This window comes from Lissotriton vulgaris, chromosome 1_2 (genome assembly GCF_964263255.1).
Source record: "Lissotriton vulgaris chromosome 1_2, aLisVul1.2, whole genome shotgun sequence".
Taxonomy (NCBI): domain Eukaryota; kingdom Metazoa; phylum Chordata; class Amphibia; order Caudata; family Salamandridae; genus Lissotriton; species Lissotriton vulgaris.
In genome coordinates, this window is record NC_141686.1 from 223,444,851 (window position 1) to 223,589,029 (window position 144,179).

General features: G+C 42.6%; 2 protein-coding genes across 2 annotated transcripts; both read left to right on the top strand.

Moving 5' to 3' along the window:
- The first annotated feature begins 2,615 nt into the window (after window positions 1–2,615).
- LOC147735080 (uncharacterized) lies at window positions 2,616–115,238 on the top strand. The gene is made up of 3 exons (XM_086952605.1): window positions 2,616–2,720; window positions 7,407–12,177; window positions 115,111–115,238. Exons 2-3 carry the CDS (start codon window positions 7,446–7,448, stop codon window positions 115,236–115,238), a joined length of 4,860 nt encoding a protein of 1,619 aa, XP_086808731.1. The 5' UTR covers window positions 2,616–2,720; window positions 7,407–7,445.
- Window positions 115,239–119,613: 4,375 nt separating this feature from the next.
- On the top strand, window positions 119,614–120,537 carry LOC147735081 (olfactory receptor 5AP2-like). Its single transcript, XM_086952606.1, has one exon. The coding sequence runs from the start codon at window positions 119,614–119,616 to the stop codon at window positions 120,535–120,537; it is 924 nt and encodes a 307-aa protein (XP_086808732.1).
- The last annotated feature ends 23,642 nt before the right edge of the window (window positions 120,538–144,179 follow it).

Consider the following 144,179-nt stretch of genomic DNA (forward strand, 5'->3'; position numbering starts at 1 on the left):
GTTTATGAATTGTTTTTTTTTTTATTTGTTTATTTTATGTAAGTACCTACATGTAGGTACTAATGAAGAGACTTAAATTTAATGTTCACCATCTTCTTTGTAGACATCTTGCATGTTGTTATTGTATTTTTTGTGGTATAAGGAATTCATAATATAGTCTGTCTGGAAAGGAGAAACAGATCTTTTAAGCACTCCCTGAGAATTTCTAGGGGATCATGAGTAGTCTGTCCTGTTCACTTATGAAAATGAGGTGTAAAATATTCATATGAGATAATATAGTGGGAGAAAGGTAGTAACTATGAGTAAACTTACTATGTAACAGAAAAATAGTTGAACAGTATACTATAAGTCTCACTTTATATTTTGAACATTTTTGGTAATACTTCATGAATTACATATAAAAAAGAATATTGTCTGATACAATTGATATTATTAAAGATAAATTTATTCCTCTGATTCTTTTTCATAATTTAATAAAATTTCTAACATAATATTGTCCGGAATTTCCTCATAATTATATGTACATGAATCAATTTCTTCCAAACATTCTATAAACTGTTCATCCAAAGAGTCATCCATGAAATCAACTTCTTTTTTTTCATCTTCTGGTTTTTCCACCTTTACTTTGATAGAAGTATCATTTGCCTTATTTTCTCCTTCCATTTTCTTTCTGAAAATTGCATATAAATTAACTATATTAGTAGAGTTAGGGTACTGTATACCAGAGAAGCCTAACTCAATCCATAACTATTACAGAGAAGTCTATGTCTATCTCTAACTATTAAAGAGGGATAGCATATCACTAACAGAATATTTTTTAAGAAATAAACTTAACGTGTACAATATACTTCCATAATTAGAAGTTACCTTAGAGAAATTAGTTGAAGTTGACAGTGAAATTTGTTTTCAAGTGTACTTCAGGAAGCAGTAGTCAAAATGGCTGTGTTTCCCTCTCTTCTTTTATATATATTGTTGTACTTAACCAATCAAACGACAGGAAAAAATCGTAGAAAATGAGAGATACTTTTTAATTGGTTGTAAATTCTAACATTACAAGTGTGTTTTTGTCATGTAATTTACCTCAGGATATTTAGAGAGGCCTGTAGCCTAAATGTCTCAATGGAATTTCACCAAATTTGGGCAAATGGTAGGGACTGCTATGTAGTAGGGCGTATTCTATATTTGATGAAAGTGTCTCCATTGGGTTTTCCGTAAATTACTTTCCCACCTTTTTTTATTTTGCGCTTACTAGTGCGCGCTCCAGTACGCGCACGGGCAGCGTAACGGGAGTCATCCATTTTGTGTTTCGGAACAATCGAGACACAAGATGGAGGGTAAACAATGTTCGGAATGGATAGAAGGGGGAACTGTAGAGACTTCTTGACCCTCTAGGTTTTCTGAGGGGGGCTTAGGAGGCTCATAAACGTAAAAAAAAAAAAAAAAATTCTTAAATTTTTCGCGGGGGAAGCGCCTGGTGCGCGCACCTTTAAGCGTACTCGTACGCGTACTTTGGTGAAAAATAGTGAAAAAAGTTAGAAAAAAATAAACGCTTTGAATGATCAGAGTTAGGGTAGCTCTGAAAAGAGCTTTTGGGTTCTGTGGTTGATTTAGGTACCTACAAGTAGGTTCCAATACACATTCTTAAATTCAGAAGGAATATTCTATTCCCCTCATCTGAGAAGTGCACTCCATCTCCTCTGTAGATGTCTTGCATGTTGTAACGCAAGTTATTATTGTATAATGAACCCATTCCATAGTCTCTCATGTAAGCAGAAACAGATTTATTTACATGTTTCCGTGCTTTCTCAAATTGTGGACAAAATTGGTTGGACCAGTTCCATTTCTGTCTTTGGCATATATTGGAATATACCAAGGCAGTGTGGGGAAAAAGTATCATCAATTGATGAAAGGTGTCCTTTAATAGCATTTCCAGACCTACTCCAGTTAATGTGCCTAGATCGTTTCCACCACAGTGCACAATTATAAGGTCAGGTTCTGGCAGATGCAAAAAGGTTTTCACCAATGGTATCAATTGGTGACATTTTAATCCTCTGTGGCCAATCCACTTGATTTCCACATTTGATAAATCAAGGTTATGAAAATTTCTGCTAGCTGCATACCTTTGAGCCCAGTGGATGTAGCTATGTCCAATAACCCAAACAGAGTACATGATGTGAGAAGGTTCTGGTCCAGTCAGATGAAGTGTGGGAATGAAATGGCAGTTGGAACAGTAGGAGTTCACAAAAAAATAATTGTGGAGTTTCTGTGCTCTTGAATCACTAGCAATGATTGGTGGATTCAGATAGTTGAAAACTGAAAGTTAGGGTGTATGGTTATGTTGTGTGAAAGAAGCAATTTGAATGGTTTAAAAAAAGTCACCAAAAGCAAAAATACCCTGTATAGGCTGCTGTATTGACAGGTCAAACATCCTTGCTGAGTTAATTTGCAACATTGTAAGATAAACTTTTGAACCTTAGAGTTCAGTTAGGAGGGAGTTGCTATGGTAACAGATAGAAAGGTTTGAGAGGGGGATGGGTGTTGGTTTGAAAATAGTGAGGGAAGAGTTTTCATTGGTTGAATTAAGGCATATGTGTACAAAGATAGAGATTTTCTATGCCAGTCTTGGTTTCAGTGTATTGAGAGCACACCTTTTCCTCTGCTAAAGAAAAATTGGTGTGTGTGTCTGACACTGTTTTCAATCTCCAAAAGCATTTCTAAAGGTAAGTAATGATTCATTTAATTTAGATAGAGATTTATTTTCTCTATGGAGAATATTTGGAAGCAGATAGTTATGTTTTAGAAGTGAAATTGTATGTTAGTATATAAGTCCTGCGCAGTGTTTTTTACATGTTATTTAAAAATCGATTTTGGGTGCAAATGAATGGTATTTTTATTTGGCTTTTTTTATGATTGCCATGTGCAGTTGATGCATGACTTTAAACATGGGTAATAAGTGATGCACTGGTGGCGCCAGGCTTTTATAAATGAGGCTCTGATTTTGTTTGATGATATTGAGTGGTTTTAGTTAGGTTCTGTGCAGTGTTCCTTACATGTTATTGAAAAATCGATTTTTGGGTACAATTGATTGGTATATGTATTTGGCCCTTATTTATGAATGCCATGTGCAGCTGATGCATGACTTTAAACATGGGTAATAAGTGACGCACTGGTGGCGCAAGGCTTTCATAAATAAGGCCCTGACTTTGTTTGATGATATTGAGTGGTTGTACTTAGGTTCTGTGCAGTGTTCCTTACATGTTATTCAAAAATCGATTTTTGGGTGCAATTGATTGGTATATGTATTTGGCCCTTATTTATGAATGCCATGTGCAGCTGATGCATGACTTTAAACATGGGTAATAAGTGACGCACTGGTGGCGCAAGGCTTTCATAAATAAGGCCCTGACTTTGTTTGATGATTTTGATTGGTTGTACATAGGTTCTGCGCTGTGTTGCTTACATGTTATTGAAAAATCGATTTTTGGGTGCAATTGATTAGTATATGTATTTTGCCCTAATTTATGATTGCCATGTGCAACTGATGCATGACTTTAAACATGGGTAATAAGTGACGCACTGGTGGCGCAAGGCTTTCATAAATAAGGCCTGACTTTGTTTGATGATATTGAGTGGTTGTACTTAGGTTCTGTGCAGTGTTCCTTACATGTTATTCAAAAATCGATTTTTGGGTGCAATTGATTGGTATATGTATTTGGCCCTTATTTATGATTGCCATGTGCAGCTGATGCATGACTTTAAACATGGGTAATAAGTGACGCACTGGTGGCGCAAGGCTTTCATAAATAAGGCCCTGACTTTGTTTGATGATATTGATTGGTTGTACTTAGGTTCTGCGCCGTGTTCCTTACATGTTATTGAAAAATCGATTTTTGGGTGCAATTGATTAGTATATGTATTTTGCCCTAATTTATGATTGCCATGTGCAACTGATGCATGACTTTAAACATGGGTAATAAGTGACGCACTGGTGGCGCAAGGCTTTCATAAATAAGGCCTGACTTTGTTTGATGATATTGAGTGGTTGTACTTAGGTTCTGTGCAGTGTTCCTTACATGTTATTCAAAAATCGATTTTTGGGTGCAATTGATTGGTATATGTATTTGGCCCTTATTTATGATTGCCATGTGCAGCTGATGCATGACTTTAAACATGGGTAATAAGTGATGCACTGGTGGTGCAAGGCTTTCATAAATAAGGCTCTGACTTTGTTTGATGATATTGATTGGTTGTACATAGGTTCTACACAGTGCTTCTTACATGTTAAACAAAAATCGATTTTTGGGTGCAATTGATTGGTATATGTATTTGGCCCTTATTTATGAATGCCATGTGCAGCTGATGCATGACTTTAAACATGGGTAATAAGTGACGCACTGGTGGCGCAAGGCTTTCATAAATAAGGCCCTGACTTTGTTTGATGATATTGATTGGTTGTACTTAGGTTCTGCGCCGTGTTTCTTACATGTTATTGAAAAATCGATTTTTGGGTGCAATTGATTAGTATATGTATTTTGCCCTAATTTATGATTGCCATGTGCAACTGATGCATGACTTTAAACATGGGTAATAAGTGACGCACTGGTGGCGCAAGGCTTTCATAAATAAGGCCTGACTTTGTTTGATGATATTGAGTGGTTGTACTTAGGTTCTGTGCAGTGTTCCTTACATGTTATTCAAAAATCGATTTTTGGGTGCAATTGATTGGTATATGTATTTGGCCCTTATTTATGAATGCCATGTGCAGCTGATGCATGACTTTAAACATGGGTAATAAGTGACGCACTGGTGGCGCAAGGCTTTCATAAATAAGGCCCTGACTTTGTTTGATGATATTGAGTGGTTGTACTTAGGTTCTGTGCCGTGTTCCTTACATGTTATTCAAAAATCGATTTTTGGGTGCAATTGATTGGTATATGTATTTGGCCCTTATTTATGAATGCCATGTGCAGCTGATGCATGACTTTAAACATGGGTAATAAGTGACGCACTGGTGGCGCAAGGCTTTCATAAATAAGGCCCTGACTTTGTTTGATGATATTGATTGGTTGTACATAGGTTCTGCGCCGTGTTCCTTACATGTTATTGAAAAATCGATTTTTGGGTGCAATTGATTAGTATATGTATTTTGCCCTAATTTATGATTGCCATGTGCAACTGATGCATGACTTTAAACATGGGTAATAAGTGACGCACTGGTGGCGCAAGGCTTTCATAAATAAGGCCTGACTTTGTTTGATGATATTGAGTGGTTGTACTTAGGTTCTGTGCAGTGTTCCTTACATGTTATTCAAAAATCGATTTTTGGGTGCAATTGATTGGTATATGTATTTGGCCCTTATTTATGATTGCCATGTGCAGCTGATGCATGACTTTAAACATGGGTAATAAGTGACGCACTGGTGGTGCAAGGCTTTCATAAATAAGGCTCTGACTTTGTTTGATGATATTGATTGGTTGTATATAGGTTCTGCACAGTGCTTCTTACATGTTAAACAAAAATCGATTTTTGGGTGCAATTGATTGGTATATGTATTTGGCCCTTATTTATGAATGCCATGTGCAGCTGATGCATGACTTTAAACATGGGTAATAAGTGACGCACTGGTGGCGCAAGGCTTTCATAAATAAGGCCTGACTTTGTTTGATGATATTGAGTGGTTGTACTTAGGTTCTGCACAGTGCTTCTTACATGTTAAACAAAAATCGATTTTTGGGTGCAATTGATTGGTATATGTATGTGGCCCTTATTTATGATTGCCATGTGCAGCTGATGCATGACTTTAAACATGGGTAATAAGTGACGCACTGGTGGTGCAAGGCTTTCATAAATAAGGCTCTGACTTTGTTTGATGATATTGATTGGTTGTATATAGGTTCTGCACAGTGCTTCTTACATGTTAAACAAAAATCGATTTTTGGGTGCAATTGATTGGTATATGTATTTGGCTCTTATTTATGAATGCCATGTGCAGCTGATGCATGACTTTAAACATGGGTAATAAGTGACGCACTGGTGGCGCAAGGCTTTCATAAATAAGGCCCTGACTTTGTTTGATGATATTGATTGGTTGTACTTAGGTTCTGCACAGTGCTTCTTACATGTTATTGAAAAATCGATTTTTGGGTGCAATTGATTGGTATATGTATTTGGTCCTTATTTATGATTGCCATGTGCAGCTGATGCATGACTTTCAACATGGGTAATACGTGACGCACTGGTGGCGCAAGGCTTTCATAAATAAGGCCCTGACTTTGTTTGATGATATTGAGTGGTTGTACTTAGGTTTTGCGCAGTGTTTCTTACATGTTATTGAAAAATCGATTTTGGGGTGCAATTGATTGGTATATGTATTTGGCCCTTATTTATGATTGCCATGTGCAACTGATGCATGACTTTAAACATGGGTAATAAGTGACGCACTGGTGGTGCAAGGCTTTCATAAATAAGGCTCTGACTTTGTTTGATGATATTGATTGGTTGTACATAGGTTCTGCACAGTGCTTCTTACATGTTAAACAAAAATCGATTTTTGGGTGCAATTGATTGGTATATGTATTTGGCCCTTATTTATGAATGCCATGTGCAGCTGATGCATGACTTTAAACATGGGTAATAAGTGACGCACTGGTGGCGCAAGGCTTTCATAAATAAGGCCCTGACTTTGTTTGATGATATTGATTGGTTGTACTTAGGTTCTGCGCCGTGTTTCTTACATGTTATTGAAAAATCGATTTTTGGGTGCAATTGATTAGTATATGTATTTTGCCCTAATTTATGATTGCCATGTGCAACTGATGCATGACTTTAAACATGGGTAATAAGTGACGCACTGGTGGCGCAAGGCTTTCATAAATAAGGCCCTGACTTTGTTTGATGATATTGATTGGTTGTACTTAGGTTCTGCGCCGTGTTCCTTACATGTTATTGAAAAATCGATTTTTGGGTGCAATTGATTGGTATATGTATTTGGTCCTTATTTATGATTGCCATGTGCAGCCGATGCATGACTTTCAACATGGGTAATACGTGACGCACTGGTGGCGCAAGGCTTTCATAAATAAGGCCCTGACTTTGTTTGATGATATTGAGTGGTTGTACTTAGGTTTTGCGCAGTGTTTCTTACATGTTATTGAAAAATCGATTTTTGGGTGCAATTGATTGGTATTTGCATTTGGCCCTTATTTATGAATGCCATGTGCAGCTGATGCTTGACTTTAAACATGGGTAATAAGTGACGCACTGGTGGCGCAAGGCCTTTAAAAATAAAGCCATGAGTTGCTATTGTATAAACTTAAATATGTTGCAATTTATTGTTTATATTGTTTGCTTTTTAACATTACTTTGTTGTTTGCTAATAGTGGTCTTTCATGTGTTTTTTTAACAGAACAACAGATTCAAATCAACTTCTGAAAAGCAAGCAAAAATGCCTTCAAGGCAAAGAAATATCAAAAATACCATACGGAAAAGGAGAACATCAACAACAGAGTTTATGGAATCCTCTTCAACAACTACTTCAAAAAACACCAGAAAAGCTTCTGGTAAGCCAATTAAGTCTTTTCTTCGTAACATATGTCGTAGGAAAAAAAATGAAATTGCTAATGTGAATATACAGAAAAAGTCAACAAATCTAAAAAGGAAAGAGAAGCCCACAAAAAATGTTTCCATTGGACCAGGAGAGAAGAGAATGGTTAGCAATAGAAGAGTAAATGTTTTTAGGGACATTCGTAGGCGAATGTTTCGCAATAGGGTAGTTTTAAATTTGCTAAAAAATGAAAAGAAAAGTAAACTAAAAGCTGCTTTTTACAAGAAAAAGAAAAGTGTAGAAAAGATTGTTGATCAGGCTTTTGAAGTTAAGAAAAAATTATTTATTTTAATAATCAATAGAATTAGGATACTTAATAAGGCAATGGATGTTTTCAAATCGAACAGTAGATGGAAAAGAATTATTAATCGGAGTAATTTTTGTGAAGTATTTTCTGGTGAATGGATGCATAGTTCAAGTTCTGAGCCTTTTTTTAATGAGGAGAGTTACTTTCAGGAAAATGATTTGGTGCATGCGGTTGACACCAGTGGTCGTGCCTATGAGGTGAAAGATAGTTGTGTGATGGAAAAAGAGAAACTTGTACCTAGAGATGCAGAAGAGGTGTTAGCTGATGAAGTTTTAGGGAGACGTACTAAGGGTCCAGTGTACACATGGAAATGCAGTAGTATTTGTAGTGTGCGACAGGAATCAATTGATTTGCTTCGAAATTTCTTACGTACATATAGTAAAAAAAGTCTCAAACAAAAAATGAAGATCCTGCAAGAGTTAGATCCTTGCAGAGTGAGAGAAAGCACAGGTTTGCAAGGGCATTCACTAGCATGTCTTTCTAGAAAAGTTTGTCGGAGTGTTTTTCATCATTTTAGGATGTTAGCAGTGCATCATAATAACGTAAGGAAATTAGTGAGGAAGTTGTATTATGCAAAAAGTCCTGCACTTAAGCTTAAACAGTTAAATAGTGCTCTTTTGCATGGATCTGAAGTGGATGTGAAGACTATTTGTGAAGAAATTGAGTTTTGTTATTTTGGGAACAAAGAGGACAGTGTAGAAATAGATATAGTAATGGATGGTAATGTAGAAGATAATGGACAAATTTCAAGTATTGAAAAGTTTGATGAGGAAATTATCAAGTTTAAGGTGAAATCAAGTGAGAGGCCTAATGTAACTTGTGTGTGTTGTCGACGGACTCATTATAAAATTCAGACTAGGTTAGTTGATTTATATGCAAAAAGTGAATTGGAAAATAATAGTGAATGGGAGGATTTTGTAAGTTATTTGTTGGTGGAGAATTCTTTTGATTTGAGTTTGGATCAGCGTATTTGCACTTATTGTTTGAAAAAATTAAATGAAAATAGAATGCCTGCAAGAGCAGTTTATAATAATCTTCAGTTGATAGATATTCCTTCTGAATTGATGGATCTAAATACTTATGAATCTATTTTGATTCAATGTGTCCATCCTTTTCAGGCTATTGTACGCATGGAGCCTAAGACAGGGAAATTGCCTCCATCAGATTTACTGAGAGGATTAAAGGGAAGAGTTGTTTATTTGCCTCTAGATGTAAAGAAAAATATTAATACAATTGGTGTAGAAAGAGTAGAAGAAGATCCTTTAGTTATTCTAGTTAATGGGGTTCCAACAAAGAGTAAGAAAATTTGGCAAGATTTAGTGGATGTTAAAAAAGTCAAGAAGGCAACGTTGTATTTAGTTAAAAACAATGAGTACTACAAACATGTAAGTGTTGGAGTTGAGGAAACAGCTACAGAAGAAGATAGTGATTCTTCAGTTGGTCAAATTGAAAAAGTTGATGTGTCTAGAACTGAAGAAATATATGAACATTATACTGTTCATCCTTTACATTCCAAAGAAGTAATGGGAAATGCAATTGACTTGTTTCAAATGAAGGCAGCAAAAGGAAGTCCCATTAGTGTATGGGAAGAAAGTTTGGAAGCTCGTTGTTTTCCACAATTATTTCCAACAGGTTGTGGTGGACGATATGATGATCGACCAGTTCAAATTCCTGCAGCTGAATACCGGACTCTAAGATTATATGCAGAAGATCCAAGGTTTCGTCAATGCATTCCATATTTATTTCATCTACTGTTTGAAAGTGATTTGTCTGGGCTTTCTTATGCAGTTAATCATATATTAAAAAGTGGACCTCATTTGCAAAATGTATGTGCAAGGGACTTTATGGAGAAAGTTAATCTGCAAGACAGTATTTTGGAATCTCAGCTAATCAATCTCATGGCATGTCAACGTGGAACCAATGAGTATTGGTTTCGTCGTCATGGAGAATTGAAATGTATGCTAAGAAACTTAGGAACTCCTACATGGTTCCTCACTCTTAGCTGTGCTGAGTATGCATGGGACGATTTACTTCAATTTCTACGAGAGGCAAATGAAAACATACCAAATATAGAATTGAAAACACCAGGAGAACTGTGTTCTTTAGATCCAGTGAATGTTTGCAGATATTTTAATCATAGATTTGAAGCTATGATGTCTTTTATTACCAACAAAAAAAATCCTCCCCTTGGAGAGGTTTTGGATTTCTTTTGGAGGAAGGAATATCAAGCGAGAGGTGCTCCTCATATACATATGTTGTTGTGGATTAAAGATGCACCCAAATTTGGATCAGATTCAGATGAAACAGTGATGAGTTTCATTGAAGAGTATTCAACATGTGCTGTTCCAAAATCTACTGAAGAAAACAATTTAAGGCAACAAGTTTTACGTTTTCAATCTCATCGTTGTGGAAAGTACTGTCGTCGAAAATTTAAAAACAAGGAAAAGTACTACACGAAATGTCGTTTTGCATTTCCTCGACCAGTGATTTCTAAGGGAAGAGTAAATAATTTGATGTCATCTCTACGACATACTGTGACGAGAAAATCTCCCAAAAACACATATAATTTGAAAAGAAATGAAGAATCTAAGTACATCAACGATTACAACCCAGTGATTTTATCCATGTGGAATGCTAACATGGATATTCAGTTCGTTGCTGACAACTCTATTGCTGTGGCTCGATATGTGACATCTTACATCACCAAAAAAGAAAAGACAGAACTGAAGGAAATGTGGGAGGACATTTCACATGAAAAGAGTCTAAGCAAGAAATTATACAGTTTCAGTCTGAAGATGTTGTCACATCGAGAAATTGGAGCATATGAATGTTCTGATCGGTTATCATCAGCAAGTCTCTATGCCAAATCAAGAACAATCATTTGGGTGAGTCTTGGTCTTGCTGCCACACGAAACCGAGTTTTGAAATCTGTACAAGAAATTGAATATTTGGCGGAAAAAGAACCAAACAGTACAGATATTTTGAAGACAAATATGTTGGATACATACTATCCAAATAGAAGTACTCACCTTGAGAACATATGTTTGTATGAAGTTCTTCAAAACTACAGTTATAAGAGGAACATCACAGAAGATATCAATAATGGAAAATATGCACTCATTGGCTATGAAGGATGTCTAGTGAAGCAGAAAAAAGGCCATTTGATTAATCATCGAAAATTGAGTTGTGAAGTTCCAGACAAAAGAGAATTTTACTACTTAGCTCTTTTGCAACTCTTTAAGCCATGGCGTACAGAAGAGGAACTACTTGGAGATTTTCTCTGTTATGAAGACTCTTTTAATGCAACTAAGGATACCATAGAATGTCCTATTTTTCTAAATTATCTGCAAATGTTGAATGAAGAAATGGAGCAAGAAACCACAATTGCTGAAGAGATAGCTAGAAACAGTTCTCAAGATAGTCAGAGTTCTACTTCATTGAGCCAGGATCCACTAGGAGGACCAATTATCCAAAATGAAGCTGCCACTGCCATGGATGAGGTGGAAAGAGCTATGGAACAAGCTCAAGAGGATGGAGTTAACTTAGAAGATTTGGTAACGCAACTAAACATTGAGCAGAAAAAGATATATGATGAAGTCACAGAGCAGATTGAACATGGATTCAGACATGAGAAAAAAGAGTGCTCATGTATATTATTTGACCCTGTCCGACTGTATGTAAGTGGAGAAGCGGGGACAGGAAAAAGTTTTCTAATTAAAGCCGTTGCAAGTTATCTGCAGAAAAGGACTGATTCACCACTGTCTTGTGTTGTAACTGCTCCAACTGGTCTGGCAGCACATAACATTAAAGGGATTACTCTACATCGTTTATTGATGCTGCCAGTTGAACATGATAATAAATTGCATTACAACAAGCTATCTGGAGATGCGTGTTCTGAAGTTTCAAGAGTCTTGAAGAAAATGAAACTTCTTATCATAGATGAAGTAAGCATGGTCTCAAATCTAATGCTTGCTTTTGTGCATTTGAGAATGCAAGAAATTCTTAAAACAGACTATGATGTGTTATTTGGAGGAAAACACATTATTGTTTTTGGAGATCTATTGCAGTTGACTCCAGTAAAAGGACAACCAGTGTTTAAAATGCTCACGCATGAAGATACCAGGAAGTCCCTTGGAAGCATTGGAAATGTTAATATATGGCTAAATTTTAAATATGCTGAACTGCTTCAAAATATGCGACAGGCCAAGGATGAAGATTATAAAAATATTCTACAAGATGTAAGAATTGGAAAAATGACTGAGAAAGGTAAAAAAGCTTTGCATAGTCGATTAATTTCAAATTTGTATCCAAATGACAACATTCTTCCAGAGAATATTTTTAAAAAAATGACTGAGAAGAAATCTGGGATATGTTTGATGCCAACTCTGCAAGAATGTTCCATCTTCAACCAAAAAATGTTAGACTTAGAAAATGAAGAGATTGTGAAATTAGAAGCAATAGATAAAATAGAGCATATGGGTGCAACAATTGTTTTGTCAGAAAATTTGAAAATTAAATTGCATTCATTGGAGAAAAGTATTTCAAAAACAGCTGGTTTTGAAAAGACTCTGAATGTGTGTTTAAATTGTCGTATCATTTTGAGAAGGAATTTAAATGTTGAAAGCGGTCTGGTAAATGGAGCAATGGGTTATGTTGTTGATTTTGTGAATTACAGAAATAGAGATGGAATTGAATTTTTAAAAATAAAATTTGATGGCATTGAACAAGTACAACAAATAAGTCGTTGTTCTGCTAGATTTTTACTTGTAAAAGACTTATATGTTCGCCGAAAACAGTTTCCTGTTTGTTTGGCGTATGCAGTGACAATTCATAAATCTCAAGGTTTAAGTGTAGATAGTGCATTGGTGAACATTGGAAGATCTGTGTTTAAAGAGGGTATGGCATATGTGGCATTATCTCGAGTCAGAACTTTATCAGGATTGTATTTGATTGCGTGTGATGAGACAAAAATTTGTGCAGATCTAGATTGTGTTAAAGAATACAATAGGTTAAGAAGAGAGTATGCTCCACATTTGCCTCAATATCCTCTGTTTGAAAAACGTGTGGTAGGCCGAAAAAGAAGAAATGAGGATAATTGTAGTGAGGTAGTTGCAAAAAGACAAAAAGTAGAGAAAACTGTAATTGAAAACAGGAAGAAAAAGAATTGTGGAGAAAATGTTGTTGGATTTCAGTTTGAAAACAGTTCTGGTGTCAACTGCTATGCTAATGTAGTGGTTAATGTTGTTTTTTTTCTTAAAAGTTTACAAGAACAGATTGTTGAAAATCGGGATCAAAGATTGTGTGGTTTATTGAATTCTGTGTTTCAGAAATGTAGCAGTGTTACAGCACAAATAGAAAGTGTAACAGAAATTCGAAATATTTTAGATTTGTGTTCTGGTCAAGATAAATTTTCACAGAACATTCAGCAGGATTGTCAGGAATTTTTAATGTATATGTTTGGTGTTTTGGAAGATGAAGGTGTAGATGTAGATAATCTTTTCAGTCTTTCTTATCAATGGCAGCATGACTGCCACAATTGTAGTTTATCAAGTACTACTACAATAGACACTGAAAGATTTATATATTTGACTTTACCAGACTGTAAATCAGTGTCTTTTAAAAATCTAGTTAAAGCAGCAGATCATAATATGGTGTGTACCCAATGTAACTGTACAATGCTGTCCACATTATTTATACAAAGGTATGGGCAGTATATCATTTTAGTTTTCCAACGATGTAGACCTGATGGAACTAAATTGACAACTTCTATCAAAAATTTTGTGGCTTCTCAGTTATCAATTTCTGGAAGGACCTTTACAACTGAAGCTATTATTTATCATGATGGACCTTCGACCACCTCAGGACATTATACATGCTACTTAAAATCTGAAAATGGATGGAGTTACTGCAATGATTGTCATTTAACTTATAAACAACGTTTGCCTTATGACTCTACAAATTCTTATCTAGTGTTTTTAAAACCAAAGTTTTAGTAAAGGGAATTGGCCTTTGAAGACGGGAATAGTTAATAAAAGTTAGTTAGTTAGTTAGTTAATCTAATATTTGAAATTATTTATCTCATGTAGATACTTTAAGTGGATCTCAAAGTAAAAAATACTGATATATCTGACACAAATTGGCCGTGAGGAAAATGTAAGATATGATGTTGTTAGATCTTTTTTCATAGGAAGTTGATGAAATCGAAGTTATAGAGCACAGGAGACTTTTTTCACCAAAAGGACCTTCACTATCTGCAATCTTATGTAGATACTTTAAGTGGATCTGAAAGTAAAAAATACCGATATATCTGACACAAATTGGCCGTGAGGATTGTGTATGGTATGATGTTTTTAGATCTTTTTTCATAGGAAGTCGATGAAATGGAACTTATAAGGAACAGCAGACTTTTTTTCTACCAAAAGGACCTTCACTATCTTCTACTTGGCCTCATGGAAAAGTAAGTGAATCAAAGATTAGTGTACATATATGAGATGTATGTTTGAATGGGTTTTTTTAAACACAATCTTTTAGATTGTGTTTTTTTTTTCCCGCTGTTATATGATGAAGACTTTGAACTCACTAATTTAAGTGGAATTCAATATATTCTGAGAACAGCAAAAATAAATAATGTAACATATTGTAGAAGTTATTGTGTTGTTTGCTTTATGTAATTTATATTGTGTTCACATTATTATGCACTCATTTTCTTCTTCACCCTTATTTACCTCTCTTTACTAATTTACACTCTTTTTTCATTGCTGTTTCTTTACTGTACTTCATTCACAACTTCTTAATGTAATAAGAACTATCTGCATTTCCTCAGTTCCTTCCACCACTTTTTATCTTTTTTATATTCACTTAGTACCACTGCTTTAGTTTCCTAACCCTCTTTCTCTTTCTCCATTTTTTTTTCTTTCACACTCATTGTACTGTAGTTCAGTTAGTTCTTCCTTTTGTCTTTCTTTTACTCTCTCTCTTCTTTCTCTCTATTACTCCCCATGTGTTGCCCTTATTCACTTATATGTACCCTGTTTCACCCCTCTTTACTTATATTCACTGATATTTACTTTCCCTCAATCACTGCTATTCTTTTCCTCTGATTCCGTCACTACCTGTCATTCTCATACTTATCTGTCCTTCTTTTTACTTTCAATATCCATTTATATTCTCCCTTAACCTCTACTTTAGTGTTCTTCCTATTTCTTCTTTCTTTTGCTCCCTTATTCATTTTTCTTTTCTCAGTTACTTCCTTTTAAACTTTTTATCTGTCTTACTATCTATTACACAGTCACTCCTTCATTTTTTTTTTCTTTTTTTTTTGTTAGTGCGCTGACGGTACGCGCACGGGTGCGCGCACCGGAAGCGCACCAAAGTGAAATATAAAAAAAAAATATTTTAAATTAAAAATATTATCTCAATATACATTATAGTGTTCATTTTTACAAAAACATACTTTAGCAATTCACTAAAAAACACATAGGTATGAGTCTGTATAGAAAGTTAGGAATTAGCATTAAAAAAACCTATGAAATTCACTGAAAAAACCATAGGTTTCACACCAGTTATAGTTAGGAATTAGCATTTAAAAAACCTATGAAATTCACTGAAAAAACCATAGGTTTCACACCAGTTATAGTTAGGAATTAGCATTTAAAAAACCTATTAAATTCACTGAAAAAACCATAGGTTTCACACCAGTTATAGTTAGCTGGAAATTTTACTGATATAAAACCATTGAAATTCCCACGTTATAGTTAGTCGGACTCACTATAACTTGCGCGTACAATGCACTGCTGATGACATCACTCATGACATCACTGATGAGATCATCCTTGTGACAGAGTGACAGACCTAATTTCAGTGTAATGTAACGCTTGAAACACATATTCAAAAATAGAAACAAACATTTTCAAAAAAATGGAGATACCCAAACCAGTAACAACAACCAATTCAGTAATTCCACCATCTATATACACATCCACTCATTCACCAACAGTTCTATATAGTCACTCATATATACTCACTCATCATATGTAGTGATACACCTACACATCCTGTTACACATCAGCAATCATCCAAAAGTTACTCACACACATACTCACACATGCAAATAAACTATTGAACATCCATTTATTTGCATATACATTTATACACACACTGCCACCTTACTTCTAAGGAAACTTACCCATACTTACTCTCTTAAACAATCACTTATAGAAACACATACTTATTTACACAGGAACTCCTACAATCTCTCACTATATATACTATACTCACTTATATACATCAATACTCACATATACTAGATTAAAACATATGTCGTTACTAATGAAGACACTAGTGAGACAGTCATTCACTCACTAACACACACATATATACACTCATCCACCCATACAGTCCTGCACATATGCTGTCTTCAAAACACATACAAACAGTGAGTCAGTCACCAACCCCATGCAGCCACTTATACACAAAGAGAAACACTGATACAAACATTTAAATATTTAAACAATACTCGCTAATATATGTATTCACTAAGATACACTTAATAAGCCAGTTACCCAACCAATTTTTTTTAAAAAAACATCCATTTACACACTTATTTAAACATTTATTCTTCCATCGACCTTTACAAATACATATATAAAACAAATTTATTTTTCAGAAAGACACACATTCACTGGATGGTCTCATCAGTGATGTCATGAGTGATGTCATCAGCAGTGCATTGTACGCGCAAGTTATAGTGAGTCCGACTAACTATAACGTGGGAATTTCAATGGTTTTATATCAGTAAAATTTCCAGCTAACTATAACTGGTGTGAAACCTATGGTTTTTTCAGTGAATTTAATAGGTTTTTTAAATGCTAATTCCTAACTATAACTGGTGTGAAACCTATGGTTTTTTCAGTGAATATATATATATATATATATTCCATATATAGTTATAAGCGCTAACTATATATCGCGCACCCGCAATCCACTGCTGATGATGTCACATATTACATCATTCATGACATGGTTAGTGACATCACTGATGACATCACTGATGACATCTCAAATGACATCACTGATGACATCACTGATTACAACATCCAGTGACTGTATGTTTCTGTAAAGTTAAAACATGTTTTACATATTGAAGAATGAGTGCATGTATAAGTGTCTGGATGAAGGATTTACTAGGTGCATGACTGACTGATTGAGTGAGTGATTAAATGTGTCTCACTGAGTGCATGGGTTAGTGACTAAACTGTTTTAATTTGTGCATCATTATATCTGTTGTTCTACAAACTGCTGCATATGTTGATCAGTAGCTATATGAGTAACTGTATGGGTTATTGATTGGTTGTCCAAGTATTTGTATGGGAAACTGAGTGTGTGTGTATGGGTGGCTGGGAGGTGTGTGACTCTGTACATAGATGTGTGAGTAGTTGATTCACTATATGTATAGATTCAAAACTGCATGTGGAAACAGCTGTATGGGCGGTTGACTGTGCATGAGTGTATTAGTGAGTGAATGGATATCTCAGTGCTACATGTCAAATTAAGTACATATGTAAAACACAGTACATGTGAGAGTTGACATCTATAAATAACTGTGCATAAGAGCTAGTGAATGTGTGAGTGGCTGTATGGATCATTGTGAACATGTATCAGAGATTGTATAAGAGAGTAAAGTAAATATGTGTTAGTATATGTTTGAATAAGTAAGGTGTGTATAACTGTATAGTTGAGAAAATGGAGGTGTGATTAATTTTTGGCATAACTGACTAGGTGTGTGAGTAACTCCATGGATGAGTGACTGTCTGTTTACACTGATTGTATCTAAGGTTATATTAGAGTCTGAAGAGGTTCATGGTATTATCACATGAATGATATCATCAGTGATGTGATCAGTCATGTCAAATGAGATGTTATCAGTGATGTCATCAGTGATGTCATTTGAGATGTCATCAGTGATGTCATCAGTGATGTCACTAACCATGTCATGAATGATGTAATATGTGACATCATCAGCAGTGGATTGCGGGTGCGCGATATATAGTTAGCGCTTATAACTATATATGGAATTTCAATGGTTTTATGCGAGTAAAATAAGGTTTTCTAAATGCAAATCCCTAACTATATATGGCCTACAACCAATGGTTTTTTCATTGAATTTTCAAGGTTTTGTAAATGCAAATTCCTAACTATATATGGAGTATAACCTATGGTTTTTTCTGTGAATTTCAATGTTTTTTTAATAGCAAATATCAAAAGCTGTCAAATGTCAAGTACGTGATAGGTAAAAACGTTTTCGTGTTTATGCACGCTGATGTGCTTTGAACGCTGCCCCCCCCCACTCCCCTCTTTTCTCTTAGTAGTACTCTCTCTTTGCAGATAGTGAACGGTAGTTAACTCAGACCTTTACCCCTGTTGTAATCCGTCGTACCTGCTTGTCTCTCCATTTGATTGATTATTATCCAAGCATTTACTGTTTTACAATTGGTTCTCTTTGGATCATTCTCTATTTACAAACAAGCACAAAGTCGCAATACTCTGTTTAGTCTTTGCAGATAGTGAAAAATCGTGTAAAAAAATAAAAGTAATCGAGCAAAATCAGTAGACCACTAATTCGATCTCTTTTTGACCTCGGTAAAATACAAACATTAGGAATAACCCTTCATGAGAAATACGAAAATAGTGAAATGAACTGAGCTCCACACCATGAGGGCTGCAAAACAGCTCGACTCCGCCACCCACACCGCCCAAAATAACGGCAAACCCTATGCAAATATTATAAATATACACAACACACCAGCAAAGAAACAGAGTAAAACATTTTATTAAATAACTATTTACATAACTATTTTATACTTTTTATTGCCCGATCCGGCTAGCTCAATCGATCGAGCATGAAACTCATGTAGAATGATGGCTTCAGATTTTCCACATACGGTGTAGTGGCGCGAACTGGCAGGGGGCGTTTGGATTCTACCCCTTCTCCAAATAAGATTTTCATACGTGAATGTTCGTTCATGCTTTTTGTCCCTGACTTGCTTCCATGTCACTGCCTTACATAAATGGCATAAGTCCTGGTTGTAGAGTGCCATACTTCAGAGTTCTAAGCAGCTCTTGTAACACTGTTTAAACCTTATTTGCACCTGCTGCAGCTTCACTATTCAAAGTAAGTGGGGTCCATTTGTGGACCTGACTGCATTGGAAAACAATGTGATACGGTGCCTCCCTAAACCGCTTGACGGAGGCCCCCGAGGGGCGGTGAGATGGCGCGGACTGAGAGGGGGCGCTTGGCTCCTGCCCCCTCCCCAAGTCGTGTTGCCCTGGTGAGGCCTGAGATCGCCCCCGGCATAGGCGGCCGGCTCCCGGGGTCCGGCGGAATTTTTTCCCTTTTGAAGAATCTTTCATTCTGGACCTTTTCCCACAATCCGTTTCACCTGAAGACACGCTGTCGTAGGGCGCCCCTTTACCGTTTTAGTTGCCATTCCGCCCGCTTTTGGTACTCTGTGCCTCTTCCGCCATTCAGCTGTTTACCGCTCGCTCTTGCGACTACAACGTCTCGCTCACCATGTAGTTGAGTTGCTCCCGCTCTTAAGATTTGACCGAACTTTTTGGACTGCTGAAAGCGGTTGTATTCCGACCGCTGGTTGGTGGAGACATTTTGACTATATTCTGCAACTGCATTGTCGCGTAATGCGTCATATGACGCGACGCGTTAGCGCACCCGGAAGTGCTCCGGTGCGCAAGGCGCAGCTTCCCGGAAACGATCCAGAGCGCGCCGCGCAGCGCGTAACGTAAGCATAACAGGTCATGTGACTTGTTAATAAAACTTTTCATTGGTTCATTTTACTTTTCTTTTCCTAATTATGTAAGACTAGGTCATGTGACCTAAAAATAACACTTTTCATTGGATTAAAACATTTTTTTTCCCCAAACGATGAAAGCCCCACCTTGTTTCTGGATGTTTCAGACTGAAGCTGGCGTCACCATGAGAGCACCACCATCTCGTAGCTCCGTCGTGGCCATTCCGCAAGCAATCATGGCAGCCGCTCCCCACCGGAAGCCTGCGGGAGTCGAGGGCCCCCAAGACTTTTGTACAATCTTCAAGGCTGAGGGGACGCTTTCGAGAATGGAACCCAAGCCCTGGCAGACAAGCGTCCGAGTTCCAAGGTGTCCCAGGGCCATTTTGCTGGACCAGGCCCAAATCCGAAGAGCCGGCCTCCATTTTAAGAGTCCTGTGGCAGCCGCCTATCGCTGCACCGCAAGAGTGGGAGCAACTCAACTACATGGTGAGCGAGACGCTGTAGCCGTAAGAGCGGGCGCTAAACAGCTGAACGGCGGAAAAAGCACAGTGTAGCAAAAGCGGGCGGAATGGCGACTGAAACGATAAAGGGGCGCCCCACTACAGCAGACAAGCCTCCGCCATGTGCTTCAAAACTGCATATGTATCTCGTGATATCAAGGTTGGGCAACCAGTACAGAACAAGCAGTTACGAGTCCCATTTACACCGGCGCCATTTTGGGCGCGGCCGGGCAGGTCCAGGATCTACTGAAACATGAAAAAATGAGGCTGACGTCTCTGAAGCAGTTGACGAACAGCAGGACATAGCAAATAAACATGAACTCTCTAAAGCTGTTAACTCACTGCAGGACAAAACAAGTGAACCTGAAACCTCTGGAATAATTGTCGCTCAAAAGAACAACACACAAAACTCTGTAGAGCCTGAAGAAAAAAAAACAGAAGGGCACTGTAGTTTCAGACACACTTAACACTAATGACTAAACAAAGATATCGTCTGTTTATAAAGCAGTTATCATCTTGACAGAATTGACAAAGAAGTGTACAGACACCAATGCATCAGCATTCTCGGAGATAACATCTTAAGAAACAAAGAAAGACCTGTTCACTCTTGACACCCCAGGTGCTGTGTATATTGCACTATAGTGCTGCATCGAGAAAACGGACAACCCTATTGATGTGGATTTTTCATTATTGATTATTGTAAAGAAATTGCGACTCCCCCCTTTAGCAGATTAGCTAAATGTTTGCGTAATTTAGGCATAAAAGTTATATTATTGTTGATGTTGTTGTTATCGTTATAGTTCTGGTTAATTTCAAAAAATGGTTAAATATATTTACAGTTTTTGTTGCGTTCGTTATATTTAAATGTTAATAAAGTTTTAAAATGTAACTGTCTTGGAGTACTATATTTTTTTTAAAAATCGGGTGAATGGGGCCTTGAATCGGGTTATTGTCATGTGTGGGCTTTGCAAGTGTACTGCTACAAGATCGGACATTTCAAACTCAAATGCACGTTCTTTTTCTTACCTTTCCGAAGCATGGAGCGCAATAGCAGGCAGAGAAAGGGTGATGCACGTGTTGAACACTGCCTGGCCTGCAAATTGCTGGCAGTGCCCCCCCGCCCGCTCCTGAAAGAGGGCACACACACACCGCCGCCCCGAGTACTTCACAAATCTTTAAAAGACCATGCGCTTGTTCAATGGGAAGTGGATAACATGGCTAAGAGCATTTGCTGGATAATGCATGAATATCGCTGACTTTTCAACGATATTCATGCATTGCGGCCGTTTTTTATCGCATTTGCGATAAACCTTGCTAATAGCAAGGTTTATGTGCGATAAAATTCGCCGATGTGCGGCGATAATTTTTGTCTCTAAACTAGTTAGAGACAAAAATTACCGCTAGTTGTTGGTAATATGCCCCCGGGTTTTTCCTTGCAGGAATCGGGAAGCGAAAGACTAGCACTGAAATCAGTAGTCTCACGCCTGAATCGGGAGGGTTGGCATGTCTGGATACTCTACAGCTGGGGCCATAAACTACATCCGCAGGGCTAGGTGATAGCCTAGGTCCGGCCTGGACAATCGGACACAGAGGAAGAGGAGTGTCAGAGGATGCGGTAGTGAATAGGGTGAAAGGGAGGTGTCGAGCGGGCACAGGGTGTGATTCTCAGAGAAGAGCAGCGCAGATGGGGGAAGTATATGGCCCATGCATGAGAGAGAGAGCGGGGGTGACCATTGCGTGGGGGAGATGCGTGCGAGGGTGGGGAGCCATGCTGAGAATCGGCGGCGTGCAGAGAGTGGCCCTGGTCAAGGCATCTAAAATGGCTGCCGTGCACGACAAAATTGTGGCATTGGACAAAACGCAAGATGGCGCAGACAATGTTTATCAATAAGGATTCATTTATAACAAAATATTTACTCGCAGTGACAAAATGGTGGTCAACACTTCCTGATTTCCATCGAATCGAACGTTAACAAACGTCACGCAGCAAAAAAAAAAAAAAAAAAAAAAAAAAGCTCACGCACAGAGCAGTTTTTAACCATATTATCCAATGGAAGGTGGATAACACGGCTAAGAGCATTTGCTGGATAATGCATGAATATCGCTGACTTTTCAACGATATTCATGCATTGTGGCCGATGTGCGGCGATAATTTTTGTCTCTAAACAATTAAAACGAAGCACAAAATGGCGAATTCCCGTTTCGCTACCAGTTTGCGGCCCAGTTCGCGGCCCGTGAAGCGCTTCTACCGTGAAAAATCATTTTTTTTTTCTTTTCCCCACGGGACCCTTTAATAACCCCAACAACATTCCTAGTGGGGTCAAGAGGGGGATACCTTGCCCCCTTTCATTAAATTCCCCTTTCGTTTTTCACCTCTTCTTCTCTCTCGATCCTAACGAGAGACAAGATGGCGGCCGCTCCGGACTGTCACGCAGCAAAAAAAAAAAAAGCTCACGCACAGCCGCTGGAAGAGATGTATCAACATATATCAGCCTCCTCAGCCACCCTCAGGAAACATAGGGGATTAGGATACGTCTCCCGCACCCCCTTATACCTAGTAATTTAATTAACGAAGCACAAAATGGCGAATTCCCGTTTTGCTACCAGTTTGCGGCCCAGTTCGCGGCCCGTGAAGCGCTTCTACCGTGAAAAATCATTTTTTTTTTCTTTTCCCCACGGGACCCTTTAATAACCCCAACAACATTCCTAGGGGGTCAAGAGGGGGATACCTTGCCCCCTTTCATTAAATTCCCCTTTCGTTTTTCACCTCTTCTTCTCTCTCGATCCTACCGAGAGACAAGATGGCGGCCGCTCCGGACTGTTTAGAATGTTGACAGACACCGGAGAGCCAATCAGCTTTCTGCGCGCAAAGTTCCGAAACGCGAAAAGTAAGCGGACCGGATCGCTGCCCGGAGCGCTGTTACAGATATATATCTTGATTTAAATGGTAATTTCTCAAAATCCACTGAAGCACATATATTGAGACCTAGCAAAGGCACATCGGGCTAACAGTCCCTACAATTTTGCCAAGTTTCGTGAAAATCCATTCAGCCGTTCGGCCTAAAAGTGAGTCCAACCGCCCTATGGAAATTAACATGGGAAAAACGTGTTTTGGGACCCCCCTTTTTTCTCGGCCCCCCCTTGACGACCCCCCCCCAAATTTTCAGGGGCTGCTCAGAAACAGAATGTGCCATTTTCCTGAAAATTTCAGCCGATTCCGTCCACAAACGCTAAAGTTATTAGACATAGAATTTTCAGAAATGCCATAGGGAAAAAATCCTAACTATATATCCCAAAACGCCTTTTTCCCATGTTAATTTCCATAGGGCGGTTGGACTCACTTTTAGCCCGAATGGCTGAATGGATTTTCACGAAACTTGGCAAAATTGTAGGGACTGTTAGCCTGATGTGCCTTTGCTAGGTCTCAATATATGTGCTTCAGTGGATTTTGAGAAATTAACGTTTAAATCAAGATATATATCTGTAACAGCGCTCCGGGCAGCGATCCGGTTAGCGAACCTTTCGCGTATCGGAACTTTGCGATGCGAAGCTGATTGGCCCTCCGGTGTCTGTCAACATTCTAAACAGTCCGGAGCGGCCGCCATCTTGTCTCTCGGTAGGATCGAGAGACAAGAGGAGGCCAAAACAAAGGGGGAAATTACCATAAGGGGGCATAGTAGATCCTCGTTGACCCCCTAGGTTTTATGTGGAGGTTTTAAAAGGGCCTAGGAGGGTCCAAAAAAAAAAAAAAAAATTTTTTTTTGCGTGGTAAGCGCCAAGTTCGCGAACCGGAAAGCGTTCTGGGCAGCGAACTTTATGGATAAAAGAATGAAAGACTTTTCTAATACTGTATGTTAATTATTTGTTGGTTTTGTTGATTATTTTTTAATTTTTTTATTTTTTAAGCAATTATTTATTATTGTGATTGTGTTTCAAAATTTATTAACATTTCTAACATTTAACTAGTTTATGAATTACATATAAAAATGATTAAAGACTCAAACAATTTTTTAATATTACATACAATTTTATTTTTCGGATTGTTTTTCAAAATTTAATACAACGTCTAGCATTTCACTGTCTGATATGTGTTCTTGTTCAGTGAACATAAGTTCCAACATTTGACCGTCATCATAATGAAGTAAATGATCCACAGATTCTACACATTGAACTAATTCATGGTCCCGTGATTCATCCATGAAATCTGAGTCATCATTGTCCTCAATAACTTTTTCTGTGTTGTTCTCCAGAACAATTTCGAAGGAAACATTTTGCTCACCTTCCATTTTATTGCTGTAATTTGCATAAAAAATAAATATATCAGTAGAGATAGGGCACTGTTGGGTTTAAGTTCAGACAGGCACTTGTGAGTTTATAACAGAGAAGTAATCTATGGGCACTGTATGGTTTCAGGCGTGAAGTAGTACTATTAAAAAGTGCCTGTGAAGAAGCCTAAGTAAATTCATAATTATACCACAGAAACCTAAATCAGTCCATAATTATAATAAAGAAGCCTTTCTCAATGTCTAACTCTTACAGAGGGATAGTATATAACTATCTGAAAAAGTTTACCATATTTACTTATAGTGCACAATATACTTCAGTTTTAAAAATAACAACTTACCTTTAGAAACAAGTTGATGTTATTAGTGATATTCTAAATGATATATACAACAACAAGTAGTAGTCAAAATGGCTGTGTTTCCTTCTCTTCCTTTAAATATATTCAGGTATATAACCAATCAAATGTCAGGTAATAAAAGTAGAAAATGAAAGTAACATTTTCATTGGTTGTCAATTCCAACACTTCAGATGTGTTTTGTGAAGTAATTTACCTCACGGTACTTAGAGAGGTCTACAGGCTTCATGGCTAAATGGAATTTCAATCAAATTTGTGAAAATGAAAGGGATTGTTATGTAGTATGAGCTAATCTATATTTGGTGAGAGTGACTCTAGTCGTTTTTCTGTAAATTACTTTCCCACCTTTTTTTTGGACCGCTTTCCGGGAAGCGGCCCGGTTCGCGAACCTTAAGCGTCACGGGAGTCCACCATTTTGTGTTTCGGTCGCATTAAGATACAAGATGGAGGGCAAATAATGTTTAGAATGGGTAGAAGGGGTCATGGTAGACTTACCTTGACCCTCTAGGTTTTCTGAGGGTGGCTGAGGAGGTTTATATGTGCGGAAAAAAACATTTTTTTTAAAAATTCCGCGAGGTTAGCTTTCGGTTCGCGAACCGGGTAGCGCCCCGGGGAGCGAATTTTGTGGGAAATTAATGAAAAAAGTTAGAAAAAAATAATAATTGTGAGTGATCAGATGAAGGGTAGCTCTGAGAAGAGCTTTTGGGTTTATGGTACATTTAGGTACTTATAAGTAGGTACCAATGCACAGTCTTAAATTCAGAATGAAAATTCTGTTGCCCTCATCTGAGAAGTGAACTCCATCTCCTCTGTAGATATCTTGCATGTAGTAACGCAAGTTATTGTTGTACAGAGAGCCCATTCCATGGTCTCTCATGAAAGCTGAAACAGATTTGTTTACATGCTTCCTCGCTTTCTCAATTTGTGGACAAAATTGGTTGGACCACCTCCATTTCTGTCTTTGGCATATATTGGAATATACCAAGGCAGTTTGAGGAAAAAGTGCCATTAATTGCTCAAAGGTGTCCTTTAAAAGCATTTCCAGACCTACCCCTGTCAAAGTGCCCAAATCATTACCTCCACAGTGCACAATTAACAGGTCAGGTTTTGGCAAATGCATAAAGGTTTTCACCAATGGTATCAATTGGTGACATTTTAATCCTCTTTGGCCCAACCACTTAATTTCCACATCTTGTAAATTGAGGTTAGGTAAATTTCTGTTTTCAGCATACCTTTGAGCCCAGTGGATGTAACTATGTCCAACAATCCAGACCTTAAACATGGTGGCAGAAGGTTGTTCTGCAGTCAGATGAAGTGTGGTAATGAAAGGGCAGTTGAAACAGTAGGAGTTTGTAAAGAAAAAAAACTGTGGTTTTCAATGCTAATGAATCATTAGCAGTGATTGGTGCATTTCCATTTCTGAAAACAGAAAGTTAGGGTGCATGGATGTGTTCTTTGAAAGATGTAATTTGAATGGTCAAGGAAGAAACATTTAATGAAATATTGCACTGGATACGCAGGTGCACTGAGAGTTCAGAGTTCAATTGAAACATTGTTGTGTGAATTTGCAAACATGAGAGGTCTTCCAGGAGGTGGTTGCTATGGAAACAAGGCAGACAGGGCAGAGGGGGGAAGGGTTTTGATTTGAAAAAAGTGAGGGAAGAGGTATGATTGGCTAATATGAGAGATATGTGAAATGAATATCTGTATTTCTGTGCTTTCAATAGCTGCAGCCTTTGGAGTGCATCCTTTTTCTTCTGCTGAAGACAATTTGGTGTATTTCTTAGACTGTTTTGAAAACTCAAAAAATATTTGCTAAGGTGAGAAAAAATTTATTTAATTTAGATAGAGAATAGTATGATTTAAGGAGAAAATGATGAAGAAAGCTGTGTTTTTAAAATGTGGTTTTGTCTCTAGTGATATAGTAATAGAATTAGTTTCATAGAGAAATTGTAACTGCATATTTGGTGTAACATTCTGGCATGCAGTAACACAAGTTATTGTGGTACATGGAGCCCATTCCATGGTCTGTTATGTAAGCTGAAACAGATATGTTGCTTTTAAAAACGATTTAAGAAATCAATTACATTTCTGGATATGTACTGCTAGAGCTTCATAGGTTGTTTTGAGCCATATTTATAAGGTATTTGAGTGTCTAAGATGTTATGTTTTCCTTTTAAAATGTAAAGTGTTCCTCATGGGGCAAGTGTCTTGTAAATACGCTCCCACTTGTGCTTGGCAAATTTAGATTTTGATTATGGGAGTTACCTAGCCATGTTAATAGTGTCCCAAAAATGGTGCTAGGGAATTGCAGAAAACACTTTCATGTGTCTCAAGGACATTTTTAGTCATTTCTTCATGAATGCAGGTATACAATTGATTTATATGCTGTGTTTAAAAACGAATTTTGAAATCAATTAAATTTCAGGATATGTACTGTTAGAGCTTCATAGGTTGTTTGGGGTCATATTTAGAAGGCATTTTAGTGTCTTTGATGTTATTTTTCCCTTTTTAAATGGAAAGCGTTCCTCATGGGGCCCTGAGCAGTTCTTAGCCATGTTATTTAATAGGAAGTGGATAACATGGCTAAGAGCATTTGCTGGAAAATGCATGAATATCGCGGACTTTTCTGCGATGTTATGTTTACCTTTTTAAATGGAAAGCGTTCCTCTTGGGGCAAGTGTCTTGTAAATACGCTCCCACTTGCGCTTGGCAAATTTAGATTTTGATTATGGGAGTTACCTAGCCATGTTAATAGTGTCTCAAAAATGGTGCTAGGGCATTCCAGAAAACACTTTCATGTGTCTCAAGGACATTTTTAGTCATTTCTTCATGAATGCAGGTATACAATTGATTTATATGCTGTGTTTAAAAATGAATTTTGAAATCAATTAAATTTCAGGATATGTACTGTTAGAGCTTCATAGGTTGTTTGGGGTCATATTTAGAAGGCATTTTAGTGTCTTTGATGTTATTTTTCCCTTTTTAAATGGAAAGCGTTCCTCATGGGGCCCTGAGCAGTTCTTAGCCATGTTATTTAATAGGAAGTGGATAACATGGCTAAGAGCATTTGCTGGAAAATGCATGAATATCGCTGACTTTTCTGCGATATTCATGTATTGCGGCCGTTTTTTTTCGCATTTGCGAGCAGTTCTTAGCCATGTTATCCAATGGGAGGTGGATAACATGGCTAAGAGCATTTGCTTCAAAGGTTGTTTGGGGTTATACACCATTTTTGGGAAATTATTAACATGCCTGTCTAACTCCCATAATCAAAATCTAAATTTGCCAACCGCAGGTGGGAGCGTATTTACAATAAATTTGCACCATGAAGAACGTAAAATAGCATACTAGACACTCAAATGCCTTATAAATATGACCCAAAACATCTTATGAAGCACTAGTAGTGCATATTTCCAGAAATGTATTGGTTTTCATTTAATGATTTACTTCATTGGTAGGCCTTCACATGTTTTTTTACCTTGGTTTTTTTCAGTGATAATCTTATCTGCAACCATGTGTTGGCCTCACCTCAAATAAACAAAACAGGTGATGGACTGAATGTGGATCAATGACACACATTCACCCCAGTCTAAAGATCTGGGCCTAAACAAATCTTTAGATAGGCTACATCTTATCGTCATCCTGAATTAATGATTTAAAATATTAGGGAGTGATTTATGAGTGTTGTATGCCTGTTTTGTACCATTGAGTGTCATTTTTGTGATGCAGTGCTGGTGGAAAATATTTGCTATGTTAAATAATTAGTACGGCATTAAGTTTTAGATGACTGTTATTTATTTACTGTTTGGTAATAGTGGTTAATAACATTTTATATTATATTTTTCCACAGATTCAACTGCAGATTCTTTCATAGTTTGTAAAATGGCTTCCAAAAGTAGAAAAAGAAAGGCTAGAAAACGTCAAAGACAGCAGGATGATGTTTTATTGCAGCAGTCCTCTTCCCCAAATACTTGTCAAAACACCAAGAAAGGTCCGGGTAAGAGCACGAAATCATTCTTAAGAAATATTTGTAGTAAAAAAAGTTTTGCTCAAAAAAATGTTTCAGTTCACAAAAAGAAAAGTAATTTAAATGGAAAGGAGAGACCCATCACAAATGTTACTGGTAGAGGAAGAGATAACTCTGTGCATGATAGTAGAAGGAAACAACAGTTTAGGGACATTCGAAATCGAATGTTCCGTAATAGGATATTAGTTAATTTATTGAAAAATATTAAAAAGAAAGGCCAACAGAAAGTGGCATTTTATAAGAAGAAGAAAAATGTAGAGAAAATTATTGATCATGCTTTTGAAATTAAGCGAAAGTTGTTTATTTTGGTAATCAATAGAATTAGGAAACTAAGCAAGGTAATTTCTGATTTCAAAACAAAAAGTAGATGGAAGAGAGTAGTAAATCGTACTAACTTTTGTGAAGTTTTTTCCAGAGAATGGATGCATAGTTCAAGTTCTGAGGCATTTTTTAATGAGGAGACTTATTTTCAGGATAATGATTTGGTGCATGCAGTTGACATCAGTGGTCGAGCTTATGAAGTGAAGGATGGTTGTCCAGTTGAAAAAGAACAACTTGTGACAACAGAGACAGAAGAGGCGCTAAGTGATGAGGTTTTAGGAAGACGTCCTAAGGGTCCTGTGTACATTTGGAAGTGTAGTTCTATTTGCAGTGTGCAACAGGTTTCCATCAATTTGCTTTCTGATTTTATACGGACATTTAATAAGAAAAGTTTGAAGCAGAAAATGAAGTTGTTGCAAGATTTAGATCCTTGCAGAGTGAGACAAATGACAGGTTTGCGTGGTCATTCACTGGCTTGTCTTTCCAGGAGAGTATGCCAGAGTGTTTTTCATCATTTCAGGATGCTAGCAGTGCATCATAATAAAGTGAGAAAATTAGTGAGAATGTTGTATTATGCTAAGAGTCCAGCAATTATGCTTAAACAATTATGTGCTGCTCTTTTGCATGGTTCTGAAATAGATGTGAAGAATATTTGTGAAGAAATTGAGTTTTGTTACTTTGGTAGTAAAGATGAGAATGTTCAAATTGACCCTGAAGTAGAGGGTAATGTGGAAGATAATGTACAGGTTTCCAGAACAGATAATTTTCAGAAGGAAATTGCCACGTTTCAGATGAAATCAAGTGAGAGGCCTAATTTCACTTGTGTATGTTGTCGACGCACTTATTATAAGAATCAGACTAAGGTAGTGGATTTATATGCAAAAAGTGAAAGGGAAAATAATAGTGAATGGAAGGATTTTGCCACATACTTGATGGTAGAGAATTATTTTGATTTGGGATCGGATCAACGTGTGTGTACTTATTGTTGTAATAAATTAAACCAAAACCAGATGCCTGCTAGGGCAGTTCATAATAATCTGGAATTGGTTGAGATTCCTTCTGAATTGAAGGATTTAAATACTTATGAATCTATTTTGATTCAAAGTATCCATCCCTTTCAGGCTATTGTAAGAATGGAGCCAAAGACAGGGAAGTTGCCTCCAGCAGATTTACAGAGAGGATTAAAGGGAAGAGTTGTTTATTTGCCTCTAGATTTGAACAAAAACATTAACACAATTGGAATAGAAAAAGTGGAAGAGGAACCTCTGGTTATCTTGGTTAATGGGGTTCCGACAAAGAATAAGAAAATATGGCAAGATTTAGTGGATGTTAGGAAAGTCAAAAAGGCAACAGTGTATTTGAAGAAAAATAATAAGTACTATAAGAATGTATATGTTGCAGAAGAGGAAGTAAGTGATGAAGAGGATAGCGATTTGTGTGCTGGCCAAATTGAGAAAGTAGAGACCTCTAAAAGTGAAGAAATATATGAACATTATAGTGTTCATCCTTTGCATTCCAAGGAAGTCATGGGGAATGCTATTGAGTTGTTTCAAATGAAACAAGCCAAAGGGAGTCCCATTAGTGTTTGGGAGGAAAGTTTGGAAGCTCGGTGTTTCCCACAGCTATTTCCCACAGGTCAAGGAGGAAGATATGATGAGCGACCTCATCAAATTCCTGCGTCTGAATACCGGACTTTACGATTGTATGCAGAAGATCCTAGGTTTCGGCAATGCATTCCCTATTTGTTTCATCTCCTGTTTGAAAGCGATCTGTCTGGACTGTCATATGCAGTGAACCACATCTTAAAAAGTGGTATACAGATGCGAAACATCTCGGCAAGTGACTTTATGCATAAAGTCAATGTCCAAGACAGTATTTTGGATTCTCACTTAATTAATCTCATGGCGTGTCAGCGTGGTACTAATGAGTACTGGTACCGTCGTCATGGTGATTTAAAATGTATGCTGAGGAACTTAGGAACTCCAACATGGTTCCTCACTCTGAGCTGTGCCGAGTATGGCTGGGAAGACTTACTTGAATTTCTACGAGAGGCAAATGGAAATATTGAAAACATTGAATTCAAGACACCTGGAGAACTGTGTTCTTTGGATCCAGTGAATGTATGCAGGTACTTCAATCATAGATTTGAAGCTATGATGTCTTTCATCACAAATAAAAATAATCCACCTCTTGGAGAGGTGTTGGATTTCTTCTGGAGAAAGGAGTACCAAGCAAGAGGTGCCCCTCATATACATATGTTGTTGTGGATCAAGGATGCACCTAAATTTGGAACAGATCCGGATGACTTAGTGATGAATTTCATCGAACAGTATTCTACGTGTGCTGTTCCAAACGCAACGGAGAAGAAAAGTCTAAGAGAACAAGTTCTACGTTTCCAAAGCCATCGTTGTGGAAAGTACTGTCGTCGTAAATTCAGAAACAAGGACAAGTTCTACACCAAATGTCGTTTCAACTTTCCACGACCGGTGATTTCTAAAGGAAGAGTGAACAGTTTGATGTCTTCGCTGCGACATAATGTGACGAGAAAATCACCCAAGAATACATACAATTTGAAAAGGAACGAAGAGTCCAAGTACATCAATGACTACAACCCAGTGATTTTGTCCATGTGGAATGCTAACATGGATATACAGTTTGTGGCTGACAACTGTATGGCTGTGGCTCGGTATGTGACATCTTACATCACCAAAAAAGAAAAGACCGAACTGAAGGATATGTGGGAGGACATTTCCCATGAAAAGAGCCTCAGCAAGAAGTTGTACAGTTTCAGTCTGAAGATGTTGTCGCATCGAGAAATCGGAGCTTACGAATGTTCTGACCGATTGTCTTCAGCAAGTCTCTATGCCAAATCCAGGAGTCTCGTTTGGGCGAGTCTTGGTCTTGCTGCAACGCGAAATCGAGTTCTAAAACCTGTCCGGGAAATTGAGTATTTGGCAGAAAAGGAACCAAACAGTACCGACATTTTGAAGACCAACATGTTGGATACATATTATCCAAATCGAAGCAGTCACCTTGAGAATGTTTGTCTATATGAGGTTCTCCAAAATTATATATTCAAGAGGAACATCAAAGAAGATATTGAGAAAGGAGTGTATGCTGTAATTGGAAGTGAGGGATGCCTGGTCAAGCAAAGAAAATGCCAATTAATAAACCATCGAAAATTGAGTGGTGAATCTCCAGAAAAAAAGGAGTTTTTTTATTTAGCACTTTTGCAACTTTTCAAGCCTTGGCGTGCAGAAGAGGAACTGCTTGGAGATTTCCTCTGTTACGAAGACTCTTTCAATGCAGCCAAGGAGTCCATAGAATGTCCTGCTTTTTCTAAATATCAAGAAATGCTAACTTTGGAAATTGAGCAGGAAGCAACGATTGCAGCCGAGATTGCCAGAGACAGTTCTCAGGACAGTCAGAGTTCTGTTTCATTGAGTCAAGATCCACTTGGAGGACCTATTATCGAAAATGAAGCTGCCACTGCTATGAATGAAGTAGAAAGAGCCATGGCACCTGCTCAGGAGGATTCAGTTAACTTAGAAGACTTGGAAAAACAACTCAACGTTGAGCAGAGGAAAATATATGATGAAGTTACCAAGGAAATTGAGCACGGATTAAGTCATGAGAAGAACAAGTGCTCATGTACATCGTTGAAGCCTGTCCGACTGTACGTGAGTGGAGAAGCGGGAACTGGAAAAAGTTTCCTCATTAAAGCAATCTCTTGTTATTTGCAGGAAAGGACTGAGTCATCGCTGTCTTGTGTTGTCACCGCTCCTACTGGACTGGCGGCACATAACATTAAAGGTATTACTTTGCATCGTCTACTGATGCTGCCGGTGGAGCATGACAACAAATTACAATACAACAAGTTATCTGGAGATGCTTGCTGTGAAGTTTCAAGAGTCTTGAGGAAAATGAAACTACTTATCATTGACGAAGTAAGCATGGTTTCCAATGTCATGCTTGCCTTTGTGCATTTGAGAATGCAAGAAGTACTTAAAACTGAATATGATGTGTTATTTGGTGGGAAACACATCATTGTTTTCGGAGATCTTCTGCAGCTGACACCAGTAAAAGGTCAACCTGTGTTCAAAATACTCACGCATGAAGATACCAGGAAGTGCCTAGGGAGCATTGGCAACGTCAATATATGGTTAAACTTCAATTATGCAGAACTGCATCAAAATATGCGTCAGGCAAAGGATGAAGATTACAAGAATATTCTACAAGATATTAGAATTGGAAAAGTGACTGAGCATGGGAAAGAAGCTTTAAATGCACGATTACTGTCAAATTTATATCCCAAACAAGAGATTGTGCCTGAGAATATTTTTCAGAAAATTACTGAGAAGAAATCCGGGATATGTCTCATGCCAACTCTTGCAGAATGTGCCATCTTCAACAACAAAATGTTGAATTTAGAAAAGCAAGAGATTGTGAAACTTGAAGCTATCGACAAATTAGAGCATATGGGATCAACAATTATTTTGTCAGACAATTTGAAATCAAAATTGGATTCATTAGAGAAGACTATATCTAAAACAGCGGGTTTTGAAAAGACTTTGAATGTGTGTTTAAATTGCCGAATCATTTTGAGAAGGAATTTACATGTAGAAAGAGGTCTGGTAAATGGATCAATGGGTAATGTTGTTGATTTTGAGAAATACAGAAATAGAGATGGAATAGAATTTTTAAGAATTAAATTTGATGGCATTGAGGAAGTACAGCAAATTGGTCGTTGTTCTGCTAGGTTTTTGCTTGTTAAAGACTTATATGTTCGCCGTAAACAGTTTCCTGTTTGCTTGGCATATGCGGTGACAATCCATAAATCGCAAGGTTTAAGTGTAGACTGTGCATTGGTGAATATTGGCAGTTCTGTGTTCAAGGAGGGTATGGCATATGTGGCATTGTCACGAGTTAGAACTTTATCGGGATTGTACTTAATTGACTGTGATGTCAGAAACATTTGTGCGGATCTAGATTGTGTTAAGGAATACAATAGGTTAAAAAGAGAGTATGCGCCACATTTGCCTCAATATCCTTTGTTTGAGAAACGTGTGGTAGGCCAGAAACGTAGAAATAGCAGTAATAGTAGGGAGGTTGTTGCAAAAAGACTAAAAGTCAATGAACCGAAAATTGTTAGCAGAAAGAAAGTGGATTCTGTTGAAGATGTTGTTGGTTTTCAATTTGAAAACAGTTCTGGTGTCAACTGCTATGCAAATGTAGTGGTTAATGTTCTCTTTTCACTAGAGAGTTTAAAAGAACAGATTCTGTTGAATTCAGAACAAATTTTATGCAGTTTGTTGAATTCTGTTTTCGAGAAATGTAGCACTGATCGAACAAAAGTAGAAAGTGTGTCTGAAGTTCGTTATCTGTTAGATGAATGTTCAGGTCAAACAGACTTCTCTGAAAATAGTCAGCAAGATTGTCAGGAGTTTTTAATGTATATGCTTGATATATTGCAAGATGAGGGTGTAGATGTAGATCAACTGTTTGGGCTTTCTTATCAATGGCAGCATGACTGCGAGAATTGTAGGGTATCAAGTACTACTAGTGTAGACTCAGAAAGATTTATATATTTAACTTTGCCAGACAGTAAATCAGTCTCCTTTAATAAGCTAGTAAATGCAGCTGATCACAACATGGAGTGTAGCCAATGTAAATCTGAAATGATGTCAACATTACTTATACGTAGATATGGCCAGTATGTCATTTTAATGATGCAACGATGTAGGCCTGATGGATCAAAATTGTCAACTTTAATAAAAAATGTTGTGGCTTCTCAGCTTTCAATATCAGGAAGGACTTTTGTAACTGTAGCAATTATCTATCACGATGGTCCTTCAACTACTTCAGGACATTATACAGCTTATTTAAAGTCTCGAAACGGCTGGTCATTCTGCAATGATTCCGTTGTAAGTTTCAAAAAAAAATTGCCGTTTGACCTTAAAAATTCTTACCTGGTGTTTTTAAAACCAAAATTTTAAAGAAAGAATCTGGAGATTTCCTATGAAGAATTGGAAAAGGTTCATCAAGTTGAGGGAATGTAAGTCTGCAATGCTGTCTAGATTATTGGTCCAAAACTTTTAATTGTAATGTTATTTTGTAAAATCCGACTATATAAACCTGATGCAAGTAAGTCTGCTTCATAGTAAGCAGTATCAGTGTCATAGGAAAAAGAGAACATGAGTGACAAAGAAGGGTAAGATATTAGTAGTCCAGGATTGTGAAAATTATCTTAAATGTTTTCTTTTTGAAAGTTGCGAATATAGAAAATGACGGGATTTGATTGGAAGAATTACAAGACTTGTGAATAGCTGCAACATGATTTGGCCAAGTGGAAACATGTGGTAGAATGTGAGAAGTCTTTTCTTGTATGTAGCATATTTTTCGAATCGTTGGAGGTTTTCTTTCAGAAAGTGGCGGGCTGACAATATTTATAGCACAACACAGTGGACGGTGTTCATAGGACATCCTTCGACGTCATTGAAAGTAAGTTAATTTTTAGGAGTTTTGAATTCAGATTTCTTATGTTGAATGGGTTTTTTAAACACAATCATTTTGATTGTGTTTTTTTTTCCCCGCTGTTACATGATGAATACCTTCAAGTCACTGATTTAAGTGAAATTTTATACATTCTGAGAACAGCAAAAATAAACCATTTAACATGTATAATTAATGTTTTGCTTTTTGTACTTATGATATACATTTAGAAATGTGAAGTAGATATGGAGAAACTGAGTCTTCTGTAAGTGTCAATTTTAATCCTTACAGTGCTGTACTTCTGGGTACTGTTTTTTAAAAAAAAAAAATGAATAGGCCTCACCTCAAAGAAAGCTGTTGAAAGCACACATCTTATTTGCATCCTGAAACAATCATTTAAAATGTTAGACACAATTTTATGATGGCTTTACATCTTTTTTGCGCTGCAATTGCATCACTATTGTGAGACATTAGCAGTGCAAAAAAAGCACCATGTTCCAAAATAGGCCTCAGTTCATCAACATCAAGATACAGTTTTTTTAAAATATATATATTTAGGATTGTGTAGGGGACGTAGAGAAGCAGAGACTTCTGTAAATGTCAAAGTTGTTGAAAAACTGTTTGTTCTTGAACCTTTTCCCTTGTCTTTTCTAATTTTTAAATACATGTTTTAATATTTTTGGAAATGTTTGTTCTCTGTTTTACAGATTGAAAGTATGAAAAAATATTTTAAAAAGGTAACAAGAATTATAAGGTAAATGTTTTCTACTCTTTTTACCCGCAATGCACTGCTGATGATGTCACTGACACTATCTCTCATTTACTCTCTATAGCTGTCTTTCTTTTTACATTATTCTCTGTTTACTTCCCTTATACTAACTCTTCTTTTTTTAAAAAAAATATTTTTTTTGGTTCGCTTCCAGTTCGCGAACCGGTCAGCGAACTTGAAGCGAACCGAAAGAAATAGAGCTTGCCAGAGTGATAAACATTCTAGCAATTTTATTTGAAAGGGGAGGTAGTTCTGAAAAGAACTTTTTTTTTTGTTTTTGTTGTTTTATATATATATTTTTTTTTTTCTGAACATTTTTTGATTTTTTTGTATTTTTAGAACAGTTTTATGTTTTTTTTGTGTTTTTTATGGAGGGGAAACAACAAAAAAACAGGTATTGAAAACGGCTCAACAGGAGCAAAAAAAAAATTACTTCTTGGGTGCATTAGGGCACTTATGGTTTTCGAACACCATATTAATCAAGTTGATGCTCATGTTCCCATACGACAGCATTGCACCACAATATATACAAGTTAACCTCATATGTTTGAAATTGGGCTGAATATTTGGCACAGTTTCTTGTGCCTCTCTTCCTGTCAAAGACATTGTTGTGTTAGATCTGGCCACAGGAGTTGTCGGGGGATTGTCTTGTAGGTCCCTTAACTCAGCCCGGCTGTAGTTTAAGGGATGCCACCTGGTCATATGTCGATGCATAGTATAGTTGCCCATACTATATTTCTTCTCTGTGCCTCTAGACAATCTGTAATCACAGATGAGGCAGGTGGCATATTTCGCATTCACCTTCTTCTCTCCTGGAGGGATGGAAAAAAACTGCCAGATGAAACTTGTTTTTCTCTTAGAAACACGGGGCAACTCCGGGATAAATTGTGGTTGATCTGTATCCTCTTCTTCTTCTTCCTCCTCTTCCTCCTCTTCCTCCTCTCTGTTAGAGATAAATTGACTTGGTGGTCCTCTCTTCTTATGAGGAGGTTGAGGTGGTGGTGGGGGTCCACCAGCTGCAGCAAGTACAGAAGCCATTGCTCAATTATAGGTAAATGGTCTTTCTCTCACCAAGATGAAAGTCAGAGTGAGGAAAGAAGGAGGGGTTTACATGATTTGGGAAAAGCAAAAGTTCTAAACCAATGAAAAGTGTTATTTTTAGGTCACATGACCTAGTCATACATCATTTGGAAACCAAAAGTGAAATGAACCAATGAAAAGTTTGATAAACAAGTCACATGACCTGTTCCGCTTACGTTACGCGGTGCGCGCCGCGTCCCAGATCGCTTCCGGTTCGCGGTCCGGAGCACTTCCGGGAGCGCTAACGCAGCGCGACAACGTGATACGTCGCGCTTCCGCGACGCGTCACAGTTCCGCTAACGTAACGTTGACCGGTTCGCGGACTAGATCGCGGCATCAAGATGAGCTAACGGAAAGCTTCCCGGTTCGCGAACTAGAAGCGAAAAAAAAATATTTTAAAAAAAATTATTAATAAACATCTAAAATATATTTTAAGATTTAAAGAAGAATACATTTTACAGCTACAGATGTTAGCTTTTTAAAAAACCAATGAAATTCACAGAAAAAACCATAGGTTATAGACCATATATAGTTAGGAATTTGCATTTACAAAACCTTGAAAATTCACTGAAAAAACCATAGGTTATAGACCATATATAGTTAGGGATTTGCATTTACAAAACCTTATTTTACTCGCATAAAACCATTGAAATTCCATATATAGTTAGTTGCGCTAACTATATATCGCGCACCCGCAATCCACTGCTGATGATGTCACATATTACATCATTCATGACATGGTCAGTGACATCACTGATGACATCACTGATGACAACTCAAATGACATCACTGATGACATCACTGATGACATCTCAAATGACATCACTGATGACATCTCATTTGACATTACTCATCACATCACTGATGATATCATTCATGTGATAATACGATGAACCTCTTCAGATTCTAATATAACCTTAGATACAATCAGTGTAAACAGACACTCACAGACTGTCACTCATCCATGGAGTTGCTCACACACCTAGTCAGTCATGCAAAAAATCAATCACACCTCCATTTCCTCAACTATACAGTTATACAAACTTTACTTATTCAAACATATACTAACACATATTTACTCTCTTATACAATCCCTGATACAAGTTTACAATGATCCATACAGCCACTCACACATTCACTGGCTCTTATGCACAGTTATTTATATATGTCAACTCTCACATGTATTGTGTTTTACATATGTTCTTACTTTGACATGTAGCACTGAGATATCCATTCACTCACCAATACACTCATGCACACAGTCAACCGCCCATACAGCTGATTCCACATGCACTTTTGAACCCATACATCTAGTGAATCAACTGTTCACACATCTATGCACAGAGTCACACACCTCCCAGCCACCCATACACACACACTCAGTCTACCATACAAATACTTGGGCAACCAATCAATAACCCATATAGTTACTCATATAGGTACTGATCAACACATGCAGCAGTTTACAGAACAACAGACATAATGATGCACAAATTAAGACAGTTTAGTCACTAACCCATGCACTCAGTGAGACACATTTAATCACTCACTCATACAGTCAGTCATGCACCTACTAAATCCTTCATCCAGACACTTATACATCCACTCATTCTTCAATATGTAAGACATATTTACACTTTACAGAAACATACAGTCACTGGATGTTGTCATCAGTGATGTCATCAGTGATGTCACTGACCATGTCATGAATGATGTAATATGTGACATCATCAGCAGTGGATTGCGGGTGCGCGATATATAGTTAGCGCAACTAACTATATATGGAATTTCAATGGTTTTATGCGAGTAAAATAAGGCTTTGTAAATGCAAATCCCTAACTATATATGGTCTATAACCTATGGTTTTTTCAGTGAATATATATATATATATATATATATATATATATTACCTACTGGCGGTCGCCAGTAGGTATATATAGTTAGGATGTTTTCTCTATGGAACTTTTGAAAATTCTATGTCTAATAACTTTGGCGTTTGTGGACGGAAATTTTCAGGAAAATGGCACATTTTGTTTCTGAGCAGCCCCTGAAAATTTGGGGGGGTTTCGTCAAGGGGGGGGCCGAGAAAAAAGGGGGGTCCCAAAACGCGTTTTTAACATTGAGTTTTCCATAGGGCGTTTGGCCTCACTTTTAGCTCGAAGGGCTGAATGGATTTGCACGAAACTTGGCACAATTGTAGGGACTGTTAGCCCGATGTGCCTTTGCTGGGTCTCAATATATGTGTTCCAGTGGATTTTGAGAAAATAACGTTTTAAAAAACAGATATATCTGTGACAGCGTCCCGGATAGCGCACCGGTTCGCGTACTTTCCACGTAACGGAGCTTTGCGAAGCGAAGCTGATTGGCTCTCCGGTGTCTGTCAACATTCTAAACAGTCCGGAGCGGCCACCATCTTGTCTCTTGGTAGGATCGAGAGACAAGAGGAGGAGAAAAACGAAGGGGGAATTTAATGAAAGGGGGCAAGGTAGACCCTTCTTGACCCCCTAGGAATGATGTTGGTTATTAAAGGGTCCCGTGGGGCAAATAAAAAAATATTGATTTTTTGCGGTAGAAGCGCTTTCGGGTTCGCGAACCGGGTAGTGAACCGGGGCGCGAAACGGGAATTCGCCATTTTGTTTTTCGATTTAATTAAATTACAAGATGGAGGAAAAACAATGTGAGAAATGGGTATAAGGGGGTACGGGAGACGTATCCTGACCCCCTATGTTTTCTGAGGGTGGCTGAGGAGGCTCATATATGTTGATACTTGTCTTCCAGCGGCTGCACGTGAGCGTTTTTTTTTTTTTTTTTGCTGAGTGACATCTGTTAACGTTCGATTCGAAGGAAATCAGGATGTGTTGACTGCCATTTTGACACTGCGAGAAAATATATTGTTAAAAATAATTGTTAAAAATTAATCCGTATTGATAAACATTGTCTGCGCCATCTTGCTTTTTTTCCAATGCCACACTTTGTCATGCACGGCAGCCATTTTAGATGCCTTGACCAGACCCACTCTCTGCACGCTGCCGATCCTCAGCATGGCTCCCCACCCTCGCAAGCATCTCCCCCACGCACTGGTCATCCCCGCTCTCTGTCTTATGCATGGGCTATAAACCTCCCCCCATCTGCGCTGCTCTTCCCTGAGAATCACACCCTGTGCCCGCCCGACACCACCCTTTCACCCTATTCACTACCGCACCCTCTGACATTCCTCTTCCTTTGTGTCTGATTGTCCTGGCCGGTCCCAGGCTATCACGTAGCCCTGCGGATGTAGTTCATGGCCTCAACTGTAAAGAATCACCCCTCTTCAAAGGAGTTACAGTAGATCAAGGCCCCCACCCGATGAGATCCGTCACACCACACGCGTTCCTACTATCTGATAACCATCCTGTATTGTGATCGGGGAGGGGATTCTCACTGTGAGGGTGTGTGGGACCGAGCCTGATGCGGAAGATTCCAGGGATGCCTCTTTGTACATCAAAGTTTTTACAATTATGTGTCTCATTAAAAATATATAGCACTCCAACAAAGTAGTAGGATTATAAAACTTTAATAACTTATAAATATATACAACGCAACAAAAACAGTAAACACGTTTAAAAAATTTTTTTTAAAACAGAAGCAACAATGGTCAGTAGCTGTCTTTTGTGCGAATAGTCCCAAGGCAGCACAATGTGCTGAGTTCTGGATGGCACCCAGGTGATGTCACCTGGGTGCCGCACAGGTTTTGGTATCCTAAAATACTCCTCCGAAAAACGGCGTGGGGCGCCCCGGGGGGGGGGGGCGGCGTGAACAGGCCTCCCCAGGTGGAGGCTCGTCTGCTGTAGTGGGGTGCCCCTTTACCGTTTCAGTTGCCATTCCGCCCGCTTTTGCTACACTGTGCCTCATCCGCCATTCATCTGTTTATCGCCCGCTCTTGCGGCTACAGCGTCTCGCTCACCATGTAGTTGAGTTGCGCCCACTCTTGCGGTGCAGCGATAGGCGGCTGCCACAGGACTCTTAAAATGGTGGCCGGCTCTTCGGATTTGGGCCTGGTCCACTAAAATGGCCCTGGGACACCTTGGAACTCGGACGCTTGTCTGCTAGGGCTTGGCCTCCATTCTCGAAAGCGTCCCCTCAGCCTTGAAGATTCTACAAAAGTCTTGGGGGCCCCCGACTCCCGCAGGCTTCCGGTGGGGAGCGGCTGCCATGATTGCTTGCGGAATGGCCACGACGGAGCTACGAGATGGTGGTGCTCTCATGCTGACGCCAGCATCAGTCTGAAACATCCAGAAACACTGTAGACTATCAATTCGATGAGTTCCGGTGGAGCCCCAACGTGACCCGGTAGGGAAGAACTTGCCCTCCCCTTTTTTGAGTGATAGTTCTTGTTGCCTGTCCCCTCTGTTGTCATCTAACGGAACCTTTTTTGATTGCCGAGTGAGAAAAAAAAAGGTGGGTCTTTCATCGTTTGGGAAAAAAAAATGTTTTAATCCAATGATAAGTGTTATTTTTAGGTCATATGATCAAGCCTTCCATCATTAGGAAACCAAAAGTAAAATGAACCAATGAAAAGTTTTATAAACAAGTCACATGACCTGTTATGCGGCTTTGGGCTATAAAAAGCGTACAAAATCCGTTGGCCCATGAGGCGGAGTCAGTAGTGGACCGATGTGCGAATAGGCCGAAGGCAGCACAACGCGCCGAGATCCGGATGGCACCGAGTTGGTGTCCAGCAAGTTGCACTGGTGTGGCCATCCTACAATGCTGCGCCGAAAGACGGCGTGGGGTGCCCGGGGGAAGGCGGCGCGAACGGCCCTCTTCCGCCTCCCCAGGTGGAGACACCTCATCTGCAGTGCGGCGCCCCTTAGCGTTTCACACGCCGTCCAGCCGAGTTGCGCCCGCACTTGCTGCTACAGTATGCCGAAGGCAGCACAACGCGCCGAGATCCGGATGGCACCGAGGTGGTGACCAGCAAGTTGCCGCACTGGTGTGGCCATCCTACAATGCTGCACCGAAAGACGGCGTGTCCAGCTGAGTTTCTCCCACTCTTGCGGTACAGTGACTCGAACGCGCCGAGATCCGGATGGCACCGAGGTGGTGTCCAGCAAGTTGCCGCACTGGTGTGGCCATCCTACAATGCTGCGCCGAAAGACGGCGTGGGGTGCCCGGGGGGGGGGGAGAGGCGGCGTAAACGGACCTCTTCCGCCTCCCCAGGTGAAGGCATCTCATCTGCAGTTTGATTTGGTGGATAATCCCCGACCTGCCAGTACATCCACCAATGAAGTGGCAGTGACAGAATCAGAGGCAAGGGAAACGGTTCTAAATCTTCAGAAGAACTTTGGACAAATGAAAATGACATGTTTAACTTGCAGCAAATTAATTTCATGTGGAGAGAGGAGTGTTATTCTAATCAATAGAGCTTATGAACATCATCATAGTCGCTGGTTGGTGGAGACATTTTGACTATATCCTGGACCTGTCCGGCCACGCCCAAAATGGCGCCGGTATAAATGGGACTCGTAACTCCTTGTTGTGTACTGGTTGCCCAACCTTGATATCACAAGATACGTATGCAGTTTTGAAGCACATAGCGGGCGGGGACGAGTACTGATTGAACATTCGGACATCCCTATTGATATTAAGTTCTGATGTGTTATTGATTACTGTACTATTGAAAGTTCGATTTAACGTCACCCATGGTACTTGCCCGCAAATGTATATCTAGATAATTTTATTGTAACTGGCCCTGTCGTACTTTAATTATAAAATGTACGTCCACCGATTCCGCAAATGTTAGACACCTTAGTTCTTGCAACCTCATGGGTCGCCCGTTACGTTGTTCTACAGTGTAAATGTCCCCTCATCATATACGATTCCAGTGTGCTCCGTGGCCGGCCCACGTGGTTATAGGCCCGTATTTGTATAATGACATTTTCACAATAAAGGTTTTTAAAACAAAACATGGTAGTAGTACTTACATTGGAAAAGTTTTGAATAATAGCCACTGTTTTCGAATCAGTAAAAGGCAAGTGAAATAAAGCAGTCCAATTACATGACGGTTAAAAGGTATAATACGCAGGAACGCAGTAAAGATAAATGGTCAAGGGCTGTTGTGTTTTCTACTCCTGCAACATAAAGTGATCGATAAGAATCTTATATTCAGGCCTATCAGCGAATAAGACAGCAGGCCGAGCCTCTTTTGCTCAACGGCTCCCTCATGGGACGAAGAAACGTCCTTTTTCTCGAAATAGGAATATTTTACTTGCAGGACAGTTGTAAAGTTCCCGGGAAAATACATTAGCCTGGAACATTATAACATATATGTTTAAGAAATTATTTTTTTCGAAAGCAATGAAAAGCGTTATTATGACCAAGCCTTTCATCATTAGAATAACAAAAGTAAAATGAACCAATGAAAAGTTTTATTAACAAGTCACATTGCCTGTTATGCTTATGTTACGCGCTGCGCGCCGCGCTCTGGATCGCTTACGGGAAGCTGCGCCTTGTGCACCGGAGTACTTCCGGGTGCGCTAACGCGGCGCGTCATATGACGCATTACGCAACAACGCAGGTCCAGAATATAGTCAAAATGTCTCCACCAACCAGCGGTCGGAACACAACCCCTTTCAGTAGTCCAAAAAGTTCTGTTAAATGACAACAGAAGGGACAGGCTACAAGAACCTTCAGTCAAAGAGGGGAGGGCAAGTTCTTCTCTACCTGTTCACGTTGGGGCTCCACCGGAACTTATAGAATTTGGGCGGGGTGGGTGGCGGAGCCGAGCTGTCTTGCAGCCATCATGGCGTCGAGCTCCGTTCATCTCACTAGTTTCGTATTTCTCATGAGGGGTTGTTCCTAATGTTTCTATTTTAGCGAGGTCAAAAAGAGATACCATTAGTGGCCTACTGATTTTGATTTTTCACTATCTGCAAAGACTAAACAGAGTATTGCGACTCTGTGCTTGTTTGTTATTAGAGAATGAAGCAAAGAGATCCAATTCTAAAACAGTAAATGCTTGGATAACAATCAATCAAATGGAGAGAGAAGCAGGCACGACGATTACAATGGGGGCAAAGGCCTGCTTTACCTACCCTTCACTATCTGCAAAGAGAGAATACTCCTAAAAGAAAAAAAGGTGGGGGCAGCGTTCAAAGCACATCAGCGTGCATGGACACGAAAATGTTTTTACCTACCACGTACTTGACATTTTAAAGCTTTTCATATTTGCTATTAAAAAACCATTGAAATTCACTGAAAAAACCATAGGTTATAGACCATATATAGTTAGGAATCAGCATTTACAAAACCTTAATTTACTCGCACAAAACCATATAAATTTGCATATATAGTTAGTTGCAATAACTATATATCGCGCACCCGCAATCCACTGCTGATGATGTCACATATTACATCATTCATGACATGGTCAGTGACATCACTGATGACATCACTGATGACATCTCAAATGACATCACTGATGACATCTCAAATGACATCACTGATGACATCTCAAATGACATCACTGATGACATCACTGATGACATCTCATTTGACATTACTGATCACATCACTGATAATATCATTCATGTGATAATACGATGAACCTCTTCAGACTCTAATATAACCTTAGATACAATCAGTGTAAACAGACACTCACAGATTGTCACTCATCCATGGAGTTACTCATACATCTAGTCAGTCATGCAAAGAATCAATCACTCCTCCATTTCCTCAACTATACAGTTATACACACCTTACTTATTCAAACATATACTAACACATATTTACTCTCTTATACAATCCCTGATACAAGTTCACAATGATCCATACAGCCACTCACACATTCACTGGCTCTTATGCACAGTTATTTATATATTTCAACTCTCACATGTACTGTGTTTTACATATGTACTTACTTTGACATGTAGCACTGAGAAATCCATTCAATCACCAATACACTCATGCAGACAGTCAACCGCCCATACAGCTGTTTCCACATGCACTTTTGAACCCATACATATAGTGAATCAACTACTCACACATCAATGCACAGAGTCACACACCTCCCAGCCACCCACACACACACTCAGTCTCCCATACAAATACTTGGGCAACCAATCAATAACCCATATAGTTACTCATATAGCTACTGATCAACACATGCAGCATCTTACACAACAACAGACATACTGATGCACACATTCAGACAATTTATTCACTAACCCATGCACTCAGTGAGACACATTTAATCATTTACTCATACAGTCAGTCATGCACCTACTAAATCCTTCATCCAGACACTTATACATCCACTCATTCTTCAATATGTAAGACATATTTTAACTTTACAGAAACTTACAGTCACTGGATGATGTCATCAGTGATGTCACTGACCATGTCATGAATGATGTAATATGTGACATCCTCAGCAGTGGATTGCGGGTGCGCGATATATAGTTATTGCAACTAACTATATATGCGAATTTCTATGGTTTTGTGCGAGTAAATTAAGGTTTTGTAAATGCTAATTCCTAACTATATATGGTCTATAACCTATGGTTTTTTCAGTGAGTATATATATATATATATATATATATATATATATATATATATATATATATATATATATATATATAGTATTCACTAAAAAAAACATAGGTTTGACACCAGTTATAGTTAGCCTTAAAGTTTACTGACATAAAACCATTGAAATTCCCACATTATAGTTAGTTGGACTCACTATAACTTGCGCGCCTCCAATGCACTGCTGATGACGTCACATATTACATCACTCATGACATGGTCAGTGACATCACTCATGACATCACTGATGACACCATCCAGTGAATGTGTATCTTTCTGAAAAATAAATATGTTTTCTATATGTATATGAAAAAGGTCGATCGAAGAATAAATGTTTAAGTAAGTGTCTAAATGGATGTTTTAAAAAAAATGATTGGTTAACTGGCTTATTAAGTGTATCTTAGTGAATACATATATTAGCGAGTAATGTTTAAACATTTAAATATATGTATCAGTGTTTCGCTTTGTGTATAAGTGGCTGCATAGGTTGGTGAGTAGCTACATGTGTGTGTATATGAGATATTAGATGTTTTTTTAGTATCAGTATGAGCGTCTGTATGGTTTGGTGGGGGTATTACTTAGCACATAGATGCATCAATGACTGACTCACTGTATGTGTTTTGAAGACAGCATATGTGCAGGACTGTATTGGTGGATGAGTGTGTATATGTGTGTGTTAGTGAGTAAATGACTGTCTCACTAGTGTCTTTATCAGTAACTACATTTGTTTTAATCTAGTATATGTGAGTATTGATGTATATAAGTGAGTATATGTGAGAGATTGTAAGAGTTCCTGTTTAAATAAGTATGTCTTTCTATAAGTGATTGTTTTAGAGAGTAAGTATGTGTAAGTTTCCTTAGAAGTAAGGTGGTAGTGGGTGTATAGCTGTATATGCAAATAAATGGATGTTCAATAGTTTTTTTTGCATGTGTGAGTATGTGTGTGAGTAACTTTTGGTTGACTGTCGGTGTGTAACAGGATGTATAGGTGTATCACTACATCTGATGAGTGAGTATATGTATGAGTGACTATATAGAACTGTTGGTGAATGAGTGGATGTGTATATAGTTGGTTGAATTACTGAATTGGTTGTTGTAACTGGTATGGGTATCTCCATTTTTTTGAAAATTTTAGTTTCTATTTTTGAATATGTGTTTCAAGGATGGTGTCATCAGTGATGTCATGAGTGATGTCACTGACCATGTCATGAGTGATGTAATATGTGACGTCATCAGCAGTGCATTGCAGGCGCGCAAGTTATAGTGAGTCCAACTAACTATAACGTGGGAATTTCAATGGTTTTATGTCAGTAAAATTTCCAGCTAACTATAACTGGTGTCAAACCTATGGTTTTTTCAGTAAATTTAATAGGTTTTTTAAATGCTAATTCCTAACTATAACTGGTGTGAAACCTATGTTTTTTTCAGTGAATTTCAAAGGTTTTTTAAATGGTAATTCCTAACTATAAAGATTGTGAAACCTCTGTTTTTTTCACTAAATTTCAAAGGTTTTTTAAAAGCTAATTCCTTTCTATATCGAGTTTGTAACCTACGATTTTTTTTATTTGCTGTTTTGTGTAAGTATTAATGTTTTTTTTTATAATAATGTTTTTTAAATGTTTTTTTTTTATCATTTTTTTCCTGGGGCGCTCACGGTGTGGGCCCCGGTAAGCTCTCCGGAAAGCACACCCGGAGCGCTACTTGCGTTTGTGTACAAAAATATGAATGAAAAGTAAATAATAACGCAAGACATTTAGTACCATACCTATAAAAGCAGTATTTTTGAATAAGGAAATGAAAATGATTTTGCATTTCCATGAAACTATCAAAACATCACTTAGGCGCGCCGCATAAGCGCCCCCGTAAGCGTCTTCGTTCGCGCCGCGTATGCGCCCCCCGAAGCGCCTATGTTCGCGCCGCGTAAGTGCCCCCGAAAGCGCTTCGGTGCGCGCAGCGTAAGCGCATCAAGTCATGTGACCTTAAAATAACACTTTTCATTGGTTGCTAACAGTATTTTTTGCAAAGAATGAAATCCCCACCCATTTCCTTCACTTCTTCTTTCACTTTTGTGACTGCAAGACCTGACTTTTCGCTCTTGGATCTTTGTTGGATTACCATGGCTGCCAGAACATCCAGCAGTGATGATGGCACAGAGAAATGTATTGATGAAGAGGTTCCTCCACCCCGGGTAAAAGAACACTTCATATGGAAGTTTTTTTCCATTCCAGATGATAAAAAAAAGTAAATGCTCCAAAGGTGGAGTGCCGGATTTGTCATACAGTCCTCTCACGAGGTGACCCCACCAAAAAATATTCATTTGGAAACTCCACAATGATTCGCCACGTCGAGAGGAGGCACCCCCAGAACTTTGCCCGGGAGAGTGTCAGAGCTCTGGCACAAGAGGCTCGCAGGGATGGTGCCTCTACTTCAACCGGAGGACCAACAACATCGGTGAGGGGGCGACCAGAAGAGCTGATCCCCAACATTCAGCCTGCATTTAATGAAACCGTAATTAAATGCAAAAAATGTGATCAGCTTCTTTGTTATGGGGAACAAAGTGTTATGCTCATGGTTCGAGCAATAGACAACCACCGCTGCCAACCCCAGTCCTAATTTTGATTATATTTTTTTGCTCCTGTTGAGCACTTTCCCATTCCCTGTTTTTGTTCCTGTTGGAAAAAAAAGGAAAAAAGAAGAAAAAAAAAGTTCTTTTCAGAACTACCTCCAATTCTCATCAAAGAGCTGTATTCTTAAAAAAATGAAAAAGGGTAACTGAAGTGGAGTGCAGTGAGAGAAGAGAGAAAAATGAGTGAGAAAGCAAAGAAAAGGATGAGAGGGGAAGGGAAGTGAAGTAGGGGGACTGAAAGAAGGTGAGTGTGGGGAACGAGAGTGAGGAGAAGGAGAGTGAACATGGGGAATGTGGATAAGTGAAGAAAATGTAGTAAAAGAACGGTGGTGTGGAAGGGTAAGAAAAGAGCAGTGATTTTTAAGAAAGAGTGGAGATACAGACTAGATAAAGACAATTGAGTGTGAGACAAGGTGAGTAAGGCAGTGAAGAAACAGAGAAAGTGAAAGAAAAAGTTAGAGTAGAAGACTGAAGGCCACATATTTATGAGGCCATGCGTCACTTTTACGCCGCCGGTGCGTCACTTTTTGTGATGCACCAGTGGTGTAAAAAATGCACCTTGTTGAGTCATATTTACAAAGTGACGCATCTAGGTAGATGCGTCACTTTGTAAACCCCTGCGCCACATTATACCTGCGCCAGGTGTAATGTATGCAAAGGGGGCGTATTGACGCAAGAAAGGGTCGTAGAGGTGACGCAGTGAAATCTATGAGATATCACTATGTCACTTTTATGACGCTGTTGCGTCCAAATCTTGCACCTATTTCACAGCAGACGTAAGACTGATGCAGGCCCTTTCACATGGGCCTGGCCCCATGTGAAAGGATGCATTGCTGGAGTTGCATTATTTTTGTGACACACTCCAGCAATGCATCACTTTTGCGCTTACTGATACGTCTGAAATACTGACGTATCTGTAAGTACTTGCAACACAATACGTCATATATTTAATATGACGCATGAGTAGAAGACTGAAGGCCTCATTTATGAGGCCATGCGTCACTTTTACGCCACCGGTACGTCACTTTTTGTGACACACCAGTGCTGTTAAAAATGCACCTTATTGAGTCATATTTACAAAGTGACGCATCTAGGTAGATGGGTCACTTTGTAAACCCCTGCGCCACATTATACCTACCTCAGGTGTAATGTATGCAAAAGGGACGTATTGACGCAAGAAAGGGTCATAGAGGTGACGCAGTGAAATCTATGAGATATCACTGCGTCACATTTATGACGCTGTTGCGTCCAAATCTTGCGCCAGTTTCACAGCAGGCGTAAGACTGATGCAGGCCCTTTCACATGGGCATGGCCCCATGTGAAAGGATGCATTGCTGGAGTTGCATCATTTTTGTGACACACTCTAGCAATGCATCCCTTTTGCGCATAGAGATACGTCTGAAATACTGACGTATCTGTAAGTACTTGCGACATAATGCGTCATATATTAAATATGACGCATGAGTAGAAGACCGAAGGCCTCATTTATGAGGCCATGCATCACTTTTACGCCACTGGTACATCACTTTTTGTGATGCATCGGCAGCGTAAAACATGCACCTTATTGAGTCATATTTACAAAGTGACGAATCTAGGTAGATGCGTCACTTTGTAAACCCCTGCGCCACATTATACCTACGTCAGGTGTAATGTATGCAAAAGTGGCGTATTGACGCAAGAAAGGGTCGTAGAGGTGACGCAGTGAATGAACTGGCTTTTCCCCATGCTACGCTCCCCCGTACGCTCTCCGGTGCGCGTACCATGCGCTCCCCCCGCGAAAATCGGAAAAAATTAAAAAAAGAAATTGCCCCGCGGGGCCCTTTTATGGCCCTCACATCAAACCTAGGAGGTCAGGGGGGTCTACCCTGCATCCTTTTGCTCATTTCCCCCTTTGTTTTTGCCTCAATCCTACTGAGACACAAGATGGCGGCCGCTCCGGACTGTTTGGAATGTTGACAAACACCTGAGAGCCAATCAGCTCTCCGCTCGCGAACTCGCGTAGCGCACCCGGTGTGCGTACCGGGGCGCGCTTATAGATATACATATTTTTTTTAACCTAAATTACTCAAAATCTACTGTAGCACATATCTTGAGACATAGCAAAGGCACATCGGGCTACCAGTCCCTACAATTTTGCCAAGTTTGGTGGAAATCCATTCAGCCGTTCGGGCTAAAAGTGAGTCCAACCGCCCTATAGAAATTAACATGGGGAAAACACGTTTTGGGCCCCCCTTTTATTTCGGCCCCCCGCTTCACGAATCCCCCCCAACTTTCAGGGAAAGAGCGGAGCGGCATGAGGCAAATTTGAGGTAAATTTCAGGCAGATTCCTCAACCGGCGCTAAAGTTATTCCCAATAGAATGTTGCGAAATCCCTATACAAAATAATCCTAACTATAACTACCTACTGGCGACCGCAAGTAGGTAATATATATATATATATATGTATTCCAATTGAAATTGCTCGCAGATAGAAGACACAGTATTTGACCCTCATTTATTCGGCAGAAATGTTCCTTTCAGCGAAGTCTTGCGCCAGATCACGCCCTATGCGTTCCGGGAAGTATTCCCTTCATCATTGTATTGGTGTCTCAGGGGGAAGGAAACAGCATGCCTGATTCTTGCAGGTGTTTTAAGTTCTTAATCATGCCTCACTGGGCGGGTGCCTGAAATGAATGCTGGATTTCGTAGTGCAGATAAGGGCTTGATTCTTTAGTAGAGACCGCTGTACCTTCACCTCCATGAGGCCAGGCCCTGGGGGGTAGGGCCCCTAGAGCCAGAAGGGCCGGAAAAAAATAGTAAAAAAGAAAGAAAAGGATGGGGCCCCGGGCCTAAGGAGGGGAGCCACAAGTCCAAATCAATTTCTTTTTTTTTTTTTAAAGAAGGCTCGCCAGGCCACAGGGGATGGGGTCCCCTGCACCAAAATTTGCCTTAGGAGGGGTGGCCCCCCTCCAAAATTAAACAAAAATGTAAAGGCTGGTCAGGCCCTGGGGGATGGGGTCCCCAGGGCCAGAAGTGGACCTGGGAAGGGGGGGCCTGTGTGACTCTGCCAACACGCCCCTGGTGCATTCTAAGTTGCGGGATTAAGTCCCCTTCCTTCCTGAGTGTCCCTTGGGGTGCACTAGCCCACCAGGTACCTCCAGTAAGCCCCACACAGTGGGATTGCTGAGAGGTGGTCCGAGGCCTCGCCCCTTTTTACACCAGTCTGCAAACGTGCCTCTTGGCACATTGCTAGTGGGGTAATGAGGTCCTCTTGTGTCCTGAGAACCGCAGGACACAAGTGGAATTCCCCCCCCCAGCAGCAGTGCACCAGGAAGCGCATTTGCAGAGTGTGTAAAAAGGGGGCATGGCCTTGGACTACTCCCAGCAATCCAGCTGTATGGGGCTTACTGGAGGTAACAGGCCTAGTTTACCCCCAGGGACCCTCAGTATTCAAGGGGACTTCATCCCCCAAACAAGAGCGCATCAGGAGGCACGCTTGCAGAGTAGTGGACAAAGGTGACGTGGCCTGTGTCCACCTGTCAGCAATCTCACTATCTGGGGCATATTGGAGGTATCAGCTAGGCTAGTTGTCCCCTGGGCATCTACCAAGCCTCAAGAGAAAGGTGGGGATAAAAGCAAGGAGAAAACTTCCCCAGAGCCCAAAAACTCCAATGAGGGGGCTGTGTCCCAGAACGCTTCCTTTAACCAGAAGAAACCTTATTGCCATACCTGCAAACAGGTAGGCCATTGGAAAACTGACAGCAGTTGCCCAAAGGCCAACAATAAGGAGAATATACCTCCAAGTAAAGCTCCAACACCTCCTGTCACTGTTAGCAGTGGTCCCCGAGGTGGTGGGAGCACCCCCAAGCATTTGGGTGGGTTTACTTTTGGAACACAGGTGGACTCTGGCCTAACCAGGTCCCCTACCTCAGATACTCTTGTCTATGAAACTGGCATGGAGTTTGCCAACTTCACTGCTTGCCCAAACACTTTGAGCAAGTACAGACAGGAGCCCCTCATCAATGGCTTGAAAGTTGAGGCCTTTAGAGATACAGGGGATAGCATCACCATGGTGGCTGAATGTCTAGTCCCCTCAAGGCAACTTTTACCTGATGCCACATATCAGGTGACAAACATTGATGGAATAGAAACCAAACATCCCATGGCAGTAGTCAATCTTAGCTGGGGAGGTGTCACTGGCCCAAAGAGAGTGCCAGTGTCAGCAAACTTGCCTGTAGATTGCCTACTTGGTAATGATTTGGCAATCTCAGCCTGGGCTGAGGTTGAACAGCAAACCCATTCTAGAAATGTAAATCTCCATGGAAAGGTTGGTGAGGCTGTGATGGCTACAGCCCCAATCCAAGATGTCTTTCCTGAAAAGGTTGGTAGGGCTGAGCAAACCTCAGCCCCATCTTTAGCTAGCTTCCCTCCTGAAAAGATTAGCAGGGCTGTGATGATAACAGCCCATACCCAAACTGAGTCTCCTCCTGAAAAGGTTGGTGGGGCTGTGATGGCCACAGCCCAAACTCAAACTGATACATGTGTTGTGAAGCCTGAAAAAATGGATCACTCCACACAAACTGAGAGCATTGAGGAGGAAGAGAAATCTCCCTCTCACCAGACTCTAGGGGCCTCGTTTATGAAGGCCTTGCGTCAGTTTTGGCCGCCGGTGCGTCACTTTTTGTGACGCACCAGCGGTGTAAAAAATGCGCCTCGTTGCACCATATTTAAAAAGTGGCGCATCTAGGTAGATGCGTCACTTTTTAAACCCCTGCGCCACATTATACCTGCGCCAGGTATAATGAATGCAGAGGAGGCGTTCCCCCACAAAAAGCCTCGTAATAGTGACGCGGTGAAATCTATGCGATTTCACTGCGTCACTTTTAGGACGCTGTTGCGTCAAAATCTTGCGCCTGCCTCACAGCAGGCGTAAGACTGACGCAAGCCCTTTCATATGGGGCTTTCCCCATGTGAAAGGACGCATTGCTGGAGTTGCGTCACTTTTGTGACACACTCCAGCAATGCGTCACTTTTGCGCTTACAGATACGTCAGAAATACTGACGTATCTGTAACTCGTCGCGACATGATGCGTCATACATTAAATATGACGCATCAGGAATGTCGTAAGGAGTGCGCAGTGAAACGTGACGGATCGATGTTTTCACGCAGCGATGCGTCACTTTTCATAAATGAGGCCCTAGGAAAGGATCAGCCTCCCAGGGAACTGATCTTACCCCTGATGAAGGAACTGCCCCAGAGGTGGTTAGGCCTAGCCTGACAGAGCCTCTGATGTCAGTGGACCCTTCTCAGGTGGGACCCAGTCTGGAGCAGATATCCTGCCCCTCTCTACCTTGCCTTAGTCAGCCCAGGGCTGCAGAGGACAAGAAGGACAGTGAGCCCCAAAGGGCCCCCTGTCAAATAAAGAACCCACATCAACAGATTAGAGGCAACGAAGCTAGCAGCCCTAGCCAGGTGAAAACTTTAAAAACTCCTGAGGGATCCCCCTTAAAATTAGTTAGGGACCTCCCACAGATGGACTCTGTTGGGCACAGCCAAACCTGGGACCCAAAGGGCCCAAACCTGAACTGTCCCTCCAGTAAGCCAACCAAAGGGACCCAACCTCCAGCTTTAGGTAGCCAGAGGTGGACCCTGAGAGCACAGTGCAACTCAGTCAAAGAAAGAAAGGCCTACATGGTGGAGAGTGATTGAAGGAAGCTGAGTCCTACAGAGGAATCTCACTTTAGTACTCCATCTCAACATCAGCCTTTAACTTTGCCAAGACACACCACAGGTAGAGATTCCCTATGGTGGAGACCCTCAGATACCCTTAGGGTGAGGGATTGCTTAGTGGACCATGAGACAGGGGGTAACCAAGCCAGAGCTGGTACTTCCTTATATGGCCACTTAGGCAATATAGGCTTACCTGGTCAAGGATAGCCTTATCTCCTTTCGTTGGGGGGGGGGGGGGTTCTGTAGGAAGGTGGATATCTGACTATGGTTACCCCCAAACTTTTTGCCTGGTGTTTAGCTGGTTTTTGACTTTAGTTGGCCTGGGATCCTGCTATTCAGGGCCCCAGGCTAATAGCTCTCTCCTTAAAATGGACTCCATGTACCTTAGGTACATACACAATTGGAATTGGTTCACCTTATAGGCCCCTATAACAGTGTACCCAAGGTACCCAGGGCATAGGTGTTTCCAAGGCCTACCAGGGGCTGCAGCATGTATTGTGCCACCCCTGGCCTGGCCTCCATATTTGACACAACTGGCTGATCAATCAGCTGGGGTAAGTTGGTGTAATCACCTCTTGCTTAGATATAGTATGCCTATATCTAACCTAACTAGACACATGTTAAACTATGAGCCACTCCTATGGAAGGCCTCTACAATCCTGGAGGCAGAGTGCTTGGTTTCATGTGAGATGGTGCTCTGGCACGAGCTGAGCCTGTCTGCAGCTGGCGGGAACAACTCCCTTAGCTGTTCCGGGATATTGCCATACCATATACTCTTAAGTGCATTATAATTCTCGCGGTTATTTGAAAACTTTGGTTTGGCTTTATCAAAACATGTCGAGTAAGGTGTCATACAATTTGGAATACTATCCCCTCAACAGTTCTGTCGACGGGGATAGCATTCCACCCTTCTAGAGGGATACGACATGTCCATAACCTGAACCCTGGTTAAAGTTAACCAGAGCCTCAGCATCACAAAATGGATGCTGCCACCACAGACACAAGTCTGACCTCCTGCTGCTGGGGAGTCCTTCCAGCGAGGGAGGCTTGGACAAAGGGTTTCCTGCCTTGGGAGGTGTGAGCACCACCCCATACAGGATTTTGTGTATTGGGTAGGACAGGGCTGAATAGATTGAGACATGCCTGGGGCACACAAGGTGTCCCTGTGCATAAGCCAGTCCTAACCGGTGCTGGAGTTTTCCAGCCCCAGTCCTGGCGCAGAGCTGGACAAAGGAAAGGGGGAGTAACCGCCCCCCTTCCTGGTCCCACCCAGAGAAGGGACCTAGCAGGTGATCCGGCCCCCAGATTTGGAATAAGAGTAGGAGCTGTGTCCTAAGACTTCAGATCATCCTGAACTCGACTTGAAACTAAGAAGAAAACTGGACTTCGACATTCTGCTGCACAGAAGACTGAAGAGAATCTCCCTTGTGGCCAAGGAGTGACCACCCTGTGAATACAGGCACCAACCAGCAACTCGACGTCTGCTTTGCTGCCGCCTCTCGCCGGAGCCCAAGCCCAGAGCCCGACAAGACCTGGATTCCCAGACATCTCAGAGCCCGATCCACAGTCCCTGAAAAGAAGAGACCCGTGGAGGCACCGAGAGACTTGAGACCGGACCTCTTGAAAGACCCCCCGAGAAGCTGACTGCGCAGCACCCGAGGCACCCTTGATGCTGTGCTTTGGGGTTTGAGAAGCTCCACCACCGAGCAGCATTTGCACCGAAGATCAGCCCCCCAGCATCTCCACGATCTGTGTGGGGCCCTTTTGCACTTTGCCACTCGACGTGCCATCCTGGTCACTTGCCACGCGGCTGGTGGCCATCTTGGCAATAAACTCTACAATCTACACTGCTGGTCTAGTTGCTCCAGACTGGCTCTCGCTTCCCTGAAAAGGAGCACCCGCTCTGACCTTGCTGGTCCGAGTGAGAAGCTTGCATTGATTCCTGCGTGGCTTGCATTATCCAAGGCCTGTTGCTCCCATCTAGAAGCCGACACCGCCATCAGCTAGAACCTTAGTGAGACAGTTAGTGACCAACGCCTGGATGTCCTCGACCTCTTCGTGTCCAAGTGGCTGCAGAGACAATCTTCACCTCATCGCCTGTTTGCACCCAACATCGCCTGGTTCCATCCTGGTTCCACGGTAGTCACTGGCTAGTGACTTTGAACATTGTCCCCTCTGCTTTCAGGTCTTCACCTCTTCAGATTCACCCTTGGATCCACCGGAACTCTCCTCAACGACCAGGCTGCAGCATCTTCATCTCCAGGCGCCATCGACCTGCGTGATGAAACCCGACACTACTTCGCACCCGTGCACCCGCTTCCTGTGGGTGAGGTAACTCAGCAACGCCGGTGTTCCTACACTGGTACACACCTCTAGTGCCTAGGTCTAAAGTTTTGTCCTTGTAGGTCAATCGGAAGGTTCCTTAATCACTAACTTTGTAAATTTTACGCACCATTGACATTGCATTGGTGCATGCGTGTGCTTTAAGTGCTGCACCTGAGTCCCGCAGGCCTTTCCTGACTTCTTCACTGTTAGTCCCGAACAGCTCTAGCGATTCCCCAGGCCCTAGGCTTATTTCCTTTCCCAATAGTGACTCTTATACCACTATTTTAGTATATGGTTTAAGTGGCCCCTAGGGCTCATCCATATTGTGCAACTTTTGTGTATTTAAACTGTGTTTTGTTTTATTGCATTTGCTTCTGTGCTCATAAAGAGTATAGGGGATACTTGTAGTAATAAATATATATATATTTTCAATATATATCTGTGTGATGTCCTTTCATATGGTATTCAAGGGGATTGTGTATGGTAAAACAGCTTGCTTCACATGCCTTTACAGAGTTTATCCTAAGACTGCTTTGTCCACGCTACTAGGATAGCTGGTCTATAAGGTTGACTTACAACCAATCATCATAAGGGTTGCTTGACATGGTACAAGGTGATCACTAGAACTAGTGAGCATCATATACCAGGCCAACTTCTCACAGTGAGTGCTTGCAATGTTCAACACTCCGTCTATCATTCCCTTTGGCTTGGCTTTGTTGGCCCTAAGTTGGCAGGGTATGCCCAGACATGGGTCCCTTGCTCACTTTCCCACTGGATTCAAGCTAGCCTGGCTGATGACGGCTGATTAGCCAGAAACCGGTCCCAGGATGCTTGTTTCCATGTCCAGGGAAGACATGGCTTGGCAGTTCGGGCTGGACTGTTGCCATAACGCACAGGGTCAGACGAATTTGCATATGGCCATGTCTGAACTGGGGTGGCGAAGTGAGCTAAAAAATAATGATGGATTAAACCCAGATCAGTTGACTGGGATTGAGTGCTTACAATGTTCAACACTCCGTCTATCATCCCCTTTGGTTTGGCTTTGTTGGCCCTAAGTTGGCAGGGTAGGACCAGACATGGGTCCCTTGCTCACTTTCCCACTGGATCCAAGATAGCCTGGCTGATGACATCTGCTTAGCCAGAAACCTGTCCCAGGATGCTTGTTTCCGGTCCAGGGAAGACATGGCTTTGCAGTTTGGGCTGGACTGTTCCCATGAGGCACAGGGTCAGACGAATTTGCATATTGCCATGTCTGAACTGGGGTCGCTGAGTGAGCTAAAGAATGATGATAGATTAAACCCAGATCAGTTGACTGGGTGTGAGTGCTTGCAACGTTCAACACTCCGTCCATCATCCCCTTTGGTTAAACATGGTGGAAGTTCCTTTGCAAACCTAGAATGGTCACCTGTACCTTTTTGCTAGATGTGGGCGTTACATTTGTATTAAAGGTATGCAAGCCACTCGTTCTTTTTTCTGTGCCTCTTTTCCCTCATTCTGCATGTTTGTTGCTTTTTTCTGTACTTTTCCTTCTTTTTCTGCACTTCTTTTGCCAATTTCTGCAAATCTATTCTACTTTCTGCACCTCTTTTGCCTCTTTCTGCATCTCTTTTGACTCTTTCTGCACCTCACTTGCCTCTTTCTGGACCCCTCTTCCCTCTTTCTGCACCCCTCCTGCCTCTTTCTAATCCTCTGTTTCTTCTTTCTGCGCTACTTTTGTTCATTTCTGCCCCACTCTTGCTTATTTCTCCTTTTCTGCATCTCTGTTTCTTCTTTCTGCGCTTCTCTTGACTCTTTCAGCCCCCCTCTTCCTTCTTTCTGCACCTCTGTTTCTTCTGTATGTCCCTCTCTTGCTGCTTTCTGCACCCCTCATGCCTTTTTCACACCCCTCTTCCCGCACCCTTCTTGCCTATTTCTGCACCTTTGTTCATTCTTTCTGTACTTCTTTTGTTTCTTTCTGCACCTGTCACTTTTTTCTGCACCCCAGTTACCTCATTTTGCACCCCTCTTGCCTCTTTCTGCAACTCTGTTCCTTCTTTCTGCACTTCTTTTGTTTCTTTCTGCAGCTCTCTTGCTTCTTTCTGCACCCCTTGCCTCTTTTCCACCCTCCCCTACTTTCTGCACGCCTGTTGCCTCTTGCTGCACCTCTGTTATTTCTTTCTGCACTTCTTTTGTTTCTTTCTACACAACTCTTGCTTCTTTCTGCACCCCATGTGCCTCTTTCTGCACCCTTCTTCCCTCTTTTTGCAACCCTCTTGCCTCTTTCTACAGTTCTGTTGCGTCTTTCTGCACTCCTCAAGGCTCTGTCACACCAATCTTCCCTCTTTGTATACCCCTCTTGCCACTTTCTGCACCTCTGTTCCTTCTTTCTGCACTTCTTTTCTTTATTTCTGCAGCTAGCTTGTTTCTTTTTGTACCCCCTGGCTTCTTTCTCTACCCCTCTTCACCCCTGTTCCTTCTTTCTGCACTTCATATGTGTCTTGCTGCACATCTCTTGATTCTTTCTGCACTCTTTGTGCCTCTTTCCACACCCCTCTTACCTCTTTTTGCACACCTATTGCCTCTTTTTGCAGCTGTGTTGATTCTTTCTACACTACTCTTGCTTCTTTCTGCACCTCTCTTGCTTCTTACTACACCCCTTGTGCCTTTACCTGCACCTCTCTTCCCTCTTTTTGCATCCCTTTTGCCTCTTTTTGCACCTCTTTTGCTTGTTTCTGCACTACTCTTGTTTCTTTCTGCTCCTCTCTTGCGTCTTTCTGCACCCATCTTGCCACTTTCGTCACAACTGTTCTCTTTTTTGCATCTCTGTTAGTTCTTTCTGCACTTCGCTTGCCTCCTTCTCTACCCCTCATCCCTCTTTCTGCACCTCTGTTGCTTCTTTCAGCACTTCTCTTGCTTCTTTATGTACCTCTGTCCCTTCTTTCTGCACTTCTCTTGCATCTTTCTATACCTCACGTGTGTCTTTCAGCATCCCTCATGCCTCTTTCTGCACCCCTTTTCCTCTTTCTGCTATGATCTTGCATCTCCCTATATCTCTGTTCCTTTTTTCTGCACTTCTTTTGTTATCTTTCTGTAACTTTCTTGCATCTTTCTGTATCCCCTTTCCTGTTTCTCCACCCCACATCCCCCTTTCTGCATCACTGTTGCTTCTTTATGCATTTCTCTTGCTTCTTTATGCACATTTCTTGCTTTTTTATGCACTCCTCTTTCCTCTTTTTGCACCCCTTTTCCCTCTTTCTGCTCCCCTCTTGCCTCTTTCTGTATCTCTGCTCCTTCTTTCTGAACTTTTTTTTTGTTTCTTTCTGCAACTCTCTTGCTTCTTTTTTCACCCCTTGTGCCTCTTCCTGCAACCTCTTCCCTTTTTCTGTACCCCTCGTGCCTCTTTCTGCACCTCTGTTCCTTCTTTCTGTAATTGTTGAGTTTGTTTCTGCAACTCTATTGCTTCTTTCTGCATGCCTCTTGCTTCTTTCTATACACCGTGTGCCCCTTTCACAACCCTCTTCACTCTCTCTGCACCCCTCTTGCCTCTTTCTGCACCTCTATTCATTCGTTTTGCACCTCTCTTGTTTTATTCTGTAACCCTTTTGCCTCTTTCTTCGCCCCACTTCCCCCTTTCTGCATCTCTGTTGCTTCTTTACGCATTTTTATTGCTTTTTTCTGCACCCCTCGTTGCTCTCTGTGCACCCCTCATCCCTTTTTCTGCACTCCTCTTGCCTCTTTCTGTACCTCTGTTGGTTCTTTCTGTACTTTTTTGTTTCTTTCTGCACCCCTATTGCCTCTTTTTGCACCTCTGTTCCTTCTTTCTGTACTTCTTTTGTTTCTTTCTGCACCTCTTGCTTTTTTCTGCATCTCTTTTGCCTCTTTCAGCACCCCTTTGCCTCTTTCTGAACCCCTGTTCCTTTTTTGCACTTTTGTTTCTTTCTATACTCGCTTGCTTATTTCTGTACGCCCTTGCCTCTTTCTCACCCCTCTTCCCACTTTCTTCAACCATGTTGCCTCTTTCTGCACCGCTGTTACTTCTTTCATCACCCCACTTCCCCCTTTCTGCATCTCTTTTGCTTCTGTCTATACTTCTCTTGCTTCTTTCTGCTCCACTTGTGCTTCATTCTAAACCCCTCTTCCATATTTCTCCATCCCTCCTCCTTCGTTTTGCACCTCTTTTGCTTCTTTATGCACTTCTCTTGCATCTTGCTGTACCTCTGTCCCTTCTTTCTGCAACCCTTGTGCCTCTTTCTGCACCCCTCCTCCCTATTTCTGGACCTCTCTTGCCTCTTTCTGTACATCTGTTCCTTCTTTCTGCATTTGTTTTGTTTCTTTCTGCAACTCTCTTGCATCTTTCTGCACACCTCTTGCTTCCTTCTATACCCCTCGTGCCTCTTTCACACCCCTCTTCATTTTTTCTGAACCCCTATTGCCTCTTTCTACACCACTATTATTTCTTTCTGCATCTCTCCTGTTTCTTTCTATATCCCACTTGCCTCTTGCTTCACCCTACTTCCCTCTTTCTGCATATCTGTTGCTTCTTTCTGCATGTCTGTTGCTTCTTTCTGCATCTCTCTTGCTTCTTTCTGCACCCCTTGTGCCTCTCTGTGTACCCCTCATCCGTCTTTCTGCACTCCTATTGCCTCTTTATGCACCTTTGTTACTTCTTTTTGCACTTCCTTTGTTTCCTTCTACACCTCTCCTGCCTCTTTCTGCACTTCTTTTGTTTCTTTCTGCACCTCTTGTTTTTTTCTGCATCCCTTTTGCCTCTTTCTGCAACCCTCTTGCATCTTTCTGCACATCTGTTCTTTCTTTCTGTGCTTTGTTTGTTTCTTTCTGCAGCTCTCTTGCTGCTTTCTGCATCCCCTTGCCTCTTTCTTCACACCTTTTCCTTCTTTCTTTACCCCTGTTGCCTCTTTCTGTACATCTGTTCCTTCTTTCTGCACTTGAGCTGTTTCCTTCTGCACATCTCTTGCTCCTTTATGTACCCCTTGTGCCTCTTTCTGCACCCATCTTCGCTCTTTTTGCGCCTCTCTTACCTCTTTCTGCACCTCTGTTGCTTGTGTCTGCACTAATCTTGCTTCTTTCTGTACCTCGTTGCTTCTTCTGCACCATTTGGTGCTTCTTACTTCACCCATCTTTCTGCTTCCTGCATCCATCTTGCCTCTTTCTGCACCTCTGTTTTCCGCTCTTCTTTTGTTTCTTTCTGCATCTCTGTTGCTTCTTTCTGTACTTCGTTTGCCTCTTTCTCTATCCCTCATCCCTCTTTTTGAACCTCTGTTGCTTCTTACTGTACTTCCCATGCTTCTTTCTGCACCTCTATCCTTTCTCTTTGCAACACGTGTGCCTCTTTCACACCCCTCGTGCCTCTTTCTACACCTCTGTTCCATCTTTCTTTACTTCTTTTGTTTCTTTCTGCAACTCTCTTGTTTCTTTTTGTATCCCCTTGCCTCTGTCTCCATCCCATATTTCCCCTTTCTGCATCTCTGTTACTTCTTTATGCACTTCTCTTGCTTCTTTCTGCACCTCTCTTGCTTCTTTCTTCATCCCCTTGCCCCTTTCTCCACGACGCTTCACTCTTTCTGCACCCTTGTTGCCTCTTTCTGCACCTCAGTTCCTTCTTTCTGCACTTCTTTTGCTTCTTTCTGCACATCTCTTGCTTTTCAAAGTACTTCTCTCACCTCTTTCAGAACTCAAATGGAAAGTGCAAGTTGTCAAGTTTAAAGGTCTGCATGCTCTTGTGCCTGAGGCAAATATCTACTTGTATATGTATTCTCACATGTGTTATGCATCTGAAGATTGTAGCTCAAAATGTGAGTAGCTCATTCTATAGGCGGTTAAATTGTCTCAGTTCTGTTCTGTCATTCAGTTGCATAGGCAGACATCTTATGTATATAGGTGTTATAGCACCCCTCAAATACACTACTGAATACCCATGTCCCTGTATTACAAGCAGAAAGAAATACATACACCTATACTGTACACATATTTACAGAGTTTGCTGTTTGAAACACAGGTATTGAAGTATGTCTATCTTTATTTGTATGTAACATGTCACTCAGTAAAAGTAAAGAAACACACATGCATACCTTGACAAACTTGGTCAGACTCACAACAGTGATATACTTAGGATTGCTGTTTTATATTTGGTAGGTAGGCCTAACATTCTGAGCAGTCGATTAATAGTGAACTTTCAACGGAAAAGTGAGGTTTAAGACATCTTGGGAGAATGATTAGTGAACAGGCTACTTTGCATGAGTCTGTTGTACGGTAAAGTCAAAGTAGGCCTCTTTCTGCACCTCTGTTTGTTTTATCTGCACTTCCCTTGCATCTTTCTGCACCTTTCTTCTTCCTTCTGCTCTTCTCTTGCTTATTTCTGCGCCTTTCTTCATCTTTCTGTACATGACCTACCTATGTGGATATATTTAGAAATTAGCATTTAAAAACCTTAGCAATTCACTGAAAAAAACATAGATTTCAAGGACGTTATAGTTAGAAATTAGCATTTAAAAAACCTTAGAAATTCACTGAAAAAACCATAGGTTTCTGGGATGTTATACTTAGTTGGACATTTCACTCGTACAAAACCGGAGAAATTCGACCATTATAGGTAATTGAGCTAACTATAACTTGCGCTCCCCGCAATGCACTGCTGATGACATCACATATCATATCAGTAACAATATCAAAGTGACAAAAGTCCAATATACATGTAATAAGATTAAGACTTTCAAAAGGTTTCAAGCAACTTGGTCCGAAGAAAACTATGGTTGTGCGATTTTACACAAATTACCTGTAGATCTGTCAAAAGTCACAAGGTCAAACACCCACACAGACAGAAAGCATCAAGAAATAAAGGTATGCATCAGTTCTTGAGTCCTTGGGGAGGCGATGTGACAATTGTGCACCTTACAGGAGAAGTGATGCATTGAATCCAAACTGCAGGGGGAAATGATGCATCAACTCCAAGACGGTTCTGGTCTGCGCGTGCTCTATTAGGAAAACTTCAAACACAGGTGCGATGCGTGAAAACCCAAGATGCATTGATGATTGATGGGGCAGCTGCAAGCGGTGCTGCGTCAGTTTCTTCAGCCGCAATCCAACGATGAGTCAGTTTGAGAAGGCCCCCTTTCTGCATAGTTGCCCCCACTTTTTGCTGAACTGCTGATGTACTTTGACTGAGTGTGCCCTGGGCTCCTGCCAATCACGTCCCCATGGCCAATGTCCTTTCCCGAAACTGAATTGTAAACCAAACTCAAATGGCACACTCTGGCCACAGGTCAGTCCCTGTTAAATGGTACTGATGGAGCAAAGATTTGAGAAAAAGAAACTTGCTCGCTGCATCCTCTCGTTAACAGACACTAATTAGTAGAAATCATAGATAAATGGAAATTAAAATACATACAACATCATACACAGGGAAAAAGGCTCTTTGCTTTCTTAAATAACAAAGAACAATCCGCTACATAATTAAAATCCTGCTTGAAACCAAAAATCATTTTGCGCATGTGCTAACCTGTCCTGTGCAAGTAACCATGTGATTAACCATGTAAGAAGAAAACTCTCATCAATGCGCAAATAGTTGCTAACTGTAGGTCTCGAAGTACCGGATGTCTGGCGTATGCTTGACTGAATCTTAAAAGAAGTTTTTCGCTGCTTACGCTTAATCAATCAATCAATCAATGACATTTATAGAGCGCGCTACATACCCGTAGGGTCTCAAGGCGCTGGGGGGAGGGGGGGGTGTCGCTACTGCTCGAACAGCCAGGTCTTCAGCTTCTTCCTGAAGGAGAGGTGCTTAGCTTAACAAAGAAGAAATAGCACAAGATAGAGTAGATGGGTGAGGTAAACAGTGATAATAACATATTTGAGAAATTCACATCTATTTATGATTTTTTCCTTAATAGTGAGTGTTTTGGGCCTGATATGCTAAGCCGAAAGAAAGATATCGGGTGAAACGTAATGACAGTTGAGCCTGCGCATTTAAGACCCAGAGTGACCCGCTGACCGGGACATTGGTTGCCTGCCAAAAAAAAGGATGAGAGCTTGAAGAAAAAACCTCAACTTAAGAAATTATGTAAAATTTGTATTTATCTATTGTGTGAGATGTATGGGAACAGGACGAGCCATGAGAAGTGAATAAATTAAGTGGGTAGGGTTTACTAAACAAAGACGTAGTTAAACATTTTAGGACAATCACATGAGGTGATGACAACTCCCCTGCCCTGGCCCAATCATAGTTCAGAATTTGCAGACATTTGCAACCTTTGAGGGTGGGACATGCAAAATTAAAGGGTTTAATTAGAATAACTTAAGGTTTGGGGAGAGAGATGATGAGAGCTGTTGCTGTAAGGAGAGTTGTTGATGCTTCTGACAAGAACATACTGGGGAACATTCAATACTGAGAGACAGCCTGATTAGACTGAAGATTTTCGGAAGAATATCAAGGAGGGAGAGAGTGTAAGAGAGGGATGTGCTCCGGTGCGTCGGGTTTCTAGAAAGTATAGTAAGTATATTTCTGCCCTGCACCTGTCCTAAAGTCTTTGTCTCCTGAATCTTAACCAGGTGACCGCCATCATTCCTTTTGGCCAGGGGTTGTGTTTCCTGTTTCATTTTGGTAACTATCACTCTTCCTTAAAATTTGAATATTTGCTGCAACGTACAGATTATTGTGTCTTTTGTCTCTTCATCTATCACTCTTAATGCATTTGCGGTTGTTAAAAGAGTCTGAATTTGAATGAAATTTGATAAATACATTTTCTCTCCCATGAAAGTTGAAGGAGTTTGCACTGTGAATCTGTACAAAGGAGCCTTCCTTTTAATAGAATTATTTGATAAGAATGATTGAATCTTAACTGGAATTATAAGAAAATTGTAAAGAATGTTGTTAATATCACCATCAACTACTCGACTAATGGTCCATTGACTAAAGGAAGAGTATTGAATCGTGAAGATTAGACAAAGACTAAATTCAGATCGAAGGAAATAAAACTTGACCCCCAGAGAAACAGTCAGGAAATCTAAATGTGCATATAGGCCCATTGCAAATGATATTTTGATATGTGGAAAGTTTATCTTGGCCTTTCGCTGGATCAGTTACACAGGTTCCCAGGGCACTGTGACCAGAGAAGGCCTCCAAGGGCAACATCACTATTTTGCCGCCCTGGTAGGTCCTGTACCTTTACACCTTCACACTCCCTTTGCAGGCTGCATGTTTTGGTGCAGAACAAAGTGAAAAGTGGACATGGCACACATCCCTGTGTGCCATACCTACAACCCACTGACCTGACATAGATCAGCCACCCCTCTAGCTGGGTGCACTATACCAGTGGTGAGGGTACTGGTGCATGAGTCCTGTACCCCTACAGTGTCTAAGCCAAGTTGTAGACATTGTAAGTGCAGTACTGCCATTAAGAGTATATGGTGCTGGGAGTTTGTCGTTACCAACTCCACTTTACCATAATGGCTATACTGAAAACTGAGAAGTTTGGTATCAAACTTCTCAGTATATTAAACCCACACTGATGCTAGTGTGGGATTTAATGGAAAGTGCATACAGGGGTATCTTATAGATGCCCCCTGGAAAATAACCTGCCACCCCCAGACATATTGCCAGACCCCTGGGTTGAGAGCCTGCTGCTCTCGGGGGTCTGAAACAATGCACACCCTGGGACGAGGTACCAAGTCTCCTCCCCCAGGATGGACAGGGTCCACGAAGGGGAAGCTCCCAAGGCTTGCCACCTTTGTGAGCTTCCCCAGGCCTTTTGATGCTCCCAGCAACTGGTCCCCACCTGTTCTGACCCCCACTTTAGGCTGGAGAACCGGTGGAAAAACCAAGTGAGGAAGGGATGTGTGCCCACCTCTGCCGGGAGGCTAAGTGAAGCACAACTCTCAGTCTCTGCCATCTGGCAGATGGGAGGACCCAGCCAACCAGAGTGAGGCATTTGCCTCCCTCCCACTGGGCTAGAGGCTTGCATAGTGGGGGATGTACCCATCCCAAGGAAGGCACCCATTGGTCCCAACCTTTAACTTACCTGTTACACTCCTAAATCTAGTATATAGGGGCACCCCTGAACCATGTCTCCTCAGACAGTCAACTACCAAGAAGAAAAGAAGAGAAGGACCGAACAGCCATGCCGAAGCTAAAAAGATGAGGACATCCACTGGTTTGACCCCAGCACTATCAGCCTGTCCCCACCTTGAAACTGTAGAAGCAAAACTTTGGTGTGTCCTGAATCCAGCAACCTCAAGAACCCCGAAGACCTGCCCTACCTTCCAAGGAAAAGACTTTGTCTTCCGTGAAAACCAGATTTGTATACCAACAGACTCACGCTCTGGTAAAATCTGTGAGTCTGCACCACTCTGCACCCGTTGACCCCGGCCCGAGTTCAAGTGGCCAAACACCACGAGGAGGTCTCCCTGGTGATCCATTCCTGACCCAAGATCCAATGATCCCTGACCTGCCTCCAGCCTCTAGCCAACGCCTGAACCCTCAATCCGGAGGGTCCCCCAACCGCTACCAGGAACTGGAAAGAAGATCCAACCCTAAAAGACACCCCTGCACCCAACAACCCATGGCTGTGGGTTGCCCAACCGACAGTGTCTAGCCAACCCTCAGCATCCCAACTCACCTCTCCAAGTGGTGGTTGCTCCCAGAAGACCTTCGTCCTCAAGCCTGCAGTGTGTTTGCAAAATGTAGAATCCCCATTGAAAGTAACAGGGCACCCCGAGATCAAACCATCAAAACTGATAGAGCGCGCTGGACCTACTAGCTCAATTTCACCATACTCACCTGGGCCAATAAAACATTCATACTTTGAACTAGCAGTCCTGCATTTAATTACTAACTAATAACCTATCCGTACTTTGAGTACTTTTAGGACATATGTCTGTAAACCATGACTTAACAATCCTTGTCACCTTACCTATAAGTCCTAGGGATCGAAAAGGGTGTTAGAATAAATAAGTAGTTTTAAACAATTTACCTTTCCTGTAATAACCACAGACTCAGGAGAAGTTTTAAAAGCTTTATCTATCCACATTTTAGGCGAGTCTTCATCCAAATTACAGAGACCATAAATTGCATAAGTAAAAATATGATTAATAAGATATAACGTTTGCAAGAAATCACAGTGACACCTTTAGACATTAGTACCTGGGAAGGGTGAGAAAAGGAAATAGCACAAGGACATACCACATGGAGTATATTTACCTAGAATGGTGCAAGGACCAATCCTAGCTTGGCTGGGGCAAAAGACAGGGCCCTGACTGATCAGGTGCCCACAGGACAAGACAGGTGCAGTTCAGGACAGGTGACCTCCGCTAAGTTCAACGCCAGCGTCACACCCCTCACTTGCAAATGTTGGTACCCCAACTGGGTAATCAATCATTTCCCACCAACACTTCGATTCTTCTGACTGAGTGCTCCACCAGCACCTCTGCTCGCGATCTCCTATAGCATGCGTTGGGTCAGTGACAGGTCAGCTATTCAGACAAGTCGGACAAATTCTCTAACTAAACCTTCCTTAGTTATACCATATCGAGGGCGATGTACCACCCCTAAATGTTGCAAATCTATGTGTTCCCCTTCAGTGATTGGTCAGAAAGACGAGGAGAGGTCATCACACCATACTAAGATGAGGTAATTTCAATTGACTTATATTAATCAAGTTCCCGCCCATATTTATTTTCTCACAATTTTATTCCGCACTCCAATATTATTTCATTTTGTTATACAAAATTAATACAGTTGCAACACTTTATCCTTTCCCAGGTCTGTAGTTTGTGGTTCTCAGGCTCGTTGCCGGAAAGAGGGTTCATTGGCATTGATTCAATGTCATTGCTTGAGGTCTCTCAAAGTTGTCAGCGCCTGCGCAATGCTGTTTCAATATGGAGATGCAAGTCACTCTTGGGCTCAATTGTGAGCTAGTAACAATGTCAAAGAAAAGCATATCAGAATACAAAAATAAATAAATGCACTGTATACCATTTATCTCTACTCTAACCTCATTACTTTATTTATACTATAGCATTAATCGTTTAAGCAGAACGAACAAAGTTTAATACAAGCAGCAGCATGTGCGTTAGTTATCGTTCTTTTCCTTTGGGGCATTCTGCTTTCTGCATCATACCTGGTTCCACCTGAAAGACGCTACTGGGCCACTTGCACCTCCTTCTTCCAGTCCTCCCGCCGCCGCATTCCTTACACCAGCGGCCGCTGAGAGGAGGACTACGCCTCCCAGGGTGCACAGTCGCAGGAGCTGGCCTGGTCATCTCCCGCGCCCGGAGGCGCTTTAAATAGCCCGCACTCCCGGTGGAGCGGGTGTTATCGTTCTTTTCCTTTGGGGCATTCTGCTTTCTGCATCATACCTGGTTCCACCTGAAAGACGCTACTGGGCCACTTGCACCTCCTTCTTCCAGTCCTCCCGCCGCCGCATTCCTTACACCAGCGGCCGCTGAGAGGAGGACTACGCCTCCCAGGGTGCACAGTCGCAGGAGCTGGCCTGGTCATCTCCCGCGCCCGGAGGCGCTTTAAATAGCCCGCACTCCCGGTGGAGCGGGTGTTATCGTTCTTTTCCTTTGGGGCATTCTGCTTTCTGCATCATACCTGGTTCCACCTGAAAGACGCTACTGGGCCACTTGCACCTCCTGCGCCCAGTCCTCCCGCTGCCGCATTCCTTACACCAGCGGCCGCCGAGAGGAGGACTACGCCTCTCAGGGTGAACAGATGCAGGAGCCGCCCTCGTCATCTCCCGTGCCCGGAGGCGCTTTAAATAGCGCGCACTCCCGGTGGAGCGGTTGTTATCGTTCTTTTCCTTTGGGGCATTCTGCTTTCTGCATCATACCTGGTTCCACCTGAAAGATGCTACTGGGCCACTTGCACCTCCTGCTTCCAGTTTTCCCGCCACCGCATTCCTTATACCAGCGGCCGCCGAGAGGAGGACTACGCCTCCCAGGGTGCACAGCAGCAGGAGCCGCCCTCGTCATCTCCCGCGTCCGGAGGCGCTTTAAATAGCGCGCACTCCCGGTGGAGCGGGTGTTATCGTTCTTTTCCTTTGGGGCATTCTGCTTTCTGCATCATACCTGGTTCCACCTGAAAGACGCTACTGGGCCACTTGCACCTCCTGCTTCCAGTCCTCCCGCCGCCGCATTCCTTACATCAGCGGCCGCCGAGAGGAGGACTACGCCTTCCAGGGTGCACAGCGGCAGGAGCCGCCCTCCTCATCTCCTGCGCCCAGAGGCACTTTAAATAGCGCACACTCCCCGCGTCGCGGGAACACGCGTAGGACACGCCGGGCTAAGCCTGGGCAAAGGGTGGGCCATCTGTGGTCGTCCGGGGCAGGAGGAGGCAGGGCGGGACCACCCCCCTGACATTGGATTTTGGAATAACAGCTCCTCACATGTCAGGACTTTGACACTGACTCTTGTTTATGGCCTTGTACTGAGAACTTATTGGCTGATAAATTATTAGTCCATTGCTACTTTTACAGACCTCACTTCGGAAAACCGACCTATAAGGGATATGAATCGCCGTATAAGTGGTGGTAGGAAATCCCTGGTGGGCGGGTCCATCCAAGGGACTCTTAACCAGTTCATTACAAGGGCAGCAAATGTATTGGAAAAAGAAATAGCCTTAACCGAGAGGAAGTTATCCTTAGAACTACTACAAAATAAATGCTCCTCCCTGGGTCTTATCCAACTCGCCACTACCCCCGTTTCTAGGGAAACAGAAAGGGTTGTAGAAAGAGAGATCGGTATTCCATTGCAACTACAAGATCAGTACGTACTCACCGATTCTAGTAAGGAGTATGAAACTGACCTCTCTCATATTGAATCGCCAACAATAACTATCACTGAGGGGGCAAGCCAACCCAAAACTGTTGCTCCTACGAAGGTGAACAATTCACTAAATCCAGGACGGGGAAACAAAAGGAAGCGCAGGGGGACTTGTCAAGCGGGTAGGCGTGCAAAAACTACTAAAACTACCCCAGGTGTTACGAAGACTCTAAACCCAAATAATGTAGGTAGAGAAACTCTGCCCTATTGTCCACCTCCACCTACACCCTCTAACTCACATCTAGAATTAATGGGAGCTATGGAACAGTTATTGAAATCCCTCCTGCTTCCCTTAGTAGAGAGAGTGAAATGGGTCAGTGACAAATTGGAGTCCCTTAAAGAACTTATTAAAACCAATACTAACCGGCTTAATGTCTTGACCGCTCCTTTTTTAAATCCGATATCATCAGGGCAACCGATAGAGGATAAAATGACCACACAACAGGTTGCCAAAGATGGAATCACCAGTAGTTCACAAACAAACAAACAGGCACCCCTGGAAGCTCCCATAAGAGAAAAAGAGGGAAATAAGGTTCACCAGTTCCTAAGCCCATACAAGCTGCAAGGGAATACCTTTTGAATAAATCCACATATGGTACCTTACAACATATAGACCTTCCACCAGAAGCAACACCATATGTTATAGCCCTGACTGGGGTTCCTGAATTAGCAGGAGGGAAGAAGGAAACTTATCCAGAACTTAAAAATAAGTTGATTTATTGGCTCCGCAACAACCAGCCCCTACCACCCAACCTAAATGGTGAGATACTGCATGTAAGACGACTGGGTTGGGTGGGTCAGAGACCAAAGGACAAAAAAGGAGATGTCATCATAATAAATTTCAGGGACCGTAGGGTCACTGCACACATGAGGGATTGGTATCTGGAAAGTGGGGAAGGGGGAATATCAACGTATGATCTTAGTTATTTTTACCCTGTATCCCTGGTGGCAAAACCGCAAAGACCCTGGAACTTATACACAAGAAATCCAGCCGACAAAGGTTTTAACATCCCATTGTCCAATCACTTTTCACTCCTGTCAGGATTAGAGGGGGTAGACTGACGTGCCAAGAGATTAAATGGTGAGCCCCTTCCTACAACCCAGGTAGCCATAGTAGAGGTCAGTTCAGATGAAGGGGAAGGAGATAAGGGAGATGGTAAGAGCCCACCCACTTTAAGGGATCAACACCCCGACATTCAGGTTTTAGAATTAGCGAGGGATCACAGGCTTGACCCCTCTGCATCGATCAGTGCAGGGTACCAATCACCGAAATAAGGAATAGAAACACGCTTGTTAATACCCCCATTCCCACCCTTTTGCTGGTTACCGAGTGTCTATTAAATAAAATGCCAGCTCACTCAATAGTTTCCTGGAATATAGCTGGTATAAAGAGTAAACTATCATCTCTATACTGGCTAGCATTTATTGACCATTATACGGTCATTTTATTCCAGGAAATCTGGCAGGTGGACCCTCAGTTTAGGCAGGGCTACTTAAACTTTTTTGTTCCTGCAATTCGAACTGCAAGAGGGAGGCCAATGGGGGGCTTAACTACTTGGGTCAAGCAGGATAACAGTTATATAGTTACTCAGATAGATTTTGGTTGTAATGATATTCTCATTAAAAGGTTATAATGCCCAAATGCCAGAGACCTGTATAATATTAATGTATACGCGAGGGGAAAACCGGGTGGCAAACAGTCAGAGGTGGTCTCTAAGCTGGGATTCCATTTGGATAAACTCAATGGTAAAGCACATCTGCTAATAGTGGGAGATTTTAACTGTTGCTTTGATCCCCTTGATCAAAATGACATTAACTTAGCTAATGAGGAAGATAGTGCATGGGGTATCCCGCAACTAACTATTCCCCCAATAAAGCGCTGGACCCAGGCCGCACTCCAGCTCAAAGCTCTATGCCTAGAACAGGGACTGCGTGCAGTTAATGATAGGACCAGCGCAGACAAAGAAGGAGCACCAACATTTGATAAATGCGTGCGTACCAGCAGAATAGATTATATATTGGTTAATCTAGAATTTTGGGAATCTATTCATGATATGTCTATCATAAAAAGAGCAGACAGTGACCATAATCCCCTTAGTTTAACTTTGGACCTGAATGGTGTACCGCAGGTTGATTCTAAAATAACAACTATTGACCTATTTCAAACAAATGATCAACGGAGGGTGAAATGGTCCGAATGTCTAATGAAAGAGGATCACATCCTGGCTATGGGGGAACTCGCCGAAAGGGCATCCATGGAGCTCCAGGAATGCTTATTAAACCAAACCTCTCTGTCCAAGGCTGTTCCCATTCATTTAAGACTTTTTAACAACCTTAAAAGATTCTTTATAAAGGAGGTGATAGGATCTAGACATAACAATAAAAAAGAGTTGTAGGGTCACCTATAAAATACTTGCTGCAGCAGTAAAATTGAAAAACAGGGTTGTAATCCAAGATGGCACAAGTATAAGAATGCTCAGCGATAAGCAAAAAAATCTTGGGACGAAAAATATTGGCAGGAACTATATGAGGCTAGTAGATCTAAAAATATGGTATGATTTTGGGACCTGGTAAAATGGGGTAAGGGTTGCCCCAGAGCCCAACCAGAAAATAATGTCTCTCCTGAATTATGGGTGAAGCATTTCAAGAATCAGTTTGCTTGCCAGAATTTGGACATTGGGATATCCCCTACCATTGTTCCCGTCAATTCTTCACAAACTCCCTTACAATTTAGTCAAAAGGAGGTAGAGTATGTCCTAAAAACTGTCCCGAAAGACAGAGCGCTAGGTCTGGATACCATACCTGCGGACCTTTTCATTCACGGGAAAGACGTATGGGCAAAATATATAATGCAGCTTGCAAACGCGATTGCTAAAAGCTCCCCAATACCAGATACCTGGAAGGGAGCTGAGATAATTCCCATATTTAAGAAAGGCGACCGTTCTGACCCCGCTAACTATAGGCCAATTAGCCTAATAGACTGTATTCAAAAGGTGGTGGCCAGGCTAGTCCTATCGAGGATCCAATGCTGGATTGATGATGATGATGCCTTGTCACCTTTACAAGCCGGGTTCCGTGCACACACAAGCACGGTGGCCCAGGTTTTTAGACTTGTCTCTATTTATTGGAGGTGGGTAGTTCTTGGTGGAGGCTCACTATATGCCGCATTTGTCGACCTAAAATTGGCTTTTGATTTAGTGCCCCGAAAGAAGTTGTGGCAAGTCCTTCAGGAACAAGGCATGCCACCTGAACTACTTGAGTTATTAGTTAACCCCTTCCAGGCTCATGACGAGCTGGGCTTGTCATGGAGTAGCCTCCTCGCACGCTGATGACGAGCCCAGCTCGTCATATATAATGGGAATAACGATTTCTCAGCACAGCAGGGGAATATGCTGAGCAGCCATGGGGTTAAACTTCATGACAATAATTATGCCCAGGTTCGGTGGGGACAACAAGGACAGGTTCCCAATTCTGAAAGGCGTAAGACAAGGATGTGTCTTGGCTCCTACACTGTTTTCTCTGTACATCAACAGGGTTATCGACTACTACAAGGACTTTCCAACTGATGCTCCTAAGCTTAGTGGTGTGTCAAAACCCCTGCTGATGTTTGCAGACGACACCCTTTTGATTTCCAAGACCCAGCAGGGCCTTCAAAGAGCAATTGGGCGTTTTGAGACCTTCTGTAATGACTATGGCCTTGTTATCAATGTGTCCAAAACCAAATTCATGGTGATGCATAAGCATAAACATGTGACAGGGAGAGTAACAATGAATGGGGAGCCACTTTAGCAAACCCAATCATTCACATATTTGGGCATTACACTAGGCTCAAGACTTGAATGGAAACCCCATATCAACCAATTAGTAACAAGACACACCCAGCTGGCGGGAGTGCTCTTAAGGGAATTGCGCTCCTCGGCCACTCAACCCACAGCTCCAGCGCTTAAAATTTATGACACAAAAATTCGGGCATCGGTGCTGTTTGGGGCAGAACTATGGGGGTCATGTAATATTTCAGCTCTGGAAATTGCCCAAAACAAATTTATTAGAGGCCTAGCGAGGTTACCTCCATCAACCCCACTTTTACCTCTATATTTAGACTTGGGCTGTCAGAGGATAGAGGATGTTGCACAATTTAGACCCATAGCATACTGGCGGAGGACTTGGGTTAACCCTGAACTCAGCCACTATGCTCAGGCACTCCTTGAGGTCAGAGACATGGACACAGCCAATAGAATAAAATGGCTCGGAGACTCCAAGGCCACCTGTATTGCTATGGGCCTTGGTGATCTATGGGAAAACCCAGCGCAAAACATCTTTCCCCCACGTAAGATCCTTAAGGAATTGTATTGGTCGATTGACTCTTTACGAGACTTTCGAAGATGTACTGTGCCCTCATTACAATGTGAGTTTCTTGAGCTTAAACACCTACCAGCCTATGAACCCTACTGGGACCTTATTACAATCCCTGAAGATAGGAAACAGTTCCACCAATATAGGGTGGGCACTTTGCCAATTAATACCTTTACAGGCAAATGGGCCACTGGTGGGGGTGTCATGTGCCCCTTTTACATTACACAACCAGAGAGCCTTGCCCACATCTTGTTTATCTGCCCGGTCTATAAAATTCCACGACTAAGGTGGATCAGGCCGATCTGCCTCCAGAAAGGCATACAAAAAGGTACAGAGGCCCTTAGGGTCTTCAAAACGGACAGTTTTGAAAGTTTAATAATTGCTGTGTCTAAGTTCCTTAGCTGGATGTGGGCAATACGTAGTAATAAACTGAATTCAGCAGTCTTCACCACCGTCTAGATAACTCCTAAATTCCATGAAATAATGTTTTTTTTTTACAAGGTTTCCTTTTAGATAAATTGTTGTAAACATTGTTCCTTTTAAATGTTTTTTAATCTATTTGAATGTACTTACGATCTTAAGTGGAAATGTTATTCAATCAAATATAAAGTATAGCCAGAGGACAGAATTGGATGCTCTTGATGTACTATTCGAGCATGAAAATGCTTACTTGCTCCTCTAAATGTCTTTTAAAACCCTTGTTGTGTTTTTTTAAATATGTTTGTCTTTCATGACATAAAGTCAAAATAAAGACTAATTGAAATTGAAATTGAATTGAGTAAGCATGAAGCAGCCATCTTGGCACTACAGCGCATAAGCAAGAATTTCCCACCAAAGCAGAGGTACATCACACCACGTAGATGTGGCGGACGCAAGCGCAGTAAAGTTCCTGATTTTTCAGCAGCCATATTGGACACTCGGGTTACTGTTATTAGAAGCACATATGCAAGCTACCCCAGCTTACTAAATATGTCGTGTAATGCAAATATTAATAGACAAAACATGTTGATTAATTATTTACAAGTTATTTTAAGAGGGTTGAATACAAGCAAGTTTCTGTACCTGTGAAACCGTGCTCCATCACACTGCCCCAGGCCGACCGTGCTAACTTGAACCTCCCCTACTTGCCCTGAGCTAAAGTCCAGGACCTTTGTTCTCACAACGTAGTGGCCTGCTTGTGTGCAGCCACCTTTTTGAGGCCCCATATCCCACATTGGATGACATTAGGCCGCAGCACTTTGCACCCTGCTGCCTTAGTGCAGCTGAGGGCATAACAAGAGTCCATCCTTGACTCTCGGGAAACCCTTGTTCTTGCCACAGAAACTCAACCCAAAAGAATGATTACCCACCTGGTTTCCGTTACCTTCATTTCTCTCCATAGGAACCTATTGACTGTTTTCTTTGAAAAATGTTCTAAGTGTGGAGTTGGTTTGAATAGACACCTTACAAATAACAAGTGTGCAAACCTGATTTTACTTACCTGTTCTCAACTTAATATCCCAGTTTTATATTCAGGCATATGACACTGAGCAGAAAAAGTAACTTAAAAAGTAATCTAAAAAAGTAGCTAGAAAGAAATCTGTACAGTAATTTCAATACATTGACTTACCTGTATTTTAGACAACTGCATTTGAACTTGCATTCACTTGTTAAAAACTGCATAATATTTTGCAAATTATTTATTTAACTTACCCGTGGCAGGCTTGGCTTCATTCTAGAAATAAAAGAACTAAACAATATTTTTTTACAAACACAATTGTTCTGGGTTCATTCTTTGAGTGTGTGACATAATTTGCTGATGGAGTGTGTATAACAAATGCTTAACACTACCCTCTGTTAAAGCCTTACTGCTCACCCACACTACCACAAATAGAGAGTGAGGTGCTATCTACTTTTACCTTTGCCTACCTTTTGGGTTCAACTGGACTCTGTGCACACTATACCTCATTTTGGTACATTATATACAGAACCAGCTTTCTACAGTCGATTCTTACAGTCGCGAACAGGAGCAGCATCGCCTCTGCAGTGGAAGGGCGGCAGCGCATGGATACTCTTCCCACATGGCAGTGCTGTTTCAGAGAAACAGCTGCAAGAAGGAACAAGCTCGAGAGGCCCAAAGCGGAAGTGGGCACCTGCTGGCAGGTCAGAACTCTCAGTAGCAGAGTTAGCTGGGGTTGAAGTCTTTGTGTCTCTGAGACTTCAGAACAGCCCTTGTAGATTCTTCTTCAAGCAGGTTTACAGCAAAGTTCCAATCATTGTATTTTCCTTGCCAGAAGCAGCAACTGCTGGCCAACCCCACACAGCAAATGGGCAGTTCTCCTCCTAACATCGCTCTTCTCCCTGGAAAAGAATCCTCTTGAGGCCAGAAGTGATATAGAGTTCTAGGTTTAAGATCTACTACTTATACGACATTTTGTTCTTTTTGTGGAAAGGGTCTCTGAGCCCAGTCCAAACAAGTTCAGCTCTCTCTGGAGCAGCATGACCACAGGGGGTGGAGACAGTCAGGTTATATTCCACTCAGCTCTGAATCATCTAGGAAGTGTGGTATTGGGTTCTTCAGGCCTACATATTCTGCAAAACCTGCTACACCATAAAAGAGACGTTGGCACGGAAGCTAGAAAATGCAAAAGACAAGTTTATTAAGACCCCATGGGGTGGTGGTACATTCCTACAGCACCCTTCGGTAATGCAAGAAGTATCACACCGAACATCGGTGCGAGACGTCTTTTATACAGTTTTACAGTAATAAAAAGGTAGGCGGAACACATTTACTCAGTTTAAGTACATATATGGTCATTTTTGGGACACAGCCAACTCATGGGAGGGGTTACAACACCACGGGTCAGTTCAGGGGGAACATTCCTAAGTGATGACTGTCCACTAGTACAGAGGATTTGACTACGCATGTGCAAGCTTGACCAATACTAAAAATAGCCTGTTGCTGGGCAAACTCGAGTGGTCAGTGGTACAAAGGAAGGACAAAAGGGCGTGCTGACCACGAGGCAGAGCATTCTCTAAAATGGCTGCCAGTGTATTCAAAATGGCTTCCGAATACCATGGCCAAGCTAAGGGAAAAAGTCGTGTAGCGAAGCTTAACGGTAACCTGATCACTATCAAAATATGACAGAAGGACCAGGCTCACTTCACCCCCCCCCCCCCCCCCCACCCCAGTGGCCTTCTACAACGAATGCACATCCCCAACCACTGTCACTACACAATCGGACACTGAATGGTTAAAAAGTGAGATTTTTTTAACACTCCTTTTAAAAACCTTCTTTACTAAAAGATGTGTTCAGAGTTCAGAGAGTCTAAACTTCATTTTTCGATCTTGTCTCAATTGGAAGGAATATGTGTAAGATGTTACAATATATCTCCCAAGTTATCCTATGGGGCAGATATCCTTAAAATAGTGAAAAACTAAATTAACAGTATTTAACTAGCAGAACATGTCAAACACACCAGCAAATGTTGTACCTTTCACATACATTGTACCCTGGCCATAGGTTTACTTTTGGGCTTACTGAGGGGTGCCTTATATGTAGAAAGAGGTAAGGTGTGGGCCTGGCAAGTGGGTGCACATGCCAGGTCAACATTGCAGCTGAAAACTGCACACAGTCACTGCAGTGGCAGGTCTGTGTTACATCTGCAGGGCTACTTTTGCGGGTGGTACAATCAGTGATGCAGACCCACTAGTAGCATTTTATTAACAAGCCCTGGCACACTCAGTGCATTTTACTCAGGACTTACCACTAACCCACATATGCTGATCATGGACAACCAAAAATAATTTCAATTTATTCTGGTAGCACTTGCACTTTGACACTGATCAGCAGTTGGAAAGCAGCCCAAGCATCTGAGCCAGCAAAAACTAAATCAAGCACAGCATCAAAAATACAGGAGGTAGAGACAAAAAGGCAAGAGAAACCATGTCAAAGATGTGAAGCCTAAAAACAGCCCTTTGTGTGAAGGCAGGACACAGCCTATTAAAGTGTAAGTAGGGCTGTGCATACATCTCTGCCCTCTCAATCCGACCAGCGATGGCCCATCCAGGCACAAATACGCTATCTATGTTGTGTGACTTTCTAGGAGGAATATACAAAGCACAACTGTCAGCTATATCCTATCAGAAACAGACTGCAGGCACTAAATAACTAAGACAGTAAAATGCCAAATTTCTAAAAATGGCATTACAAAATTGTAATTTAAAATCCGACTTCACCCAGAGATACGATTTTTCATTACAGTCCCAAGGAAACCAAACAAGAACTGTTCATCTGCTCCCATTTGGAAATTATATCTTATTAAATGTAATAAGTCAGTTTCAATGTTATCTTATGGGAGAGGTAGGCCTTGCAGTAAGGAAAAATTAAATACACTGAACCCTGAGCCTTGCAAAAAACTTATTTTGCTAGGTGAAATGGAAGTTGGAAACTGCACAACGAGTCTGGAATGGCAAACCTGGCGCATGTTTAAAGTGCTACTTAAGTGGATGCCAGTTCTGCAGGCACACTAGTAGCATTTAATTTACAAGCCCTCTACCAGGAAATTACAAGAACATTAAGTATTACAGTTGGTTATAAGCCACGTTACCATGTTTAAGGAGAGAGCACAAGCACTTTACCACACATTAGTCCTAAAGCCAGCAAACATGAAACTATCAAATCAGAATGGTTGAAAGTAAAATGTTAGGGGGGAACTACACCAAGAATATCAGGTCTAACTGTATGGAATACAAAGTCCACACAATCCACACCACAACTCTTGACCTGGTCACGTTTTGCTATACGCAGACAGCCATTAGCTGAAGAGTGCACTAAGCATGGCAAAGGGCATGATTTGTGTATGTAATGTGTGTTACAAACCATAATGGGCAAATTGTAGGACTTTTGTTTTCACAGAACCCACAATTGACCTTTGTGTGCGGCCTTTTTCAGTGAATCTAATGTGTTTTCATGATGTACCTCCTTCACCTGTGATGCAGTCATTCTATGCTATGCTGCCTTCAGCCAGGCCCTGCATCCAACAAATTTTGATCGTTGATTGCCTGGACTGCCTAGCCTTACACTGAGCAAATACATTTTCTGGCTGCCAAAATTAACGTAGATTAAATGAAAAGCACCAATGTTATTAGAGTGTTAATGTTCAATTGCATTGCCATTATCATGGCACCCTCTCCCTCAAAGAATCTTCTCAAAACTTGATATAACCAACAGTACACTAAAACAAGCCTAATGCCTTCAAGTTTGGATGGATTTCTCAAACAGTGCCAAGTTAGTTTGCAGAATAATTATCAACTGAAATGAACACTTCTTTCCCACCCTTAATGGGCCTGCAGACATTTGCGAAAACTGAGAGAAAATTAAGCATGCCAAGTCTCTGACAAATTCATTGAAGTACATCACACAGTGATACACATAAGAAGAAAAACCTCTAAAGATTGTTTTTGTGCCGGAATAGCGCAAGGCTGACTGTGTTGGTGTGAGGCAGCACAAAGGAGGGAGCAGACATGCGCCATATCCAAGCAGAGAATTTCTGTGCTCTCCATTTAATGAAACTCAGCACAGCAACTTTGCTTGGTGTCCTGCATTATGTGAAACACTACTAAAGTTGCCCCTGTTTGCGTACCAAATTTCACACATATATATCTGAGGTAGTTACATCACTAGTCTTGAAAAGTAGAACCAAGAAAAATACATGAACTCTAGCAGATAATACTTGCAGGGTTACTTTATGTTGCTGATTTTCTAAAACAGACTTTATTATACAACATTTTAAACACAGCTTCTTACAGCACCAATTAGTGTTATCAGGCAATGAGTGATGATGGCAGGCAGAATGTGCCTGTCTTCCCTGGGTAGATTCCCAGAGCTCAGATGAGCTCATCTCCTGCTCAGCATCTGCAGCTCTCTTCCCAGATGGGGTCAGTCCCTTGGGCGCTGTGAGGAGGCAATAAATAGTGAAGCCCCAAGACCCAAGCTGCTTCCATGTGTTATCATTTGACAGCCAGGTGAGTCTGTATTTACAGAAGAACCTTGACGAGAGGGTACATATCTTTGACATTTTATGTTTGGTGGTTGGCACAAGTGTAATGTTCAATTAAATATTCGTCTAGTGACTAGTTAACATAAAGCACACAAGGGGTAACATTTTCAATATCAGAATAAAAATATTTTTGCATTAACTCAGTCTTGTTACGTGTTGTGTGCCTCCATGGACTGTACTGAAAGGTGTACAAGAGTGATTACATGCCATACTCTCTCAGTGCTCTACTTTCACAGATGAATACCAAGGATATCGTAATTGTAATCGCATTTATATAGCGCTTACTAACTGTGATGAGGGCGCAAAGTGCTTTTTGGCAAGTGGCACACTACTTAGCAACCCAAAAGGATTAGTAGAGTGTTAGCATCGGGAAATTTGAAATGTCTTTGAGTGGTAAACATGTGAGTCTCTTATCTGGGTAGTGGATGGATAGAAGAGGGTTGGGTTTGCATTTATATAGCACTTGGTACACCTGATGAGGCATCAAAACGCTTACCGAGGAGTAGCATGCACTCCAGAAGCCAAACGCGATTAATTGTGAAATATGAAAATAATTTTTAACCGTGGGCAATTGAGTCTGTTAGTTGGATTGAAAAGGTTAGGGGAGGGATACAAGAGACAAGGGTCTAGAAAGGTTTTTTGGGGGATCAAAGTAAGGGTAGAGTAGGGAAGTGTCCAGAAAAGGGTATTTTGGGGATCATAGTAGTCAAAGAGTGGAGGTAGAGGATATATTGAGAGTGTTATAGGGTGTGAAATAGGGTAGTGCTTGCAGAAAGTAGTAGATTGAGGTTGGAGATGAGTCGGTGAGTTGAGATAGAGTATATATTAAGATAGGTATAGGGTGAGATATAGGGCATTCAATGTAAAGTGAAGTAATAAACATAAAGATACAGGAAGGTATGTATGTATAAGTAAGGTGATTTATGATTTAAGTTGTACCAATCCAACTCATACTTTCAAGAGTTGGTATATTTGAACCTATTTTTTATTTATATTTACACTATACACACACACACACACACACATATATATATATATCCACCCAATAGCGAAGCAATTTTAGATAATGATCATAAAAATCGGCCTATTTATGCAGTGACATATATACATGTCAAACATTGAAAAATATAACCATAAGTAATATGTACATTTGTTAAAGCAGAAAGTAATGAAAATCAATATATTTATAAACAAGAATATTATACAACGGAATACATATGTCTAGGTACACATATATTATCCAAATAAACTGTTTATGTAGAAAGAGATATGTTGTATATTTTATGTATGGAAGGTATGTGGGGAAGAACTAACTCTCGGGTAGTCTTTTGAAGAAAACTTGGTTATCTGTGGATCTTATGCTTGGGGTAAAGAGCTCCTTTGTTTGGGCTGCTTGAACAGAGGAGAATGTGCCACCTACGTTTTTTTTCTTGTATGGTGGGATTTTAAATCGAGGTGCCAATAATGAATGGAGGTTCCTTTGTTGACTGTATTTGATGATTTTTTTTCCTGATGAAGAGCATGCCTGTTCCATGTCTTGATTGTGTTCGATACAAAGCAGCTTGAAAGTGGATCTTTTGGCAACCAGCAACCAATGTAGGGCCTTCCAGCAGAAAAAATGTGTGCTTGTGGCTTTATATGTAAGAGTAGTCTGGCAGCAGAGTTCTGAACCTGTTGTAGTCTTTTCATAGTTGTTACAGAAGATCCATGGAAGAGGCTAGTGACATAATCGAGTTTTGACAGAAAAAGATAGATAGTAGTCTGGACGTTGTGTGGAAATTCCAAGTTAGGGAAAATGAGTCGCAGCATGTTTAAAGAAATGAAGTTGGATCTTGATAGTTTGTCCGCGAAGAATATCTGCTTTCATGTGCACTAAATATTGAGGGTTAGTCAAGAAATCTGTCAGAATGGAGAGCACTGTCAACTCCACAAAAAAAACTTCACCAAATGTTTACACAAAGAGATCATACTGATTTGCAATCATCTTTTTGTCAAAGATCCAAGTTCAAGTTTGATCTCCCCCTTAAGGTAGATGTGATTCAGTATTAGTGGGCAATGTTCTCATCATTTCCCCTGGGGTCCTTGAGGGCAGTTTTAACCTGGTTCGAATAAGATAGATGCTATTCTCCGCGTACATCTTCTTTTGACGTGTGTGTTACTCTGGATTTTAGAAATATGTTGGGTAGGGCACAGGGTTTTGCAAACGTGGATCTAGTTGTGAGGCATTATGTTTAACCAGGAGTTTAGGAAAGAATGACTCAGTCAGCTGTGCATACAATGAATATTTAGCAAGTCACACTGTACTGTTACCCACAAGGTTCTCTAGCCCCACGGAGAGTTTGGGAAGCAGTCTATGGTTTAACTTTTTTTTATTTTTACAAAAATACACATACCATCACTTAAAACCCTCCCTTCATAGAGGAGTGCTGTGAAATGTAATTGGTAAATAATGCTACAAAACAAATTCCGCCCCCACCAAATAAAAATCCTCTTCCCACCCCAATGACAAATGTGTTAGCCTTAAAAGGGGATAATTTTGACACAGCAATATTCAGGGTTACTAATCCTGAAAACGTGTTCAAATTTCTACATTATTTCTATAAGACACAAAACTTTCATGGCAAGCATCTGTCACTGTTTGAATAGCCAATCTCCAAGCCCAGGCACCTCCCCCCCCCACCCCTCATCCTCCACCCTATACACCCTCAGTGAGCTAGGACTGCCTGTCGTGCTGTAATCATGGTGACTGTGATCTGATTCCATCTGAGGGATCTGTGAGATTTCCTATCTGGTATTGCAGGCCCAGCAGAACTAGCCCTGGATGCATCAGGATGTGAAATCCAAATGCTGAATTCATTTCCGTCTAGACCTCTTCCCAGTAGCCATACAGCCTGGGGAGCAACTATAAGTGTGTAAGACGATGTAAGAGTGCTTGCAGGTCAGCATCCTTTCCAGTATGTGTCACACCTTGAGTACTTCCATATAGGTATCTTATCTAGCATACTATACAAGTATGCAAGAATCAGAGCGTCAGACTATAAGACCCTTGTCTTATAGTCTGGCGCTCTGATTCTTACACTTTGTGCCAATGTGCAAGCCATACCATACAGGTGCTCCCAGCTGAAGAGATACATTCACTCCAAGCTCCTGTTCCACGGTGTCTGGCGAAAAGCCTGAGTTAATACAATCAGGTGTGGAACTTTCACTTATTAGCCCTCACCTTTCACAGTGAAAGGTGAAGGGTAATATGCTAGGCCCAAGCGCACATACACTTTATTCAATGTAACCCTTTGTTCCAGCTCCTTTTAGACCCTTGCATCCAGGGGACCTGCCCAGAGCTGTTGTTGTTAAGCATTTAATGTAACAACATTGTTTTGAGGTGTTTGTTTTCTCCCAGTCCACCAGATATCGTTTGTGGGCAGTGCAGTTTTTTAGCCAAAATCACCAGGCCTCCATGAGCATCTAGTCAATACTGTGTCCGACTTGCTATCTACGGGGTCTTTCCCACCAAACAAAAAACTGCTGACTACAGCTGTTTGAAAAAGTTGCTTGGCAGTGCCTGGGGTTCGGTTCATAGCAGATCTAGACTCCTGAGAATCTTTTTTTAATGGTGATTCTGCCCAACATAAAATGTATTTTGTTTCCCTAGACTGTAAGTCCCACTTGATCTCCATCAAACATCAGCCATAGTTGAGGTTCACTATGTGGGAGAACTCCACTGGCAACCCATCCAGAAGTCCCTGATTCTGTTGTAATTGCGTTATGAGGGATTCTCAAGAACTTTCTTGTTTGAGCAACAGGTCATGGCAATAGTCTTCCAAATGTAGAACACTGTTTCCATTGTAATTCTGCAATCTCTCATCAAGGAACTCTCCCGTGTCATTGACTCTCCTGCCCAGGAAGCTACCATTGTTATAAATGTTCCTCAGGTGGCCCTTTCAATCACCCCTTTGATTTCTCTGAGGAATTTATAGCTGAGCATATTACTGGGAAACACATACTAGTAAGCAATCATCCTCTTCTCTTTCTGGCAAGGATAGCATAGATCTTTGGGACTTTTTTACCCTTGTTGCTCTTGCCCCTTCAGCACTGAGCATGTCCTTAATGTTGTGGTTGTGGTGTTCAATTCTTGAAGGCATCTTGTTGATTTGTTGAGTTAATCTTTCCCACTGTCAGGGAGCATCAAAGGTACATGAAACTAGGCATAGGGGGGCATTGGCATGTAGCATTCAACACCGCCATTTGCCTGTTTCTGCTTGCTTCTGCCCTCTGCATCATGCCCTGGAAGGACACCTTCCACTGTCCCCCGCAACCCTCTGCGACATTCCCCTTGGACATGGACGAGTCCACACTCAGCTTGCATAGCCCTACCTCAGTGCACCGCAATTCACTTTGCCATGGCGGTTAGCCTGTGCCAGCCGCTGTGCATCTGGGGCCAATAAAACTGTGCAGATCAAGTCAGGGACCCCTGCTGTTCGTACCTTGTACTGCTGATTGTCTGCTCACTGTTTTGGCTTTTGCCAGCACCAACCAACCCCTGAGTGGTGGCTTACACTAAGCATGGACGTAAAATTTTCGGCAAATTCGCAATCCGCAAACTCTCGCGAATTTGCCGAAAATTCACAAATTTGCACGCAGCAGATTTTTTTGCTTGCTGATACAATATTGCGGTGCGCGGCGTTCACTTACCGTCATTCAGAGTTTGCAGAGTTGTTTTTCTCCATATTTTGCGTGTGCTGCGCCATTTTGGATCTTGCTGCGGGATCCCGCGGGAATTTGGCGACCGCGATTGCGTCATCGCGGCTTGCCACCTTGCACATTACGCATCGCGAGAGTTCGCAATTGCGAACACGTAGATGCGGCGGGCGGCAACAATCTCGCACTCGCGAAATTGCAAAATTTGCAATTCTGCACAAGAAATCCACAAGCAAGCAGCAATAACCTTCTGAAAATGATGATTTTTATCAGAATAACTCCTCAGGTTGACATTTGTCTGCACTTTTTTTTGCAAGGAGTCCATTTTGGGGGGGGGGGTGGAAGGAAGGAAGTGCCCCACAGTCTCCAACTTCCTGTTCCTGTCCACCAGGTTCCTCCCAGTGCTTTCTTCATGTGCTGATCACTTTCATTTGGATCTTGACCTGGAAGGATTACTTTTTGTGGATGCTGCAGGATATTTGGATTTGAGGCCTTTTTGACTTTCTTTGGATCACTTTTGGATTAGAAATTTCACAAGTAAGTTTGTTTGGGGCATTACAGTTGCTGCAACTACAATTTTGGAATTTTCGATTTTTGGGCTGTTGTTGGGGCCTTTTGCCCAGGGGTAGTGAGTGGTGCATGGACTGAGTCTTTCTGTGGGGTCTCTTTAATGTAAACATCATGGAGGGCATGGATGGTATGGGATTGTGCTGATTTTTGTGTGTTTTTCGATTTTTTGGGGTGTTGATGGGGACTGGCCATGTGGGTGGGGGCCATTTTGAGTGCTGGTACAGGCAGGCCCTGGCCATGTGCTGGGGTGAAAGGGGGCATTTTGAAGGCAGGCAGTGTTCTCAGGCCTGCACCCATTTTGCCTAGCTTTCATCCTTTATGCCCAGGGGTAGTGAGTGGTGCATGGGCCTGTTCTTTCTGTGGGGTGTCTTGAATTTAAACATCATGGAGGGCATGGATGGCATGGGATTATGCTGATTTTTGTGTGTTTTTCGATTTTTTTGGCTGCAGTTGGGGCCTTTTGCCCAGGGGTAGTGAGTGGTGCATGGACTGAGTCTTTCTGTGGGGTCTCTTTAATGTAAACATCATGGAGGGCATGGATGGCATGGGATTGTGCTGATTTTTGTGTGTTTTTCGATTTTTTGGGGTGTTGATGGGGACTGGCCATGTGGGTGGGGGCCATTTTGAGTGCTGGTAGAGGCAGGCCCTGGCCATGTGCTGGGGTGCAAGGGGCCATTTTGAAGGCAGGCAGTGTTCTCAGGCCTGCACCCATTTTGCCTAGCTTTCATCTTTTATGCCCAGGGGTAGTGAGTGGTGCATGGGCCTAGACTTTCTGTGGGGTGTCATGAATTTAAACATCATGGAGGGCATGGATGGCATGAGATTGTGCTGATTTTTGTGTTGTTCGATTTTTTTGGCTGCTGTTGGGGCCTTTTGCCCAGGGGTAGTGAGTGGTGCATGGACTGAGTCTTTCTGTGGGGTCTCTTTAATGTAAACAACATGGAGGGCATGGATGGCATGGGATTGTGTTGATTTATGTGTGTTTTTCGATTTTATGGGGTGTTGATGGGGACTGGCCATGTGAGTGGGGGCCACTTTGAGTGCTGGTACAGGCAGGCCCTGGCCATGTGCTGGGGTGCAAGGGGCCATTTTGAAGGCAGGCAGTGTTCTGAGGCCTGCACCAATTTTGCCTAGCTTTCATCCTTTATGCCCAGGGGTAGTGAGTGGTGCAAGGGCCTAGTCTTTCTGTGGGGTGTCTTGAATTTAAACATCATGGAGGGCATGGATGGCATGGGATTGCGCTGATTTTTGTGTGTTTTTCGATCTTTTTGGGTGTTGATGGGGACTGGCCATGTGGGTGGGGGCCATTTTGAGTGCTGGTACAGGCAGGCCCTGGCCATGTGCTGGGGTGCAAGGGGCCATTTTGAAGGCAGGCAGTGTTCTCAGGCCTGCACCAATTTTGCCTAGCTTTCATCCTTTATGCCCAGGGGTAGTGAGTGGTGCATGGGCCTAGTCTTTCTGTGGGGTGTCTTGAATTTAAACATCATGGAGGGCATGGATGGCATGGTATTGTGCTGATTTTTTTTTTATTTTTTTATTTTTTTGGCTGCTGTTGGGACCTTTTGCCCAGGGGTAGTGAGTGGTGCATGGACTGAGTCTTTCTGTGGGGTCTCTTTAATGTAAACATCATGGCGGGCATGGATGGCATGCGATTGTGCTGATTTTTGCGTGTTTTTCGATTATTTGGGCTTCTGTTGGGGCCTTTTGCCCAGGGTAGTGAGTGGTGCATGGACTGAGTCTTTCTGTGGGGTCTCTTTAATGTAAACATCATGGAGGGCATGGATGGCATGGGATTGTGCTGATTTTTGCGTGTTTTTTGATTTTTTGGGGTGTTGATGGGGACTGGCCATGTGGGTGGGGGCCATTTTGAGTGCTGGTAGAGGCAGCCCCTGGCCATGTGCTGGGGTGCAAGGGGCCATTTTGAAGGCAGGCAGTGTTCTCAGGCCTGCACCCATTTTGCCTAGCTTTCATCTTTTATGCCCAGGGGTAGTGAGTGGTGCATGGGCCTAGACTTTCTGTGGGGTGTCTTGAATTTAAATATCATGGAGGGCATAAATGGCATGGGAATGTGCTGCTTTTTGTGTGTTTTTCGATTTTTTGGCTGCTGTTGGGGCCTTTTGCCCAGGGGTAGTGAGTGGTGCATGGACTGAGTCTTTCTGTGGGGTATCTTTAATGTAAACATCATGGAGGGCATGGATGGCATGGGATTGTGCTGATTTTTGTGTGTTTTTCGATTTTTTGGGGTGTTGATGGGGACTGGCCATGTTGGTGGGGGCCATTTTGAGTGCTGGTACAGGCAGGCCCTGGCCATGTGCTGGGATGCAAGGGGCCATTTTGAAGGCAGGCTGTGTTCTCAGGCATGCACCCATTTTGCCTAGCTTTCATCCTTTATGCCCAGGGGTAGTGAGTGGTGCACGGGCCTAGTCTTTCTGTGGGGTGTCTTGAATTTAAACATCATGGAGGGCATGGATGGCATGGGATTGTGCTGATTTTTGTGTGTTTGCTGCTGTAGTGGCCTTTTGCCCAGGGGTAGTGAGTGGTGCATGGACAGAGTCTTTCTGTGGGGTCTCTGTCTTTAATGTAAACATCATGGAGGGCAAGGGATTGTGCTGATTTTTGTGTGTTTTTTGATTTTTTTGTGGTGTGTAACTGATGTTCCTCTGTCTTCCAATGCTTTTAGGTGCACAAGAGAACCACCAGTGCCAGGTAGAAGTCCTGCAGTGGTGTGTGCAGCATAACGTCACGCGATGTCACGTGTGGCCACAGACAAGTCAACTCTGCAACTCGTGCAACTGCGGCCTGCTGTTCTGAAATCTGAAGAAAATGGCCCCAAAAAAAGTTCCCCGTAGCTCCTCTAGCAAGAAAGTTGCCAGTAAGGAGCAGAAAAAACAAGTAGCGCCACTTACCAAGGAGACTGGTGTGCAGACCGCCGTATTTTTTGGGAAAAAAAAGTACGCCTGCAGCAGCAGCGGGGTCTGCTGGAGACCAAGCTGGGAGCAGCACCCCGCTCCATTAGGCTCAGCGCCACCATGCCAACTTAAGTCCAAGCCCTTGAGTGCTTTAGAGGCAGCCAGTCTAGTTGTTCAATCACCATCGCCCAGTGATGTTGGCTCATCGCAAGAAAGTAGCAGCAATGTCCCTCAATCAAAACAGGTTGTTGTAACTCATCTAATGAGTATTCAACAACCACAGCCGCAACAACAACCACATGTGCAAGTACAAGCCAAGTACATGTGGAAGGAGAGGCAGTGCAAGGAGATGCGCAAGCAGAAGTGCATGAAGCGGCACAAGTGCCCACAATAGATGTTCCTCCCGAAGTAGGGGCACATCAGGAAATCGACATTCAAGCCGAGGTATCATTTGAGAAAGCCCCTCCTCCTGATCATTCATTGTCTTCCACATCCCTAGCAAGGAAAGATCAAGGATGGTGTCTACATCTTCTTCAAGCCCCCTTCCTTCTGTTGATATGGATCCAAATTGGGAACCACCACAGCCGTCTGAGAGTGAGGCACACCATGATCTGACAAAGGTAGCTAAGCGTAAAAGGAAGGTCCCCGAAACTCTCGTACTTATGGAGTGTGATGATGACGCTGAAGAAGAAGTGGCGTATACTACTCCTGCTGATGAAGACTCTTACGACGACGACGCAGTCATCTTAAAGGTCACTCCAGGCTCAGCGGGCATGCAGCAAACAGACATTTTTACCCCAGCCCAAAAAGCTGCTGCGTGAGATGTTGTCGACGAGGCAATGGGATCACCACCATTGCAGTTAACTAGTACACCACCACCTACCGCTTCCATATTTTATCGCCAGAAGGGACCTCCATCTACCTCGACCTCCATTTCCTCAATTAGTGGTGCTGCACCTGCACATCGTAGTAAAGTTCGGCAACACACATCCTCCACTTCATCTGGCATTAGCATGACCAGTATCGCCTCCTCCGCCCCCCACAGACATTTGAAGTCTGCAGTTTGGGACTTCTTTAGTGTTAGCACAACAAGGGAAAACATAGCCATTTGTACCATTTGTAAGCTTGCAGTCAGTCGTGGTAAGCTTGGTACCAACTATGGTACCGGAGGTCGGAGAGGTCATCTTAAGAGACAGCACACTGTCCAATGGCATGCGCACCTAAAGGAGATCAAGGAAGCCCGAATTGCAAGTCAACAAACTGTATCCGTTCATGTTTGATCTGATGATGACGAGGAAGAAGAAGCGTCAAACACTTCACTTACACCCAGTACCCTTGTCAGCAGCACACCCCTGTGAGCCACACTAAGAATGTGTGAGAGAGTGAGACACCAATGTGAAAAAGTTCATTATCACCGAGCGTAACTGGGTCAAAGAAGTCATCATCATCATCATCCCGTAAAATCATGGTCCAGCCCACCATTAGGACCATATTGTTTTCAGATGCGCCATTTGAACGCAACCACCCAATGACGCGTCTGTATAACACTAAGCTGGTTAAAATGCTAGCTCTGGACCTTCTCCCTTTTTCTTTTGTGGAAGGGGTTGGATTTCTTGAATTAGTGGCAACGCTCTGCCCTAAATGGAAGGTTCCTAACCGGTTCTATTTTGCCAGAGTTGCGGTTCCAGCACTACATGAAGATGTGCTGGAGTTGATTGGGGCAGCTTTGCAGAAGAGTGCTGTTCACACTATACATCTGACAACAGAAATGTGGACCAGTTGTGCAGCCACTGATTACATGTGCATCACTGCACACTGCGTCTCTTTTTCAGGAGTTACAGCAAAGCTAAGGGCAGGTGTTGACCCGGACAACGTTTTTAAAGCTGCTCGGAAACATGCAACACTAGCCATGTATGGCATGGAGAAAAGTCACACAGGAGAAAATATTTTGCAGGAGTTTAACACAAAGGTCTTTCAATGGCTGTCCCCAGGAAAACGCAAGATTGGTTATGTTTCCATGGATAATGGCGCCAATGTAGTTAAGGCCATGGATATGGGTAACTATTTCAGAGTGCTGTGTTTGGCGCACTGTATAAACCTGGTTGTTAAAAAATTCTTGAGTGAAGAAAGTCCAGTGTGCGAGTTAGTAACCACCTGCCGAAGAATGTGCACACATTTCAGCCATTCTTTTAAGGGCCGGAAGCATCTGAGGGGCCTGCTACATCAACGTAAACTGCCAGTGAAAGCACTCATCCAGGAGGTGGCAACACGTTGGAACTCAACCTTCTACATGTTTGAGCGTCTGTATGAGCAGTGTGCGGTAGTCGATCAGTATTTCTTTACACAGGGTGCAGCTACGAAGGACCTGAGGATACATGCAGAGCAATGGAAGCTAGTTCAAAGCGTAACAGACATGCTTTATCCTTTTGAGGTCTTCACGCGTGCAGTCAGCAGGGAGGACTGTAATTTGGGAAAAGCTATCCCATTGTTGCGCATGCTAGAGTACCAACTGAAGGCGGTGTCTTCTACGTTTCAAAAAGATGAAGAAAAGCATGAAACTTTTGATTTGGCAGAGAAATTATTAGAGCGTCTACTTTGCGATGAACGTCTTCAAAAGATCCACACAGAACAGCATTACATTTCTGCTACTATTCTGGATCCACGCTACAAAAAGGCACTGGCACTCAGAGTATTCTTTCCTTTTGGTGACGCAGAAGTTTCAAAGTACAAACGTTGGCTAGCTGTGTCAGCCATGAGGTTTGAAAGAGAACTGCAGGCAATTGAAGGAAAAGGCAGTACATCAGCATCAGCAGGCCATCCGGAGTCAAAAGAATTCACTTCTGCACCTGTAGCTGTGGCAGAAGTGAGTGATTTTCCCTCTCAGCCGTTAAAGACACTAGCAACCGGATCATCTGCACCAGACACAACAGTAACATTGTGTGAAGAAGAGGATTGGCTAACTCAGCTTGGGTTTGCTTCTCAAAAGGTCCTAGCAAAAAGTAAGCAAAGTGGAGGAACCGTGGAGAACCTTGAGTCGATGGTGCCGGACTATCTGATTGACTCAACAGAGGTCTATGTTTATGATGACCCATTGGCGTATTGGCATGGGAAAAAAAGAATTGTGGCCAGAGATCTCCAACCTGGCTATAAATTACTTGTCTTGCCCACTCGCAAGCGTGTCTTCTGAATGTGTTTTCAGTGCTGCTGGTGGCATTGTAACTTGTAAAAGACCCACCGCTCGCCCAAAAATGTGGAGAGGTTAACAATGATCAAGATGAATCAGCACCTCATACCACCAGATTACAAAATACTAGAATACACACAGTAAGAAGATGAGGAGGACACCAACTTAGATGAGGGAAGTTCTTCTCTGTTAGATGACCCACACCTGCCTGAATTCGCAGAGCATGAGGACGAACTCTTCTTCCCTGACACGAGCCCTGAAAATGAGCCAATGAATCAATAACTTTCTTTTTTGCCCCTATTCACTTTTATTCCTGTGTGTCTGTCGTTCTTTGTTTTGCAAAGTCTATATAAAAAAACTTTAATCACCTAATCACAAAAACAAGCCCATCAGCAGAACTGTCTTCACTAATTTGCTTATTGATTTGAAGGTGCCGCAGTCTGCATTCCTCAGGTTTACAAGTTCACAAGAACATGCTCCTCTATCCTCCTCCTCCAGACTCCTATTTCCCTCAAAGCAGATGGCTGGATTATGCCCAATGAAGAAAGACTCTGCACTTGTGAGGGTGTTCTACTTCTTTGCGGGTGAGTTGACGGCTCTGGGGTCTAATACCGGATAAAAGTGGTTTGGAGAAAATCGGAGCAGAAAAAGATTTTGCGCTTTTGATCACTTGGCTGTCTTTGGCGGGCTTTTAGGTTCTTGTGGGTGGGTTTTGGGGTCTGGGAGCACTGCTGGCACAGTCTAATGTTGATTGCATTTGTTTTCCAGGACATCCATGGTGGAAAAGTGGAGTTATGACCTAGCTGCACAGCTCGTTTGGACAGAAGGCCAAAAATATTGTAAGTATGAGATTTTCCATTTTTGCTTTTTGCCTGTTTGGGGGTGTTGTGCATTTTTGCGGGTGGGTTGGCGGGTCTTGGGGCATTGCTGGGAAGGTCTAATACCGGATAAAAGTGGTTTGGCGAAAATCAGAGTTAAAAATGTTTTTGCCTTTTTGCTCACTATCATGTTTTCGGGGGCCGGTTTGGGGGGCTTCCTGGTGTTTGTGGGTGGGTTTCGGGGTCTTGGAGCAACACTGGGTATGAATACTTTTGATTGCAAGTGGTTTGAAGCAAATCCATAGTGGCAAAGGGGAGTTAGGGCCTAGCTTTTGAGCGCGCGTGGAGTGATTTTGGTAATTTGCCTGAAAATTACTAAGTCCCCATTTTTGTACTTTTGCTTTGCGGCTGTTTGGGGGTCTTCTACTAGTTTTCGCCTGGGTTGACGGTTCCAGGGCCATTGCTGGGAAGGTCTAATACCGGATAAAAGTGGTTTGGAGAAAATCGGAGCAGAAAAAGATTTTGCGCTTTTGATCACTTGGCTGTGTTTGGGGTGCTGTTTGGTGGGCTTTTAGGTTGTTGTGGGTGGGTTTTGGGGACTGGGAGCACTGCTGGCACGGTCTAATGTTGATGGCATTTGTTTTCCAGGACATCCATGGTGGAAAACTGGAATTATGACCTAGCTGCACACCGCGTTTGGACACAAGGCCGAAAAATATTGTAAGTATGAGATTTTCCATTTTTGCATTTTGCCTGTTTGGGGGTGTTGTGTTTTTTTGCGGGTGGGTTGGCGGGTCTTGGGGCATTGCTGGGAAAGTCGGAGCAGAAAAAGATTTTGCGCTTTTGATCACTTGGCTGTCTTTGGGGTGCTGTTTGGTGGGTTTTGGGGTCTGGGATCACTGCTGGCACAGTCTAATGTGGATTGCATTTGTTTTTCAGGAAATCCGTGGTGGAAAAGAGGAGTTAGGGCATAGCTGCACAGCGCGTTTGGACAGAATTGAAAGAAGGCCGAAAATATTCAAAGTATGAGATTTCCATTTTATTCTTTTTGCCTGTATGGGGGTGTTCTGTTTTTTTGTGGGTGGGTTGGCAGGTCTCTGGGCATTGCTGGGAAGGTCTAATACCGGATAAAAGTGGTTTGGAGAAAATCCATGCTGAAAAGCGTTTTGGCACATTAACTTAGGGCTCGTTAGGGTTACCATTAGCAGCAGGATTGCATGTGTTTCGGGGCGTTCTAGATTTTTGCAACTGAGTTTTGGGGTCCTAGAGCACTCGTGGGAATGTGTAATTTTGGATGCAAGTGGTTTGAAGAAAATCCATGGTGGGAAAGGGGGGATTCGGCCTAGTTAAAGAAAGCGTTTGCCACTATGCTTAACTTAGGGCTCGTTAGGGTTAGCAGTATTGTATTGGATGTGTTTGGGCAGGGGGCTGTTTGTGGGGGATTGCAAGTCTTGGAGTGATGCTGGGTATGGATACTTTTGCTTGCTTGCAAGTGCTTTGAATACAATTCACGATGGGTAAGGGGGGATTTGGTTCTACTTTACTTTCAAAGTACGTTTTGTCACCATTTTTCTACTAGGCCTCGTTTTTTGAGATCTGATTGGGGGTCTTCTACATTTTTGCGACTGGGTTTAGTAAGGGTCTGGGAGCACTGCTGGGAAGGTCTAATTTTGTTCTAAAACACAGTTTACAGTACACCTAGCTTGAGGGGAAAGATCCGCTAAATTAATTTGCCCATACTTATTTATCCTTCAAAAGGAGACTCAGACAGAGTACGCACTTTCAAAAATATTGCACTGTCTAATAGGAAATTCAAAGTGTGACTTTTTTTGCACTACACAGCGTACATACCTTATATTTATTTGTCAGTGGTGTTCTAATATCACTTCCAGTTTTTCCATCAATAATTACAGGCCGGGTTTCAGTCTGTGCAATGGGAAAAAAAGGATGAAGTCAGGCTTCACATTAGCGAGCCGCAATTCAGAATCCACCAGGCAGGCAGTGGACAGGTTGTCTTCTGGTCACTAAAATTGATGGATTGAACGTCAGCTGGAATGGAGGAGTCCCGCTAATAAGAGGAATGGTTTGATGCATGCAACTTACCAAATTCAACAGGACAACTACAACAACATGCAGATACAGTATCCGTTCTTTTCTAATTATCTTTTAAGTAATGTTATTGCTGTGAACTTCTATGAGTGTGACTCTGCATTTCTTTGATCTCTGCTTCTAAATTCATCCCTACAGCCATTCTATAGGTTTTACTTCTGCTATTTTTTAAACCTAATTTAATGTAAGAAATGTTTCTCTGAGTGTAGAGATAGGCAAGTGAAAACGCATAATTATTACTGCAGCCCTGTACTGTCGCATTCTTTCATTCACGGTTGTCGAAAGCACTACTTACTTTTCAGTAACCATGCATGCAGTAGTGCATGCACTTCCCTTATGTCACTTAAAAGATCTATGGTTAGCTTTGTACCCAAAGATTTCTTTATCTTCAATTATTGTTTGTCCATGCTGTGCTTTTTTTTTCTTCTCTCAACAAAACTTTCCCAAAAACCCCCATTCCTATCCATTTTCAAAACCCTAACCCTCTTTCCCCGGGCTGTGTGGGTTTGATTGATGTGTGTCTAAATGACAGCAATAATTCCACACACTTGCTGGGGAGGATAAGGTCATAGCAACAGGCTGGTGAAGGATTCCGAGGATATATTCTTACTCAGCTTGACACTGAGTCACTATTGGCAAATTAAAGCATATTTTCATGTGCGCCATCAACTTGATTGGTCGTCAAGAACATCCTCCTCCTAGACTTGGCAAATTATTACGCTGCTGTGTCCTTCACCTTCAGTACTATTTCTTGTAGTAGTAGCCAATGTCAAAGAAATTCAACGCAAGTACTAGTTATACTTTCAATACTTTACCATTTGTTAGGCTACATTGTGGCACTGTTCTAGTGTACTATCACCTGCTATATTCTGTATCGTACCGTTCTAATGCTACGGTAAGGACAAACAAGGTTTCATTTTCTTTTTTTTCAGATGCTGCAACTGCCACTGTGTAACACCACAAGTACCACCGCAATGATGACATTTCATCCACCCAGGATTGCCAACCTTAATCTCCATTTCCCATGCAGTCAGCCCTGTGCCTAGCCCTATTTCCAAACACAAATTATAGGTAAGATAAGCGTTTGGGGGGAGGTAGTATAATGGAGTATTAGGAGAGACGAGAGACTGACGGTCCTAAGACTATTGAATTCACTTACTCTGTGAGAGGCACTTAGTTTTGAAAACGTTTGGGCCATTAGTACTTACACAACTTGAATCAAGATGCCACTTCAGTTTCAGGACTGTTAAACCCCCACCCACCTGCCTCAAAAGCAGTAAAAAACACTTATGCTAACATAAAGTTTAAAGTATATTTATATATCCCTAACATAAATAATCTCCTGCAAGACCCAACCCATCCCCCCTCTCGAACCCCAACAAATGCGGGGGGTCTCGAGCAGGGTTTTGGTGTTAAGGAGCTCCTGCTAGAGGTAGGAAACCCTCAGGGAAAGGCGGTGCATCCTTTTTTTGCAACTGCTGTGGGGGCAGCTGATATCTTTGCTGCTCAGCGGTGGCGGGTGGCTGCGGTACCCCGGCTCCGTACCGCTGGAGACCTGCTGCGCTGACTGGCTGACCCAGGGAGGGCGGAGGAGGATGCAGATGTAGTTGTGGATGTTGTTGACGTACTCTGCTCCTCCTTGGCCACCAGCCGCCGATATTCGGCGACAGTGTCCTCCAGCCTCCGTTGCCGGGCCCTTTTAGCCAATGCTCTTTAAAATTAACACAAAATGATTCAGCAGAAAGTTGTGTCACAGTAGAACTAGCAACTTGCAAGCGCAGTACATAACTATTGTGGCCAGTATCTATCTAACCTCCCACTTCTTCATCCTTGCTCTAACATTAGTGGGAGTTTAAGGAATCAATTCTACGAGCACTATGGACTCACTCCATTAGAGTCGACTATGACAGTACACCAGTCTTATTCTTCTTCTTCTCTCTTGTTTAGCAAAATTGGTACATTAACTTCTGCAAGCCGGCATAATGCCAGCGCAATCAACTTGCACCCGAGAAAAACAGACGCCCGCCATGATGAGTGAGACAGACTAGCGTTACTGTACCAGTCCAGTACATGCAGGTGGTGATGCTCTTACTTTTCGGTTATGGGTGGCACTGAGAATACCCTGTTACAAGGGCTACTGCTTAATTATTTTAACTTTCACCCTACAGTGCCAATGAATACTAGAAAAGGAAAATGAAGAAGATAAATAATCTGATTATCTATCACTGCACATGGTATGTATTTGCTTACATATGGTATGACTTTAGGTGCTTTGCTTTTTGTTGAGTGAACAGTGATACATCCACACATGAATGACCCAGTTCTACTAAACCTATTAACAGAGGTAGTGATTGGCCATCGTAATAGCCGGATATATGCTGTGCTTGGAATACAAACTACTGCTACAATTCATGGTAGTATTCGGACAAAATTACAACTTTTCCTTGCCTTTCCTACACTGGGACGGATGTGCGGGTGCGGTGTTACATGCTCTTCAAAGTAACACTTAGTTCATCCAGTGACCGTCTACTCTCTCTAGATACACATATGCTATCTAAGAGTCAGATAGTACCATGATCCAGGCATCCATCCATTCAAACTATATGCCAATCATTCTTCTTCATGTCTCTCATCTGGACAAACCTTACGTTTTCTCACGGGGAGCACACTATGCAGTCTGCAATCTCAATAAGTAAGGACTATAAGAGCTTACCACTGCCCGCCACTACCGTGGCAACCCGCACAGCAGTTTGGTCCGGCACTTGCACCGCCTCCTCCCCAGAGCTTTCCTCCTCCACCACCGTGCTGGGCCCAGCACCAGATGTTCAACCTACAAAGTACATTTAAGAATGTTAGATGTCATAGACATACACCACTCACTAGTATTTTGTCTAGGAATGAAGAAATGTGAATACAGAAACCAATCTAATAATTTGTGACTGTCTACTCTAAAGTAAAAATGTCCCTTTTTCCAGGGAAGGGTGTTGTCTTGCTGCAATTTTTGACACAACTGATGAATGCTTGCTTTTTAACACGCACAATTTTTCTCATAACAGACAGAAGCTTCACTTCTAAGAACAAATCATCATCACTAGGACAGAGGGACCAACGATTCAGCACCAAAAAGAAAAATGAAAGTTCTAACCAGGTGAGGGCTCGGCTCGCCCACAATAAATGTGTGAAATAAATCACTATAAGCACTTTTCCATTTTTAATCAACCGTTTATGTTTTATGACAAGCTTGATTTTAATAAATATTTTTACTTTTAATAAAGCTTTAAAACTTAAACAGACTCTGTGGTTTTCGGTCAAGAGTGAATGAGCAAAAGGTTTTGCAATTTGCAAGCATGATTCCGTGCCTCTGACACTTCTGGACTCTGACTCCGTACTCTTGTCCTGCGTTGGATAATAATCATCATTGGGGATCAATCATCGATGAATTTGGGAGCTAAATGACTCTGCCACACTATCTAGTCAGTAAGGAGATTGGGGGTTCTTCATAGACTGATATCACTGAGGTATGTGGAAAGGCTACCTGCTCCTATTATAATTGATAAACAATGCACTATTTAGTGTCCATAGTTCTGTTTGTGCAGATTTGTACGTGCAACAGCAGTAGTATGGATTGTCCTCCTATCCAAACCAAAATTAAAGTAGTATCTTATTCTTTCTTGGTAGTCATTCACATTTTTATTGTTGGTAATTGTCAAAGCATAAATATTTAGAAGACTAGAAAAGACATTATGGACAATCCCAGAGGACTGCACTCAGTGCATAGAGCTATTGCTGACTGGAATGGGAGTCCAATGGAATTGCCAAATGTGCAATCTTAGTTAGCTACACAGACAGACTAATAAGAATAATCTAGTAATACCACAGGGAGTCATAGTCGAGGCAGGATAAGTATTTAGATACAGTCTACAAGAAGATCAAAGACGATTTAGAAAAAATCGAATGAGGAACGCTAGGAAAAAATAGTTACTCTATATTAAAATTTAAACTTACCGGGGCCAGCAAAGGAGCCCTCGCCTGACCGATCCTGGCCTTGTTCAACAGCAGCAGCCTCCTCCAATGTCCTCTTGCCCCTGGGGAGAGCTAATGTACAACATGAAAGAAAGAAAGACCAGAAAATATGGATGATTGTTGTCAACCAAATCAAATATTACAAAAGAACAATAACAAAATATTTTGGCGAAATAGCAAATAGACAACTATTCCACGGGATATATTGACCTATCTCATGTGGTATACTACGTTAGTTTTGCTTGATTTGCGGACCGTCGACTTGTAAAATTATGTAACTCACTAAACTAACTACTAAAAAGGTTCACCTAGGACTGGCAGGCAGCAGTCCGCAGCACGTGAAGTGACAGACAAACTCCATCATGATTGCAGATGAGCGACAACACTAAAGCGTTTCCTACTACATTAACCAGTCATTAAAATACTATCAATCCACCACCATTATTTCTTCTTATTGCCAGGTGTACAAAGGAAGGACTGGACTTGAGTCTGTAGGGGCAGATTTACAACCCCCTTGCTGCTCTTTTGCTCCGTTGTTGCGTGACTTTTGTGACGCAGCGGCAGAACAAAAGAGGCGCCATGCTGTGGCATATATTAACAACATGACGCATATGGGAGATGCATCACGTTGTAAGCCCTGCGCCATCAGGGGGGTCCGGCGCAAGGGAGGGCGTTCCTGCGCAGGAACGCATCTAAAAAGTGGCTGAGGAAAATCTACAAGATTTCAATCAGTCACTTTTAGGACTATGATGCGTAACTCAAACCCTGCGCCTGCTTGAAGCAAACGTATGGCTAGACGCAGCATTGGGGAGATAGGGCACCCCAGAGCATTGCTGGAGCTGCACCATCGTTGCGACGCAACTCCAGCAATGCGCCGCCTTTACAGGACAGATGGGTAACGCTTCAGTGACGTTTTGGGCCCATGGTGCGCCGCATTGTAAATACGGCACACCATGGGTGATGGTGGCGTGGCACACAATTATTGACGCATCCCTGCTACTTTGAAGGGATGCGCCGGTAATTAAAAATCTGACCCTTAGTGTCTAGCATTACGCAGTTCTTTACACTACACTCATACATAATTTCTCAGGCCAATGAAATGAACACAAAATCGAAAACAAATAAGCATAGTAGCAATGCTACAGAGAAGGAGAGCAGTGCACCTGAAATGCACAGAAGATTTTGAAATATAATTTACCTACAATGTAATCAGCAGCATTATTGCAGGAGAAAACAGAGTAGTGAAGAAATAGCTACTACTACTCACCAAGCCCGGGGATCTCGAGGCGGAGCAGGTCGATCAAGTCGCTTTCCCGGTCCAGGAGATCCGTCCAACGGTGGGTGGCCTGGTTGTAGGTGCGCCGGACCTGAGAGTGTTGGTACATGGCCCGGCACACCTTCTCCCACCGCTTCCGGCGCTCCCGGATCCCGTAGCCGCTAGCGATCTTGCCGCCTGCCATGATGGTCCTGGGGAGGCGGCGGTGGACATAAAAGACTAGTGCGGCCACCTCCTCCGCGCTAAAGATCTCCCAGGCTGTGACTGTCTCCCCCCTCAAACGCCCACACGAGAGCCGGGCATGGGGTACGGGACCCTTCCCCTTCTCAGGCTGCGTCCCGGATCCCTTTACCATGGTCTGGGCAGAAAGGAAGGGAAATATTAAAGAAGAAATAGAATCGGGAAGAAGAAAAGAAAAGAGTTTAAAAAAGTAGTTTAAAATTAACCAAAAGTAGCAGAAAACACAAAAATATAGAGCTAGAAAAATAGAGGGACAGATAATAAGTAAAATAGATCCAAAAAAACTTCAAACAAGCAAAGGATGGCAGAGATTGAGAGAGGATACAGAAAGCATGCCCAGAACCATAGCAATGAATGAAAAACAAGATGGCCTCTCCCGTTCACGACCGCGTGGTTAAGTTCGCGTGAGATTTTCCTCGCGATCACACGCAAACTTATACTAGCGAGCCGCACACTTTGCGAGATTACACATAGCGCCCGGAAACGGAAATACGTCACGCAAACAACATGGCCGCGCCCGTGAACGAATGTGAGGGTAATTTTTGCAAAACTGAAAGCACTCAGCAGGTGCAAAAGTTCAACCTCATCCTTAGTAACCATTCCCTGTAGTGCTTCCTGAGGGCCCCCTCAAGAGTTCAGTTGCCTACTTGCAACTATTCTATGACCCTACTCTGACCCTCACAGCAGGCTCAGAGAATAGCTACAAGTAGACCGTTGAAGCAGGGCAGGTGTGCTGCCTTGTCCCCCCATAATCTACAGTCATGAACCAGAGGGTGGCAGTGATGTACCAGAGGGTGGCAGTGATGTACCAGAGGGTGGCATGGACGAACCAGAGGGTGGCAGTGGTGAAACAGAGGGTGCTGTGATGAACAAGACGTAGAAACAACGTAGTCGCGACCGTTGTGACCCGACAAGTAAGTTCGCATTTGCGAACTGGTACAAAACCCTCGCAAACTGGCAAAATCCCTTGCAAACAAAAAAAAATCTGCAAATTCGCAAGAGTTTGCGGATTTTGTGGATTGCGAATTTGTTAATACACAAATTTGCGAACCGCGAATTAGCAAAAATCGCCTATGCTTAGCTTACACTACCCAACACCCATCCAGCACAGGCCTCACTGGAAATGTGACCCTGGCAATAAATAGGGCCAGGCGTACGTGCCCCTAGCCAGTTCCACAAACTCACTCAGTGTGTCTGTGTGGTCATTATGTGTGCATGAGCGACCGTGGCCATTCCACATTACATTGTGCTGTGAACAGTGTGCTCAGTCAGGTCACTGCAGGCAGTGGTGTAGACCCTGGCACATGTAACGGTGTAGTACCTCCATGTGAGCGTCAGCGGGGTGGACAGGCATACATTAGTACAGCATAGTGGTGTGGCTCCTCTACATGTGGATCTGGGTCTGGTTCAGTGTAGGCCTTGTCAAAGATGTGGCTGATGCGTGTGTCTCTGTTGTAATGTCTGCGCCACCCGTCCTACAATGGACAATATTGCTACGTGGCATACCCTGGTGTGCGTGCTCGGCCAAAGGGTTACATGGGGGAGGGCATGCCCGCTCGGGGTCCAGATTCAGTCATGCCATCTGTTGTGTGTGCCGCTATTAGTGCAGCATGAGCCAAAGATGTACCCTCAACTGCATGTCAAGTTCAGCCAGGCAGGTGCTCTACATCTGTGAAAGCCCTGTCCTTGCAAAGGGCCTACACAAAGGTGGGTTGCCACATTCTGCGCAACATCATCACTGTGTCATATTCAGGCATGTGAACATGCGCAGACAGGCATGGCAATGGTGTGCCGTTGGGGTGCATGTGATGCAATCGTGCTGCGCACACCAGTGTAGGTGCTCAGTAGAGGGAGGTGCACAAGTCAGGCTACGCAGGGCCGGCACTAGGCATGGGCAGTCTAGGCAGCTGCCCAGGGCCCAGGGCTCAGCTCAATAACATGGGGTCCCACATTCATACTCAGCTCACCTACTCCTCAGCCCCCCTGCCCAACCCGATCACATTGCTAATGTCTTTATAAGCGAGGTTTTTTGACCTCGCTGGTCTGGGCATGGTGGCATTCGTGAGTGTGAAAGGTGCGGGGAGGGTAACAAGGGGCAGAGTGCGTGAGAGCAGCAAAGTCATGGACACGGGCAAGGTAGCACCTCTGTTTAAAACCTGTGTCGAAGGACTTGTCTGCCCTTTGTGTATTCCGTTTTCAGGCAACAGAAGCCTCTTTTGTTTCCACGATTAGCCGGACATTAAGAGAGATTGATGTGGGGAGGAGGGAGCATCCAGCTTGGACTGGCACAGTATGGCAGTGTTTAGTAAAATGTCTCCCTACTGCTTTGAGGCACATAAGAGGTGGTCGCCTGGACCTCGAAGCACTGAATCAGGTTGCAAAGTTAGGAGTGGGGTCCCTTTCACTGGGATTTGAACCTTTATCCAGTGATACGAAGTCCAGGGAAGGTGAGCCTCACAGCTCTCCATAAGGCTGCAAGGTCCAGATGTGGGGCCCCTGTAACAGGGCTTTGGTATCATTATGTAGTGCTGGGAGGCCCAGGACAGGGGCCCTGTCCTTGGCCTCACAGCTCCATACTGATAGATCATTACATTTTATTTCCCAGAGAGACTAGCATGCTTGCTTCCCTGCCTAGGCCACAAGTAAAAAACTTGGAGGGCTGTCTAGTAAATTCAGTAAAGTGCGTAAACATTTTTTACCACCCAATTTCCCCTGCAGGGAGCTTCTTGGCCCCACTTATCTCTAATGAAGCTGATTCACTGCTTTGTGACACACTTTAATTCCCTCACTTATGTCCGAGCAGCTGTGACTTTTTTGTCCATTTAATTATTACTTGCAGGGGATTTCATTGATACTGTTTTGACAGCCCATGATTGTTCTGTACCTGCATCTTGTTTAACAGGGCAGGGATGATGGATTGTGGTGGAAGGCAGAAGGAAAGTATTGTAGCTAGACAATGCTTTAACACATAATCGTTCTGTACACCTCCAATTAGTCCCACTCAAATCCATGCCAATCCACCCACCTCACCCCATACCGATCTGCCCCATGTAATCCAATCGACCCTGGACCAATCCAAACCACCACAATCCAATCCTCCCACCCCACACCCTAACGTATCCCACTTCAATAGGCCACAATACAATCCATAGCGATCTGCCCACTCCAATCTGCCCACTCCAATGTCTGCACTCCAATCTGGCCCACTATAATCCAAAAAAATCTGCACACTCCAATCTGCCCACTCCAATATCCGCACTCCATTCTGGCCCATTCCAATCCAAAACAATCTGCCCCACACCAATTCAAAACAATCTTCCCCACGCCACTCCAAAACAATCTGCCCTTTTCCATCTAAAACAGTCTGCCCAACTTCAATCCGCCCACTCCAATCCGCCCTAATCCAATCTGCCCCACTCCAATCCACCACACTCCAAACCGCCACATTCCAATCTACCACACTCTGCCCCGATTCACCCCACTCCAATCCACCACAATCCACTCCAATTCAATCCACCCCACCCCACCCCACACCAGTTTAATCCACCCCAAAGCAGCCCAATCCAAACGACCCACTCCAATCCAATCCTACTCACCTCAACCCAATCCAATCCATCGTACTCCCTCCCCAATCCATCCCACTCCATTCCAATCTAACCCACTCCATTCCCCTAAAAATCTGCCCCACAACAATCTGCCCCCTCCACTCCAAAACAATCTCACTCACTCAATCCCAAACAATTTGATTCACCCCAATTCAAAATAATCTGCCCCATTCCAATCCAAAACAATCTGCCACACTCCGATTTACCACACTCCAACCCAAAATAATTTGCCTCACTCAATCCAAAACAATTCGCCCCACCAAATTAAGAACATCTGCCCACTTCAATCCAAAACAATGTGCCCCACTCAATCCAAAACAATTTCCCCATTCCAATCCAAAACAATCTGCCCCACTTCAATCCAAAACAGTCTGCCTGTTCCAACCCAAAACAATCTGCCTGTTTCCAATCGAAAACCATGTGCTCGAATCCAATCAGACCCACTCCAATCCAAAACAATCTGCACCACTCCAATCAGCACCAATCCAAAACAATCTTTCCCATTTCAATCTGCACCACTCCTGTCTGCCCCACTCAAATCCAAAACAATTCGCCCATTCCGTTCATCCCCACTCCAATCCACTAATCCACTCCAGGGATGGGCCAAACCACAATGAGGAAACCAGCGATAAGCAGCGCCAGGCCTGCAACACACACCTGCAGGGGGGAAAAATCAACATAAAAGTAGAAAACAAAACATAAACTGACCAACACCCTAGCACCATTGAGGCTGCCGGAGCAGGCGCAGAGGATGATTGCAACCCCACACTCACCACGAATGACCATCCCCGGACCTCGGGGACAGGGAAGGGCAAGGACAAGAAGAAGAGGAAGACAAAGTTCAGTTCGCAGGCGAACAAGATCATAGTGGGGGAGGTGATGGAACACCATCAACAACTGTTTGTCACCTCCAACGTGTCATTGGGCACCAAAAATGGAATATAGCGGGACATCGTGGTCAAGGTGAATGCCGTCGGGGAGCACACGAGGACAATGGACAAGGTCAAGAGGTAATGGAATGACATCAAGCAGTGGACCAAGGAGAAACTCGCCCAGTGCCACAGCTTTAGCTGGATGACATGCACGAGCTGGTGTTGACAGTCATCAGTGTGGAGACTGTGGCCGGAGTTGGGGGATCGGATACTGCTCAACAGGACATAACACAACCGCAACAGGGTGAGTGACCACCAGGTACTTGGAGGACGGGTGGAGAATGGATGGGCACAATGGCACACATCCACAACAAAGCGCAGCTCAGTGCACACCGACAATGACTCTGGATCCTCGCACAGATCCACAGACTGTCACAATGTACAATGCCATGCTGTCTGAATGTCAACATGTACCATGCGGCTACATACATGTGGATACATTGTAATACACCATCTCCCCTTCACATCGCAGGGGCACCGTAAACACCTCCTGCACAGCAGTCCCAGCCCCTCTACACTGATGACGAGGAGGACAACACCACCATTGGCACCCAAATCATCAAAGACATCATTGACCGGATCCGAAACTCACCTCCAGGTTCAGGGCAGGCTGGCTGCAGCAAGGAGACCCCACCCACTACCAAAGCACCCAGCAGAAGGCACCCACATCCCCGGCACCCCCCCTCCCCCCCAAGACCCCCAGGAATAACAAAAGGCCTTCCAACTCTGCGAACTGGAGGTCCAGAGGGAGACCGCAGAGCAGGTGCAGGTGGGGTTCGACCTCATGGCTACCAAACATGACGCCATCATTGGGTGTGTAGCCCTCCTCTCTGGTCCCCAACGAGCCCTGACTGACATCTCTGGGGTCATGACACATAGAGAAAAACACCTGTCCGCTCAGAGTGGCTCCAGCCATACCAGCCGTGAGCTGGCACACAAGCGAAGGCTCATGTAGGACAGGGTGTGGATGGAGGCGGAAAGGATGGCAGCCACCCGAGAACATCAGCGGAATGTAGCAGAAATCTACAGTGCCCTGCAGATCCTCATCACGGCATTGCTGCCACAAGGCGTGGCGATGTTGAATGCTGCTGTCCCCACACCATCCACTGTGCGACAGGCCTAACCACTCCGGCACCTGAGGTGTCAGTGTCACACAGCGTGGCAGATAGACCAACTAAGGCACCTGAGGTGACAGTGCCATACAGTGTGGCAGATAGACCACCTCCAGCACCTGAGGTGACAGTGCCACACAGTGCGGCCACCGGTACAGCAACACCCACAGGTGGGGCAGGGCACATATCCGGGGATGAGGATGTGGATGGGCCTGTGATCAGAAGGGCTCAGTAGCATTCATTCCCACCACCAGGCCCGTTTCTGCCTCGTCTCGCACATGGCCTCATGACCTTCTACTGACCCCCGATTCACTCAGATGCACTCACCTTGGACAGCGACATGGACCACCACATCCTGTTTGATGACCAATGACATGGCTACCAGACTGCGGACTGCAACCCTCCTCTTGTGGCAGTACTTGTCTTCCAAAGATGGACTCTGCTGGCCCTCCAGGGTCCCATGTAGTGTGGTGTATTCGGCAGTGCCCTGTACCGCTCCAGCTGAGGAACAGCACTGGATGCGCAATAAACATCTAGTGACGCACTACTGTGTCATATCTTTCATCATTCATGTATGTATGTGTGGATGAATTAAGGGATAGTGACTTCCCTTGCGTCAATGATGCTCATCCTGAGGGATGCCAGTCCGAGGGCGCTGCATGTAGAATTGGGTCACGGGTCTCGTGGACATCATAACTGGGACACACGCACCAGCCACTTTCTTGTCCGGACCTGGCCTCACCCACGCCCAGTGCCCATGCGTCATTTTTGCAAGCCCTGCCCTTTTCCGTTGTACGGCAGGCCAGACCACTCCGCTGACACTCCCGGGTGGGGGGCCTCATTGCTACACGTCACAGGAGTACTCGCTGGTGGTGTGCAGGTCACTGGTCTAGTTGTCAGCATGTCACATCCACTCCCTGAGGGCAGGCTTGCATTCACATCACACCCACCCAGCACAGGCGTCACAGGCCATGTGACCCGCAAATATAAGGGGCCGATGACTTCACATACCCCTCAACTGCCGAGGACTGGATAACGGACCAGAGCCCTTGAGGCCAGCACAGGTCCACCGCCACATGATGCTGACTGAGGTTGAATAGGATTTTGGCACCCTAGGCCTTCAGGCCGGCACAGGCCTGCCACAGGATGCTGACTGGGTTTGGACAGGGTTTGTGGCAGACGCTGCATTGCGGCCCGCACAGGCAGCCCACCACGGGACGCTGACTGGCCGCCACGAGACGGTGACTTAGGATGAACTGAGTCATTTGCACCTTGTGCTGCTGCTGAGTGGGTGTGCAGCCTGTGATGATGGCCCGTCCTGGAGGTCCGGACTGCTCAGGATTTGTGTGCCTTGGTTGACCGCATTGTAGGCTGTGCCAGTTGCCTGCGCGGGCCTACCACCACGTGGCCACGCGTCCGGGGTCCCAAAGTTCATGGCACCCATTGGGCTGAGCGGCTGTGCAGGCTGCGATGTTGCCGGATGTCTTGGTATGTCCTATGCCATTGTGTGATCAAGTCCCAGCATTAGACGAGTGACTTGGTGGCCTGCGCAACGTGGATGCATAGTGTGGAGGGTGCATGTTTGCTGGCCCCGGGTTTGTGGCTTGCAGCGGTACGTGGTGGAACCTGCAGTCTACACGCCGGTGGGGGAAGGTGAGCAGTGTCGCCCGGGTGTGCATGGGTGGGTATGCTCCGATGGGTGGCGGGAGGGCCTGGGTTGCCTCTGGCTATGTGTACATGGGCGGGCATGCTCCGATGGGGGGCGGGTGAGCCAGGGATGCCTCTGGCTGTTTGTGCATGGGCGGGCGGGCGACATTGTCTTGTGCAAGTGTTTGTACTCTGCCAATTATGTCCCTGGACTCTGTTTCAGATGACAGCTCTGTCTCAGATGTGTGACCTTGTGTGCATCTCTTCGTATCAACAAGTGGTTGAAGACACACCAGTGGCAGCAGGCGAGCAGTGTGGCCTGGGTGCACTGGGTCATCTGCATCTCTCTCTCTCACGCGCTCTTGTTCACTCTCTCTCTCTCCCTCTCTTCTTCTCTCTCTCTCTCCTCCTCTCTTCTTCATTCTCTCTCTCTCTCTCCCTCTCTTTTTCTTACCCTCTCTCTCTCCCCCTCTCTTCTTTTCTCTCTCTCTCTCTCTCTCTCTCTATCTCTCTACCCTTCTCTTCTTCTTCTCTCTCTCTCTCCCCTCTCTTCTTCCCTCTCTCCCCCTCTCTTCTCCTCTCTGTCCTTTGATGTGCGCAGGACACACCTTCTCATCATGCTTTTTGTCTTGCAGGCTGTGACCTAGGGATTGTGTTGAGGGGAGCCGCCATGTGTCTTCATTTAATTTCTGTGTTGTTTACATAAAGTTTCATTGTTTGCTTCGAAAGTAAATGTGTGATGCTCATTTCTGTGACAGCACATGCATATCACAAGTTGTGATAGTGCAACATCAGGCGGATTATTTAGCTGATGTGGCATGTCTTTGCCGGGGGTGTGGCCTGGGAGGTGGACCTGGGGGTGGTGGCGGTGAGTGTTGTGGCCCTCTTGGGTGTCGGGCCAGCATAATCAGTTGCTCCATGGCATCTGTTGCCCTTCCGATGACTCCCTGGGCCCTGCTCCCTTTTGTGGTGCAGGCTGTGGACCGACTTTACACTAGGTCAGAGTAGGTGTAAAAATCCTGCTGCTAATGCGCCTTATCACATGTTTTGGGTTCTTATAGCCGATCTGACTGGTCGTTGTGAATGTTGAGGTGTGGTGTTGGCGCGGCTTTTGGCACGGTTACGCCTTCTCTGCATCTCATTAGTGATAGTTGCGGGAGTCCTCTGTGGTGATGTGTTTGCGGCTGCTATCGCTGGTAACCTGTGCTGTGGACAAAGGGCAGAAAATGAGAAGAAAGGCAAAAGAGAGGACAGAAAACAGGCAGAATAGGCTATACAAGAGCACAAGAGAGCAAAATAGAGGGCAGAAAAACGAGCGGAAAAGGCAAAACGGAGGACAGAAAAATTTGCTGAAAGGCAAACCAGAGGGCAGAAAAATGAACAGGTAAGGCAATACAGAACAGAAGAGGGCAAACGAGTGCAGAAAAACAAGCAGAACAATAAAAAGTAGGGCAGAAATATGAGCACAAAAGGCAAAATAGAGCAGAAGAGGGCAAAACCTGTGTTCAGTTGTGGCATAAGGTAAATTGATGGGGGTCCCTTCGGAATGTGATAAGATCTGTTACAAGAAGCGCAAGAGACACATTGTATTTCATTCTCTCCCATTCTCTTTTTCCCCTGCACCTGTGACGCTCAGGCCTGGGTGCTTTGTTGGAGGTTGTCGGAAATGACTGAAGTATTGGATCATAATATTGTCGTTCCACCTTAGTTCACAGAAGTCTTATTTATAGGTGGCAAAAACCCTTACCCACCAAGGTGGCATGCTTCCTCCTCAGGTCTTTCTAATGGCTGGGCGGTGAGTGCAAGTACCAAAGAGAGGCACGAGGTGGTGTGCAAAGCAAATTTAATTTGTCGAAGATAACCCTGTGTGGGGTACCTAGACAATACGTAGAAAGGGCTTGTACAATGTAATTAGGGCCTCATTTATGAGGCTGTGCATCACTTTTATGCCACCGTTGCGTCACTTTTTGTGATGCACCAGTGGCATAAAAAATGCGCCTTGTTGCGCCATTTTTACAAATTGCTGCATCTAGGTAGATGCGTCACTTTGTAAATCCCTGCACCACATTATACCTGCGTCAGGTATAATGTATGCAAATGGAGAGTTTTCACGCAAGAAAAAGTCATGGAAGCGACACAGTGAAATCTATAAGATTTCACTGCGCAATTTCTGGTCCACTAATGCGTAAAAATCTAACGCCTGCTTCATGGCAGGCGTAAGACTGATGCAGGCACTAACAACATGGGACTTGCCCATGTTAAAATACATATTGCTGGAGTTGCGTCACTTTTGTAACAGTCCAGCAATGCGTCACTTTTGCGCCTACAGATACGTCAGAAATACTGACGTATCTGTAACTCCTTGCGCAATGTGTCATATTATAAATGTGACCCATCAATCATGACACAAGGAGTGCGCACTGAGAATTGACGCATCGCTGCTTTCACACAGCGATGCGTCATTTCTCATAAATGAGGCCCTTAGGATTTACAGGGGATAGGCAATTTATCTGCTAGTTATCTTTTTACTTCTGGTAAGGTTAAAATGCTGAGTCAGACTTGCTGGATTAAGTGGTCCCATCAAGTCTTTCCTGATCAAAATGTTTGTCACAAACTAGATCAAAGTGCACAAATCAATGACAACACATAGTGAGAGAGAGACAATTGCTTCTGCAATGACTCTAAAGACCTATCAAATATAAACAAAACCAAAGCAACAGCCATGAGAAATATTTTTAATTTGTACAGACATATTAAATAATCAGAACCCATGTTCACAGTGTTTGGGCATGGTCATACCACTCCATGTGCAACTCTGCAAGCACGAAAATCGTTAGAGCACAAGAAGGAATATACATAAAATTCATATTGGACTTACCCCAGTGGTCGAAAGGCAAGATTCCATGAGGAGCATGTCTCTAGAGTTGTACTGATAAGCAGCCCTCAAGTGGCATAATGACATCAATATGGAAGTGGAAAGAGAAGGGGAGAGAAGAGCCACATCCGAAGGTGCGCACGTCATGATGTTGTCATAACCTACGAGCTTCAAGCGCATGTCCTGGAAAGGTAACAGATGACTGAGCAGTCAAGACTGAGAAAAGAGAGCGCTTGTGTGAACGCACAAGTTATGGTGCTAGGATTAGACACCTCAGGTCAATGCTCAAGTCGTCAGGTGTGTGATGTCAGACCATGGTATCAGAATTTGAAAGACGTCTCTGTTATGGCTACTACCTTAACATAGTGACTGAGGAGGCATCGTTGTAAATATGATAGCAGCTGACTTAAATGAATTGAAACTCATTGCAAGCAACCTGGTAAAACTAGGAAAATAGAGAGGAAAAGAACAGAAACTCATTGACAGCTCAGTCGCCACTGAAAAACAGTTAATACCATGGCTTACAACATGGTTGTAGGACTAAGTTGAACTCTTTAGTGCAGATATTTTGTGGTTGGCCTTGATAGCACACACATCACCTGGAGAAGTTATTGCACCACCACTTGTGATCCTCAGAAGAGTTTGAAGGGACAGGTCCTATGTAAAGGGCCCTAACAATTCTGTCAAGCACACGATTAGCTACATGATCAACATTTTCACCACTAGTTGTCCGAAGTCCATCCCTCAAGGCTACCTGAAGAAAGAGCAGTTTTTCCATACAGATGGGGAACACCTTACAAGAGCATACACAGACAAAAATTGGCAAGGTAAAATCCACTCACAATCTTGTCTCTAAATGCCAAAGAATAAATATTTATAGATGGTTCTCCAAGGAATGGAAGTGGCCACTCAACCTCTCCGCTGATTCACCTCTTTCATCCAGAACTGCTCGCAAAAGATAAAAATCAAAAACGTTACCTCCGACCTCCACCCCATCAGTAGAGGTGTACCCCAAGGATCAGTTCTCTCACCACAACTGTTCAATATATACATGGAACCCCTTACCACCCTACTTAAAAAGGCGAATATCCCCTTCCACCTTTATGCCGATGACACCCAGATCTATCTAGAAACCTCCTCCCCAAACAACATCCTCAGACTTAACAACACTCTAAATGAAATTTAACGTTGGCTATCCCAAAATCCCCTTAAACTCAATCAGGAAAAAATGGAGATCCTCCTCATCTCCAACAAAGACGAGAACCCTCAAATCACAGAATGGCTCAAAACTTTGGACGCTCTAAATGGTAATCTCACCCTGGCTAAATCTGTAAAATCCTTAGGAATCACCCTAGACCCCAAACTGGACATGACTAACCACATCAAAAACTCTGCAGAGACTGCATTCATCAACCTTAAGCTTCTATACAAAATCAAACCATTCATCCCTGTCAAAGATCTCAAACAAGCCTCCCAATCACTGGTGCTATCCAGGCTCGATTATGGCAACGCAACCTTAACCGGGGCCACAAAATCAAACCTGGCTCCCCTCAAAACAACCCTCAATGCAGCAGCCAGAATGGTCACTGGAATCAGGAAATATGACCACATTTCTCCAGCGCTAAGAGAACTAAAATGGCTCCCTGTTGAACAGAGAGCTAATTTCAGAATGGCATGCCTCACGCACAAAGCCCTCCACACTGGAAAACTGGACTAACTAGCCACCAAAGTCAAGAGGGCCTGTCAGACAAAAAACCTCCGGAGCTCGAACTCCCTCCTTCTCATCCCCTTGAGAACACGCAAACACAAAACTGCTGCAAGGTCATTTGCTGGAACTGCCCCGAAAATCTGGAACTCCATCCCGGCAGACATAAGAACTATCCCTTCCTTCATTAAATTCAAAAAACACCTTAAAACCCTTCTCCTGAACCTGCGCCCTCCCGAATGGATAGCCTCACTATCCCTGACTCCAGTGCTCTATGACTATACACTGCTCTCATCCTCCGCAGCCCGCCTCAATGACAAATGTGCATAATATTAAACTGCCTCAAGATCTTTGGTCTACCTCAATTTAGCATTCAACAAGGCCACCTAAGGACTTTACCAGTACCTTGCAAAGCCTCGGCACTCCTGGACTACCGAACTCTGTTCAAGACTGCTCTAATATGTTTTATTATCATGATACAATGTTGGAAAGCGCTCCGATACCCCCGGGTCTAGTCAGTGCTAAATAAGACTCCTAAAATAAATAAATAAAGAATTGCCTCCAAATAATAGTCAATGATATGCTGAGCACCAGATGTACCCAAAACTCAAATGTCCACCAGAGGTTGTCGGTAATACTTCCACTTTATTTTCGATCTTCCTATATATCCAACCAAAGTTCAAAATGAACTTGTAGCCAACATGTGTTTCATCTTAAGGTTTATAAACCAATGACTTTGTCAGGATCAAAAGAAGAATCAAAATCCTCATACAGCTTATTCCCATCCTAAATATCCTCAGGTCTCTTACCAACCGTTACAACTGATCCAGCTTCAAATTTCCAAGGTTATCTTAGTTCAGACATTAAACGGTATGGAGAGTACTCGCAATCTCTGCCTGCTACACAATTGCTTTCCAGCAGATTTCCTATGCTGCAGAACATTTAGGTTGAAACAACAAAAACATTGGCCAGGTAGATTGATTAACCTAACAAAGTCTAGTACCACTTACCCAATTAATCTAAGTGGACACATTTGTCATTTAGTATTTTTTTACTAATTTTTTCATTTTTCAAAACACTTCATTCATGTATGGCTGGAGAATGATACCATTTCAGTAGCAACAATTCACATAAAATTACCCTTTTCAAAATATAATTTTTTTTCAATCACTGTGAATGAGACATTTTTACGTTTACACAATAAATAAAAAAACACAGACAAAAAATGCCTATTTTTATTGAATGTTTTCAAGGCACCAGTCCTGATGTACAACCTACAAACAAGCAAGGGACCTTTCGATATTTTTGCTAGCCCGCTCGCTTGACTATGCTGAACTTGGCAATTACTGGGGTCAAATATCAGGTGGAATTTATCTGCAATTAAAGTCCTGACATGCCCTTCCTGAATCTTGTTCCAGTATTGTGTCAACGTGTTTCAAACCCACGTGTTATTTAGGGGTTCTCCTCAGGACCTGGACTGGAGACTGTCCTGTACTGTGAAGTGTAATAAAGAATAACATCGTGTAAGAACCACTGATCCCTTCTGCAATTTACATTCACTCTATCTCAACTACGAATACCTGAAATGTGGCATTTGCGAAGCAACAGTATTCATTTTCTCAGGGGGACTGTATTTCTGTATATCTGTAGGTGTACAAACGATCGCATCAGGACCACCTAGGTTAGCTACAGTGTTTTCTTGTGACAACATTTAGGGGCATGTTTACAATGAAATGGAGCAGTGTGGTGCTGCAAGCAATTTAGCTGTCATGCACAGCTTTATTTAAAAAACACAGGGATGCACTGTATTTAAAAGACTATGGTGCACCCCTGTTTTGCCCTTGCACTGGCACTAAAAAGGATGTCTAGCACCAGCGAAGGTACCCCTGCACAATTATGCAAGGGTGTCTGCTTTGCAGGGATGATTGTGTTTGTACAGGAAGGGAAACCTATAGCAAACATCTAGGACAAATAAAAGTATTTCTCCTGTTGCCCCACTATAGAGCTTCCATTTTAAAGGCATTGTTTTATTGGCACTGCCTCAGATTTACAGATTCTTTTAAATCTAGAGGAAGTGTAAACAAGCAATGGGTGTTGCATAGGAATGCGCAACACCACTTGCACGCCCCCTTGCCATAGAAAACCACAGGGAGGAGGGCCATATTTACAAGGTTGCGTTAAGCCAGCAAAGTGGCTTAGTGCCTACTTGCAAATATGGACCAGGGCATTGCACCACACGAGTACCAGAAAAAGTGAAGCTGCGGTGGTGCAATGCCCTTGTAAATATGCCCTCCAGAGTCACTGGGGGGGACGCTGAATGGCGGGTAAACCATTGTCGGCTTGCATTAGTGGTTGGCTCAGTGTTGTCATCACCTTGGCATCTTGCATTAAAAATTCCATAACTCTTGTTATTTTTTTCTATCACAGGTGTGGACTTGGGAAGATCTATGCATGACAAAGGGCTGAGGTTTGGGCTTACGTGCCTGTTTCTAATGAGCTTTGCATCAGAGGACCAAGTTATGGCGCTGTTAACTGGTACACTCAGAAAGTGCTGAGGAGGATGTTTCTCTCATGGTTTTTCAGGTCCACATCTGAGTGAGCCTTGTTCTTAATTGGGGGGGTGGGGGGGATGAGTGTTGTACTTCATTCTGGCACAGTCCCTGGGAGGACCAGTTTAAGAGCCAGCCAGAAGCCTCCCCATTATGTAGGAGGATGATAACACATTTCTAGATCTATTAGACACTGTAATAATGTTGATATGAACAGAACTATACTGCATGTAGCCTTTATATCGCACTGAAAAGTGGTGTCAGTCACGTATTTATGCTCGGTTGTCCTTGTTCTGGCTCTGGTTCATCGCTCTTGAAAGACCCCATCCTTAATTCCATATCTGAGCCTACTGTGAAAAGATTCTCTATTCACAATTGAAACAAAGCCTGTGCTTATGTACAGCCGTGTAGCACTACAAGGTAGACCTATCCCTAAAAAGAAAAAAAGAAAACCTTTTTTTGAAATTTTAAATTACTGGTAAGCCAGTTGGTAAATCTGCTGTTATGTTACAATAGCATTGTTTATCCTTAAATGTGTGGAACGATGAGTAGACGTTAACGAGATCGATGAAAGCATTATCAAAAACCATTAAAGTTATGAACACAACGCAATGAAATTGGGAGGCCAATCAAAAAAAGTCAATAAATGCAAAATACATCAAAATGATACATCAATGATTAAACACTGTATAAGAGGAACAGGAGATATTTAGTCTTGATGTTTTATGAGAAAAGGTCCCAAGACAATGTGGAACACCATTGAAAGTCTATGTTTTTGGTACACGAGTATCAAATCAGTTTCACTCTGACTGACAAAGAATGTAGGTCAGTTAAGTAAGCCTAAACAATCACACCAATCAAAGTGCAACATTTATTAACACTTTGTGTTTTTGAAAAGTTGTCAAAAGTGACAACATATTATGCTTAGACAAAGTTTAAACCTTTTCCCACTTTGAATGTAGGTTGTACAGCACAAAGTGAAAAAAGTTAGGAGAAATTAAATATTTTCTCTTTTTTTATGCCACTGTGTGTCATTTTTGGATTAATTTGAGGACTTTGCCCCAAAAATGTATGTTTCCTCGAATGAGGCAGAAAGTTTGGGAAACATTTTCTTTTCTCCGAATTAGTCTAACTGACATGTGTACTGTACTGTACATCAATGCATATATAGTGGGAAATTATTTGAACTTTGACTGAGCATAGAAGTTTGTACTAGACTCACAAAGACACATTTGTACAACTGTGACCATGTGTGTGTGTGACAGGAGTGGGCTTTAGGCAGCAACAAAGTGTGCCAGAGCAGGGGCTGATAGCAGCAGAACCATGTATTTTTTTCATTATATAACTTATTACTAAATATGCTCCAAAAATGTAACCTTTGGAATTTGTTTCTAGCATGGTATTGAAAATGGTTCAGTGGGGTGAGGCCTAATACTGATAATCAAGCTTCAGCTCTTAATACATCCATCAGTTTTGGTACAGGAAGCTCTGAAAGGACGAAAGTCAGATTGTATATCCATTAAGAATGCTTTAACGCATTCGCTCATGTCGTGTTAAGCTCAGTCACATGTTTGCTTCTGGTTTTCCTTCAGTTGGAGAAAGGTGAAATCTATAGCCAACAAAGAAAATCTGTTGCAGTCGCCTGTCAGTAGTTTGGAATACCAGAAAACAAATTAACAAAAGTTTGAGCAGGACAAACTCTCAAACTGTAGCACACTCAGTTCCATAAAGCTTGTGACCAAATTGTAAACATGGCCTTAATCTAATATTAACTGATACTAAAAAAGACAATAATGATGTCTTCCAAAGCTCCCAATTTCATTAAAGCATACACTTATGCCCAGATGCATCAAGCATTTTTGGAGTCGCAAACGGTGCGATTCCTTAAAATCTGCCGTTTGCGATTCCAAAAATGCTTTTTGAGATGCATCATTTGTTTTTGTAGAAAATCGCTAATTTTGCGATTTTCTAAAATGCGATTGCATTTAAGGAATGGCAATTTTGCGATTCCTTAAATGCAATGCATCATTTTTAAAACATTTGCGAAGTTTTAAATTGCAAGTGCAAATTACCACGAGGTTGAACCTCGTGGTAATTTGCAAAATTGTTTAAAAATGCACAAAAATGCATTTTTTTAACTGTTAAGTTACAGACACACATGTCCTTAGGACATGTGTGTCTGTAACTTATAGGTAAAAGTGCATTTCATGGGTGCAGGGGGGGGGGGTCATTTGGACCCCCCTCTCCACCCTTGAAATGCTTTGTTGAATTGCGATTCCATATAGAATTGCATCAACATTTATCACTGAACGTTTCATAAATTATCGTAAGATCACTCATTTATATCCTTTAGAAATTTCAGCACCCAAATGTGTTAGAAAAGATACAAAATGTTCTCATCACCCCATACTAGTGGGGTCACCTCTCTAAGCTCCAGTTATAAGTGGTATGTGTGTCTGATAAATTATCGTAAGATCACTCATTTATATCCTTTAGAAATTTCAGCACCCAAATGTGTTAGAAAAGATACAAAATGTTCTCATCACCCCATACTAGTGGGGTCACCTCTCTAAGCTCCAGTTATAAGTGGTATGTGTGTCTGATCCAGCTAGACAGTCGGCTTCATTCCACCTTGTGGAAGAGCATGCTTTTGAGAGAAGTTGTATCTAATGCCCAGATGCATCAAACTACTTTTTTGCGATTCCTAATTTGCGAAATTTACCGAATCGCAAATTAGGAATTGCAAAATGGTATGCATCATTTTTCTCGCATTTTTTTTGCGATTCGGTAAAAATCGCAATTTCATCAAGAAGACATTTGAAAGTGCAGAGAAGAGATTAGAAAAGAATTGTGCAGTCGCGCAAAAGTAAACATATAACAGATCTACACACCACACATCACATCTGGAATATGCAGATGTATTGTCTTGTCTTCTATGCTTTAGGTATTTTTGATTGGTTACAAATAGTAAAAATAATATATAGTGGTGTGTAGATCTGTTTTATGTTTACTTTTGCGCGACTGCACAATTCTTTTCTAATCTCTTCTCTGCACTTTCAAATGTCTTCTTGACTTAGGGGAGGAGCTTGTTGTGTTTTTGTCTCAGTGAACCTGTCGTCTCGGCTTGCAAATGGGTCCCTCGCCTTTTGTTTTATGATGGCACTCTTGTACTACTGCTACACATGCTACTAAATGCAATTTAGTGAGGTGCAGGTCGATATTATTACCTACACCTTTTCAAAACATAATTCCCAAATTACAAAGGGCCTAATTCACAAAGATTTACTCTTGCTCTGTTCATTAATTCCAGGAGTAAGAGAGCAAAAAAGAAAGTGTACTAAAGACAGTTGTAATTCACTAAGGTTACACCCACATCTGACCCTGAAGTTCAATAACTTAAACAGGCTCAAATCGACTAAATTCAAGCTTTGGATGAAGTCCTACACCACGCATACCAAGTCACAGAGTCAGGGAGGGAGGGAGTCAGTCACATGCAAATCACTGGAGGTAACAAATAACACTACCAATAAGAAACCAAGGGTCTCATTTATGAAAGCCTTGCGCCACCGTGCGTCACTTTTTCCCATGTTAAAAGTGACGCACCGGAGGCGCAAGGCCTTCATAAATGAGGCCCCGAATACGTAAAAACAAATGAAATAAATAAAAGACAAACATCATTATGTCGTTTTGGAGACTGCAGACATCCTTTTATACCACAATACATAAATATCAAAATGTACAGCAAACTAAAAAATACATTTAATTGAAATTGAATAAAGGTAATTAAAATATAATTTACAGTTTAATATTGTGTACTCCAATGTAAACATGGTGTACACATATTAACCACATAATACAAAAATCAATAAGGTAAAACATTGAAAAATAGTTATACAATTGTAAGCACGGTATAAACCAATGCAAACTTCATTGAAAACTTGTAACAATAACAGATGCACATACAAAAAAATACTAATATTCAAAAGATTAATAATTTTACAAAACACTGGTCAGCACATAGATGTTACCTTCACTTCTGAGCCTAGAAGTAAGACAGAAGTAAGCTGCAGTGCTCTGAAAATGAGGAATATATTAGTTGTATTAGAGGAGTAAGCCACACAAACTCATAGCAAAACCTTTGTGAATCAAGCCCCTAGACTGTAGTTTTGGATTTGGAAGCTATCACCATTTAAAGTATTTATTTCACATCAGATACCTTCACATTTTAGAGACATCCAAAGGAATTAGGTGAAGATCTTATTACATTTATCAACGTATTCCTTGCGACACACACATGAATCTCAAATGTCTGTATAGTTCGGAATTCATTTAACTAATACCTCTAACTAATTAACAGGTTTGGCGAATTCTTGTTACCTCAATGGAAAAGACAAATCTCACTGTTATCACAGAATTCATCCTCATTGGGCTTTCAGAAGTTCCAGAACTACAGATATTTCTGTTCTTCCTTTTTCTGATGATATACAGCATCACATTGGTGGGAAACTGGGGAATTCTGGTCATTGTCTGGATGTCACCTTCCCTTCATAGTCCCATGTACTTCTTTCTAGCTAACCTGTCATTTGTTGACATCTGCTACTCAACAACCATCACACCACAGAGCTTGAGCCATCTGCTGATGGAAAAGAAAACCATATCTCTTAAGGCGTGTGCTGCTCAGTTCTTTTCCTTTGCTGTTTTTGGGACAACAGAGTGCTTTCTACTTGCTGTAATGGCCTTTGACCGCCACACAGCTGTCTGCCACCCACTGCGTTACATGGCAATCATGAACCAGAGGGCTTGCCTTAAGCTCGTGGCCATATCCTATACTGGGGGTTTAGTAACCTCTGCTATCAACGCAGGATGCATCTTCAGACTTTCATTTTGTGGGCCCAATGTGATCCAGCATTTCTTCTGTGATGTACTACCACTTTTGAGACTTTCCTGCACTGCAATCTTCTTCAACAATATCCTAGTGTACACATTTTCATCCCTCATTACAGTCAGCACTGTCATGGTTATTATTGCCTCATATGTATCAATTATCTCAGCAGTGCTTAGAATCCGCTCAACAGAAGGGAGGCTTCAGGCTTTCTCTACTTGCGGCTCCCATTTTACATGTGTGCTGCTTTTCTATGGCACAGTCTTTTTCATATACTTGGGTTCAGTCTCAAGCGCGTCAAAAGATCGAGAACGAGTTGTTTCTGTATTTTACACCACAGTGATCCCCATGTTGAATCCCCTTATCTACAGTTTGAGGAACAGGGATGTAAAAGGTTCCCTTAAACGGATCATGGGATGTTGATCCTGAAACAACAGTGCTTCTGTATTCTTCGAAATTGGTGGAAATTGACTGGTTGTCTTTGCAACTCAATTGTTTCAGTCTCTCTCTTCAAAAAACCTATTTTTCAGTAATATGAGGACCAATATAAAGAATAGTTGCAGCATGAAGATGAGTACACAAAAAAATACAAAGGCACAATAGTGAATAAACACATTGACTATGGGAAAAGAGTTGGAGATTAATGAGACCATTAAGTTTGCTATGTATTTAATTTGTATACTTTTGTGGTTTTCAAGCAAAATTGAATAAAGGTTTTACTATTACTAGTACTACTGGTTGTCTTTGCAGCACAATTGTTTTAGTTTCTCTCTTATAACAACTTTTTTTGCAGTAATATGAGGATCAACGTAAAATAAATAAATAGGTGTAAAATGAAGATGAATATACACATTAATAAAAAAGCACAAGAGTGATTGAACACATAAAACTTGGGTACGAGTAGGTAAATAATGTGACCACCAGGTCAACTATTTGAGTGTAAACACCATGGGCCCGATACACAGAACTAACTCAAGACAAATTCCTAAACTTACTACTTTTGGTATTCACAGAAGTTAGGATTTTGTCTTAAGACAGACTTAAGACAGAATCCTAATTTAAGTCTGTCTTAAGTCTGTCTTAGGTCTGTCTTAAGACAAAATCCTAACTTCTGTGAATACCAAAAGTAGTAAGTTCAGGATTTTGTCTTAAGTTGATTCTGTGAATCGGGCCCCATAACTTTACCTACTTGCCATGCAAAGATATCACTTATTAAATGTAATAAGGTAACCCAGTGTTAGTCAATGGGAAAGATAGGCCTTCAAATAGTGATAAACAAATATAAGAGTTTTTCACTGCCAGAACATGTGAAACTTAAAACATTACCTGCTTATTAAAAACAATGCACCCTACCTTATGGGCTGTTTAGGTCTTACCTTAGGTGTGACTTACACGCATTAAAAAGGGAGTTTCAGGCCTTTGAAAAGGTTTAATATGCCATGTTAAAATGGCAGTTTAAAACTGCATGTCAGGTTGTCGTCCAAGCCCTGAGATATGTTTTAAACTGCTATTTTAAGTAGGTGGCCCAATGAGTGCTACAGGCTCACTAGTAGCACTTAATGTAGAGGCCCTAGGTACATGTAGTCACATAAACTAGAAAAAGTCCCTAATGCTAAGTGAAGGTTATGGGTGAGTCTGAAAATGTATAACAGTAGGTGTTAAACATAGAACCAAATGAAGGTTCCAACCAAGAAAATGAAAAATGTACCTGCTCTAGAAAGTAAGTGTATTAGCAGAAATATAAGAATAATTGGGTACAGATAGAGAAATTGAGGACGTATGTCTGCAAAGGTGGACAGGGGAAAGTCTGAAAAACTAATACCAAAGCCTACAAAAAAATCATCACATTCAAGGTAAGCTTTATCTCCGCAGTTCCCGCCATAATAAGAACCCCAAAAAATTAGTGTTCTAGATGTACTTGGTTTCAGCCCCCTTCTCATGGATAATACAATGACCTATTCTTCCATCATTGCTACCTTCATGATATGTCACAAAAGAGGACCCAGCTCCTCTGCTTCCCATCCTATGCAGGTGTTGAGAATGTTTGTCCGACAGATTAATTGCAACAAACATAACCTTCACACAATTAGTTAACAGAAAACAATTTTTAATAAGATAATTATGACTCTTGTGCCTGAAACAGAAAAAATGCGTGCACATCAAGCAAAAATACAATGTTGATTTTAAATTGTCGGGCACCTGGACCCACTCACACTTAGGGCCAGACTTCCCGGGGTCTGCTTTCCACACGTGACTGCCATCTTGAGGAGGAGGTAGGGTTAGCGCGTTAGTCCCTATCCCCAATAGCACCTAAAAGCAGAACTGGTGCGAGCGCGCACCTCAATGTCCTCCTGAGCTTCAGCTGGGAGAGACCAACGTTTTTAGGTATTCTGGGAAATTTGTTTTAACTTACTGATTCATTGTTCCCAGCATGACGCTGGTTTTAAAAACTATTTGTTTTGCGTATTTGCACAGTGCTTAGGGCCGGACTCCCCGGGGTCTGCTTTCCACACGCGACCGCCATCTTGAAGAGGAGGCAGGGTTTGCGCACTAGTCGCTCTCCCCAATAACACTTATAAACAGAACTGGCGAGAGTGTGCAGCGGAGGCGCAGAGTGGGTGCGCCGAAGGGGCACCTAAGGCAAGCCCGTCTGCGCCCATCCGCACACCGCCCGCACACAGCACCAGCCCCCCTGCCTGTTTAGATGTAGGACACTCCAGATTGGAGCCCTATTCAAGGGGTAAGCTACATAGCTTTAACAATTCTAAGCCCAAGCAGAACTGTATATGTATCATCCCCAGAACAGAGGTCCATCGGGGTGTTATAGTATGCCAGGGGTGTAAAACCATACTACCTGAATACCTCTTCCAATGAAGGATAGATGCTTTTAATAATCATAAAGCTCAGAAACAAGTCGGTCCTAAAGAGTTTAAATGTGTCATGCTAAATGCAATATCCTTGGTGAAACACAGCATTGACTGCGCCTCCTTATTAGAGGAAGTACAAATCAGAATTACTCTTATCACAGAGTCTTGGACGAACCAAGCATCTGGCCCAGACCTGGTTAAAGCTACACCACCCGATTATACGGTTCATACTTTAAATAGAACTCACAAAAAGGGAGGCGGACTAGCGGTCATTTATTTAAGGTCACTAAGCGCATCTTTTGTTAACTCCTCTATGGAGGACTGTGAAGCGTTGGACATCTGCTTCCATCTCTCACATCAATACACATTCAACGGGACCCTTATTTACAGGCCCACTGGTTCTAGGCATCGATTCCTGACTCAAGCATGCAATTTACTGGAAAGAAAATTAAGTGCCCATTCCTACACCATGCTAGGTGATTTTAATTTACACTTGGAAATTGATGCCAACCCCAATACATCCTGCCTGCTGGACCTTATGAACAGTGTAGACCTGAAGCAATGAGTCAAGGGGGCTATACTCAAGGCTGGGCATTTATTAGACGGGATCTTTACCAATAACACACAGCTGGAGTTTACAGATCTGCTCCCAGTGGTCTGGTCAGACCACAAGGCTGTGTGGTTTAAAGTGACCCTACCCCACAGGGATATGATGAAATTAACAATGAAGCCCACGTACTGTAGAGCCTGGAATAAAATAAAGACTAATGAACTCCTAGATCTTTTAACTTCTTCTTTGCCTCCTGTGCCCACGAATCTTGATATGGCTACTTTCACCTATAACAACTGGCTTGAATCAGCTGGTAATAAACATCTTCAGTAGGATTCCCACATCTCATTGAAGAGGATGAACACACTTCCTGGCCAGCACTCTGTCCCAGACATTAGTGATGATGGTGATGATGTTAATGTAATTACCAATGACCATGCCACACTTCGAGAACTCCTGTACTCCATTGGTACACAGTATCTGTACATTGGGAATGTCAGCAGGATAGTGGGTTTTCCACTTAAGCATGGGCGGAAAATCCGTTCCGCTCGCGGATTTTGCGGATTTTCGGTAAATTCGCAATCCGCGAACGCTCGCGAATTTACCGAAAATCCGCAAATCCGCACGCAGCGGATTTTTTTTCTTGGTGATACAATTTTGCGGCGTTCGGTGTAAGTTCGCAATTGCGAACATGTAGGTGCGGCGGGCAGCAACAATCTCGCACTCGCGAATTTACAAAAATTGCAATTCTGCACAAGAAATCTACTAGCAAGCAGCATAGACCTTCTGAAAATGATGATTTTTATCAGAATAACTCCTCAGGTTGACATTTGCCTGCACTTTTTTGGATTTGAGGCCTTTTGATTTTCTTTGGATAACTTTTGGATTAGAAATCAACTTTCTCATATAAGCTTGTTTGGGGCACTACAGTTGCTGTAATGCTGTTCTGCAGAAAAATGAGTTTTGCAATAGTGGAAGCATTCAGCAGGTTCAAAAGTTCAAACTCATCATTAGTAACCATTCCCTGTAGTGCTTCCTGACTGGTGCCCCTCCAGAGTTCAGTTGCTAGTTGCAACAATTGTATGAACCTGCTCTGACCCTCACAGCAGGCTCATAGAATAGCTACAAGTAGGCCACAAAGGTCCTGGAAAAAAAAATTGCACTGCAACAGAAAGCAAATTACAGATAAGGAAGCAGGTGCCATTCTGGAATTTTAAAACAGTGACACATTAATAAATCAACCCCAAATTAATTCATGTCAGTTGAAGCAGGCAGGTGTGCTTGCTTTTTCCCCCTATAATCTACAGTGATGATGAACCAGAGGGTGGCATTGATGTACCAGAGGGTGGCATGGGTGAAACAGAGGGTGGCAGGGGTGAAACAGAGGGTGCTGGGAACCTGCGATGATGAACCAGACTTAGAAACAACATAATCGTGACCGTTGCGAGCCGACATGTAAGTTCGCAATTGCGAACTGGTACAAAACCCTCGCGAACTGGAAGAAATCCTTGCGAACTGGCAGAAATCCTTGCGAACACAAAAAAAATCCGCAAATTCGCGAGAATTCGCGGATTTTGCGGATTGCGAGTTCGCAAATTCGCAAAATTCGCGAACGCCAGATTCTCAAAATAAGCCCATGCTTATCTCCACTCCCCCTGCTAACAACCAACAGGCACCACATGCCCCCCACTCAGACGCCTGGACTCTGAGGACTCATAGATAGCCTTCCAAAGTTTTGTGGTAGGAGTTCAGCAGTAGTTTGCAGATCAGGCATGGAAGGGGATGGAGACTGTGATGGCCACCCCAGGGGGTGTCTGTGGGTGCTTCAGTCCAAGTAAGGGTAACACTGCCACAATCTGAGGCACCTACTCTTTGCTCCTGTCTGTTATTGCCGGTGTCATGCGGCAAAGGCCTCAACAACTGCCCTGACATGGTGGCACCAGCGACGTTGCCATAGAGCTGGGGGTAATCAGAACCATCTTGGTGTCCATGGAGTATGGCTCCCACATGGCTGCCTACCACTGCAACATTGCTAATGTGTTGCAAAATCAGCAGATCCTCCTCACTGCAGTGATGCCTCGTGTGACCCAGATGAATGCTGCTGCCGGAATGGGATCCACATCTTCCACCCCTGATATGTGTGTTACTCCCTCAGCTGCCACATCTACAACACCACACTCACTGGAGACACTGCACACATCAAGGAGAAAGATGTGGATGGTACCTTTTTCCAGTGAAGAAGTGTTAGGTTGCATTCATCTGTGTCATATAACCAGTTTCTCCTTAGCCCTGTTTCACATGCCAAGGAACATCTGCTGTCACTGTCCTTATTTTGACTTCTCTCTGTTCACCATGACAATTTCTGGACTGTCAATGTGGCCTATCCTCCCTAACAACAGTTTGGTCATCCTCCTGACTGAATCATTCCTCTCCTCAACATGTCCATGACATGCCCCACATGGACTCTGCACATCCACTTGCTCTAACATCCTTTGGGGTTGTTGGCCAAATAATTTTATCTGTGAGCCCCTTCAACATTTGCACCTTGCATATGACAACCTGTCTGCCTAAGAATAAGGCTGACCATTGGCCCTTCTGAGAGGCAACTAAACCAACTAATTGCCAAAGAGACACATGTTTTGTGGAGTCCGGGACAATGCTAGGCAGTGACAGTGACACATATTTCGTTATCACTAGTTGTGTGATGACAGGCAAGTGCTTATTCAAGGTTACAACCAATAGGTTCAACTCATGCAGTCAATGTGAATGGTGAATAAAGTCACCCTACAAATACAGGGTCCTCCCATAACTACTGTAAGTATATAGCATAGGCCTGACAAGTAAACGGGGCAAGTGTGAGTGGCTAAGAGGAGGCCTTCAGTGTATGAGTACAAAAACAGATTAATTGTGCATATGATTTTGACCATAACATCCCCTTAACTTATGCTGCATTATCAACCCACACTCAGATATTGTATGTGAGCACATGATTAGTACTGTGCCTAAATTCAATCATGATTGCCTGGTCCCTTGCTCAACAATGTCTAATTGCAAGATGATGTAAAGTCATGGCTAGCCTAGCATATTCCTGTCTAAAGGTAAGACACCTACTCACACATGTTGCCTTATACTGCTAGCAAAGACATATGTATGTACAATACTATCCCTGAGCACACATTGTAACTCCCACACAGTAAATCATGATGTAGACCTGTATGTAGCAAACAATGTCAGTAGAAAAGTTAAATAAAACATAACTATCTACCTTATACTAACTAGCTATCCTAAACCTATCCCATACTATCTTAGCCCACCTACTTTCTAAACTATTTAACTCAGCTTACTCTACACATTGGGCACAACATGACAAACATCAATCCCCACACTCCCCTAAGATAGTTCTTCATGCAAGGACAACATAAATTACATCTAAACCTCAACTACCTACACATAGATACCTAAACAGTTTTATTTTTTTTAAAACTACATATAAAACAGGTGGACATCATAGTGAATGTTTCAGCTTATTATAACGTCATACTTAAACAGACAATTCCAGCAACAATTACACACCTTCTATGCGATTCTCTCCATCTATATGTTGTGTAGACTGCTGAACACATAGTTATTGGACATTTCAAAGAGACATGTGATTCTGTATCGTCATTTCACCTTCCCGGGGGAGGCACTCTATTTGCACACTGTCTCAGGGGACCTGAACCTAGGTTATGTGTAAATGTGTGAATAGTCATTGGTGTTGAATGGGACAGGCCACAACAAAGCCAATGGTAGACATCATTAATGTAGGGTGAATGAATGTTGCACTTTGGTGTGGCTTGCTCTCCTAATCATAACAACGAAAGAGTGTGCTTTATCTTAGTAAAGAGCAAGCATGAAGAATCAAACTGGATTCCTTAAAAAGCATAAAGAATCACACTGGATTCTTTAAAAAGCCCTCACTCACCAACCTAGTTGGTGACATGCTTCATCATTGGCTCCAACCAGGAAGACCGAATGTCCCCCTGGTGTGCTTTAACGCTGGGAATACTGCGGAGTGGGTTTTATTTGAGTGATTGGTGAAAGTGCTAAGTGTAATGGATTAAAACTGTCTAGATTGTGTTAAAAAATGTTTGTTATTAGGTGGTCAATCTAAGATGAATGAAAGCAGAACGAGGGATGTGTGTGCGGGGTAAATTGATCAGCTACATCCCACTGTCCATGGTCAACATGTTTCTGTCTATATGGTGTTGATAGCCAGGCATTCTTCAGGACAAAAGTGTGGACCTCTGCGGTGGCTTGCTTTATTGCATACCAATGAAGCAATGCAATGTCATGAAGACAGACTTTGTTTTGCCACATTGATGTGATTTGGGAAACTGCTCCACCTGAACCTCATGAATAGTGATTGTCTATCAAAATAGTTCTCTTAAACTTGTGCCTTACAGTGTCATATGCGGTGTTGACATGTGTGATTTGTAGGACTATGTTGCTCATAGGCCATGTAGTATGGAATAAGCATGTATGCCCACCCCAATTACGTGTGCACTGTCTCATTCAACCCAAAACTGATATGTCAACGGATTCCTACATAATTGACTGCCATATGGTCCGCTATGTGCTTGAGGTGCATTTAACAACCAGAAGGCCATACTCGTAGGACACACTCTTGAAACGTTCATTGATGGCAGAATGCTAGAAGAAGACTGAGTCCTTCGCACTGCCTAGGTACTTGGCAAGGACGTTGATTAAAAGACCCAGATGGTCCACGATTGTCTGCACGTTCATGGAATAGGTGTGCTTCCTTTTGTGGTAGATATGGGATGTTGCTGCTGGAGGCACAAGTTTCATGTGTGTGCATGTAGGAATCCTACAATAACATAGAAGCCTGCACTGTTTTGGGGCAGTGGAGGTACTGGGGCCTGAGACTTATGATGGCATCCAGGACGGGAGGGACCTGGAGAAGGATGCCTGGGATAATCCTGCCACTCTGGCTATGGTGGCTTGAAAAGCTTGGCCTGCAGAGGGATGTTGGTGCAGTGCTGCGTAGTTTGCTGCAGTCTCAGCACAATCTGGTGCAGAAGGTATACAATCAGCGTTTGCCTGAGCCTGTAATGGGCTATGACCTCCTCCTCCCTGAGGTCAATAGGGCTTCCCCTCGGGCCGTATGTCCGCTCCATTCTCTTGTGCAGCCTCCAGGCTGGTGGTAGTGGTAGTGTTATCTGTGGTGCTCCTAGCTTCAATAGCAGTAGATCCATGGTGTAGTTGAGCTTGCCAAATTGCTTTGGGTCCGTTCTGCTTTTCTACTAGTGCGTTGCATAATTTTTAAAACTATATTTTCCTTAGCAGTAAAAAACTAATGCTGATGGGACTTAGCAACAGTTTTTGAAAAGTAGCGCTATTTCTAAAAATCCTGATAGATATGACGGCATCAGTTTTGGGAGTGTTTTGTGAGGGAATGCCTACCATGCCTTTCATTTTCTGAAAAAGCAGCGAGCAAAACTGGTGCAGAATAATATGGGCACTAGCAGTGTAAAAGTGACGCTAATATTGTAAATATGGCGCTAAAAATACCCTGCAGCAGCATCAAAAAAGTGATGCTGTGGCAGGGTTAACTTCTTGTAAACCCACCACCCAGGGCCACTACTATTTAGAAAAGAGGAAAAGTCCCTTTCTCTAAGCCAATATTGGCCCCAGGGACCCCATCCCTGGGGCTGGCTGACATACTGTGTCCTGGAGAGGCCAACCCCAGGACACAGCAGTTTTCCTGCCTGCACCATTGCAAGCAGGGAAACTTGTGTTTGCTCTCATCTGGCTAGAGCATTTTCAAATCTCCCACCAAAGATGAGAAAAGACCAAATCTGCGTCCAGTGGTAAGGGAGCTTTAAAACTCCTCCCCACCTGCTGGGAGCAAACTTTTGGAGGCATATTCACAAGAAAGTGGCAAACGTGTCATTAAGCAAAGAAGGCTAACGACACTTTAGAAATGCAGGGCTGCGCCATATTTACCCAAATGCAGTGCAGCCCAGCTTTTTCCCCTGCTCTAGTGCTACATTTAGCTGCCTAGCGCCAACGGAGGCAGCCTTCCTCCATAGTGCAAGGTTGCCTGTGTTGAGGGGAAGATTATTTATGTGAAGGAAGGTCCCCCTTCTGCCACATAAACAATCTTTAAATGCTGTTGTGTAACTTCTATGTGTGCTACTTAGCGCAGCACACATAAAAGTTGCAAAACCGCATTTTCTAAAGGATTGTTTATATGCGGGAAAGGGCGGCATACATGGAAATTGCAAAAACGAGGAGAAATAAAGCATGTCTCCTATTTACCCGGCTCTTGTAAATAAGGGGCAGCATCAAAATTAATGTGTGTTGTGTTGGAACGCCCACCCCAACACACATTGCCCACCCCTTTCACTTAGCGTGAAACGGTGCCTTATTTACAAGGCAGCATTAAGCCATGTTAAGTGGCTTAACTCTGCATTGCAAATAAGGTAAAGCTCCTAATGCCACCACAACGTCACTAAAAGTGACATTGTGGTGGTGATAGGGGCTTGAAAATATGCCCCTAGATTTATTCTGATAGGAGAAAAGAAAGAAAGTAGGCAAAAAACAAGAATATAAGACAGAAAGAAGCGAAGAAAGAAGGAAAGAAAGAAAGAAAGAAAGAAAGAAAGAAAAGAAAGAAAGAAAGAAAGAAAGAAAGAAAGAAAGAAAGAAAGAAAGAAAAAAAGAAAAGAAAGAAAGAAAGAAAGAAAGAAAGAAAGAAAAGAAAGAAAGAAAGAAAGAAAGAAAGAAAAAAAGAAAGAAAGAAAGAAAAAAGAAAGAAAAAAAGAAAGACAGAAAGAAAGAAAGAAAGGAAAGAAAGAAAGAAAGAAAGAAAGAAAGAAAGAAAGAAAGAAAGAAAGAAAGAAAGAAAGAAAGAAAGAAAGAAAGAAAGAAAGAATGAGGTAAACACCACAAAAAGAATTTACAATAGCCTTGCCAGGATATGGGATCTGATAAAGTTGGAATGTGCTATCCTGTAATCAGGTTATAAATAAAGTGAACGCTAAAGCAATAATAAAGTAAAAACAAAAAACACTGGTACTGGTGGGAACTATCTGGTGTTCAGATCTACTCCTTGTGAGAGAGCAAACTTCAGTCACTCAACCTGAAGTCAAACAGCGTCTTAAGTAGGCTGACCCATGCCACATGCTATGTGCTGTAGTGGACCAAAGCAAACTGGGAAGGACACACCAAAACAACGCGTGAAGAGATGTGGCTGCAAGTCCCTTTATATAAGAATATTATGCATATTATAGTAAAATCATATGGTTCTGGCTAAGGCCAGACCTAAAAACATGTTTCATGGTAATGGCTGTTCCTAAGAGCCACACCTAATATTAGTTATAGTAGAGCAGAACCATAAAGACAGAGCTGAAAGGAGTAAACAATAGGATAGCAAAGGAGAAGAAACACATTGCACTGAGTAAAATCTTAGGAACAGCATACCTGCAGCTTTCGGTCAGACAGAAGCATCAATGTCTGCTCTCCAGCTCCAAGGGGCATATTATTAAGGGGCATTTCGCAGCTTTTTTGGCTTTAAAAGCCACAAAAGTGGAAAAAATAACATCGCCCTATTTACTAGGCGGCGCTAACATGCATTAGCGCAAGTTAGCAGCCGGATCCTAATACCTCGCCTCGCATCTCCAATGAGATGCAAAGTAGGTGTTCTCAGAGGCAAAGTAGGCGTTCCCATGAATATACAACGTAGAAGAGGGAGCCACCACAACAGCATTGTATTTACAAGGTGGCACTGGATTTGAGGAGCGGTATAAAAACTCCTGCTAACCGCGGATATCATCGATAATTTACGTCTTCAAAATTCTCGACTTTGCCATGTGCATAATGGGTGGTGGATAATAAGGTTACATCCACTTCTCCCTATTTACAACATTTTCTTGAGCCCAGTTCTCACGTTGCTGGTTTTCATGCGATATCGATGGAAATCGCCGTATATCGCCGGATTTCACATCGCCTGTTGGGAAATCGTTGCTAACATTGCGATGTAATCTGGCTATATACGGCGATAAAGAGAAACGAGCTAGACGCGTTTAGCGATATTTATTGCTCATTGTTGATAATATGCCCCCAATTTCTGAGATAAGGGGAGGTAGGGTTACTTTTCTGCCCTTTTGTCAGCTTCACAAATGATTCTCGTTATAGCCTGTGATGACCTCCTCAATATATCTGTTGCCTTTAAACACAGAACACACAAGTCTGGGTGAGGCTCAGAAAACAGCTTTCGTGACACAACCAAACATGATGCACAAAAGACTCTGGGGCAGATTTACAAGCCCCTTGCGCCCCTTTTACGCCGCCGTTGTGTCACTTTTGTGACGTAGCTGTGGCAAAAAAGTTGGGCCATGGTGCGGGGTACTTACAACGTGACGCATCTGGGAGATGCATCACGTTGTAAAGCGGTGCGCCAGAAGGAGGCGTTCCTGTGCGGGGGGGTGCAGGGGGGGGCGTTCCGGTCCAGGAACACCTCCTAAAAGGGGCTGATTGAAATCTACAAGATTTCACTCAGTCATTTTTGGGCCCATGCTGTTGCAAAAACCTCTGCCTGCTTGAAGCAGCCTTAAGGATTGACGCAGCATTGTATGAATAGGGCCCCCCAGACCATTGCTGGAGCTGCGTCGCACTTGCGACGCAACTCCAGCAATGCACCGCTTTTACGGCACAGATGCGTCACGCATCTGTGCCGTTTTTGCCCCATGGTGCGCCACATTGTAAATGCGGCGCATCCATGATGGCGGAGCTGTGGCGCACAATAACTGGCGCATCCCTGCTGATATGCAGGGATGCGCTAGTTATTGTATATCTGCCCCTCCTGGCCTAATTCACAAAGGGCCTCTGCATTCTTGGCGGAGGCCCGCAGTCGTAGCGGGGCCCAACACTGCAGTTATTCACTGCAGAGGTCCTGCGACAAGTGCAGGGCCCTGTAATGAGTACAGGCACCCCGCAACGACAGGGCGGACTCCAGCATGAGTGCAGAGGCCATTTGTGAATCGGGTCCTCTGTCTATCTGCCTGTTACATTTAGTGGGCGGGGCTAGTCAGAGGGAAAAGAAATTATTTAATTTTCTCTCATCATTGTCCGTCGAAATCCTCCCCCACATGGCCCCACCGGTATTCCCTGCACAGGCCGCGGCTTAGAGTCAGGGGCCCTGGAGTGACATACACTGCCCAGCTCCATCACCCCGTCGATCCTTGATAGGCACTGGCTGCTCTGTGCAGGCTCGCCTACCACTGTAAATCCACTCCTTGTGCAAAGAAAACAGTCTTTCGGTAAATTGCATGGACTTATGGAATATTGCTTACACAAGTAACTGTAACAGGGGGGGGCGTGGCTTACACGCCGGCGTGTGATGGCGCTGCCTTCGTGAGCTCCGTGACGACGTGGGAATCCCGACTGTTTTTCTGGTGTTTTCCCTGCACACGGAGACCGGCAAAAGCCTTTCCTGCACGGCGGAACATGGTCCCCGTGTATTGCGAGCAGCTGCGACGCCCGTAATTGCCGCTTTAACATCATTTTACCGCTGCTTCTTTTTCACCCACTACGGGACGCGGGCGGCCGCCATTTTGTGCCGCCGCGCTCGTGTCCCGTTTTCTGGCATCTCTAACACCGTGTCAGCTTGTCTGCTGCATCCACAGCTCATGTTATGACAAGGTATGTGCCAAGAGCTGCGCACCATGCTTTCATTGCATTTTCTTGACTGTTGGCGCCAGAGTTCTCCTCAGCACCTTTACTCCTACTAACAATACTTCTCGGCGGCCATTTTGTGGTGCTCTCTGCGCAATGCTCCAAACCTTCCTTTTTTATGCTAATTAATCCTTCGTGGAACACCGAATAATTCTCTTGGGTCCCACATTCCATGGACGCTCTGCTGTTTATTTGCTACCATATTCCTGGATGGTTTTCTGGCTACGCATAACAGTGAGTTTTACTACTTCTCGACGCCTGTCTTGAAGGTTTGAGGTATTGCTTCTCCAGTGCTACTTGTCACCTCTTCTAGGACCTCTTTTTTCCAGTACTTCTTATACCTCTACATATAGGGTCTCAAAACTTTTACTTTTGCGGTGTGGTTTCCATTCCTGCGGTCCTCCTAGTATGCCCCTCTGTTGGCATCATGTCTCAGGACGCAGGCCATGCGAGAGCGTCTGTCACCGGAACCAAACCAAAACGCCCTAAGAATGACCCTCCATCTCCAATTCGCACCTCTCAGAACCCCGTGCTGGATTCCATTTTAGAAGAGGTTCGTGGCCTACAACCTTTCATGGTGGCAACTAATGAGAAGCTAAAACAGATAGAAGACAGATGGGTCGTCATGGAAAACAAAGTCCTGCAACTAGAACAACGCGTCAGTGACGTCCAGGATGTCTCTACAAAAATTCCTATTCTTGAAAAGGAGATACAGCAGTTGAAACTTCACACAGAGGACCTTGAAAACCATAACAGACGGAATAACCTCCGTATTTATGGTGTTCCGGAGTCCCTTGGGGAGGGCGATATGGTGTCCTTCATCCGCAAATTCCTCTACGAACTTTTGGAACTCCAACCAGAATCTACCCCTCTAAACATACAGCGTGCTCATCGTTTGGGACGACCAACGTCTAACCCGGCCAAACCCAGAGGTATTATCCTGCTTTTTCTGGAATTCACTGAATTGATGACTGTTCTCAAAGCTGCGAGAGCAAAACGTCGCCTCATTTGGTCGGGCCACAACATCTTCATAGCCCAGGATTTATCGAATGCTACGAATGCACGTCGCAAGGAGTTCCTCAATCTTCGTCCACGTATGAGGGAACTAAGCATCCAATATGGAATCCTACATCCTTGTCTCTGCAAAATAACCCACAATGGTCGTTCCCGTACCTTTGATGATCCACAGAAACTTCGAGAGTATCTACAAACCGTCTCTACTTCCACGATGGACACTAATGACTGAAAATAACTCTTCTCTATTTTCTGCATTCACTTTTCTTCTGTATTGACGACTGTTGTGGCCTTGTCCCGGTCTCTTTCTTGTCATTATTTGCTACGACTGTTCTTCTTGTTGATTATATCCTTTCTATATTCCCGCGTTTTCCTCGCTCTGTAGGGTAGGTGCCCGCGTTGGCGTCTCCATGCTTCAACTATCTAGGTATTCTCTTTTTTCTCAGATCTGGCGTCTTTGCCTTGATCTGTTTCTTATCTATTTCCTTCTTTTTCTTTCCTTTCTTTTTCTTCCTCTTTTTACAGGCCATTCATGTTTATCTCTTGCTCATTTATATTTCGTGCTCTTCTTTATGTCACTTATTTCCTTTCTTATTGCTAACTCCAGTACTCTTCATTGTTCCTGCTCGCTTTTCCTATTGACTGTGATGCTCCCTCGTCTATTCTTTCCCTATATTTACCCGATTTGTATTGCCTTTGTTTATATTTCGTATTTGATTCTCATTTCTAACATGTTTGTCTTCATTGTCTCTCCTCATAGTTCCCTACCTGCAGTGTATTGGACCCAGTTGTTACCCTCCTCCCTTGCCTTCCATCATGTGTAACTTTGTAACGTGGAATGTTCGTGGTCTCGGCAACCCTGTTAAACGTCAAAAGGTATTGTCCCATTTATCCAAGTTAAATGCTCAGATTGCTTTTCTCCAAGAAACGCATTGTACAGATGTTGAATCACTGAAACTTAAGAGGGCATGGGTGGGTCAAGTTGTATTTTCTCCTGCTATTGATAAAAAAGGAGGTGTTGCTATATTATTTCGTAAAGGTTTGGATGTTCAAATTCTATCTTCTCAATCGGATGTTGAAGGTCGTTGGGTTATGTCAAAAGTGACTATACAAAACAAAACTATGGTGCTCCTAAATATTTATGGCCCTGTCCGTCCAGACCCTAAATTTTGGACTGATATCAAAATCCTCATTTCCTCCATTGACTGCCCTAACATTGTATTAGCTGGAGATCTTAACCAATGGTTAGACCCCTTTTCAGATAGACTATCTTCCTCCAAATTCCAACCTGATAAGACACATAAATCCTTCCAATCTGCCATTGCCTCCCGTCCCCTCTTCGATGTGTGGAAAACATGTAATCCAAACTCACTCGAATATACATTCTACTCTAATGTTCACCACACCAGGTCCAGAAATGATTATATTCTAGTCAGCAAATCCCTTCTCCCTGCGATTCAGAAATCTGAAATTGGTTCTATTTTTCTTTCAGATCATGCACCTGTATATGCCACTTTTGACCTGGCCCAAACCTCCTCCTCTTTCAATCGTTGGAAATTTAACACTTTCCTTCTCTCTGATTCTGTATTTATGTCTAAAGTTAAAGGTTTCATTTCTGAATACTTTTCCCTCAATTTACCCCAAGACACGTCAGTTTCAAATAATTGGGATGCCTTTAAAGCTGCACTACGAGGTTTCACAATCTCTTATGTATCTAGGAAAAAGAAACTCAACCGTGACAAATACACCGCCCAACTTTCCAACATTAAGACCCTAGAACACTCTTACTTCTCGTCCAAGAATCCCGACGCTCTCCTCCAACTTATCAAAGCCAAATCTGAACTTAATCAAATTGCCACAGTTGAAGCTTGCAACACCCTCCTGAAGGTTAAATCTAAATTTCATGGGGGTCAGAATAAAGCGGGGAAAATGTTAGCAAACTATCTCAAAATTAAATCTGAGCGAAAATCAATTGGCTCTGTTCTCAATGAGGTAACCAATACAGCGGTTTCCTCAGATGAGGATATTGCATAGGTTTTTCATAACTATTATAAACTCCTGTATACTGAGGATACACACCCTGATGATGATGATCTCTCCCGTTTCTTCAAAGACCTTCCTCCTCCCCCATCTCTCCCTACCGAATTCCACCAACTAGAATCTGAAATTACCCCACAGAAAATTCTCAAGGCAATTACCTCCCTCAAGAAAGCGAAAGCCCCTGGTCCAGATGGTCTCCCAATTGAACTTTACGCCAACATGCATTCAATTTTTGTCCCCAATCTTTTACAACTTTTTAACTCCTTTATTGCAAATGCTAAAGCATCTGGCTCATTTTTGGACGCCCTAATAATCATAATCCCCAAACCTGACAAAGACCATTCCCTGTGTAAAAATTACCGTCCCATCTCCCTTATTAATTACGATTGTAAAATTTTTGCCAAAATTTTAGCGGCCCGCCTCGAATCCCTTATTCCTCTTCTAATCACAACCGATCAAGTTGGATTTGTGAAAGGTAGACTTGCAGCTGACAATGCCCGTGTTTTTGCCAATATTATTTCCCACAGTAATCGATTCAAAGCCCCTCTCGCTGCCCTATCCCTAGACGCTGAGAAAGCGTTTGACCGAATTAATTGGAAATTCATGTTTAAAGCATTACATTGGTTTGGGTTTGGTCACCACTTCATTTCCTTGGTTAAACTACTTTATTCTGCTCCCCGTGCTAGTGTTTTTGTTAATAATCAATTCTCAAAATGTTTCCCCTTATCCAGAGGAACGAGACAAGGCTGTCCTCTTTCCCCTTTACTCTTTATTCTTTGTCTTGAACCCTTCCTCATTAAAATCCGCTCTAACCCCTTAATTCAGGGGTTCAAACAGTCATCGATTGAAACAAAAATTTCGGCCTATGCCGATGATGTCCTGGTCTACATGGATAACCCTGTCTCTTCCCTTCCTCCATTTTTAGAAGAAGCCCGCTTATACTCCTCTGGTTCTGGTTATAAACTTAATCTCTCTAAAACGGAGGTCCTGCCCCTCAACTCATCTTGCTATCAATATATGTTTGCATCAACTGATTTTGCATGGTGTCCCTCCAAGATCAAATACCTGGGTATTTGGTTCTCCTCTACCCTGCGTGACACACTCAAACTGACCTTTACCTCCCTTACTCAAAAAATTCAATCGCTCCTTCAATTATGGTCTCCTCTTTTCCTTTCATGGTGGGGTCGTTTAGATACCATCAAAATGATGATTTCCCCACATATTTTATACACTGTATCCATGCTCCCTGTGAAAATCCCTAAATTGTACTTTAATCGGTTGAACTCAATCTGCTCCAAATTTCTGTGGAATAATAAACGACCTCGCATTGCCTTACATAAACTTATACGCCCAAAATCTGAAGGTGGGTTCCGCTTCCCTGATCATACCACTCTGCCTTTTTATTAAAACAAGCCTTCTCATTGGCGTTCGATTTCAATGATACCCCTCTACCCAGATGGATTGCTGTCGAAAGGTCCTTGTTAAAGGATTTTACTTTCCAACAATCCCTTTTCATGTCAAATTGTTCGTTCTTGACTACACACCCTGTACTGAAATACTCACATACTCTACTTCACAATATATTCTCGAAAGACTCATCCCCCCTACAAACTTTTCTTTCCTCTAGCGTATGGTATAACAAACATCTTAAGTACAAGGGTAAATCTTTCTATTTCAAGTACTGGAAAGAAAAGGATATTATGTTTGTGTACCAATTTTTTTCCGGTTCATCCATTATTCCATTTGATGTAATGCAAACTGAGTTTGATTTACCTGCACATTTTCGCAAAGAATTTGACATTATTACTTCTGCCATTTTGTCTCACCTATCTACCCTTCCTACTTTTGATCTTCTTCCTTCCCTTACTCCTTCCACTCCTCTTTATCTTATGTTTACTCAACAAATACCCAAAGCTGCTCTAATTTATAAACTGTTATTAGATAATGTTAGCCCTAGGCCTAAAACCGTTACTGAAACTGTTTGGGAAACTGATTTATCTTTCTCGTTATCTGTTGATGTTTGGGATCACTTATGGTCTAAACTGTTTAAGACTTCAATTTCGGCCCGTATTACTCAGTCACTTTTTTTTCTTTACCATAGAGCTCTTATTACCCCCGTAAGCATAACAAAATTCTCCCCTTCCTCCTCACCCCTTTGTTGGTCCTGTTCCTCTCACCCAGGCACACTCAAACACCTCTTATTTGATTGCCCACCAGTTCTTACTTTTTGGAACTCAGTTTGGAAATATTGCATGCGTATTTTTCATTTCTCTGAACCATTTTCATTGATGCATGTTTTTTTAGGTTCCCTATCTGATGTTTTGGACTTACATTCGCATAACGCTAAATTGTTTGATCTTCTCATTGCAACTGCTTTCAAAGTAATTTTATCTTGCTGGAAGGATAACTCTAAATTGTCTATGCATACATGGTGGAATTTTGTATGTGATGAGCACAGAATTACAATTGCTTCTTCTTCTTCTGTCGCCTTAAAAATTAAATCTGATCTTATCTGGCTACCTTTCTCTACCTTCTTATCCTCTCCTCCCTAACCTTTCCTCCCTTTTTATCTCTCTTCCTCTTTTTTCTTCTTTCTTTTCTTAACTTTCTTTCTCTCTACTATTTTCTTCCATTTCATAATTTATCTGAACCTTTTTCCATCTCCACTTATCTTTCGTGATTATCTCATATTGGTTCTATTCTATGTCATGTTGTTATATTATGCTGTACTATTTTTCTTAAACAAAATAAAAACTTTATTAAACCGAAAAAAAAGTAACTGTAACAGCTGCCTCATCTATTCCTGCAATGACGTATTCATGATCACATATCCGAGGATGTTATGTATGCAGTGGCTTCTAAAACAGTCAACAGGGATCAGCGGACGTACGTCAAGTTGTGAATGTGTCTGTGCAGCAGGGCGTGCTTACTCCTCCCCCTTCCCATTGCCTAACATTCCTGTTATAGTGCAGAGCACCCGCAGACAAGAGAGCTCAAAGTAGCGATGCGTTGTGCTGCAACACCCCCTGGTGTACAAACAGTAGTACTTGTAAAGAAACAGGTGTGACTGCTGCTATCTCTGAACACTGAATCTGTTGTTTAGAATTTGTGTAAAATTCCCAGAGTGTTTTTTATTGTGCAATCTGCCCCGCTCCAACGATCCTTCTGAAACGATTTAGAAAAGCAAATATAGGGGCAGATTTACAAGAAACTGACGCATCTTTATAGATGCTTTGGTTTCTCTACGCCTGAGTGAAAAACCCTTGCGCCACCATAGATGCGTCGTATTTACAATATGGCGCACTATGGTGAAAGGATTGACAGATGAGTCCAAAATTCTGACGCATCTGTTGGTGGAAAAGTCACGCATTCCCGGAGTTGTGTCGCAAGCAAGACGCAACCTCAGCAATGCGGGTTGTGGCTTATTTCCTATACACTGCATCACTCCTTACGCCTGCTTCAAGCAGGCGTAAGGTTTTGATGCAGTGGCGTCCTAAAAGTCATGCATTGAAATCTTGTAGATTTCACGGTGTCACTTTTATGAGGCTTTCCTGCGTGGGAACGCCTACCCTACATACATTATACCTGATGCAGGTATAATGTCACACATCGCTTTACAACGTGATGCATCTCCCTAGATGCTTCACGTCGTAAATTGGCCACATTTTTTACACCATCGTTGTGTCACAAAAGTGACGCAACAGCAGCGTAAAAGTGATGCAAGGGGCTTGTAAATCTGCCCCACATTTTTAATAAAATGTCTTATATTACTGAGTAAAAACTAGAATTTCTTTGTTTTTCCCAATATTGTTACGGGCCTGGACTTAAAAAATACAGGCCATGATGGTAAAAATCTAACCAGGTGTCAACCCTAATTAAAAGTTCTAATCTTGCATCATGCTCTGCCTTCCTTGGAGTGCACTGTGCTGTCTCTGATTCATTGAGAAATCTATCCTAGACATACCATTTCCTCCCATCTATTCTCCTCAGCCCAGTCTGGTAGAGGAAGGAGGGCTCTGCACACAGGGTGGAAATGCACAACCAGCAAACAGGTCCTCATTGCTGACGTCATATTTATTTATTTATTTATTTAATCCATTTGTATGGCGCAACAGCTACCCAGAGGGTTTCCCGGTGCCTTGGAAGTCAATCAGTACCGTGGGGAGTAGAACAGAGTCTTAATCTTGGTCGAATAGCCATGCCTTTATATTTTTTCAAAAGGTTCTGAAGTTTGGTTCCAGTCGTAATTTTTGTGGAATAGAGTTCCATAGAGTTGGTGCCAGATATCCAAAGGAGCGTCCCCCCATTCGTGCTAGTTTAACACGGAACCACGAATTTCGCTAAGTGGGTTGATTTGAGATTACGGGTAGGGATGTATTTTTGGACCAGTTTGCATAGATACGCTGGTGCTTCTCCAGTGTTTATCTTAAACATATAACATAGTGCTTTGAAATTGGTTCTGTTGGCTATTTTGAGCCAATGGAGATTGCGAAGATGTTCAGAGACATGCGCCCTCCTTGGTAGATTCAATAGTATCCTTGCTGTCGCATTTTGGACGACCTGTAGACGTCATAAGATCTCTTTGTTGGAACCAAGGAGAAGAATGTTCCCATAATCCATCCTTGACCCAATCAGGGCCTGCACTACCGTTCTTTGTGCGCCTACAGGAAGTTGCCATAGGATTTTTCTTAACCATTTTAAAATGGCGAAGCAGACTGACGCTGTTTTGGCTATGTGATCATGCATAGTCAATTTATTGTCCATCAATATTCCTAAGTTCCTAGCTGAGGGAACTGCTATTGGCGGGGGACCCATTTCTGTTGGCCAGTGTGTTTGTCTCCAAAGATTAATAGTTCCATTTTGTTACCATTAAGTTTTAACTTCTTGGCATGCATCCACTTTGCTATATTCTGAAGCCCTAAACGTAGGGAGGAGGAGTTGCTATTATCAGTAGCTGATAAGGAGAATACTAATTAAGTATTGTCTGCATATGAAAAAATAGTGAGGCCAAATTTCTCTGCAATACTCGCTAGCGGGGTGATGTAAATATTGAATAGGAGCGAGCTAAGGATAGACCCCTGTGGAACTCCATGTGGGGAGGGCATAGTCTTGGAGGTGTTGTTTTTGGAGAATACCTGATAAGATTGTACTGTTAAAAAATTCCCAAGCCAGTCCAAAGCTAGTCCTCTGACCCCAATTCCCTCTAGGGTTTCAAGTAGCATTTTGTGGGAGATGGTGTCAAAGGCGGCACTCAAGTCTAAAAGAATGAGTGCCACCGTACCACCTGTATCAAGCTGTTGACGAATCATTTCCATTACTCCTAATAGGGTGGATTCTGTTGAGTGCCCTGCTCTAAAGCCAGATTGTGAGGAATGGAGAAGATTGTTGGAATTAATGAATTCTGCTAGCTGTCGGTTAATATGTTTTTCTAAAATTTTTGAAAATATCGGGAGTAATGAAACCGGTCTGTAATTGGAGAAGATTTCAGGGTCACTATTGGCTTTTTTCAGTAGTGGTACTACCATGGCATGCTTCCATTCGGTTGGTATTACAGCTTCTCTTATTGATGCGTTCAACAAGGTTCTGATAACATTAAGCGTTTCAGGGTCGAGTTGTTTTAAGATTTCCGCAGGCATTGGGTCTTTAGGGGATCCTGATCTAATACTGTTGAGAGTTTCTAAAAACGTGGTTTGGTCTAGAGGCTGCCAGGTTGTCAGGGTTTTCTCCTGGATCGCTGTCGGCTCATCAAGCTCATTTGGTCTAGGGTTTATCAATGAGGGTACAATGTTGGTATCTTCCGCACCAAGAGCAGAGTAGATTTTGGCTATTTTTTCATTGAAATACATCGCCAGGCAATCGAATTGAGTTGTGGACAGCGTTGGGGGTTCTGGGTGCGCTGAGGCACCCGCTAGGTCTTTTAAAACTTTGAATAATGTTCTAGAGTCATTTTGTGCCACTAGAATGGTGTTTTTGATATACTCTCCTTAAGTTATTTTGCATAATAGATGGTAGGCATTTAACGCTTGCTTGTAAGACTTTTTTGAGTCAATATCATAGTCCTTCCTCCATTTCCTTTCCAACTTTTTACATTTGCTCTTTTCTGTTTTTAGTTTTTCTGAGAACCAGGGAACTGGGGGTTTGTACGATTTTTTTTTTCTTTTTTAGCGGATTGGTTGTCTCACCCGCTTTTGTAAGCCAGTTGGTAATTTCATGTTGATCACCAATGCTGAGAGTATCTAGATTGATGTCTGGTCTCGAATTATTTAGCTGTGTATTCAGTCTTTCTATATTAAGATTTTTCCAGTTCCTAAAGTGAGTGTTTTCAGGCTTACGTAAGACTGTGTTATTGGGTAATCTGATTTCAAATTCCGTACGGTAATGGTCAGACCATAATAAGGGGAGTGCCGGTTTACATGTAAGGTTTTCAAAGTTAGCCAAGATTGGGTCTAGTTGGTGGCCTGCTATATGGGTAGGCCCTGTATTGTGAAGATGAACATTAAGAGACTCAAGGTCAGCTAGAAGGTTAACTGCTGTAGCATTTTTCTGATTGTCAAAATTGAGAACCAGGCCGCTTCTAACAGAAAAGGGGTGATGAACTCTGGAAGCGTAGCTGCCCATTCTCCTGCTGCCCCAGGAGGGCGATATATGAGCATTCCTGTGAAAGTAATTTGAGGTGTGAGAGAGATTTTAAAGAGGCCTGCTTCACAATTGGTCATTGTTAGGTCTTCCCATTTACAAGAAAGTTTTTTTTTATTATAAATAATTCCGATACCTATAAATATAACCTTGTGTAGTATGGACCAGAGAGAAGATGGGAGGTTTTGAGATTGGAGGAGGAGGTTTATCATGAACACAAATGCAAGGGAAAGGAACAGAGTGACAAACTAAAGCCAAATAAGTGGAAGGGGGTGAAAGTTGAAGGGTGCTGTTTGGCAGGGACATGCCCGCTACAATACCTCTGTGAATATTGTTATTGGAGCTTTGTGACTGTGGTGGACAGGCCTGTAATTGTGAATGCAATTATGAAGCTTGACAATGATTGTGTTCAGTATGTGAATGTTATGCGGTCAGGAAAAAGGTTTGAACAGTTGTTGACCATACAGACATAGGGTGGTCTTCCCCCAAGTTTTTGTCCGCCTCCTTTCATTTTTCAGACCGAGCTGTTGCTGGCTTTGGATGCTGCATATTATACCATTGCTAAATAGTGATAAAGTGCAGCCCTCTCTACACGAAACATGGTGATAGGGATTCATCACAAATTGGCATAAATAATATACTTATTAGTCCCTAGTAAATGGCACTACATGTGCCCAGGCGAGATAAGTCAGGGAGACCCAGGAGCTGAGATGCATTCTCCCCTCCCTCCTTCTGAAGCCCTAGTGACACTTAGCTACAGGAAGAGGAAAGAGTGTAAGCTGTGTGTGTCCTCCTGCTTGAACTCTGCATATATTTTTCCTCTGCCTAATTATCCTATTTTCGAGAGGTAGTGGAAAGAGACTGGCAGAGGCTGTGTAATAGGACAATGGAATGTTGAGTGCTGCGATCCTATACCGGTTCATATTGGCTGATACTGCTCCATTGTCTCCAATTGAACTCTCAACAATCCAAAGTTCTACTACAGAACAGTGAAAAATCTTTCTATTTCTGGGCAGTGTTCACAGAGAGGAAGCTACGACAATAAGTGCACCATGGAGGAGATAAGCATTAGACCTCAACAAGCAATACAAGAAACGCTAGTAGACCATCCACCTCAAGTCTCAGAACCTGCTAATAATCAAAATGCGTGCAAGTGTACGGGACACATCTATGTGACCATCAATTTGATCCAGCATTTCTGGGCCCACAATATATTCTCT

Bases quoted from the DNA above. Each gene is read 5' to 3' on its own strand.
- LOC147735080 (XM_086952605.1), top strand. From the start codon at position 7,446: ATGCCTTCAAGGCAAAGAAATATCAAAAATACCATACGGAAAAGGAGA. The intron at 12,178-115,110 runs GTAAAAAAGCTT...TTTCTATCACAG, and splicing joins TGGAAAAATGACTGAGAAAG to GTGTGGACTTGGGAAGATCT.
- LOC147735081 (XM_086952606.1), top strand. From the start codon at position 119,614: ATGGAAAAGACAAATCTCACTGTTATCACAGAATTCATCCTCATTGGG.